The sequence below is a fragment of the Phalacrocorax carbo genome, chromosome 8 (genome assembly GCF_963921805.1).
Source record: "Phalacrocorax carbo chromosome 8, bPhaCar2.1, whole genome shotgun sequence".
Classification (NCBI taxonomy): Eukaryota; Metazoa; Chordata; class Aves; order Suliformes; family Phalacrocoracidae; genus Phalacrocorax; species Phalacrocorax carbo.
The window spans coordinates 6957142-7094304 of NC_087520.1; the positions used below are offsets into that span (position 1 = coordinate 6957142).

The following is a 137163-nucleotide window of genomic DNA, read 5'->3' on the forward strand; positions in this document are numbered from 1 at the left end:
CCCTGGCAGTCCCCCCCAGAGCCAAGACAGTCTGTCGTGCAGAAGAGGAGCCGGCAAGCGTGAGAGCAGCTCATATGGAGGGCAGGCAGCAGTGGGGATGTGATGCGCACATGGCTCTTCCTGACACTTTTCCCAAGAGATAAAGACGTGTCTGATGGGTCCGTGCACAGAGACATGTGGGCTGCTGGGAATAGCTCAGCAGAGCTATTTCCCAGCAGTGTTCCCCCGGCCAAGGACGGCATCATAGCTCCCAACACAGCAGGAGAGGGAGAACCCTCTGATACAATCCTGCTGGGCCCCTTGCACTGGGGACAGGCTACCAGAGGTGAGCAGAAGGTGGAAAAGCTAGCACAGACCACACTTGAGGTCAGAGCAACCTGACCCTGAGGTGGGACATATTGCCCCCTCTTCTCCCTGCAAAAGAATAACCCCGATGCCCACTCCCAGGCTGGGAGCAGGGACAACCTGGGCAAACAAAGCCGTCTCCCAGGAGAGTTCTGCAAAGGCCAGGGTTCATTGTTTTGGGATGCTGGGAGACACCTAGAGACCCCACAGCATTCTGGCAAACACATGGTGACCCGTGCTGTATGTCCCCAGGGAGCATCCAGTGACATGCACTTTGTTTAGGAACAGCACATCAGGGTTACGGCAGCTCCTGGGAAAGGCCAGACCAGAGGAAGCACCAAAGCCGGAGGGACTCACTTGTGCAAGTGTGTGGGCGGACGAGAGCTGCTCAGCTACCTCTGCCTCATCCCCCCTTCATTGCTCACCTCTATTTTTGGTGCCTGCACCCCTGTTCATGGCGCTTGCAGGACTCAGTGATTCCCCCGGGGCTGGGACAGCTGCAGTGTAGGCTGCCAGAGCCACTCTTGGCTGAGATTTCAATAAACATCGTTAAGTGCTAGTGGGGGCTTAGGGTCATGTAGTGCAGCATCTCTGGTGGGGACAGCAGCCACTGAGATTGGGACACTCCAGAGTGTTCGGACAGCTCCGGCACCACCTGGATCAAAGCAGCTCTCCGACCTCCTGCCCCGTCCCAGATGGAGCAGGGACCACAAGGAAAAGCCCATATCCCACGCCTGATGTGCAGAAGACACCAGAGCCAGATGACCCAATGTGATGGTGGGAACAGCCGTGCAGGAGTCAGCAACAAGTTCCATGTGCCAGCAGGTGAAAGGCAGGTAGGAAAGAAGAAGCAGATGTCAGCCATTCCTGCTTCTCCAAAGGTTTAACAAGGACCAGATTCACCCCTGGCTTCAGCTCCAAGCCTCTATCAACTCCAAGTCAGCCCAGGAATTTCAGCATCTCTCTGATGTGGTGTCGAGCCGCAGACCACAAGAGAGGAGCGGCGGGTGCCGGGGAGCACAGCACCACATCTGGGCAACCCATCCAGCACGTCAGCTGCCAGCGCTTGCTCCTGGCTAGATCCCGCTCTTGGGCCCTGGGGAAAGCTGCACCCAGCCCTTTCCAGAGCTCTCTCCCAGCCTCTGGAGGAACCGCTACCCTGTGCATGGTCCTGCTTTGCCAGGGTGGTGGTGGGTGACAGGGTGCCCAGGGAGACAGAAAGTGCTGGACTCCTTCCAGAGTGACCATACAGCTGAGCACAATGTGCTGGGGAGCATCCCAGGCTGGGGAGCGTCCTGCAGCACCATGAACGCTGGTCACAGGCACTGCGGGGTGACTGTGGTGCCAGGAGGTAGCACTGAGCCATGCACCATATGGTGCTTTGTCCCTACAGCTGCTCGCCCGACCCCTACATCCCCCAGGTTTGGGCACTTGGAGGAGGCGCTAGCCAGTGGCAGAGGATGCTAGCCCACTGCCTCTCCCTGCCTTGGGGCCTTTCCGCCCCCGTCCCACACATTCTTCCTAACCCCCACGATGAGTCTTGGTATTAAATGTGCTCTGTGGAGCCCTGGGAGGCAGCGACAGGCTCCTGGGTGAATACTAATAGCGATGCCGTCCAGTCGCCCCAGACTTTCCCACACATCTGCAGTCACTTAATGTGGGAATTGTTAACCCTCTGCTTACGCAGTGCCTGAAATGCGGCAAAGGAGCCAAGCACAGCCAGGATGCTCCCCGCCAGGCCCCGGCTACCTTCGGGACCCCGCATCTCACATTGCAGGCTGGGTGGGCAAGTTGTGCTCAGCAGCCATCAGCTACACAGCGAGCACCCAGCCCTGTGCTCCCAAAGAGGGACAGGAGCCCTGGGGAGGGGACAGGGGGGCTTGCCAGCAGTGCTGGCAGCACATTGATTTGGCCTGTCCTGGTCCGGTACCCATCTCTCTGGGGTCTAGCTCTGCAGAGCCCTCCTCAGCACAGGGACAAAAGTGCCAGCAGAGGCAACATTCAGGGATCTGGGAAAAGCCAAAGGGCACACATCAGTCTGCAGTGGGGCTGATGGAGCTGGCGCAGGGGCTGTCCTCTGCAAGAGGGTTGTACTGATGTCTCCATTGCCAGAGAGGAGGTGATGATCTTGGGGCATTCTATGGGGCAGCTGTGCTTGTCCCATCCCTCCCTTGTTTTCTGGGATGCTGCTCCAAAGGTGTGTGGCAGGAATGGTTCATAGGAGACATGCTGTACTCTCCCTTTTCTAATGCTGCAGGAGGGTGACAGGAGAAGCTGTGGCATGGAGAAAGGTACTGGCTGGGCTGTGGGGTGTGCGTGGCCACCCAGCTCTGGGATGTGCTGGTCTGAGGCCACAGGTTTGCCTTTGGGATCAACAGGGGCTGTGGGGAGTGGGGAGGCCATGGGCCCATGGGGCTGCTGGGGAGGTGGTGGGGCAGGAGGCTCTGGGGGGAAAGCAGAGTGAGGGGAAGACCTCCCTGAACCTCTGCAGGCATTTCTCTGTCCTGCTGAAACCATGGTGGGGGTTCAGAGCAAGCTGGGGGACAAGGTAGTGCTTGGTTTCCCAGGGTGAGTGCCTCCTCCATGGGAGGAGGAGGAGGTGGTGGGGTGGTCTCCCCTGCAAATCTGCTCCTCCTGTGATAGCTGCTTGCAGTCTGGCCCTGGGGACCTGCCGGTCCTCCCTTCCCCAGCCCTCCTGCTTCCAGGAGATGGCATCACTCGATCACGGATAGCAGCACCGAGCCCCAGGGAATGTTGGGGGAACCCTGGCTGCTCTCCCTCTCCACTGCATCCACCTGGTTTCCACCAGGAATCTCGGGTCTGGAAGACTAGCACAAGCTCCCCAGGCTGAGTTTGGTGCTGGGGGTCTCTGGGGTGGATGGAGAGGGTACTGCCACCTCCTCTTGTCCAGCTGGGGATCCCCGGGGGCTCTGGCAGCCCCTGACCTGCTCACCCATGGGACCCCAGTACACGTGGCATCCTGGGGCACAGAGGGTCCCCAGCAGCACCCTTCAGCCCCAGTCTAGTAGATAGGATGCTCCTTGGAGACCCCATGGAAGGGAGCCTATGGTGGGGAGCCCATGGAGGGCTCCTCACCTGGCTCTTCCCCGGCATAAGCTTTGCCAACCATAATCTTCGCCAGCAATAAACAGTCCAAAGAAAAGGAAAAGAGAAATTATCGTTGGTGGATCTTTATGGCCCAATTGTCTTTCCCTGTCCCTTTTGCCCCATGCTGAGGGAGCTCGCAGCACGGCTGTTAGCACGCACCTGGTGATGCTGCACACTGCCGAGCCCTCCACCTGCCATGGGGAGGATGCAGGTGTGGGGTGTTTCACCCAGACCCCTGGGCCCGAGTCCCAGGCAGCTGCTTGAGCCCTTGGACTTGACTCCTTAGGCTGGGAGAAAGGAAAGGGGGCCTGTCCCGTCCATCCCTGCCCATGGGAAACAGCCAGCAGCAGGAATGACCCCAGCATCCTCTGTCTCTGAAATGCAGCCGGCCCTGGGGTGGGACCCAGCAGTCACCTGTGTCCCTTCGTACCTCCCACCATCCACTCAGGGGGGATTTTCTTCCTTTTTTCCCACTCCCTGAGACAGTGTCTCTTTGCTGGCAGGAGGAGGAGGAAGGCGGCCTTGGCTCTCTTGTTTAAACAAAGCCATGGTTGTGCTGAGACCTTGAGAAAAAAAACAGAATAGATGGGGTTATACAGTCCATCAGTCAATCTGCTCTGCAGCATGAGCTGAGATCTTCACCGGGTGGGACAGTCGTGACAGTCACCTTTGTCACAAGGGAGGGAAGGGGGAAGAAGCTGGGTGAGGGGCCAGAGATGCTCGGGGAGCACAGGGAGGACACTGCAAATTGCTTACCTCTCACTGTACCTCGCCAGGTCTCAGGAGGCAGAGCCTGGGTGATGCCAGCTCTGGGGGTGATTTCCCATCACTGGGGTTTTACTCTGCTCCCTTGTTGTGAACCAGATCCCTAACCTCTTACTGCCCCACCTTCATCTCATCCTGGCTCCCACCTCCTTGGAGGGAGTAGATGTGGCACAGAGACATCCATGTAATATTTTCACCCAGTTTCAGCCTGAGTCAGGGCTGGATCAATGGGACAAGGCACCCAGGCTGATGCAGAGCCATTGCAGATCCACAGCTCTGGGGTTGAGGGTGCTGCCCTGCCATGGCTTCAGTGCGCTGTGCTTGATTGCACGGTGGGAACGGCAGCAGCCTGGCCTGGCTGCAGCTGGGAGGGCTGCAAGGTGGGTACAGTGAGCTCTCACAAAGTCCACCATGAGCAAACAGATGACAGCAGTGCTGTAGGGGCTCATGGACGTGTCGATCCCTTCATGAACACAGGAGAGCTCAGGATGCCGTGGAGGGGAAGGGCTGGTGTGGGAGCGAACCAGGTCCCAGGGAGCACCGATGGCCGGGTGCTGTCCCCAACCCACCAGCTAATGCTGGGGACATCTGCCACTGGCTGCAGGGGGGGAAAGCAAGAAATGGTAGTGCATCAAATGCACTGAGCTCCTTGAGTCAGAAAGGCTTTGCTGGTTTTGTTACCGTTTTCCTTTTAACCCAACAAATCTGGGAAGCAATTTCACACTGGAAAAATTTCCCAGGTTCATATCAGGCAAAAGCTCTGAAAGCCTCTTGTTTTATCCCCTCCTCTCAACCTCTCAATTTCATCAATTTCATTCTAAATCTCTTCCTCCCCCCCCTGCAATTTCTTACTGTCAAATTCCAGGCTGTTTCTGTCCTCACCCTGCTCATGTCTCCATCAGGGGAAGGGGATGGTGCAGAGAAAAGGTCAGAGGTGGCCTTGGGGAGGTGACAAAACACCCTCCTGGAGCCTCTGTGGGGCTGTGCTTTGGTCTGAGGAGAAAAAGCCAGCCTGAAAGCAATGATTGTGACTACGCGGTGATGGCCAGCGCAGCCGGAGTGTCACACTGGTGGGGAGGAGGATGTTGGTGGGGAGGAGGATGTTGGTGGGGAGGAGGTTCCTGGTTGCAGATGATGGGTGTTTCTGGCCTGGATGGCACAGAGCTGGTCCTCGGTCCCTCGGTCCCCTCCAGAGCAGAGGTGTGTCTGGCCTGACAGGTGACAAGCAGGTGATTTCCCACATCCCACCTTGCAGGCAGACACAGCTTTGTGGGGGTCTTGTTTCTGCTTGGGTTTCCCTATCAGAAAATGTATGGCGATCTTCTTGCTTCTTTAAGAAAGAAAACAGATGAGAAACTCCTCTTGCCACAGCGTCGGGAGCCCCTTGGAGCCATGTCAGAGCCCAGGGACTCCCTGTTGGGTCCATGGTAGGGGCATTCCCCCTGCACACAGCTGGGTCTGTCTGTCTGTCCTGCTCTCCAGGGCTGGGCTGAGCTTCGCTCAGAGGTTGGAGAGGTGGATTTGCCCCCAGACAGAGTAAATGCAGGGGGACCCAGAGCCTTCCCTTCCCACCAGCCCTCCATTTCTGAATCAGTTGGATGCTGCCACTGGGCATGGGAAAGCACCACCCAGGAGCATGGGTTCCGTGTCCCCCAGCATGGGGACAGGGCTGGTGGCAGGCACAGCCCAGTTTGTCCCCTGCCCACAGCTGGGCTTTAACACAAGGGTTCAGGGACCCAAGGCACCCTGCTCCTGGGGTTCAGATGGCTTCAGGGAAGGGGTGGACTCCCTTGGGGCATCCTCATGGGCAACACCCACGATGCCCTAGTGTCTCCAAAACCAGCTGCTACAAAGGGACTGTGGTTGGTGGTGTGGGAACAGCTGTGGGGTGTTGACAACAGGGGGGAGAGCGGTCCTTGGTGCTCGCTGGGGTCACCCACTGCCTCAGCCCCCTGCAGCCAGGGTGGGAGGTCTGAATTCGTCCCCCTCGTCCGCTGGGGTTCCTGCACTTTGAAATGCAAACCTGCCTTTCAATGCAAATGCTGCGAGAGGTTGGGCCCAATAAAAGCCTGTGGACAGGGAGGTGCCTGGCCCCGGGACACAGCTCCCCAAGGCGCCCAGGTGAGCGACGAAGGAGGGGCGGTCGCCTCCCTGCCAAACCAAACCCGGCCCGCAACCAGCAGAACAGCGGCACAGCATGTGTGCGGAGCTGGCCGGGGAAGATGTATGTAGGTTATCTTTTGGATAAAGACACCAACATGTATCCCAGCCCTGTCCGGCATCCCAGCCTCAACCTCAACCCCCAGAATTATGTGCCGGGGCCACCCCAGTACTCGGACTTCGCCAGCTACCACCATGTACCGGGGATTAATAGCGACCCGCACCATGGGCAGCCGGCAGCCGCCTGGGGCTCTCCCTACACCCCTGCCAAGGAGGACTGGCATTCCTACGGGACCACCGCTGCACCTTCCACTGCCAGCCCAGGGCAGTTTGGATTCAGCCCCCCAGATTTTAACACCATCCAACCCCCAGGGTCTGGACTCCTGCCTCCGCCCATCAGCAGCTCAGTCCCCCAGCTCTCCCCTAATGCCCAGAGACGCACCCCGTACGAGTGGATGAGGCGCAGCATTCCCAGCACCAGCAACAACGGTAAGGAACCCCCCAGCCCTGCACTCTTGCGCCTTCCTCGGTGCAGAGGATCCCTGGGCTTGAAGTCCTATGGGGCTGGATCCTGCTCCACAGCTCTCCCTGCATGGGGACTGCCAGGAGGAACAGCAGGCTTGGCCTGCCCTCTGCATGGCGCCTGGTCCCCAAAGAGCAGGGGGACCCCACTGCCGAGGTGGCAGGGGCCAAGGATGGGCAGGGAGAGTTCCGTCCTTCCACATCGCTGGAAGCCAGGGTTATATGGTTGGAAAGTTCTTTTCCCTGGCCAGTCTCTTCCCCTGGGATCCCAGGGCCCTGCCAGCCCCGAGGAGGTGTTGGACAGGGTGTCTGGTGTGTGCAAGGGTGAGCGTGCAGGGCTGCGGCTGAGAGCTGGCGTGCAGCTGCGTGTGGGAGCCCATGGACAGGGGGGTGTGCAGGTGTGTGCAAGATGCCTTATGCTGCATGCTTGTGTATTTGTGTACAGGTAAGGTACCATATGTATATATGAGGAGGGAAGGTGCTGCATGCGCTATGTGTATGTATGTAAGGTGTATTCAGTGCACGTGAGGTGCTATAGGCTCTGTGTGCGTGTGCAACGAGCCATAAGCAGTATGTGCATATGGGGTTGGCTGCGTAGACAGTGTCGGTGAGCCTGTACAGGGGATGCTACATGCTCGATGTGTGCATGCAGGGTGCTGTGCGTTGAGGACAGCGCCGTGTGTGCTGCGTGTGCAAGGTGCGGTGTGTTTGCGTGTGCGATGCGTACGTGCACACATGGGGTGTGTGCAGGGTGCAGTGTGTGTGTGCATGTGGGGTGCGTTTGGGGACGATGCCACGTGGAGGGTGCATGTGGGTGCTCCAGGTGCGTGTGGGGGTGTGTATGTGGGGGGGTGTGTGTGTGCACAGCCTGTGGGTGCTGTACACTGCATGAGCGGGTGCCCCACTCCTGTGCTTACCAAGCGGCCGTGCTGTCCCCAGGGTCCTGTCCCCCTGTCCCCAGGGTCCTGTCCCTGCTGAACTCCTGACCTGGGGGTGGAGAGGGGGGAAGTGTCTGGGCAACTCCAGCCCCTGCCCGCTCTGGGTGGGGGGGCCCTGCTGGCCACTTCAAAGGCGGTGGGCAGATCCCCCCTTGAGGCCAGCCCAAATTGACAAGGGCTTTGCTTTGTCATGGAGATGGTGGCCGGCTCCTTTGGCAGCGAGGTGAGGTGCCGGACCCTTTGTGCTGCCCTGCCTGCACCCTTTCATCTTCCCCTCCAGGCTGCGATTGCTGCTGCCAGCCCAGCCTGGACCTGTCCTGCCTGCAGCGGGACCCTCTGCCCGCGGGGCTCACTGGGACCCTCCACCCCTGCCCCTCTCCCATGCTGGCCATGAGCTCTGCAGAGCACTGCTGGGGGCCAAACTCACTACAGGAGTGATCTGTGCGTCTCTCGGGCCAGTTTGCTTTTTGTTGTCCCATATCTCTGGCACCGGGGCCAGGGCTCCCTGTTCGCAAGGTGTCTCCAATTTTAGGCTTGTTTCTGGCTCCCCTCTGTCCCTGCATGGGGCTGGCCAAGCCCCATGTAGACACCGAGATGCAAAGGGATCATGCAGAGATGCCTGGGGTCTTCCAGCACGGAAAATGGCTCCTCACATTGGCCAGATCCATGTGGCGGGGATGGGGTTGTCCCAGCAGGACCAGTGGCTGCGGTGGAGCAGGGAGAACATCGCAAAAAAAGGAAAAAAAACAGCCCCAGTCTGGAAAGAGGAGGGGAGAGGCAGGCTGGTATTTCCAGGCCCTGTTTAGGGAAAAAAGCCTCCCCCATACCCAGTGATGGAGGCCCACAGGTGTGCTGGGGCTGAGGGCTTCCCTCTGTCCTGGGGTGGAAGGCGGGTGTCATTCTGCAGCTCCCCTGCAGCTGGGACCCAGCCACCTCTACGGATTTTGTAGGTCCAAGCGTCTCGGTTTCTTCTGAGGAAAGAGGTGGGAGAGAAAACTGATGAGGAGAGAAAGACATCAGCATGCCTCTCCTCTGGATCAAGGGCATGGTTTACACCCAGCAGCAGGGCTGAGATAAAACAGGGGCTTGAAAGTGCCTCTGATTGAGTTAGATGACAATTGAGTTGATTGAATTCTGGAAAAATATCATTAGTTGCTTAGTTTGTATCTCTTAGATTAAATACACACAAAGGGAGAAATAAATCAGCCTTGTTCCCTTTGCACGCAGCAGAGGAGCTGCCCCAGCCCAGCCCCCAGCAATGTGGGGATGGGTGCTGGGTTGAAAGCCCCTTTCTTGTGGTGCTTCCTGAGGTCAGATGACCAGCAAGGTCCCTTTTTAAGGCACTTGCAGATTAAGGATCTGTCCTTGTGCCTCTGCTGGGTCCAAGCCCAGCGCTGCTGGTGCCAAGTGGCTGAAGGATTTGGCCGCAGCGGGACCATGTGCTGGGAGATGGTGGGATGCAGCCTGTGTTTTCCAGGGCTGCCTTTTAAATTTAAAAAAAACCCCACAACCTTTCTTGATTCAGCTTGAAAGAGAGCAGGGCAGAGATGGGTTTCACATAGATAAGGGTGACATTCTTAGATGAATTGTTTTACCGAAATCAATAAACTGGACTTGGATTGATTAACTACCCATCTCACCGCAGTGGGAATAGGAAATGAATATGCGGTCTTTTTTGCTATAAATATCAACAGTTTCATTACGAATGCTATAAATCATAATACTTCAGAGGGTTGTAAATTAAGGTTCCCTCTCTGTCTTGCCTTGTATAAACAGCTCTTGGCTGCAGTCTGAAAGCTTTTGGGAAAGAGCTGTGGGGTGACAAGAGAAAATGTTATGCAGGGAATATGTGTGTGTTGGGGGCTTCTGCAAATGCGAGCCAGAGAAAAATCAATGAGAAATCTCTGAGTGACTCATTGCAGAGTCAGGCTTCACAGGGGGATGATTTTATATACCTGTTGCTAAATACGTGCGTGCTTCACCCGGCTGAGTCAAGATAAACCTGCAGCAGAAGGGATTGCGACGCCAGAGGGCTGATTGCTGGAAATTGGGAGTTAAAGAGAACCAAGCTGGAAGATGTCCCTAGGCCTCATTTCTCTCTCCGATGTCACCTCTTTTTCTGCTCATAAATTCTTCATGAGCAGTGTGTCAGAGCCTCACGCTTCCTTCTTATTCGCAATTATTTGCAAACTTCCTTGTGAATTGCACCCCGGCTCTATAAAAAGCTCAGGAAGACGGCTGGAAACGGCGCTGGCTGAACTTTGAAATTCACCCTCTGCTCGTTAGTTATGCAAATCCTCAGATACTGCCTCTGGTCTGGCTTTTAGGTCACTAATCAAGCCAGGGCCGCAGTGCTAAATATTGCAAGTGAAAGTGCAATTGGGGCATCCCTTGGGGAGGTGAATGTGCGCAGGGCTTCACGTGGTATTGGTGCCCGTGGTGCCTGGGCAGGTTTTGGGGTCATGGAGAGCAAATAGTGATGCTCCAAGCATGTGTAGGTGGTGGTTTGCTGGGTATGCAGTTTTCCATCTCAGTTTTCACAATTTCCAGCTCAGCTTTCCAGCTCTATTTGTTGCCCTAGTGAGGTCCATAAAAGCTGGAGGAAAGAGTAAAAACCCCAGTAATGAGACAGAAATGTTTCACCTGGACAGGCGGGGTTCATGCTATGCATGGTATGTTTTGGGGTGATGGTGGTGGCTGGAGGATGATGCATTTCCCTGGTCAGTTCCTGCATGGGGGACCCCTCTTTTATGACACAGTCACTCCCCATGAGACCCTTTGCTCCCCTGGGTCACAGTGTGTGCATGCATCGGGCCCCTCAGTCTTGTCCCCTTGAATTATTAACCCACAACCTGCTTCTGGCCCCAGCTGGGATTTGTTGACTGCTTAGCCTGCTGGCCAAGGTACAGGCCTTTCAAACTTTCCTAGAATTTACTTTCCTTGAACAAAAAGGGCTTCCCTGGAGCACTGGTAGTACCTACGTGATGGGCTTGGCTGGCTAATACCCTGGGATTAGCAGAGGGATACTTTAAACCTCTGGCCAATGGCAGATGTTTCCTACAGGGGACCCTTCAAGGACACCCACTCCAGCATTGTTAGGTTTGCAATCTCCCAGATAAGGGGCCGGATCCTTCCCCCGTGCTGCCCCACAGTAAGGATGGGCTGAGCCCTATGGGGCTGTGAAGGGGGAGAGGAGTCCTGGTGCCAAGCCGGCACCTTGCTGTCCACCTCCTCCTGCCACAGCTGGGCCAAATCCAGCCAGGCAGCTGATCCAGATGAGCTGGATCCAGGCTCTGTGCTGCAGGGCCAGCATGAAGGCAATACTCTGAAACGGGCTGTTTCCAGCCCACATGCGCTCGCCAGCCTGCATATGCCATCCTGGCACTCCTCATCCTCCCGCGCTGGTGTGGTCTTTGACCCCGCATGGGAGCCTGGCTGGCAGCGCTTGGCTTGGCGCTCATAAAACCATGGGAGCAACTGAAGGAATCTGCCAGTTGCCAAAATAAAGGGTTGAATCACAGCAGGGCTGGGAAAAGCTTGCCCTAACACCCTGCCGCAGGCTGCTGCCCCTGGGGTTGAAGCGTCTCCTGTCATGTTGCTCCATGTCCGAGAACGTGGGGTTGTGATGGCTTGCTGCAACCACCGACAGCCTGCTCCTCGTGCTGTTGGGGATTGCAACCCCTGCGAGGAAGATGAGCCTTGCAGGAGGGATGCCTTTGCCCACAGGTGTGGGTGTGGGTGCAGATCTGGCCCTGTCCTGTTGTGCCAGCAGCACGGAGCCCAGCCAGGGCCAGCTCCTGTGCACTGGTCTGCACTCTCCAGGTCCAGCTCTTTGCCCAGGTGTTTCTGCCCCTTCCCAGCAGCCAGGCTGCCCTGTGTGGTTGTGCCATGCACCAAGCCCAGGTCTCTGCCTCCCGGCTCTGCCAGCCCCATAACCTCCAGGCAAGGAACTCCCAGCCGCACACAGTCACTTATAGCAAAGCTGTGGGGCTTTTTTTGGATGCATAGATCTTGATCCTTTGTGAGCAGGAGACTAGAAAACCATCAGGACAAGTGGTGTGGTTTTAGAATCATAGAATCTTAGAATTGTTTAGGTTGGAAAAGACCTTTAAGACCATCAAGTCCGACAGTTAACCCAGCACTGCCAAGTCCACCAATAAACCCTGTCCCTAAGCACCATATCTACAAGATTTTTAAATACCTGCAGGCATGGTGACTTAACCACTTCCCTGAGCAGCCTGTTCCAGTGCTTGACAACACTTTCAGTGAAGAAGTATTTCCTAATAACCAATCTAAACCTCCCCTGCTGCAACTCGAGGCCATTTCTCTTGTCCTGTCACTTGTTACTTGGGAGAAGAGACCAACCCCCACCTTGCTACAACCTCCTGTCAGGTAGTTGTAGAGAGCAATAAGGTGTCCCCTGAGGTTTAGGGACAGTGAAATGAGCTGGGCTGTCTGTCCCATGCGTCAGCATTACCACTGCATAGTGTGGCTGCTGTTGCCTCTGCTCAGCAGAGGGAGCATAGACCCCTCCGCACAGAAGCAGCTGGAGCACATCTGGCTGTCAGACAGGGGTGACTACAGCCAAACTGGAGGCTCCTGAGCATTAGGAACTGACCCCAGCTCTCTCCCAGGCCTGAGGTTTCTGCCATGGGACATCGCACTGCTGGCTGCCCCCCTCTTTGCAGTGTGTGTGTGGGATGGAGCTGCAGAAGGACTGGGGGTTAAGAGCCCCCCGCACTGACCCTGGGACTCCACTCTGGTTTGAAAGTACTTCTGTGCCTCAGTTTCTCTGTCCATAGCATTACCTAAGCTATGCCAGGGGTGGGGGGAAGTTTTCCTTGATGCTTTCCCTGGGGAGGAAAGGCAAATCCTGATAGAGCACTGCTTCTTCTGGGCCAAGAGGATTTTATCCTCTTTGCAAGCAGATGCCGTTCATTCAGAATAAAGCAGCTGGCGAGAAAGCACCCACCCGGGGCGGGGACAACCTTGGACCCCATCTTGCTGGACTCTAACTCCAGTGAAGACAAGTTCTTTCCCTGGTGCGCACTGGTGATGGGACATTCATACCTGATGTTGTTCAGCAGTAAAATATTATAGTGCCATCAGATGGTGTGGAAACTCACCCAGTCCAGACAGGCAGGCAGATGAGTCTGCACAGATGGAGCCACTGCATGGCCAGAGCGTGGCCAGGAAGGTGAGGCCACACAGGGCTGCTCCGGGAGCATGTTGTCCAGACTCTTCGCGCCAGTCATGCGAGGAGCTGCCACACCGCAGGGTGTGCAGAGCCACCGAGCAGCTGCGGGGCCCGCCACCCTGGCAGCAATGCCAGAGTCCCCCACACCATGTCCGCGTCCCCGGCCCTCAGGGACCTCTGCAGCGGGGCGTGACAGCCGGCACCGCGGTGGGCTCTCATCTCAGCAGCTCCGGCAAGTGGGTTGGGGTTGCCCTACCCTGGATGCCCTGATCAGAGCCCTGATGGCTGCATAGCAGCTTCCCATGGAGCCAGGTTTTGCAGCTGCAGCAATTTTGAGCTGCTTTGACCTGTGAAATAGAGACCTTTAGAAAAGTGCACAGGTTTATGCTCCTTGCTGCTGGCAGCTGTGCTGCTCATGCTGTGGCTGGGAAGGCTGTGTTCTGCTCATAGGGATGCTCCATTTGGAGCGGGCCTGGTCCCCTCTTAGCTGTCCTGGGTGCCCTGGGCTGGCTGAGTTGCTCTGTGGGACTGCAGGAAAGACAAGCTCCAAAAAACATACCCCAGCTCTTGCTCCTTCACTATTTGCTGCCTCCTCCCAGGGTGCTGCTGCCAACTCCATAGTCTCCTCCCTGGTTTGAATCAGCCTTTTCCCAGTGCTTTCTAAAGCTGCTCTACACCAGCTTCAAAATACTCCATCACCCTATAACGTATCCGTTAGGGTGTTTGGGGGACTGTTTCTTATTGAAAGCCATCCTTTGGGCAGACCAAGGCTGGAGTGGGTGAATTACCATCACCCTGGCAGCCTCTGCCATAGCCATGGGGGTGCAGAGCCTGGGATGGTGGGTACAGGGATCTGGTTTGATTTTCCCTTCCCCTGTCCCTGCTTCTCCAGCAGCTGCAGTTCAGGGCAGGAGCTCCAGCATCCCCATCCCCAGAGCAGGGCTGCAGGGGAGCGGATCTGGGCTGGGGGTCAGGACCTCGTACCCCCGCATGTGTGCGAGTGCGTGTGCGTGTACACTCAGGAGTGTGTCCTTTGGGGTTTGCACAGCACATTAAAGCTATTCCCTTATCTAATCATGGCTCAGGTGAGTGCTATTAGGGTTATACATTAACAGTGGTAACGAAACCCTCTCCCCACGCAGCCATTGGCACTGCCTTGATCCCAAAGCTGAAACCCTTCCCACCGGCCCTGCGAATGGCTCCATTTGACTGCCTGGGTAGTTCCTTTGCCTGGTCTTTTGGGGACAAGAAGAAGGGACTTTAAATGCATAATGGGGCTGGAAGGGGCTAGCAGCTGTGCCAGGAGGCATCACCAGCATCCCCTTTGCACCCCATATACCTACCCCGTGCTCTCTCCCGGTGCAGCAGCAGCAGTTCTGGGCTATCCTGGTGCTGTGGGACAGCTCAGTCCACCTTCGATGGGCTTCCCTGGAAATTCGGGAGCAGCCCCATCTCTGCTTGGCCATGCTCCCCGCTGTAGCGCTGGGGTTTCCCCATAGGTACGAGGGCTCTCCATAAGGAGCCAGGCTGCCTTGACCTGAATTTCCTCTTTCCTTTCACAGAGCCATAAAAAGTCTCCAGGAGAGAGTTAAGTGTAACCCAGCATTCATATTCGCGGTAGTTGAATTATTCATTGTCAATAGTATTTCTTGCGAGTCCTTTTCTTTTCCTTGTGAATCACCCACAACACATTCCCAAATTCAGCAAACATCACCGAAACCATCAATTAGTTGAGATGAATAACTTTCCATCTCTGGCTTGGTTGTGAGCCCTCTGCTTTGAGTCTTTGCTACCTGATATTGGGTGGCGAGAGACTGGTGCCCAGCGCACACAGTGACCACTCGCCGGCATGGCCGAGTATCTGCCAGGCCTGAGGCAAAGCACAGGCTGCATCAGGGCTGAACGGTGAAAAGGAAATAGCAAAGAACAAGCCATGACGGATTTATTTACAGCTGCAGCAGGAAATAATAATTCCTCCTGAAATTCATGGCATACATGGTATTCACAAACCGCCCTCTTTCTTTATTCTTTAATGCTTTTTTTACTTGATTTGTCAGTTCCATTGCTCCAGCTGTTTTTTTCTCCAAGCAGCAGTATTCAAATAGCAATATTGCAAATAAGATAATTTTTAATTCATTATATCTTCAGAAAGGTTTTTGCTTTTGAATGCAAAAAAAAAAAAGAGATAAATTTATATGAGAAAGAAAAAAACTTGTAGGAGTCCCTGAGCCTGGAGCAGACAGAGGGAGCCTGGCTTCTCACGGAGCTGCTAAACCCTGCATAAATCTCTGCCGGCGCCTCTGGTTTATTCTGTAACTCCCTGGGAATCCCTGTGTTTGCAGATTCAGCACAGGTCCCTCCTGGGATGGGGTGCAGAAGTCCTTATGCTGAGAAACCCTTCTCAGGCGGGGTGGCAGGAGGAGGCAGTAACCCCATGGGCAGGGCAGGAGTCCTGTGGGAGATCAAGAGGTCCCACATGGGCCGGATACCCCCAGCAGCGCTCCAGCACCGCACTATGCCATGGTCAGTTTTGTTTCGAGCCGCCAAGGCCGATGTGTGCCAAAGAGGAGCCAAAAGCCCAGGAATGCTGCTGTAGATCCCTCTTGCACTAAACTGCTGCGTTTCAGCCACGTGTCTGCAGACATCTCCATACACATCTTGCTCAATCAAATTACCTTTTTTACCCTGTTTTTACCTGCAAAGTCACCCTGTGTGGCCAGAGACAGGTTTGCTCTCGGCGGTGGTGAGGAGGGATTAGATGTTCACTTCCAAACAGCCCTGGGATGAGCTGGGCCTCCCGCTCTCCAAAGTGGTGGCTGAATTAATCACATCCCTCAAGTATGAGTTAGTGTCTAAAGCCCAGCTCTGGTGCTGGGAGATTTGGTTTCTACTCATGGCCATGTTGCAGCCTTGCCATGCTCCTACCCTCCCCCTTTTGGTGCTGCCTGGGGTCAGCGCTGGGACCCTTGGCTGTCCTGGCCAGCCCCTGGCATCATCCCACTCACGTTGTGCTGAGTCCTTGCCAGCACCTACTTCCAGGAGCAATGGCAGGAGGACAGCAAGAGTGACATATTGATGGAAATTGAGAGCTAACTTGAATTGCAGGGCCACTGCTTTTGTGCTTGGGAGCACTTGGGTCAAGACCCAGCAGGGTGAGACACCTCCCGTGCCCACCCCCGCTCCCACATGCACCCAGGGGTGCACACACACACCATGCACTTCCACATGTGGTTTGCTCGGTGGCCTATGGCAGGAGATGGACCTGCTGGTTTTTGCTGATTTAGTAGAAAACCAACTGCTTTTTGGCATCCCATGGGATGCTGGAGGGAAAACGACCCCAGGGGAGCCCCTCTCCCACTCACAGCGTACTGTGGCCGTGGGTTGTCCTGTCTCCAATGGTCTTTTACATTTATCTTTCAACATCAGAGGTGGCTTAGGAAAGCCCCCATCTCCTTGCAATGGGGAAGCATGGGAAAGTCACCCTTAAAAATAAAATTGAGTTGGTTGTGAAACAGATTTGCAGCCTGGGAATTGGGGTTCTGCTGTGTGGAGATTCTCTGATGACTGATTACAGTTGAGTCCTCTCCGGAGTCTCTGAAACACAGTTTTGCTCTGTGCCACCCAAAGTCCTGCTTCCACTAGGATGGTCAGAATTTAATAATATTGCTGAGGTGTCTAGATATCGATCAGATTTGATCGAAACTGATGGATGTGCCAAGCACTTGTTAGGCAGAATGGATGAATAGGATGGCAGGCACACAAAGATCCCTTTCTTGGGGGAAGAAGGCTGTAAGCGAGATTATACAGATTGCTGGGTCACTAGAAATCCCTCCCTACACATCTTCAGCAGTGATGGGCAGTATGCTGTCCACACTGGTACATCCAGGGCAGCCCCAGGGCAATCCATGGAGCGGTTCTGGGCTTGCTCCTGCCCCTTCCCATGGCAGCACCGCTCTCAGCAGCAGAAAGTCAGGAGATGATGGGCAAACATGTCTGCCAGGCAAACAAATGGCCGGGTTCCCAGTGAGAAGGACAGTGGCTGATCAGCTGAAAGCACAGCTCGGTCCCTCCCAACGCTCTGGAACAGGATTTTGTTATTCAGGGTGGAGAAGCAAATATTCACAGCTGTGTTTATTCCCTGCCCGTGCGCTCTTTTGCAGAGGAAAGCACCAGCAACTTGTCAGCAAACTGCCGGGCATGGGTGCCCTTCCTTGAAGTGCCACCCACACCCCCACCAGTGCCACCCTCTGCCCCCAGCCCAGGCAGAGTTCAAGCAGTTGGCTCTTGCTCTGCAGCCTGCCCTGCGTGTGTGCGATTTAATGAAGGAGCTAATGGAGAAGGCACTGGGATATTTTTTACTGTATTTTTCTGCTAGAAAGTGGCAGGTGCTGCCTCATGCACAGAGAAGATGTGGGGCTGGATGGCCCCAAACTCTGACTGTACCTGGAGGGCCCCAAGGCGAGATTTAGGCTGGCTTTGGTCAAACACAGCTGGCCCATGGGTCCAGTCCCTGGGAGTGCTTGTGCATCATGTGGGCTTTCCTCAGTGCATCTTTAAAGACTGCACTGAAAGAATAAGCTGCTGCTCTCTTCTGAGCTCCATATCAGGAGGAAGAAAATAACCCTCTGGGTGGCAGAGAAATGCTGTCATCCCTGGGTTTTCCCTTTTTCCCCTGTCCTGATCCGTGTTCCTTCGAGGGATGGCACTTTGGGTTTGGGCTTCCTGGCAGAGAGCTGGGCTTCCCTCCCTGCCTCCCAGGCCTGCAGCTTGTCCTCAGCCCATTGCAGGGCTGGCAGCTCTGCTCCTCTTGGGGACGGTGTGTCACAGCACATAGGATTTATAGTCCATCTTCTTGAGATGCCTCTGAATCCCTTCTGTCTTTCCACCAAGGAATATACCCAATGCTTTCCAACATGGAGAAACACCCTGGTGCTACCCAGGATGGACATTAAATCCAGTAGGACCCTCACAACTCTCTTTTCCACTGATATCCAAGGCATTGCCATGTTTCTCCTGAGCTCTCCACAGGTGGCTGTGTAGCTTCTCCATGTCCTTGGTGATGGTCCTGCCCATTCCATGTCCTCAGTGATGCTCGTACCCATCCCTTCCATCACTGTCAGCTCACCCCCGCTCTGCTCTCTCTGCCAGGCAAGACCAGGACAAAAGACAAGTACCGGGTGGTTTATACAGACCACCAGCGCCTGGAGCTGGAGAAGGAGTTTCACTACAGCCGCTACATCACCATCCGCCGCAAGGCTGAGCTGGCCGCTGACCTTGGGCTCACTGAACGGCAGGTCAGTGCTGCAGTGTCCCAGGAAAACCTGTGTCCTGGGTGGAGATGGGGCTGGGGAGGGGAGGGCTGCAACCCAAGCAGGCAGCAGTGGTCCCACCTTACTCCGCATCTCTGTCTTCTCTTCCAAAGCCCAGGATGCTCTCCCTGCCCCAGGGGGACCCCAAGTGTTGCACCTGTCCCCATTTCTGCATTGCCATCTTTGTTTTTCTGCAGGTGAAAATCTGGTTTCAAAATCGGAGGGCAAAGGAGAGGAAGGTGAACAAGAAGAAGATGCAGCAGCAAAGCCAGCCCACCAGCACCACCACACCAACCCCACCGGCCGTCGGCACGCCGGGACCCATCGGAGGCCTCTGCAGCAGCAGTGCCCCAAACCTCGTCTCCTCATCTCCGCTGATGATCAAGGAGGAATTCATGCCTTAACCTCCTTCACCAGCTATAGACACCAAGAGATAAGCACTATGCAGCAGAGCCCAGCCGGTCATGTGCTCTGAAGAGTGACAGCCCCTTCCCAAAGACACCATGATCCTCAGCTGAACCAACAGGGTGGCCAGCAAGGCTGGGCGAGGTGGCACCAGGACCTTCCCAAGGGGCTGGTGGGCTCTCTCCTATGTAAAAACCATAGGTTAGGTAGTATTGCTCTCCTGTAGGAAATGTGCACTGGTCTGGTCTCTGGTATTTGTAGCCCAAAGCAAGGTCCTAATGTCAGCAGAAGGAAGGGGGTGGTGGATGGCTTTCCCTTGGTGCTTCAGGTGGAGCTGGTAGGACGCTTCCTTCAGTCCTCCTTGCAATCCATCTGCCTGGTGCTTTTCGGGCAGTTTGAACAAGACTGAACTAGAAAAAGACCTGGCTGGACTCAGGGCAAAACAAATTTCTGCTGAGCTGGTCTCCTGGGTCTGCCGCACTGGGAAGAGGGGTGCCGAAGGCAGAGCGAGTTGGGCTGCAGGAGCCAGGCAGGACCCTCGGCCATGGGACCCAAGGGGTGACTCCTTCAAACCATGGTGATGGTGGTGAGCCAGAGCACACCCTTGGCAAGAGTCCCTGCACATCCCCACCCATGTCCCCCAGCCACCCTGACAGTGCCCACTCCTGTGCCCCCAGCTCTGCCCCTGCAGTCACAAAGACCCATGCAGAGAGTGTCCAGCAGCCCTGGTGCCCCGGTTGTGCCATGGCAAGGCAACACTGCAGACATCCTCGACCCAGAGCACAGGAGGAGGAGAGGAGAGGAGAGGAGAGGAGAGGAGAGGAGAGGAGAGGAGAGGAGAGGAGAGGAGAGGAGAGGAGAGGAGAGGAGAGGAGAGGAGAGGAGAGGAGAGGAGAGGAGAGGAGAGGAGAGGAGCGTGGGCATGGGCGTTTTGGAGACAGACCACCCTGCTGAGCCCTGAGACCTCCTTACAGTGCGGAAGGGGAGGGAACAGGAGAACAAGAAGGTTTATCATTGGGACAGGGTGGAAGAACCAGCCCCAGGCCATCCAGAAGAGCCAATACCTGGGAGAGCTTTGTGGTGCTGCTCCAAGGGAGCACAGCTGCTGCTGGCACTGGGATCTGATGTCACCAGGGTGGACAGGGACCATCTCAGGCAGAGGAAGGGCTGGCATATGCCCTGGTGTTAGGTCATAGACAGGTGGTTTCCAGAAAGAGCAGTGGGTTTCCCCAATTTTATTCAAAGCCCAAAGGACTCCAGGTTTCGCTTTCCATCTCCCCTCTCCTCAGTGCACTGCACCACTTCTTGCCCACTGTGTGCCCTATGCCAGTAACTGATATCCCCTTTTTCGTGCTGGTGAACTGCAGCTGAAATGTCCCTTCACCCTGCTGAGTCCTGACCACTGTATTGGCCCAGGTTTCTGATGTCCCAAAGGCCGGCGGGACATGGCTGGGACACAGAGGGTCTGGAGCTCTTGCTTGTGGCTGTGCTGGGTGCTCCTGGGCCATGGCTTCCCAAGACTGACAGGGATGAGGGTGCATGGGCCTCATATGGCAGCTCACATGACGTTTCCCAGTGGCACTTCTCTGAGCTCCAGAAAGGTGGAGCAGCAGATATGTCCCCTGCTGCCTGCAGTGAATCCAGTCTCATCACACCCGACACCGCTGGTGCATTGCACCCCTCGGCCACCTTGTCCACTGCCAGCCTCACACCTCTCACAGCCCCTCATGGCCCAGAAAACAAGGGGCACAGGCATGCTGCTGCTTTTACAAGCAGGTCCCTGCCATCCCACTGCGTCTGCCACTCCGCTCCAGCTCTTGTAGGATTTGGGTCTCCCTCCCACGGGGGCTGCTAACACCTCCCTCGGCCACCGCTGCCAGCTGCGCTCAGTGGCAAGGATGAATGTTTGCATTGGCTTGGGACTTTGGCTCAGACTTTGTGTATATAAGGCAGAACTGGTTTTCCTTTTTATTTTTTAGGCATCAGTGAAAATAAAAGCGAGCAGGAATCCCGCACACCATGGGTTTGTTGCTGTCTCCTCCCAGCCTGTGGTGCTGTGGGAGGCGAGGAATGCCGGCTCCGCAGTCTGAAGCCCATGAGCGGGGCCAGGGTAGGGAGGGAGGGGTCCTGCCCAGCCCCACCAAAAATGGTGCAGGTGGGTGTCTTGATGGAGCAGCCTTGGCCCTGTAGCATGTGGTGTGTCCATCCTGCAGGGGCATTGCTGGGGGTGGCATGGCCTTTACCACTGAGAGGGCTGGCTGTGCCAGGCAACCTGACGGCTGCAAACTGACAGCCCCAGGGGCAGCCGGGGAAAGGGTGAGGCCAGGCTCAGGCTGGTGGAGGCCAAAGAACAAGGCCAGCTGCCCACGGACGTGGCCACCTCCCATTGGTGCCTCCTGGCCTCTAATCTTGTTTTATGGCTGTTGATGGGCTGAATATCCTCCTTGTCCAAGAAGAGCAAACAGAGAATGAGGATGTGAGATAGTGCGTGGGACAGCTGGCATCAATGCCCAGCACTCCTCTTTCTACCCCAGCCACGTACCCCTGGTCCTGCTGGCCACCAAGCAAGGGACTGCCTTCGAATCCCTGCCCAAAACAGTTCCTCCAGCCCCAAAATGTGCCAAGTGTGGCCTGGAAAGAGGCAGGGATATGTTGGCTGAGGTGCCCAGGCAGGGCAGGTGGCTGTGGAGGACATTTGATGCAGAATAAAGTCCTAATGGGTGGAGCAGATGGAGGAGCAGGGGCAGGATGAGGTGGCATTGCAGAGAGGGGGACAGAGTGAAGGTTTTTTTTCCTGGTATTGCAACAGTGGCTGCACCTACTATTGCACACTGGTGACCGCTCACTGGCACGGTGCTTGGGCTGCCTGCAGCACAGGACCACCACCTCCCTGCACCCCTGCAAGGGGATGTAGGGTATCAGGAGCTGAAACAGGCCAGGGCAGGCAAAAGAAATGGAGCTGGTGCCATATGGGAAAAGGGATGGGACTGGATGGGCCACCTGCCCGAACAGCTGGGCCAGACAGGATCAACTGGGGTCCACTTCTGCATGGTTCCCATGCCAGGGGCTGGCTCCTCCACACCCATCCTCCTCCCTTGCCAGGCTTCGCCTGCCTTTAACGTCCAATTTTGTCATTGCCACATGGGGACTGGCTGGTGGGATCTTGCCCTGACAGGGGATGGGTGGTAGCAGCCAGGCCCCTGACGTCACCATCGCCTGCAAGGTCTCCTCAAGGGGGAAGCTTGAAGGGGAACAGAGTCCTGGGTGAGGGGATGAAACGTGCATTTCCCAAATTCACTTGCTGTGTTGAGGTGCCCATGGAGGGCAAAGGGCTGGGCTGGAGGGAAGATGCTCCGCTGTTCACTCAGAGAGGCTGCGGGTGCCGTTGACAGGATGAAATTCCAACTGATACTCTAATCTGGCGCCTGCCTGTTTGCACAGTAGGGTAAAAGTCCAGCGAGCTGTGGGCTGTGCCCTTGGGTCCCTGCCACCCATGTGTGCACAGGGAGCCAGCGCTGTCGGGAAGAGGCAATAAATGCACCCACACACCCAGCCACCCCTTCCCCCAACACACACACACACCCCTTGGCCGGGTGACGAAATGCATCTGCTGCGTCCCCACTCCCGTGTCCTCCCCTGCCTCCCTCCAGCCGTTGTTTGGGCAGGGATGGGTGAGCCCTGCAGAGTCACCACAATGCCAGGAAAGGGACTGGTGGACCCCATGTCCCCACCAGCTTTAGGAACTTTGGTCCAAACCCCCTGGACACATGTTACCTTGACGGTTGCATCCCCAGCAGGTAAGTGGCACCCAGTTTTAGCACCAGCAGTCGCTGTGTCCGAAGCCGCATGGCCCCACATCGAGCTTGGTCCTTATGGGTACAGCCCGGCTCTATGGCCAGGGGAACCTGGCAACTGTCCCCAACAAGCCCCCTCAGTTTCTTCCCATTCCTTCCTCTGTGCTTCCCACTGGCTCCCGCTGCCCGGCTGCACCCCTCCTCAGAGAAATCTTGACATCATCATCAAAATAAGGCCATGCGCACCAGGTGGCCGAAAATGCTGCCGGCCTGCCAGCAGCCTCCGGCATGGCATGCTTCCCAGCAGTGACTAACCAGAGTGCCGCTGCCGTTGTTGCCTTCCTCGTGTCTCGCGGAGCGGATCTGGGTACGGTCCCATCTTGCTATCAGCCACCTTTTTGCCTCTTCCCGGGTAGCTGCCACCAGGATGTGGGTAGGCTGCCAGAGCAGGGTGGGAAAAGGCAATCCCCCAGCCTGTGCGCTGCCATCTCTTTTGCCACTGATGGCAGGCAGCGTGGGCAGTGCCCAGGCCTGTCGGGCACTGCATCGGGATGGAGAGGCACGTGCTTGTTTTCCTGTGGCCCTACCACCCTGTTGCACCCATGCTTCAGCCCATGGAAAGGGAAAGGTTTACTTGATGTCCCAGGGGTGGCGTGGGAGAAGGCAAAGCTTGCTAGGAAATGCTTGCAAGCCCTGTGTATGCTCCCTAGTGCTGGGACCTTGGGGATCAGGGCATAGGGACAGCTGTGCAACACCACCATCCTCTGCCTGAGCTCTCCTGGGCTTTCTGGGGTCCCTGAACTGCACTGCTCTTCACGGGAACACCACTCTGCCTCCTACTGCCTCTGGCAGGTGTTATTCCATGAAGTAGGTCTCTTTCTGGCTCCAGGGTGATGCCAGACTTGAGCCAGCCCTGCAACGAGATGCTGGAGCACCCCAGATAGCCAGGGCGGGCTCTCTGCTCCCAAATGGTCCCAGGCGATGGAGAGCTGAAGGTGCTACCAGAGCAGCACCAGCCAAACCAGAAAAGTGAGCTCCAGACTCAGAACATCTCACCAGCAGCAGTATTAACAGGGACATTTCAAGGTAGTGGTAGCCCTGGATGTCTCTGCTGGTAAATAATGCCCTGGAGGCAAGAAGACAGGGGCTTCAAATCCACCCAGGGAAGGCTGGGTGGTTTGTGCAGGGCTTGGTCCATGCTGGCAACGCAAGGCTGGAGCAGCTGTAGCAAGGTGGCACCAGCCTGTCCCCTCCTATGCTGTGGCAGTGGCCATGGCACACTTCCCTTTAAGTGAATCCCAAGGGAAAAAGCCAAAGGGGTGATTCAGATCACACAGGCATGAAAGGCAAAAAAAGCATCCCTGTCCCTAGCAGGAAGGGTTTGGCTAGGACAGTGCCCTGGCTGCCAGCCTGTCCAGCTCTGGGCTCAGCATTCCCCACCAGCATCCCAGCAGAGGGAAAAGCAATGGATAAGTCCAAGGCAGATAAAACCTGGATTGGTGAATTCCCAAAGACTTTTTTTTGAGGAAGCTGTGAGTGTGTGAACAAAGATGTTTGTTGGATTATATAGTTTGCTCCTTCCTCCTTTCCCGCTGGGAAATCCATGTAAATGTTAGCTCTGAAAGACCCACTGTACAAACACTGAGCCACTTCATCATGTGGGATTCTGCAGAAATGTGTCTGCTCAGACTCCCTTTCCTTTCAGGGAAAATTGTCAGAAGTGCTTGGAGGGCTGTAGGAGCATGACTGCCATTAGATGTCAGGGAGATTTGCTCTTACATCAGGCAGGCTGGGTCCTCTTGGTCCCAGCCCTGTCATTGTCCTCCACATCCTCAGTGCTGCCTGCTCAGCCTTAAACCTGAGCAAAGCAGCTGAGGACAGGTCTGGTCCAGGTTGGAGTGCCATATGTCATTTGCAAGGAAAAGGAATGCACCTGCAATGGACTGGGCACTGCCCAGGGAGAAAGTGAAGGACAAGAGGTTATTATCAAGGGAAAGAGGCATTACTATGGATCCTGAGGCACACAGCAGCTTTCCTGGTACTGCACTGGCCCTGGGGCATGAGTGGTTGTCCCTTCTTGCAGCCCTGCAGGGGACATTTCCCACCATGAAAGCTGGAGAAGAAGCCAAAGATCAGTACTCTGCCACACCATTGGGGATCTGATGGAGCATGACAGGGAAAAGCCCACATCTCCCTGGGATTTGGGGCTGTAGGATCCCACCGCTGACTCAACAGGGATGTCCGAACCCTGGAGATGTGACCTGTGCATTGGGCATTGGGTCCATGATATACTGGACTCAGCTGTTCACCCTGGGGTCTGCCTGAGGATCGCTCTTGTCCCCAGCATGGCAAGATGCTCTGGTCCTACCCAAAGGGACCAAAGGCTGTTGAGCATCCCCCTCCCCTGGGCTGGGGACTGGGCTTGGGCAGCACAGAGGGAAGTAACTTCTGACCTGCTCAGGCTCCAGACATGTCCTGCCATTGGAAAATCATTTCAGAGCTGGACAGAAAGATGCTGGGAGCTTCTGGCATCTGCACTTGCACTGCTTCCACTGCTTCCTGGGGCATATTGGATCACCAGTGTGCCCAGTGGCAGGGTGTCTGCAAAGTCAGGTCCATCCCTATGGAGACCTGATGCATCTGTGGCATGAGTAAGGCAGCAGCAGTTCCTCCTCGCTGCCCCAGCGGGGGGCTGAGGTCCCAGACCCCCCTCCCCGGCAGGGGTGCGTTTGACAGACAGCCCTTCTCCAGCCTGCGAGAGCCGTCCCCTCCTCCCTCCCTGCTCAGCGCGCAGCCATCCTCAACTCCACGCAAACCTTTCCACCAGCCCCTCTCCCCCATTCCCCGTTCCTCCCTCCGCCCCGCCAGCCCAGCCGGCAGGAAAGTGGCACCCCTCCTTGCCTGTTATCGCTTCGCCCGCTCCCCCTTCTCCCTCCCTATTGCCGGAGGAAAAAGTGTCAGAGCAGGGAGCACGTAGCAACAGGATTCTGGGATGAAGAAGATTCGGCAGCAGCATCTCCGGGAGGTGAGAGCCGGGAAGTGGGGGTGCCCCCCAGGGCTGGGAGCTGGGGAATGGGGGCAAGGTGTGCCCATCGCTCTGCGAGCCCCTGCCCGGGGAGCCTCCGTGTGCAGCCGGTGGACTTTTCCTTGGCAGCGATCATGAACAGGGATAGTGTGATAGTGTGCGTGCACAGGGCTGAAGCGGGATCGTGGGGAGAGGAATGGGGGGCATAATGTAATGACTGCTCCTGACTCGCTGCAGTTAGCAGACCACAGAGGCCCTGAGCTGTGGGCAGATCTGCGGGCAGATCTGCCTGCTGCCCGCTCCAGCTGGCTGGATGCTCTCTCCCATCCCTCCCCTGCAAGCAGGTGCTGCCGGTGATGATTCATGTTGTGTCTGGCCGGCAGCTGTGGGTGGGCACCCGGGGGCAGAGCTGGCTTCCCGCAGCATGGCACCCCAGGGACGCTGCTCCCATCAGCCCTGGGGACTGCCCGGTCTTGGGGGGGCAGTGAGGGGTTCCCCCCACGCCAGGATGAACACAGGGAGCTGGGCAGTGGCTTTCCCACCTGCAGCTAGGATACCCTCCTCCTCGATAGGATTTAAAGAGGTCTGGGTAGTGCGGGACCCTGAACTCCCCTAGTGCCCTTTGGCAGCTGGCAGAGCTAGAAACCCTTTATATGGCCTGCCGTAAACCCTCTTTAAGCCCAGCTTTCAGGCTTTTCTATCCCAGGCTGCCCTCCACTGCCACTTCACTTTTACCAGGGTGTCTGTGTCCCTTGTCTCTCCCCATGTTGGGAACCTTCTTGTACCCATCCCGCTGGCAACCACAGCTCCCTCGTGGGGACACGCTGCTGCTGCTGGTGGTTCAGTCCTTCCCAGAGCATCCCAGGCAGTGACCCAGGGCTGTGAGCCCCTTCGGATCTGCCCGCTGCCAAACCATGCCCACTAACCAGAGGGCAGGGCAACTCCAACCTGTGCCAGCTTTCAGAGGAATGAAAACCCAGGAGAGTTTCATCTCTGCCAGGAAATTCCTAGGATATTGGGACATGATGTAAAAAAGCCAGCAGTGTCCTGGTGAAAGCCAGAAGCTCACCGATGGTCCTGGCAGCCTCAGGGCTGCCTACCTTTCTCCGCTGTTGTTTGGAGGCATCATCTGGCTCTTCCCTCTCCTCCTCTTTCCTACAGATTGCTTTTTCAGATTACTTTGTGACTGCAAGATCCATTAAAAGTTGTCTTTGTCCCTTCCAAAGGCCTTTTGAGATACTTGAAAGAATTCCTCTGCTGCTGGTGATTCTGTTTAACATTTATTCAGGAATTCATTTAGTCCCACGGTGATCAGCTGGAATGAAAAGCAGATGTCTCCAAGTTATTTTCCCCATTGCCAGTGCTGCTCAGGACCCCGCTGTCCTTCATTACCCAAAAATATTCTTGCTGAGCTCCGGATGGTGAACCTGGTGCTCACAGCCACCTGGCACCTTGGGAACACCATGTCTGATGCTGGCATCGGGCTTGCCCAGAGCTGGTGGTGGCTGACGGAGGAGTTTGCATAGCCCCAGCTGCAGTGCCTGCCCCGGGACCCCGACAGCCTCCTCTCCCTCTCATTATGATCCACTTACCATCAGTGAGCCTGGAGTTTTAAGCCTTTTCGTGAGACATGTTTAAGACATATGGAAATTCCTCTCAAATAGAGATCTTTCTCAGGCTCTAAGGATTTCAGGTTGACTTTTGCATAATAGTATTTCCAGGAGAGCTGAGTGGATGTTTTATATTTGTTTGCTTATTTATTTGGGGCGGGGGGGGGGGGGGGGCGTTATTTGGGAGAAATGGGCTAAAGCCCACAGAGGACAGCGGTGGGGCCCAGGATTTGGGCTGCCCTTCCCCGTACCTGGCCAGTCTGCCGAACAGCATCCTCCTGCACGAGCCACTGCCCTCCTCTGCCTGCCACAGACTGCTTCAAACCTTCCCGCTCCTTCCCCAGAGTTTTCAGATGAAAGGCCATAATTATTTGCAGCTGTACATGCTCCCTGTGCTCTGGACATCACTGTAATGAGTTTGCTTTAGACTTAGCAACCTCCAGCCCCCCAAACCCCCTGTGCTGGTTCCAGCATCGCTTGCTCCCTCTCCTGGCATGTGCTGGGGGAACCCGGGGTTAGCGCAGCCCTTCAAGGGGCTCTTCCACACCATAGAGAAGTTTTATTTACTTCACTTTCTAAGTGATATTATATTTGAATTAATTTTTAGGTTGTGGTGTTTTGTTTTTTTTTCTCGAAGAGATTAACAGGCAATTAAAACTAATCCTAAGTGACTCACACCTTACAGACGTGCTGTGCTCGCACACGGCTCGGATCCGCAGGGAAGAAATCTGGCGTTAGGTGGCATTTCTCCCAGTCAAAGGCTGTGGTCCATGCACAAAACACTGACAAAATAACCCCACAATGCCCGTTTGAATAGAGACAAATTATGATGAAAAAGTAACTTTAATCTGGCTGTTCTTTCATGGATACAGGTGAGTTTTGCACTAGTTTAGGTAAATCGGTTTACAGAAAATAATTAGCATTGGGCGATTTCCTTATGGAAGCCAGCTCTTATCTTGGCAGAGCCTAAGGTTCTTTTTCTTCTCAGTGACCTTTGCTTTGCTGACTTCTTTGGGAGCATCTTCTGGTGAATAATTCAAAGTGATGCCACATTCAAAGAGGACGTGGTTGCCAAGGGAGCTGTTAGTCCCCGTCTGTTTATAACCGCGAGATGGTTTGAAAGATGGCAGTTGATGGTGGAAAGCACTAGAGCAGTATCATACCACTAAAGCACTTTGGCTGCCGCTGAAAAAGAAAAATCCTGTTACGACAAAGGCTGGAAGGCAGCATTAGTCCTAAAAAAAACAGGCTGGAATTGAGCCGGTGTGTGAGATTTCCAGCAGCCTGAAGTAGAGACTTGTGCATCTCTCTGCTATTTAGGACAAAGATGGGCTGGAATCCTAAAATACTGCATTTTGCAATTCATTTTAAGTTAGGCAAATAGGCCAGGATTTCTGTGATTTCTATGGAAAGACTATGTTTTGGGGTATTTTGGGGCATCGCAGTCATGAAGCAAACTCTGTGTGTGTTTTCCAGCTGTAACCCCGGCCTGTGTCTCCCCAACCTGCCCAATGGGGACCGCAATGTCACCATCCTTGGGGTCATCACCAAGACACGGGTGACAAACTGCATCCCATGGCCTTTGAAAAGTGTGACCGAGATGGGGACTGGCCCACATACAGTTTTGAAAAGATCCAGTTGGTTACTTCCTTTTCTTTTTGTTGCTTCTGTGTTCATTTTCATGCTACATCTGATGGATGGGCACCTGCATTTCATCAGATCATGCAGGTCCTCTTGCAGCTGTTTAGGATTCAGGCAGAGGTGCAGGAATTAGGCAAGAGAATTTAATGATCCCCCAGCGTCCCTGCTTGCTGTTTTTCTGTGATGCAAACCTGGAAAGCAAGAGCTCCCCAGGCAGTGTGATGGACTGGGAAGCCTTTTCTGGGGGGAAGACCAAACTGTTATGGCCCCAAAGCTCCTGTCCCTACCTGGCCAGGGACCTTTGTGAATACAGGTTTCAGCAGCTGAAAATTCTGGGAGGGAGGTTGCAGAGCAGTCTGCCCATCACCTGCAAGCACAGGTAGCTGCTGGTCATGCCTGCTGTACACACTGGGTTAATTAGCAGGCATGGCCACGGTTTGGCGAAGCTGCTAAGCCAGAGAGCTGTGCTAAACCGCTGCAGGAGGGCTGCCAGGTAGCAACGTTTTTATAGCAATAGTATTATATATGGGTCACATTTTGACTTCTCAGCCTGTGTTTCTGAAGCTTTTCTTCTGGCCCTTGCCTTGTGATGGTGGCATCCAGCAGGGACGGGCTTTTAATGGTGGGGTTTAGTGTAATGCCTTTGTTCAGGCTGTGCATTTCAGGTTGGCTTTGGGAAGCGTTTGCCTTGGTTTGTCCTGTACTTTGAGGGTTTTGCATGCTGGGTGGGGACACGTTCGCCTCTGTGTTTGGTGCCTTCGGCTGGAGGACCAGGGTGCACCCTGTGAAGGGTGGGAGCGTGGGCCATCGCCATCAGCAACACGGCTTCTGGTCTCCATGGGAACCAGCAGCAGAAGCATCCTGCAGTCCGGCCAGAGAAGACGAGGAGGAGGATGAGGCAGAAAGGAGGAGAGGAGGTGGCTGCCACCTTCCCAGGGGCTGCAGCAGGTCAGCGCTGGGCTCTTCTTGCCAGCTGGCTCTGGCCTTCCTGCGGGATGGAGGTCTGCTGTGGGCTCTGAGCACATATGCTCACTGGTGGCCAGAGGACCCACACCTCGTTCTGGCTGATCCCTCCAAGTCCACGTCCCTCTCCTTCAACCACATCCCATGGGCTTGTTCCTTACAACCCATGAACTCAGGAACACAGAGATGGCTGCTTTTTCCTTTTGAGAGTCCAGGAGGAAGGGAAGGCTCCTAAACAGGCTCCTTCTGCCCTGGTCCTGGTGCCCTGTCAGCAGGGACCCCAGCATCCTTCTGTCTCTGTGCCTCAATACCAGCCAAAACTGATATGCCCCCAGCCAGGGGCACATCAGCTGTACAGGGACAGGATCCTTATCCCACCCCTTTTTGCTGCCCAGTCTTGCCAAGGGGATATCTGTGATGGGATCTCACCTGGCAGCTGCTAGACAAGGCTTTCAGCTTTGGTGACTGCCAGTGGGATGGGAGCTGGTGGGGATGCCCTCCCTGCTCTCCCAGGGTCAGGAGGTTAGAGAAGTTCTGATAGACCGAATAGCTCATTGCAGACCTGATGTGCACACACACACAGATGCCAAGGAGCCTTCTTGGTGCATCACCCCAATCTAAATGTATTGCAGGACTCGCACCTCCCTCTTGCAGAGCTGGGACACCTCCAGAGAGGAAGAGAATGGGTTAATCCCCTGCCTGCTGAAGAGCTGCTTGTGCCTCACTGACCCAGCGCAGACTAGGAAAGCTGGAAGGAGCTTGCTCAGCAGGGACCACCAGGAGCACGCCACTAAATCCCCACAGTGTAGGCTTTTGGCAGTTGGAAAAACATAAAAAACTCACAGTGTTTAATGGCAGCTGAGTGCCTGGCATGTCAGGGTCTGGGAGCATCGCACTCCCTGGCACTCTGGTAATGTTTCTTCCCCTGCAGGCCTCATGCCTAAGCTCTGCAGGAGATCAGGAAAGTTTATGGGCCCTTGAAAGGATTTCTTGGGGAACTGGGGTTGCATGATGGGCCCTGGCATCCCAGGGTGATCAAGGGCCATCTTGCCTTTTCCAGGGGAGCTCTGGCCATGTTGGATCATATTTTACAGAATCACAGGTTGGAAGGGACCTCAGAGATCATCTAGTCCAACTTTTCTAGAAAGAGCACAGTCTAGACAAGATGGCCCAGCACCCTGTCCAGCCAGTCTTGTCCATTGTGTTGGAGCCAACCACTTCCCTGGGGAGATTATTCCAACGGCGACTGTTCTCACTGTGAAAAATTTCCCTCTCGTGTCCAATCAGAATCTCCCCAAGAGCAACTTGTGTCCATCCCCCCTTGTCCTCTCCATGTGACGCCTTGTGAAAAGGGAGTCTCCATCTTCTTTGTAGCTACCCCTTAAGTACTGGTACACGGTGATGAGATCCCCAATAAGCCTCCTTTTCTCAAGGCTGAACAAACCCAGCTCTCCCAGCCTATCCACGTATGGCAGCTTCCCAGTCCTTTGATTATCTTGGTGGCCCTTCTCTGGACCCCTTCCAGCCTGTCCATATCTTTCCTTGCAGAGCAGGATGTTGGCTGGGGTGGTGCACAAAGAACTGCTGGGAGAGGGTATCATCAAGGGACAAGTGTCAATGCTGTGATTTGGGGTCACCAATTCACACTCGAGCTCTCAGCATTCCTTCCCTCTCTACTGTCTTTCATTCCTTGTTTTCATTCCTTCCCCACCCCTGGTTGCTCTCTCCCATCCCTGTCCTCTTGCTCAGCCGGTGACGCCAGAGCTCCTGGTGAGCCCCAGCAGCCAGGACGGGGACCTGGGCTCTGAGGGCCTAGAAGACAGAGGGAACTGGACAGGGCGGCTGGATTTCCTCCTCTCCTGCATCGGATACTGTGTGGGCCTCGGAAACGTCTGGAGGTTCCCCTACAGGGCTTACACCAATGGAGGAGGTACTTGGGCATCCTTTGGAGTGGTCATGACTCCCACTCACTGAGTTGGGCTGGTGGGCTGTGTCTTTGAAGAGATGCCCCTTCCCCTTCTTGGGGCTGGGAAGTAGCATCTCTTGTTGTGGGGTGAAGCCTCCTCCTGCCCCTCATGCTTGCTGTAGGGTATTAGCCACCTGAACCCATGTGTGGAAGGGACTCACTGGTCCACCTCTGCACTCATGGCCTTGGAGACATCCCCAGATCCATGCTGAACTGAATACCACCTGAGCGTCCCCCTTGGTTTCCAATAGCTTCTTGGTCTGGTGTCCTCCAGCACTCAGTGGGGTCAGCAAATGCTTCCCAGGTACTGAAGGAGGAAAGCGAGCCTTTAGCAGTGCAAGATCCCAGTGTGATGGTGCAAAGTGACCAGCTTGTTCAACTACTCCCAGAGTAACTGCTTGTTGCATGCAATAACAATTGGAGAATTTCATGGTGTTTGCAAAAGATTCAAGGAGAAAAGACAGTCTGTGCAGAGGGAGAAAGCATGGCACTGGGTGAATCCCAGCACCTTCCTCCTGCACTAATGGTGAGCTGCTACCCCTTGCTGTCATCCAGATTTTGGTGTAGATCCCTCAGGGCCACAGATGTTGGATGAACTTTAGTGCTTATCATAGATGGGCTTTAGGTGTTTGCTCTGTGTTACTTTTAGGGTGTTTTTCTTGCTTCTTGCAGGAGCTTTCCTGGTTCCTTATTTCATCATGCTGGCCATCTGTGGGATCCCCATCTTCTTCATGGAGCTGTCACTTGGCCAGTTCTCCAGCCTGGGGCCACTCGCCGTCTGGAAGATAAGCCCTCTCTTTAAAGGTGCGTGAGTGAAGCCCAGAGCCTTTGTGGGATCTCTGGAAGAGCTGCTTGACGAGGACATGGACCAGCAGCATTGTCCCATGATCCTCAAAGCTCTTGTTAGAATCAAAGGTTAAATCCTGGGGGAATCCTGGCGGAGCAGGCTGGACTTCTGGGTTAGCTGTTTTATTAGCTGTGAAAAATATATAAGATCTATCAGTCTTCATGATGTCACGATCACCTCTAGAAATTGTATGAAAATTATTAAGCCAGCTAGTTTACAAAATATAGCATCAAAGCTAAACAATAACTGTTAAAGACAAAGGTAGTTCAAAAAAAGTTCAAATCAATTACTTTCACTCTCTCAACATTAAGTTGGAGTAAAATCATCTGTATGATGCAATGGATCATCAACTCAGAGAAGGCATGTCCACAGGGTATAATGGCAATAGGAGGCTCCCCCCACCAGGTGAACCTCTGACTGGTTAAACATTTGGCTGCTGAGATCCAGTGTGTTGACCCTGGTTTTGGATGTGCTCCACTCCAGAGAGAAGGCTCACTCCTCCTTTACCCTCTCCTTCCTCCAGGCATTGGCATGGGCACGATCCTCATCGTCTCCCTGGTGGCCATTTACTACAATATGATCATTGCTTACGTTCTCTTCTACCTCTTTGCATCCCTCACAAGCGACTTGCCCTGGCAGCACTGCGGCAACTGGTGGAACACCGACCTGTGCCTGGACCACCACATCATCAAGGCAGGGAACACCACCTTCCCCATCAACATCACCAACACCGTCAGCCCCAGCGAGGAGTACTGGAGGTAAAGAGGTCAGCCTGACCTGGCTGTGAGGACATGGTTGGCATCCAACTGGGGAGAGCATGGGGATCCGATGAGGGGTGAAGGTCTGTGCTGCATATCTCATGGCATAGTGGGCGTTGTGGGTGTAGTGATGGACTCCTGGGGTCAGCTGTGGGTGATATCCCAGTTTAGCCTCTGGGTCATGTCTCTGGGATGTGGGAAGTGTCCATGATCTAGTCCTGCCTTGCTGGCCTGGAGATATGTTAGACTGAAGTACACCCCATGCCTGGACCAGCTGGGAATTTGCCCTCAAGCCACCAGGCATCCCCTCTGGGCCCTTTAATGTTTGGTGCAGAAATCGCATCAACGTCTCCCCTTCCCCGGCAAATAGCTGCCAGTGCCTTGCTGAGATTTTTGACAAGGTTATTTTTTGCAGCAGAGGCTTTGCTAGGTTCAGAGAGGGACTCTGGAAGATGGTGGGGGGTGCTTGTGGCTGCTCACCTGCAGTTCTTTTGCCCTAGCCGATATGTCCTGCACATCCAAGGGAGCTCTGGGATTGGGGATCCTGGGAGGATCCGCTGGAACTTGTGTCTGTGCCTGCTCCTTTCTTGGACTATTGTCTATCTGTGCATCCTAAAGGGAGTCAAATCCTCTGGCAAGGTAAGGGCCTGACAGTCTCTTTTGCGGGGATCTACAGCAATGCTCACCCGTGCCTGCGATTCTCTGGACATCTGCGAAAGTGAGACCCATAAACAGCACCAGCTGGACACAGGCCACTTCAGGGATGGCTTGCAAACCCAGACACCAGCAGGGCTGACACCACTTGCCCTGCTGCACCCCAAGACCCCAGCACTGCAGGGTGATGCCAGGCAATGCAGTGTCCCACCCTGGGGGCAGGGCTGGGGGGGAGCACTTTGTACTGTGCTCTCACTCCCAGCTCTCCAGCTGGCTCTGCTCTCCCGCAGGTCGTGTACTTCACTGCCACCTTCCCATACCTCATCCTGGTGATGCTGCTCATTCGTGGCGTCACCCTGGAGGGAGCCTGGAAGGGGATCCGGTTTTACCTCACACCCCAGTTTGATCACTTGCTGTCTTCCAAGGTGAGCATGACCTTGTACAACGTGTTCAAGACACAAAAATGAATATTCTTGTGTCATCTCTAGCACACAACAAAGGTGGTTCCCTTACTTGGGTGCCATTTCTGGCCACCCCCCGATCCAAAATTGGGCAGCTCTTGGCAGCTCCCAGACCAACAGTATTTGCCTTTCAGCAACCTGTCCTTGCTCCACACCTTGTCTATACTGCTCTTCCCACCTGGCCCAGCTGCATGCCTGTGTTCCTGGCTGTCCATGCAGGGGATGGTATGCTCACCCTCTCCCCTGGGTACCAGGCCCATGGGCAGGATTAGCCCAGCCCCTGTGGCAGGCTGGGTGTTGGCGATGAGTGCCCATGGTGGATTTGGCTGTTCTGTTTTTCTTGGTTTTCGGAGCAGGGAGTTTCCTTGGGTCAGCAGTGTTGGTAGCAGAGACCATTCAGTTTTACAAGGGCCTTTAATGCCATGCAGGGCTGGCTCTAAAACGCCCTCATCAGCCATTTCACTAACCAGCCGACCTACTACGAGTGGAGAGTGTGTTAGCAAGGAAAGGCGAAGACCCTGCAGACTTTGCTTGCTTGGAGGGCTGGGGAAGATGTGCTGGGGGATCTTCCTCAGGGGGAGGCTTCCAAACCCCTGTTCTCCTCAGATCTGTTTCCTTCCCCAGGTGTGGATCGAGGCAGCCTTGCAGATTTTCTACTCCCTTGGGGTAGGCTTTGGGGGCCTCCTCACCTTTGCCTCATACAACACCTTCCATCAGAATATCTACAGGTGGGAGCCAGCTGCTGTCTCGTAAAAATTGTGGGTTGAGGGGAGCCATGAAAATCTCATCTGGTGGGTTCAAAGTCAGCAGAAGCACGTGGTGCAGCACACGGTGACCCAGCACTGTTCCTTGCCCAAGCACCTTACAGATACCTGGCAGCTTGCACAGGCTTGTGAGGGACAGCAGGATCTGTGGAAGATTCTCCTAAGCATCAAGACACGGTGCCTGGCTCAGAAGTTTTGGGCTGCAGGTGCTGAAGGCTGAGGATATTTGAGGCTAATTATGCATGTTCATCCTGTCCCCAGTATCCATTGTAGGTCACCAGCAGAGAGTCTGGCTGGTGGACATTTGGGCTGATCCCCTCTACTGGGGAAAAAGAAGCTTGGGAAGAACCCCACAAGATGACCCGTGTCGTTAGATATACACTCCCCTTTACCCTAGAAAGCACATGGCAAGAGAGGCCCTGGAGGAGAATCACACTGGGTCACCTTCCTGTGGCACCTGGGGCTCACAATGCCACTGTGCGCTGGTGTCGGGTGGGAAGGAGTGGACATGTTCAGAGCATCTTATTTCTCCTCTGCAGGGACACGTTCATAGTGACCCTGGGCAACGCCATCACCAGCATCCTGGCAGGGTTTGCCATCTTCTCTGTTTTGGGATACATGTCCCAGGAGCTTGGGGTCCCTGTCAACCAGGTGGCAAAAGCAGGTGAGGCCAAATGAAGACCGTTTCTACTTCATCCTCTGCTTGGGTGCACTGAGGAGCATCCCTTCCAGGATGGAAGGCATCTGAGGGTGTCAGCGTGAGGGCTGGAGCTGTATGCTCAGCTGGCCAGGGGGAGGGAAGAGGGGAGACCAATTCCTGCTGTGCAAACCTTGAGCAGCACCAAGTGATGTCTAATAAAGGCCTGAGAAAGGAGTAGGCTGGTTCTCCTGCACCTCTCCACCCACTGCTGCAGGAACCCTTCTGCCCATCTTGCAAGAGTGCCAGCAGGTCCCTGCCATGGTGCTGCTCTTCTGGGCTCTCCTCTCCTCCATCCCCCCGTGCCCAGCGCTGTCACACCCTTTTCACCCTGCTGTCCTTTGCCTCCCCCAGGTCCTGGCCTGGCTTTTGTGGTGTACCCCCAGGCCATGACAATGCTCCCCCTTTCTCCATTCTGGTCTTTCCTGTTCTTCTTCATGCTGTTAACCTTGGGCCTGGACAGCCAGGTAAGGATGGAGCCCAGCAAGCCAGCCGCGGTGCCCAGGCAGCCCGGGGGGCTCAGGGGACCCTCTTCTCCTTTGTGTGCAGTTTGCCTTTATGGAGACCATTGTTACGGCAGTGACAGATGAATTTCCCTACTACCTGCGGCCAAAAAAAGCTTTTTTCTCAGCTGTCATCTGCATTGCTCTCTTCCTGATGGGGCTCATCCTCACAACAGAGGTAAGGGTGTGGGGCTGGATATGTCATGGGGACCAGCTGGGGCCTCATTTTAGGAAGACCTTAGGGCAGGGGCTCAGTTTGCAGACACATGTATCCACATCAGTTAAGAAGGGGGGAGACAGTCGATGAGTCCGGGCTTCCTGAGGATGTGAGGTCCAAGGGGAATGACACAGTGTTACTCCTGTCGTTGCATCAACCCAGGAGGAGAGTGTGATGTCCCCTGAGGGTGTCTGACTGCTGTCTTCCCCAGTGCCCCCAAAGGGGCTAAGGGGATGTGTCCCCAAAAGTGGGAGGACATGGGTGAGTGTTTATTGGGATGTTGGTCCTGGGGATGCTGGCCACTGTGCTTTGCCTACACAGGGTGGGATGTACTGGCTGGTCCTACTGGATGACTACAGCGCTGGCTTTGGTCTCATGGTGGTGGTGATCACTACCTGCCTCGTGGTGACACGTGTCTATGGTAAGGGGGTCTGTCCCCACGGGGGCACAGGGAGGAGTGGGCTGTCTGTATGAAGAGAGGGATTTAGAGGGAGCAGTAGGGGAGCCAGCAGCTTCCCAATGGAGCATGAAACACCTCTTGGCCATCACTGGTTTAACCTCTCCAGAGATACTTGGGGTGCTGATCCTGGTCCCTCTGACAGCACCAGCTGGGCCCCCCTTCCTGCGTCTCCCAGCTGGGATGGCAGACACTGCTTTGCTGTAAAGAATGCAAACTTTTGGTCAGTGCAGGGCAACCTTATACAGGCACCTGGCTCTGGGGGAGGGATCAGGGCTTCTGAGTCCATCTCCGTCTCCCTCCTCCAGGCATGAAGAGGTTCTGCCGAGATATTCACATGATGCTGGGCTTCAAACCAGGGCCATACTTCAGAGCCTGCTGGATGGTCTTGTCCCCAGCAACAATGATGGTAATTGCTCAGCTTGAGGTGCTGGATGGTGCTGGAGAGCTGCAGTGGTGCCAGCATCCCTCGATGCCCTCCCCTTGTGAGACATCACTCTGCTGGTGTCTCCTACCCCAGGGACCATTCAGGTTCTGCTGTGAGGTCTCCAGGCCTTTCGTGAGCATGAGATCTTCAGAGAGCTCTGGGCTGACCTCACTTTCTTACCATCCTGCAGGCTCTGCTGGTGTACAACATCATCAAGTACCAGCCCTCTGAGTATGGCAGCTACCGCTTCCCTGCCTGGGCTGAGGTCTTGGGCATCCTCATGGGAGTCCTCTCCTGCCTGATGATTCCCCTGGGCATGGTGGTGGCTGTGCTCCAAGAAGAAGGGACGCTGTGGGAGGTAGGGGGTGTTGGGGCCTGGCATTGCTGGGGAGCAACCCAGAAATGTGCAGGGGTGACCACAAGCTGCTGCTGAGCCTGTATCCTCCCACAATTTCTGCATCTTCTCTCCTGGAGATGTGTGCCCTCATCCCTCCTTGCTGCCCATAGGGTGAGAGAGCAGTGCATCCCAGGGCATTTCCAGCAGTGTCTGCTCCTGCAATGCCAGGCAGGCGCTGAGTCATGCTGCTTCCCAAGGGGCAGCCCTGTGCACATCCCCCCTCCAAAACAAGCCTGCTATGCCTTGCCCTGTGGGGAAGTACATTGCATGGGGCAGACATGGGCACGAGGAACTTTGCACCCATTTTGCAGAGCATGATAGAGCAAGGAAGGCAGCTGCTGGACCATGCAGGCAGCACAGGTGGGATCCTTCCACTGAAAGATTGTGCCTAGGAGCAGGTTATGGAGCTGCTGGTTGCTCACAGTATTCCCAGCCCCGGCTGGGCTTTGCTGCTCTCCCCAGGCTGTTAAAAGCAGAGGCAGCAGGGCTTGCTGCCCTCCCCAGGCAGCAACTCACCGGCTGGAGCACTTATTGCCTGCAACCTGGCTTGGCACAGCCATGGGCACAGTGGCATGGCCAGGAACCACTTTGGCTGAGGCTAACCCCTCACCTGGGTGACTCTAACACCAAACCACAGGGTCACAGCCCTACAACAGCCCCTACCTCCTGCAAGCGCTCACCACCAGCACCCACAGACTGTAATACCTCCCCAGCCCACAGCAGGGAACTTATACAGAACTACCTTCTCAGAAAGTTTCAGGACAAGCTTTTGACCCCATCCCATCCTCATCGGGGGCTCTTCCAGTCCCTCGGGGCTGGCAGAGCACACTGCCCCTGAGGAGGGGTAGGCGAGCTGCTGGGTGGGGGTGCTAGATGGGGAGGGGACGGGATACTGGTGCAGAGTGCCCATGCTCCCTCCACCTGTCTCTTTGCAGCGAGTCCAGCAAGCCAGCCGGCCCGCCATGGACTGGGGCCCATCGTTGGAGGAGAACCGGACTGGCATGTATGTGACAAGCCTGGCCGGCAGCCAGTCCCCCAAGCCGCTGATGGTCCACATGCGGAAATACGGGGGCATCACCAGCTATGAGAACACGGCCATTGAGGTGGACCGGGAGATGGAGGAGGAGGAGGAGGAGGAGTCCATGATGTGAGGGGACCCAGCACCCTGTGGGCTGGAGGGGGCTCCCCCCTCCAATTTGCACAGGTTGCACTGCGGCACTTCAGGACGGTTCGTGGGGGTCTTTTGGGGAGCAGTAGAGAGCTGCTGACCCTGCCGACCTCCTCACCACTGCCCTGGTCCTGCCAGGAAGGAGCTGCTGCCCGCCCCAGTGCCCCTGAAGTGTTTCTGTTCAGTATAGCAAGCTGTGTGATGAGTCTGTGCATTCATGTGGTGGTGTCTGGTTCGAGCATCCGGGCTGCCCCACTCTCACCCTCGGCCCCAGACCTGCCCTCCCCGTGCAGGGATGCTTGGGCTGCAGGGATGCTCGGGCTGCAGGGATGCTCAGGCTGCAGGAGCTGGGGAGGAGGAAGAGGTTCTCTGTGTTGGACTGTTCTCTGCTCATGTGTATTTAACTCCAATAACCTACAAACACGTGCAAGAAAGGATTGTAATATCCTCCGTGTCCTGAGGACAGTGTGTGCTCTGTTCACATGAAGATACTCCAGCAAAACCAGCACAAATCAATGTCCTGCTAAAGAAATCTGACCTAATAAATGAGCAGTTAAAAACAATTTGAAGGGGGGGAGGGGGGGAAGCTTTATAAATAAACCAGCTTGGGCCTTTCCAAGCCTGTAGATCCCACAGGGACCTCAGTGGGTCAGGGCAGCTCTTCCCCATGGTGCCTGGCAGGGCTGGGGTGAGCTGAAGGGAAGAGGCTGGGTGACCTGTTGCCCATGTGTGCAAGAGGTCGGGGACAGGTGTCAGCTGGACCCAGTGCCAAAGGAGGACCCATGCCCATCCCCGAGGGGGATCTGATGGCTGCCCCTAGCCCGGGTGCTGCTTTTCCCAGGGAAAGGTGAAGGGCTGGGTTTCAGTCCCTGTGTGTGATTTTGGAGTAGCTCAGCCTGGGGCCCATATCCCAGAGACTCCATCTCCTGCCGACACCACTGGCCTGGGGGTGCTGATGAGCTCCTGGATAGGGCTGTTTGGACGTGATGCTGCCAGTCCCCATCACTCCGGTGTCGTGTGCACCTTGTCCCATGTACTGTTGGCTCAACATTAAAAAGCAGTGTGTGACACAGCCTCCACGTGGGTTATTTGGGGGGTCGTCAGCATGCACGAAGGGCACACCTAGGGGGGCTTCCAGGGATGGGGATCACAGCCCTCCTGGACTTTGTCCTGCTAAATTCTCTCCTGGTCAGGTAAAAGCCAAAAACCTAGGATAAACAGAAAAAGTAGGGTTTATGTCTGTATTATGCATGTGGCTCCAGTGCACTGCGCTATTAACCCCATGGGCCATGCAGCCCTGAGTCCAGCACCATGGGCCGAGCTTCCAGGGTGAATCCTGGCACAAGGCTGCTGTTTTCCTTGGCGATATTCCTCTATGGTGGAGGACATTTAATTATTGCCTTTGCTCCTCCAAGAGTGTAGGTCCAGCTCTGACACCTTCTCCTCCTGCCCGCCCTGCTCCCCATGCCTGGGGATGCTGAGCTCCCTCCCCGGCTGGCTCTGCCTTCCCAGCTGGCTCTGCCCTTCCTTTTCCCTGCAGGACCACTGACGGCTTTCCATGTCCTCCTCACCACACCCCATCGTGGCTGCAGCTCGTGGCGACGATGGTGGTCCCCCAGCCCCAGCTTCTCCAGGCGTGTGGGGCTCTGGCAGCATGACCACGCTGCAAAGCACCTTTGGCTGCTAGCCCCTGGGTTAATCATTAGAGGCCAGCCATAAAAGTGTCGCTGATGGAAAGTTCAGGCTGTGGCTGCTGGGGAGCAGGGAGGGCCTGCCATAAACATTTATGGCCCCAATGAATCCCTCGCTCTAACCTTGACACTATTTACCGAGCAGGAGGCCTCGGGAGGTCATGGTGTTGCCCAGCCATCGCTGTGGGTGCTGGCCGGGGTCCCCGGGCTGGGCTGGCCCCGAAAGGGACACACACAGGGGTCTGCATGGTGTGATGGAGTGGGTGACAACTCGGACAGTTCAGATTGTGGCTGCCAACTGCAATGTGACAGAGTAACTAGGAGAGCCTGATGCCTTCCCACAGCACAGAGATGGAGGTGCCTTAGACTGATGAAGCTGGTCTGGTCTCTGCATGGCTCTGACCTTTTCCTACCCACATGGGGTCCTGCCACATTCCCCAAATCCTTCCTGTAATGCCGGGATCCTCTGGGCTCTCCCTTGGCAGCTGCTGTCAATCAGTGTTGTGTTGCAGAGCGATGGGAAGGACAGAGCAGCGACTACACCGGGGATGTGGTGGGGAGCAAAGCTGAGAGCAGTGAGGGGAAACCAAGAGCGAAAGGTGCCGGGGCAGTGGGGCAGCCGGAGGATGCGTCCCCTGGGCCACGTGTGGCTGCGCACGGGGAGGCGTGGGACTCATTCGTGGCAGCACACCCTGCTCCCGGGACTGGCGGTGCATCCGTACCCTGCACCACAATGTGGTTTGGGGTCCGATGCCATCCTCCCCACGACCCCGGAGACGGGCACCCCCTCCTCCTCTGCTGCTTTGGCCTCCCAGCGTGTCCCACTGCTCTCCCAGGGCTTTCTCCCAGGGTTTTTGCAAGAACCTTCGACACGGCCGGAGCTGCCATGGGGTGGGCAGGGGGTGGCCGGGGGTCAGGGGCAGTCGGAGGGTGCCGGGGGTCTCTGCCCCTCGCCGTGCCTGCCCCGGGCTGGGGAAGGGTGGGGGGGGGGCGCAGCGGCGGCAGGAGCGGTCTGGTGCTGACACCTGCTGGGGCCGCGGCACATGGCAGGGCCGAGGGGGGACCCCCGGGTCCCCTGCGAGGGACTGTCGCAGCCCGTCCACAGCACACACCACCCCCCGAGGGTACCAGCCTGCCTGCATGGGCAAAGCCCAGCAGCTGCCCTTGGGAGCCCCCCCGACCCATCCTGGGCTGGAGTTTCTGTTCCCTGCACCCTGCAGAACCAGCTCCCTCCCAAAACTCTTCTTGCTGCCCAGTGGGCAAGGGAGTCAGTTCGGCCCCCACCTCCCAGCCAGCTCCTGGCAGCTCATGGGGTCTTCCAGGCACCTGCAGCCCCCCGAGCCCTGCCCCTGGGAAAAGGGCTGGGTTGGGGTAAGCCAGGTCTGGGGTGACATCAAGCTCTCCTAAAGCCCCGGGGATGCTGGTGGCCAGGGGCAGGCAGCACCCAGGATACCAGCATCCTCCAGGCAGGAGGAAAACCCTGCTGCCTGCAGCTACTGCCCAAGGCTTGATCCCGGCCTTGATGCTTTCGAGGACAGGAGCACGGTGACAGAGAGACAAGGCCTTGGCCAAGGCAGCGGCAGATGGTCTGAGTCACTGCAGTGACGGAGAATCATCCGTTTCCATGCTCAGAAGTTGGTAGCTATTTATTGCACTTGAACACCAAGAATAAAACTGACACTCGCCCTCCCTCCCGCACCCACCCCGCGCCCAGTCCCCCCACCGCCCTCCCCAAATAGAGCATCCGATTTGAGCAGTGATCATTCTGTTCACAGCCACAGGTTCCAAAAAAAACAAAGGATAAGGAAACAAAACCAATCCTCCCCTCCCATCAAGCTCCCGCTGAATCCATCACGGTCACACTGCTCAACAGTTCGAGTGCACTTACAAAAAGATAAGAGAAAGGCTTCAGCTGCAACCGTACAGATTGACAGACATGAGGGGACAGGCAGCTACCTCTCCCTGGGGCCTGATTTTTTTGTCATGTGACAAAGCTTGGTATATTCTTAATTATAATATATTTTTTGCAATCATCTTAAATAAATATTTCCATAGAGATTTCCTGTATGTATATATATTTTTATATATATAATATATGAGAGAGATATTTTTTTCTTAAACCACTGTTAACATATTTTCCCTGCTTGTCCAAAAAATGTTACAAAAGCCCTAAAATTGTGCAACAGTTAGAAAAAAGGGACAACAATCCAAAGAAGGAAGGAGCCGCTCGATATAGCCCCCTCTACCATCCCATCTCCCACTCCATGTGGACCTGCGGGTGGGAAGGCCTTTCAGCTGAGGGGCAGGGAGCTGCTGGGTGGCCTTTTGGGGATGGATGGCAGAGGCCCCACCAGCCCCTCCTCTGATGTTCTCACAGCCTGTTCACATCCAGGTTTCCCTGTCTGGTATGGGTGAGCTGGGACCTGCACCTTTGGAAATGGGTAATGGCAAGGTGTCTACTTTGCTATCAGTCAGGAGGATGGTGGTTGCATCAAGAGAGTGGTGTACACCATGAGACATGTCCTGTGGTGGAGAAGAAGGACTAGGTCAGATCCTGGGATGATCAGAGGAGATGATTATGGGATCTTCTGCTGACAGATACCTCTTGGTCCATGGGGATATGTGGCACTGCTGTTTGCTAGTCCTCCCCAGAGATCCTGACATGGACTGCAGAGCAGACCATGAGCTCAAAGTCAGGGCAGATGGCTGCTGCTGCCTGCTCCAACCTCTGGGGCTCCATGGGGACATCAGCTCATGGAGGTCAGAGGAGGGTTCGGTATCTGGCAGATGAGGCATTTACTCGGTGGGGAAAGACAGCTCTCCTGGCTGTGCCTGGCTGGGGTAAGGAGGGGAGCGCCTGCTCCTCCAGCAAAGAGCAGAGCCCCAGGAGTGGCCTCTTCTTCTTCCAGAGTGGCTGCACCAGCAAGACCTGAGAAATGATGATGTTGCAGCTGGACCTGGACCCTGGCAGCCAGGAAGGGAAAACAGGTGATTCCCAAGCCCACCTGCAGAGCTGGGAGCTTGGGACCACCGCAGCAAGTGCTTCCATTCAGATATCCCCCGTGGTCTGCAAGAGGTGGAAGAGATGATCAGTTTTGGAGGACTTCTGAGTTTGGTTTGACCCGGATGGCCAGGCAACCAGGAGGCTTGGGCTGTGTCTATACTAGGAAAGGAACTGTGCCACAAGCCTGATGGGGACAGGAGGACCATGGTGGTGAACTCCATCCCAACAAGGTAGCCTTGTCCATATTGCTTGTTGGGAGCATGCCCTGGACCATATCATTCCCAGAACCATGGTAGGATTGTTGGGGCGATGCCAGTTCGTATGTGTGAGGGATGGTGCCATCAGCTTAAAAGTACAGATGTAAGGGCAGTGTCCCTGGCTCTGTAAGTCAAAGAAGGATGGTGGCAGTCGGTGGTTTGTTTTTTGTGTTTTGTTTTTTTTTAGTTTTCCTGCAGATTTAGGAGAAATCAGGAAATGTGAAGGAAGACAGAGACAGAAGCTGTTCACCATGGCTGCTAAAAGAAAGGATGGTGGTTTATCAGTGCTTGCTCAGAGATGCTCTGGGGATATATCAGGAACCTGCTCTGAAGAAGCAGGGTGAGGTGGGGAAGAAAAACCAGGCAGAACAGACCCCTAAAGTGCAGGTGCTTAATGCTGCCAACGTGGGCAGGTTGGGAAGTTGGGTCTTCCTTGGTCAGACTTCAGCTTGACTGGAAGACTAGAAAGGAGTTGAAACCCCAGACTCTGCTTCCCTTGGAAAGGATCGGGAGCATTTTGGGTGTTGCAAGGACATCCAGCTGCCTCCAGAGGAACCTGTCCCTGGAGAGATGACAGTAGGGAAGCCTCAAAGAGGAGAAACCACCTCCAAGAAGACAGCTCAAAGCCTCTCTGGAAACTAAGACGTTCCTTCCTAGCAGGGACTGCCTAAAGTGGACTCTCAGTGAAAAGAGATTGCATCTACCCCAGCATCTCATCTGTCATCCCTGGGAAACCCCACCACACACCCTGTCCTAGACCCTTCTCCAAAAGAAGCTGCTGGAGCAGCTTCACCCTCATAGCCCACCTGAGGTCCACAGCTATCGGCAGCTCCAAAACCAGGCTGAAATCACATCTGCACTACAGCCCCCATGCAGAGCTGTGCTGTGACCTCCTCCATCCTCATCCGTCTCATACCGATCCCCAAAAATACTCCTAACACCCAGAGAACCTGGGCATCAGGTTCACCAGGGCTGGCTTCAGAGCCAGTTCTGGAGAGGGAGAGAGAGAACTGTGAAAGAGCTGAGTCCTTCCTTTAAAAATGAAAATAACTTCAGCACTACGCGACTACAGGAAGAAAAACAGATCTGTAAAAACAACCAAACTCTATCTTAAAAACTAATCTTCTCCCTCCATGGATTTCCCTACTTTGAGGCCACCTCTTGCAAGTGAACACAGCTCCACGGTCAAACAGCACAGGTCGACCAAGGGCACAGGGACACACATTTGCACCCATGGAGAACCTGTCTGATTTGCCCTCAGAAAGGCATCATCTCCTACACACATTGCCAGCAAGCAACTATCGCACTGCCGGCACAGCGGGACACACCGAAACACCTCTCAGGGCCTGTTCATGCCCCAACAGTTTGGATTTCTACCCCTCCATCCAGTAGGAAAATATTTTTGCAGTCTGCAAGGATGTGGCTGCGTTTCACACAGCAGCCATCCCTGCCTCGACAGAGAGCAAAGCATTCAAAACCACAGAAAAGGCAAAATACACGCTCAGAATTTACATGGAGAAAACATTTCCTTTTTTTTTCTTTTTTTTTTTTTTTATGTCCAAAACAAGCGGGTTTTTGTTCATTTCTTTGTTTTTCAACACACGCACCGTCTAGAAAGTTAAACGCCATGCAGATGAAGAGAGTGCAGCTAGAAAGTCCCCCAGGGCAGCAGCGCTGCAGGAGTCTCACGTCAATGAGCAAAGAGGTTCCAGTCAGAAAAAGAACCACGGAAGGAAGAATTGCCAGAAAAATACCCATCCTTGGACCTCTACCTGACTGCAAAGAGGCGAGACCAAAATTCCCCTTCCCGGCCATGTCTTCTGTCCTGAAAGCCACATCCTGGTGGCTCCCCAAGAGCCACCGCCTGGGTTTGTCCTGCAGAAAGACCCATGGCATGTGGGAAGGTGCCCTGGGGAGCGGGGTGCCCCTGGAGATGGGTGCCCCGGGGAGGTGAGTGCCTTCGCCTGCCCAGTGCTGCGGGACAGGATGGGACAAGCCGTCGTGGCGCAAGATGGGGGCTGGCAGCCGCGGGACCCCTGGTAGAAGCATCATGGTGTCACAACCCCTCTCCAAACGTAAACGCAACGAAAAACAGCAATCCCCCAAAATCCCCCCACCCTCCCTGCCCTAAACAGTTGCATGTTTCTAGTTATTACATAAAGATCCATTTCAGCAAATACTCAAAATCAAGTTACGAAATACACAGTAGGTTGTTTTCTTTTCCCTATAAAAAGGCATGCGCTCAAAGTAGAAGACAGCTAAAGGCTTGTTTGTTTTCTTCGAAGCGTGATCAGATTCTGCAGAGTTTTGTTACTTTATAAAGCTTGCATTCCTCGTCGTCGCTGGAAAGAGTCGTGTGGGCGATGGAGGTTTGTGCCCGGAATCGGTGGCCAGCTCGGCTGCCCCCATCCCAGCCTGGGAGCCGGGCGTGGGGGAACGCCGGGTGCTGCATGCAAGGGGCAGGGGTGGGTGCCCGGCAGGGCTGGGTGCTGGAGTAAAGGACCCAGGCTGGGTGGTGGGTGGGGAGGAGGGTGCAGGAGCAATGCTACCGCCATGGCATGGCTGGGAGAGCCCCGGCTCCTGGCTGTGCCAACACAGTGCTGGGAAGCAGTCATCTTTCTCCTCCTCTCTTCTCCCAGCTTCACCGGTCCCTGCTCCGAAGGGAGAAGGGAGGAAGGAGGGAGAGGATCCCTCTCAGCATGCCAGCCACCCAGAGCCAGGGCACAAACCCACTTGCTTTCCTGGGAAGGAGCCAGCCTACACTCCTCGGAAGGGAATATAAACAGATAGCCTTTACTCACCCATCCAAACACTGCCCTCCTTGCCTGGGGGCACATGGAATATGGACTTTGCAACGGGTTTAAACCACGGTTCCCTGGCCAAGGCTGCCAGGAAGCGGGAGCTCAGGTCAAGAGCAGGCAGGAGCCACGGCGGCAGATGAGGACCTCAATAGCAGCAAAGCAAAATCCACCAGCGTGCAGAGAGGGTGCAGCACAGACGGCTTAAAACTGCCCCCCTGCCCTCCTCTTCCTCAGGGGTCTCTCAGCAGAGGAGGGATGGAGGCGGATGACCAGTCCGAGCTCAATTTAGGAGATGTGCTGGGTGGTGGGGGGTCCCAGCAACTCCATACAGCCGAGGAGGGAGGCGTTTACCCCGGCACGCATCATCTCACTGGCCAGATGCTCGGGTTTAGGTTCATGGTTTCTCTTTTCTTGGTTCATGCAGAGGAAGGGGCCCAGTGCCACGGCCCTGGCAGGGTGGGGGATTAGATGGGATGCTTGCGTGGCACCAGCAGGGCCATTGCATGTGTGCGGTGAGAAGCGAGGGGTTAATCCAGCAGGAACCAAGCAGCAGAGCCAACAGCCAAAGTCCCGTAGATGAAGATGTCAGAGGAGGTCTCCCCTTGGTAGTCAGTCAGTGACAAACCCCACACGGGCAGGACCGCGCTTCAGCTGCAAAACACAAACCAGGCAGAGCAGGAATTTGCTTCGACCATCCCTTCGGCAGAGCATCCCTCTCCCCACGGTCACCTTACTGCCATCAGCCATCTCCTCCCCACCACAGATACTCAGGGCAGGATCTCACCCACTTTGCAGCCTCAACGCCACAAGGAGCCGACACCATCCCCTCCATGCCCCCCTCGTCCCATCCCCGGAGCCTCACAGGGCTTACTGCGGTAGGACAGAGGGTGCGCCGGATCTGTGGAAGTGGACGATTTGCCATTTGCCATCCCGGCGGTGCCAGATACGGGTCTCCTCGGACTGGGCGGTGCGGGGGATCCCTCCCGCGTCCACATACTGTGTGATGCGGATGTAGGCGATGCAGGCAGACTCATCTCCCATCAGGTGGATGTGGGGATTCAGGATCGTCGTGTGCACGGGCTTGCTGTTCCGGGACCACACTGGAGAGGGGACAAGTACAGGCAGCTTTAAGCAGGGGAATGAGTTTGGGTGGCTCTTGCCCAGTATGGCAGCAATGTGGGAAGGGGAGATGCTTGGGTTAAGCTCTCTGCTTGGAGGAGGTGAGTAAATGCTGCATGGGTGGGTTCAGGATGGGTCCATATAGAAAGCAGATAACCAAACAACTCCTCCCCATACCACCTGTCCCCAGTTGACCTAATAGGCTTGCTTCACCTCTGGCTGGGATCTTCCAGATCAGCCAGAGATGCTCCCAAAGCCACCCTTACCCTCCTCTCTCCAGCAAGCTGATGGAGGTCAAGACACAGCTGGGCCCATGGGAGGTGGGAAGGGTCTCTTGGGAGGCAAGGGGGGCTGCTTACGGTTTTCAAAGTAGAATCGGTGGAAATCCAGGCCTTCCACAAGGTTGCCCAGAGCCTCGGGCTCGAAGGCAGTCATCCCTGGGTCACACATCTTCCTGGGGAGGCAGGAAGAGGAGAGAAAAGGGAGAGGTTATCTCACTGCTTCTGGCATAAAAGCCTGCAAAACCCAAACGGCTTATGCTTGGGATGACTACCCCTCAGCCTGAGACCAAAGAGCCTCTGCACTAGTATGAAATTCAAGCAGAATTCTGGCCTCATCTCTACACTCTGCACAAAGCCCACCCCACCTCACCCACAGCCCACCAACTATAGCCAGATCCCAGTGAGGCAGGGTGACTTTTCCATCGGTCACCATCTCCAGTTAAACCTCCCAAAACACTGACATCTTCTTTGTAAGAAAGAAAAACAGCATATTCTCTGCTCTGTATCAAAATATTCCTGCTGCAATTCCCTGAGGCAGGGATGGAGACCTGCACTCACTCAGAAAGTGACAATAGGTCTTGGACACAGATGCAGCATACTCTGTGGAGCATCAGCTCAAAGAGTAGAAAGCAGTTACTTCCAAGCAGCCCGCAGCAATCTGGATATAATAGATACCATGGATGCAATGTTCCTTCTTTCGCTCTACATCACATTTACAGTTGTTATTCATCTTTCTGCAAACCAGAAAATGGGCTCATCCATGCTAACAAGACCAGAGAGATGTGGTCAGCTTAGTGTGAGAGAAGCACCAGGTTTGGAAAATGATGTCCCCTGCTTCTCTTGTATGGTCTCCATCTACCATGTCAACCTGGTCACCCTGCCCCAGGCAGCAGTAAAACCTCTGGGGCTGTGTTGTCACAGTGAGAGCACCCACTCCGGGAGGCTGAGCCCCCACCCTGGCCCAAACCCATGCTGGGCACACTCACGTGTAGGACTCAAAATCGCCGTTGCTTATTGCTTCGATCAGCTGCTCTGTGACTTTAATGATTTCTTGTTTCCGTACTGTTGGTTTAAAGAGAAAAGAAAATAAAAGGAGAACGCAAACAAAAAATGCTGGTATTGCAATACTGGTGAGGTATCTTTTTCTCATTAGAAACAGATGGCGGGATGTTGAGGGCCATTGGAAACTGTCCAGGGGAAAAGCAGGAGAGGGACTCGGGAGAGAGGTGTGGGGGAGGGCTCTTCATCCCAGAGAGGAAAGACCTCCAAAGCCAGTGTAAAACTGAAACCCCCTGTGTTTTCCTAAAGAGCAAAAGGGTTAACCACTGAGTGGTGATTTGCCCTTGGCCTAAAAAGGTGGCACAGGCTGTTCTTGGCTGCAAAACCTTGCCAAGCCAGGACTTTCTACCCCGTGAATTCAGAGCAGGAGCCAGCCAGGGCAGGCTGGACCAAGGATGCTCTCACCTCCCTCTGAGATGGGAGGGGAGGGTCTCAGCTTATCAGGGAGTACAGGTGGATGATGTGGCCATCCACCCTGGAAGACACAAGGAGCATGGCACCATGTGGCTGCTGCTAGGGACCCCAGGTGCTGCTGGCTCAGCTGGAAAGGCATCTGGCTGCTAGAGTGTGTTTGCTCCCCGGGATGCAGGAGGAGCCGTCAGAGGTAACCCTGGGCTTATTAATGAGGCTCTACTCCAAATGCAAATGGGCGTCATGCTTGACTTAATTTCTTTTTGTACCATGGCTAATGAAAGGAGAGGGAGCATGTTCCCGAGAGTCATTCAGAAAGGAGAGGGACTCCCATCACTTCCCGAGCACCACCTGCCTCCATGCCCACTCTCAGGGAGCCATCCCCCAGGAGAACAAATGCCCAATTAACTCTCATGTCAGGCCAAAGTCCATCTTGCTTTGCGCTGAGATCAATTTGTTGAAAGAGTTTACAAATTAGCACTGATAAATTACTCCCAGGGTTATTCTTAGAAAGCTGGCTCTGGCAGGTGGGAGGCAGGGATTTCCCCTGGAGGCTTTTCCCAACGGGCCATTTATTTTGGAAGAGCGGGCAGCCGGGCTGCTATCCCTGCAGATTTCTCCTGTTTCCATGCCTGCTTTCAGGGAACATCCCCTGCTCCTCACCAGCAGTGCCGCAGCTGGGGCACTGGATTAGCAGTGAAACCACCTAAGGAGTTAAAGCAACTTCTGAAGGGCCCCAAGTCAGCTCGATGGTGGTGGGTTTTGCTGTAGCCAATATCTCACTAGGGGTGGCCAGAAAAATGACCCCAGAGCCTCCCTCTGAAACAGCTTGCCCACCCTCCCAGGTGCCCCCAACGGTACCTTTGGTGTCTTCATCCTCAATGGTGGTGTTGGTGCTCTCCGACGATTCCTGAGCAAAGAACAGAAAGGAGACCGGGCGGTGAGAGGGGTCTTCTCTCCACACCAGATGGAGCTCGTGTGTTCGACAGCCCCCCGAGTCCGACCCCATAGCGCTTGACTGTGCCAACGGGCAGAAACCAAGGAAAACGCCAGCAGGTCCAACCCGTCCTCAAACAGCTCTAGGGCAGTGTTGGCAGAGCCCTCCCTGACCTCCACTCCTTGTAGCCAAGGGCACAAGAGCTGGGCTGTGGAGGGTCTCATAGGAACGGCGCTGCCTTTCCTACCGACGCCTGCGGGGACAGAGACGGGGGCAGGTCCAGGGGGATTTGGTGGGTTCCTAGGAGCGTTGCAGGAGGGGCAGGGAGAGGGGCTGTGCAGGGGTGGAAGACACCATGTTGACTGTACAATAAAGAGAGAGATGTACAAATTAAACAGCGAGGAGGAGCTGGGATGAGAAAGAGGGGACTGTGCAGGAGTGAGAGAGACCACACTGACCGCAGAGTAGGGAGAGAAATGTACAATAAAACAGAGTGCTTCCAAGACCCACATGGACCACCGAAGGCTGAGACACAGCTCTTTCAAGAAACAGCTGAGCACTACACAGATTTGGGGGGGAGGGGGGTACTGACCCCCTGTCTCTCTCCAGGAGCCCCATCAAGGCGACTCTGCTAGCGGAGCTAGAGCAATGGCTCTGCTAGCTCTTCCCAGCAGAGCCTTGCTTATGTATTACCCATAATACCCCGATGTAGGTTGGCAAGGTGTCCCATGACCATACAGTCCCCGCAGAGGCATGGAAGGTGTTTCTCCAAGGCTCCTTGGACCGATGCAGCCTGCAGACCTGAGTCAGGAGAACTGGGAGAAACGGCATGAGAACCCATCAGCAAGAACCAGGGCTGGCTTCCCACCAGCTGGTGGCCAGCAAGTGCCTGCACCAACCCTGTTAATGGGGTTTGTGGGTGATACGGCTTTGAGGATGTTCCCTCCAACCCCAGTGTCCCTTCTTCCCTACCCCGAGGTAACTTCCAAAAACGGGGGAAGCTGGAACATGTAGAGAGGCCCAGCAATATCAGCATTGAGGAAGACGAAGGACACTCACCATTAACTGAACGCTGGAACTGGACTTTCTTTTCTGGAAAAACAAGGAGAAGAGATGGAACAGGAAGAGACACAGAGTGAGAAAGGCAGAGAGCGGCATGTGAGAGGCAGCAGCTCCTGAGCCACCCTTTGTGGTCCTCATGGAGGGGCAAATGAAAGGCACTGGGGGACAACCTGGTGCTCCTGTAGGGACGTGCTGCTGGCTGCGGTGCTGGTGGTGCCATGCCAGCTCCCTCCCCGTGTTCCTGCTGGCACTTTTCTCCCCTGACCTGCCACAATCTCTAGTGTTGCTCATCCCAAGGACCTGGCTAGTCAAAAAGGGAGTCCCCTAGGAGTTGGCCACCACTCTGGTGGCTTTGTGACCAGGCCACCAAGCTCACAGGAACAGGAGTGGGATGCTGAAAAGCTAAGGCAGCTCCACCACCTGTACAACCCTGTGCCTGGTGTGAATGCTGTACTGATGTCTGCAGACTCTGGAGCTGTTCTGCGTGCATCTTCCCTTGCTGCTGACCAGTGTGGAGATGCTCAGTTAGCTTTGGACCTAGTGCTAAGAAAGATTAAAGCCAGCATGGCTATTGCTACTTGACCCTGCAAGGCAGACTCACCTTGTGGGAAGCTGTCCTGAGCACAGCTCCAATGCTTTAAATCAGGACAAGTCTCCTCCAAAGAGATGACCTTATGCATGCACATACTTATCTCTGTCCTTGACCACTACTACTAGTGCTTTAAGCTTTAAGGCTTTTGGGTTGGATGACCCCATACCCACGTTTCTGCTTGCAATCCCAAACTACTTCCGGACTTTCCTTCCTTGCTGTGCTCTGCTCCCCGTCTCCACTTTTAATGTAGCCAGGAGACAGAGGGACATGAACTCTGGCCTCATGCCCTTTCTCCACCTCCAGCTCCCAGGGGATGGATCACAGCGGGCAACAGCAGTGCGCAGGAATCAGAAGCTGCAGTGCCAGATAACAAAGTGTTTTACCAGCGTATTTAACAAGGCACCGGCTCTGCCCACCCTGCAAAGGGAAAAGCAGCACATTCAGTGCAAATCTCTTGGAAAAGTCCATGGAGCAACCAATTAGGGTTCCTGGGTGGGCTGCAGTGTAAAAATTGCTGATATCCATTCCCCCTCATTGCTCCTTTCACATCCTTACTAGCTCCCACCAGCATCATCACTGAGTTTCCCCCTCTGCCAGTGCAGTTCTCCCCTCCCTTGCTAGGTCCTATGTTAGCCCTCACCCCTCATTCACCCAAACAACAGATGTCCTAAAGGGCAGAGCAAGCTGTGGTATTTCAGGAGGAACCTCATGGGAAACAGAGCTGCTGGAGTTAGGCTGTCTGCAGGAAGGGCTGACAGCTTCTGCGACCCAAGGACATGAGACGGGGCAGTAAACTGCAGAAATTTCAGACGCAACAGAATGCAACACAAAGCAGTGACCGCATCGAGTCTGGACATACAGTAACAGGATGCAACATGGGGCAGTGAGCTCATTAATTTAGGACGGGACAGGATGTGACATGGGGCAGTGATTTCATTAGTTTACAATGTGACGAGATGTGACACTACACAGGGCAGTGAAGGTATCATAGCTTCTGGGACCAGAAGACCTCCCACAGACCCCAAAGCAGGGCTCAAGGGGTATTTTTGGTCCCATGAACACTTTTACTAGGGGAGGAACCTCCTTGGGAGGGTGAGTTTTGAGCCCTCTGAGCCTGGGCTAGCACCATCCCGGTGCTGGAGGGGCTGTGCGGGCAGGCTGGAGGGCAGCACCCATTACCTGCTGCCCATTTGCATAGCTTTGGGCAGGAATGGCAGAGGTGGCTGCCTGGGACATGGGGATGGTCAGTCCAGCAGGTTTCTCCAAATGGGACACAAGTCTTCTGACAATGAACCACACCACATGGCCTGACCTACAGTCCTGCTCTGAGCAGGCAGGACCATTCCATTCCCACCTTCCCACCCACCCAAGGCAGGTTTCCAGGTTCCTGCCTCACTTTTCCAGCAAGATGGAAAGAAATGAACACCACCCAGCGATGCCCTGACATCTGCCAGCTGCCCACAGTGGGCCATTAAAGCTTCACCCAGAGCACCCAGTCTCCCTGTGCCCCTGTGAGTGGGTTACACTGCGACTCCCCCCAGGCTGAGCATGGGAATGAGAGGTGGGAATGGTAATGCTGAAGGTGGCCAACACGAGCAACCTGTTGGGAATGAGCTTGCCTCTACTTTGTCTTCTCCTCCTCTACCTTCCTGGCCATCTAGCCAGGCTGTCTCACCTTCACTGTTGGAAAGGGAACAATAAAAAAGCAGGCTCAATTCTCCAGAGCTTGTACACTCTCTTGAGATGAGTGTTGGCTGGTAGACTGCACTACCAGCAAGGCAGAAACCTCACTTGTTGGTCCCCGCTCATCAGCGAGGGGTTGAGGACTGGAGATACAAACCAGCCTCTCTGATCCCACTCTGAAACCAGACCTTCCTTTCTGAGTTTCAGTGATGGGCCAGAAGGCTGTTTACCCAAATTAGCTGTTTTGCTATGACAGAAGTACGCCTTTTCCCCGGATAACATCTGCCCTCAAAGTTACTTTGAAGTCCAAGAGGGAGCATCCTTCGCAAATTGGGCTGTCAAATGGACTCTTACCACTACACCATCCCAGTGATGCTAGAGATTAAATTCAAGACTGTCCCGTTCTGCTGGAAAATTAGATTCAGGACCATGCCTGACAAAGCCTCTCCATTCACCAATCTCTCCTTTTACAGCTTAAAAATGCATCCCCTGATTGCTCTCACTTGTGCTTCAGCAACTCATACCAAGTCAGCTCTACCTGTGGTGTCACTTCTCAGGTGGCTCCCAGAAGCAGCCGGGACCTCAGAGCAGCAGATGACAGGCCAGCAGTGACTGGCAGACGGGCTGCTGTGACTCCCATAGGACCTGTCCCCTCTGCGTCAGCACTGTTGTCCAAACCTAGCAATCCTGTTCTAGAAGCCACATGGTATCCTGACACCATGGCCCAAAGCAATGTCCTCTCATAGCAATGTAGGCCATCAGCTTCATGTTGCAGAATGACACTGCATGGCCAGAATGGTCTGCTGTGGAGCTGAGCACGGTCTCAAGCCTTGCAGGCTTGTTCTGTCCCAGCCACTGGGTCTGGATGGAGTGGGAGAAAGGCAAGCCATCCCTAGACCTCTGGCTCCACCAACCATTTGGACTGAGGAGGGAAGAAGCCAGCTGAGGGCTCTGCTCTTCCAAAACCCTGCACCCCTCACAGCCCAACAGCTGGGTCCCAATGAAAGGGCTGGAGGAAGGAGAGCAGCTGTGCTGCAATTGGTCTCCCAAAGCTCTTCCTGACAACTTGCACCCTTGCCCTGCGATGGAGGAATGTGATCACATCAGCTCTCCCCTGCTGAGTGACTGCTCGTATTCATGAAGGGAATAGGTAAGGAGAGAAAGACCCTCATATGGACCATTCCTTCCTGCAGGAAGAGTTTGACAGAGCTCTCTAACCACCACATCTCTGTATCATCATCAGAAGCTGCTCAGCAGCAGGATTTTGCTGCTTCCAGGAGACACCTTGTCCTGGATGAGAGCTGTGGCCCAAGCTTGGAGGGGCAGGGGAACCTGAGGGCTCTGCAACCCAAGAAACAAAGTCCACCAAGTACCAGCTTGTTTTTAGAGCATCACCAAGCCATTTGCTCTGTCTGCACTGGGCACAGAGGACGAGCAGTGCTGCTGAGAAGGTTAAAGGCACCCATGTGCCACCCAGCAGCACACCAGCCCTTGGGAACGGGATGGGACAGGAGCTGGGGGGGGCAAGCCCAGTCCCACCAGCCCCACGGGATGCATGATGGGGCGAGCAGGAGATGCAGCTGCCCATCTTGCTGGATAGTTGTTGCCAGGCTGAAGCCATGGCTCTGGGCAGCAAAGCTGCCTCCCCTTGTCCCCAGTCCCCTCTCCCGGTCCAGCCTCTGCCTCCCACTCTTGGGGGAAGCAAGGGGCGAGTGCAAATTCCCCCTGCACATCCCTCCAGCACCAGCCCGCTCCCCTTGCTCGTCACGATGCAAAGCCTCCTGTGCACTGCCTGTCCTCCTGGCAGGAGCTGAGCCGGTGGCATGGGGACACACCGGGACAGCCGGGCCAACAGCTGCCCTTTAAAGCGCAGGGTGTCGCGGGGACTGCCAGCACAGCACAGAGATCCCCCCCACTGCCGCCCCAGCAGCAGAGGGGCAGGTGGGAGAGGGTGGTGGGGAGGGGGCTTACCTTCACGCCATCATTCTTCTTGTTGCCACCGCTTTTGCCTCCTGGAGAGAGGAGGAAGGAAGTTAGGAGAGCCAGGCAGGGCACCAAGACCAGGAGGCCGAGGATCAGCAGCATGGTGCCGGGTAGCAGAACAGCAGGACCCCGCGGGACCAGCCAGTGGGTTTTGTCCTCTCTCCAGCAACCCCCGGTGCAACCCCTGGGAGCTCAGGGGCGACCTTGCCGGCACCGTCCCGTCCTGCCCTGGTGGCTCCCAGCCAGGGGCATGACCCGTCTCCTAACGTCACGCCAAGTCCTCGGGGTGGCTTGGAGGCGGCCAGCGGGGCTGTCCGGTGGCAGGCAGGCTCTGGCTGGGGGGTGCTGGTGGCCGAGCGCGGCGCAGCGCAGTGGAATGGGCTGCCCGCCTGCCGCCCTCTAATTTTAGCCCCATGCTGCCGGGATCATGTGCTGCCGGCCCATCGGCCCGACAGCTGCAGCCCACATTTTGACAATGATGAAAAGCAGATGCCTTCCCCGGTGCCCACCTACCACTGCCGGCGCTGCCCCAGCCCCCCAGGTTGCACAAGGCACCCCACTCACCCTGCACCCCCAAAGCAGGGTGGGATCGATGGGGCCCAGCACCACATGGGACCCTACCACCCGCTGGCCCCACCATGGTCCCAGGCAGGGGGGACCCACAAGCCCCTTGGCTGCGCGTGGGATGGGTAGCGGTGGGAGAGATGCTTTTGAATTTCCTGCCCTTTGATTCTTCATGTCTGCCACGTCTCCCAGCGCGGGCCCTGACACCGGATCCCCCCAGCTGTTGGACTCCTCCAGCCCTGCAGCATGCTGCCCACAAGTGCTAAAAGTGTCAGCACGATTCCCCCATGACAAATGCAGATACCAGCCCCAGTCGTGGCCCTCTTCCCCCAGCACCTGGCTGGGCCAGCAGCCCCCATCTCCCCACCTGCTACACCCAACTCCTGGGGCACCTCAGTTGAAGCACCCTGAAACACCCATCTAACAATAAACAGCTGCCACCAGCCCTCTCAGCCAGTGTGCTGGGCTTGGCTGCCTTGTCCCACCTCTGCAGGACCATCCCCAGTGCTGAGGAGGGCTGGAGGTGGCAGAGAGCAGATGAGCTCTGCAGTTACCTGGCTCCTTTTTGGTTCCGTGCCTGGGAATTGCTGGGACCCACTGATCTCTGTCTCAAATCCCAGCTGCATGGCTTGTTCCAAGGCAGCAGTGGTGTCCCCAGGGAGGACAGCTCTCAGCAAGGGGGCTTGTGGCTGCACCAAGCCCTCTCCCAGTGCACAGGCTGGGCTGCTGTGCTCTGTCCCTGCTCCTGTGTCTCCATGCAGCCCTTGGGAGGTAGGGAGGCAGGAGGAGAGTGGGAAGCCCTGCAGGATCAGCACCCTCCTGACCAGGGAGGGACCCTGTTGCCATCTGGCTGCAGTGTCACCTGGGGACCTTTTCAACTCTTTCTTGGTGCAGAGGATGCTCTCCCTGAGCCACAAACAACTCCAGGAAGACACAAAAACAGCTGCCTTGAGCCTTGGCTGCCCCCAGCACCCGCATCCCCAACCCAGCACAAGCCAGATGGGTGAGTGGATACAAATCCCAAAAACCTAAACCTCTGGGGACTTCTGTGCCTCAGCCAGAGACTTCTTCTCTTGCATCCTAAGCCAGCAGCCAGCCCAGAGGTACCAGGTGACCTGGTCTGGACCACCACCCAATGCCACACATCCCCAGGGGCACCAGGCTGCAACCTCAGCCCCCCTGTGACACCCGAGGCACAGCCAGATCGCCAGGGACCCTTTGGGCTTGCCCTGGGCACCCTGTAAGGCAAGGAGATGAGCCCCAGAGATGCACCTACCAGAGAAGTTCCTGGTGGCCAGCATGGTGGTGAGGATGGCTCCCTGAAAGACAGAGAAGGCAGAAGGAAAGGGCATGCTGGGCCCTGGCCCCTCTCACCCTACCGCTCACCCCAGCCCTGGAGGAGGAAAGCCCTGAGCGTCACCTGTCCCCGGCCACCTCGCTGGAAGGAAACTGGCCCACAGGCTGATAGTCTCCTCCTGTCATCAAAAGCAGCCCTTGGTACCCGAAGCTGTATCCCCAGCACCAGGGCTATGGGTTGCATTCTCCATAACTACTTTCCCTCCAAGATTAAAGGGATATTAAATATCCGTGGGGTGCATTTTGACCTCGTTCTACCCTACCCTAGATGTATCACGACTCCGCTGACTGGGACTGGCAGCTGGCGGTGAGGGGAGCCACCAGGAGCGGAACCAGATTTAATTGCAATTAAATCTGTGCCAGCTAGGAGCAGCAGGGCACGAATTTTTCATGGGAGCCAAGCAAAGATCACCACCACAAAATAATATTCATAAAAATATTTCCTCTTTTCCAGCTGACTCTACTAACTAGTTGCTCCGTATATAATGAGATTACTTTGGACTAATTGCTTACAGTAATGGATTACTATTTTGAAGTGTATGCCTGAACTAATCAGATTACTTGTCTAACTGAAAAGTAATAATAGTTTATAGCCAGTTTCTTTTCTTGATAATCTTGTTAGTAGCCTGCAGCTGTACTGCTCGGTGCCACATCGCGTTCTGGCCTGGAGTGCTGATGGCTCAGAGTGGGCACAGATCAGCGCCCTCCCGTTCTGTGTCTCCGGCTCTGGAGGAGGCACTGCAATTTCCAGAGCCCATTCCCAGCACCGTGCTGCCGGCTGGGGCTCAGCAGCACCCGGGAGATGGGTGCTTCAGGGAGGTGCTCCAGCTCGATGGTGTAGCCTGGGGAGATGGTGGTTTCAGAGGGGGTACAGGCTGCTGCACATGGCAGCATCCAAGAAGGGAAAGCCTGTGGGGCTACTGGTGTGGGTAAGCCAGAGATTTTTCACCTGCCTATGGGTGACTTTGTTCCTTGGCTGCAATGTATCTTGGTCATGAGGCAAAGGGTCTCGCTGTGCCTTTCAGATCCATGTCCTGCCCCAAAGAGGAGGTTTCTTCACACTGACTCCAGTGTGGAAGTCCTCACCCCAGTGTCCAGGGCAGCTGTGTGACTCACTGCTTTCTTTCACCATGGCTTTCCTCTAAGCATTTGTGAACCCCAGCCAGATGCAGCCACCACTCCACTTGGCCTCTTTTCCCTTCTTCACAATGGGGATCCCCAAAAGTCCATCATTCCCATACCGGTGACCCAAAGACATTACCCTGTCCTTTCCCACTCAGGCAACACACTCACCGTGACCTTATCATGCATTTTGCAGCCAGCCTGGAGACTATGAGAGTTACCTTCAGCTTCCTCCGGGCATTGAACTTCTTCAGACAATCCACCGTCTCCTGCCTGTGCATGCATGATGCCACGGTGGCACGGTGCTGGAAGGAGAGAGACACAGCTCAGAGCAGGCACTGAGGGGGAAGGGGGTTCCCTGGCCTCGCTCTCACATGCACGCACACGTGTGTGGTCTCCCGCAGCTGAGGCACGGGCCAGAGCTGCCTGCAGCAGCAGCAGATAAAACTTTAATAGGCAGCGGGAGATCGCAGCTCTGGAGTCAGCAGGGTCTGCTCTGGCAATGAGGGGGTTTGCAGGGAGATTTGGCTGCCCCGAGTTAACCCCTTGACGGACCAGCCACATTTAGCAGTGTGCTCAAGGTCTGCACGTGGTATGGGGTCCCATGATTAAGCCCGTGGACTCCTCCTACCTTTAGGAGCTGACTCAGAGTGAGAACTAGCAGCGGGGTGCAGCGAGGGGCCGGGGGGAGTGCTGCTGGGGTGTGTGGATGGATAAGCACAAGACTGCTCCCACCCACCCCAAGGAGAGACCTCCCCAGTGCAGTGTGACACCAAGAAACCAGCCTGGCCCCACCAGGGCTGGGAACGTGCGTGTCCTTCCCATCACGAGCTCCCTTGGGACATGCTGTTTGCATCCACACTCTAGGCTTTTCTCTGTTGTAAAGCATTGGGGAAAAAGTTGCTCTGAGAGTACTGGGAGGAACCATGCCAGGAAACCATCTTCCCAGGGTGGAGAAAAGAGGTGGACAACCTGTTGATAACACATGCTCCCCAGCGTATGTTCCCCCATTGCAAACCCCCACTTCTCTAGACCTTCAACCCTAACGGGTGAGTGCCACCAAACTCACCGATATCCAGGGGTGCTTCAGAGCCTCTGCTGCCGTGATGCGCTTGGACGGGTTTATAGTCAACATCTTGTTGATGAGATCTTTTGCTTCGGGAGTCACCGTGTCCCACTCAGGGGAGGGGAACTGCGAAAGCAAAGGGACCAGAGTGAGAAACGGCAGGGAACAACAGAATGAGCACAAGTCCCTTTGCGCTTGCGTTGGTTCTCCTACAACCCTTGGGTTTTGCCCATGTGATAGGTTGGAGAGACAGTAGCAACTGGAAAGAGCTGCCAGCTGGAAAACTGAAGAGCAGGGGTGGAGAGAGAAAGGTGGAAGGCCCAGGACAAGACCTGCCTGTCCTGCAAAGTGGACCTGAAACATGCCAGTATGTGCTCCTGGACACAGCAGCTTGGCCAACCCTCTGTGACCAGAGCAGAGGGAAGAAACTTGCTCCCATCTCTCTGAATTTGCCCTGGTTGCTCTTCTGGAGCAGCAGACTGCAATGTGGGGACAGCAGGAGAGAGGAGAGACAGTGAAAGAGGGAAGCAAGACAAACCCACTCACATCATAAGCCCCAGCCTTGATCTGCTGGTAAAGTCGGTGTTGATCTTCATCCCAAAAGGGTGGGTACCCAACCAGCAGGATGTAGAGGATGACGCCTGCCCGGGAGAGGAGACATGGGATCAGTGGGAGAGAGATCATTGCTGGAGGTATGAGCAGACCCAGCCCAGGGACTGGCCCAATTCAAGCAGAGAAATTGGGGAAATTGGGGAAATTGAAGGATTTGCTCCCTGATTAGAAAGCAAAAGGCTCACTGGTGGGTCCAGCTCCATGCTGACGTGCTCAGCAGCTGGGGAGATATGTGGCTGAGCCAGACACATGGCTCTGTCAGCCACCATGAACAGCCACAAGTCTGGTGCTGCATCAGGGCTGAGTAATGCCTCCTCCCCATCGCAGGTGGAAGAAGGCTCCCCTGCAGCTGCAGCTATGTGGAGGCATTGCCTGACTCCACCAGCACCTCAGGGCAAAAGAGATGGGATCTCCCCTGCCTGGGGGCTTTGGGTGCATAGCAAGGGGCCTGATTCTTCAGAGGAGGGTGCCACTGGACTGGAAAGGAGGGCACTGCTTTGGGGATAGCCTAGGGTAATGTGCCACGTCTTGGGTAAATCCTCCACCCTGACCTCCCTGAGACATGTCTAGCAACTGTGACTTGGAACATGCTAGATCAACAGCCTGCTTCATCTCACACAGCCCAGGCCACCCCATTCCCAGCATTTTAGCCCCAGTATGACTTACCACAAGCCCACAGGTCAACAGCTTTGCCATAGGGGTCCTTCCGGAGCACCTCAGGGGAGAGGTATCCTGGAGTGCCGGCAAAACCTGGGACAGACAGCCCATCATGCACCACTCACGGGCAGCCCCCATCCCTGCACATCTCGCCCACCCAGCCACCACAAGAGCTGAGAGCCTGGAACATGCCAGGCTGGCAGAGACGGGCACCCTGCCTCCAGAAACCCCTGTGTCTCCTGAGAGCAGAACAAACAGCAACAGCCAGCGGCAGCAGCCAATCCTCAGGAAGGTGCAGAACACCGGGGTGCTCTGGTATGCACCTCCAGCACTTGGAAGGGGCTTTCCTTCCCTGGGTCTGCCCCTGCCACCAGCTTGTCCAGCTCACCAGGACATCTTGGTGACTCATCCAGTCCCTGTGGAGCTGTTTGCCTGTGCCCTGGATCAATACCGGGCTGTTTCCAGGGTCACAGCTGGAGCCTTCGAACCATCCGCCATACCTCCCAGGCTGGTGCTGCTGGGGCACTCCCATAGCCTGGGGTTCAGGTCTTGGGGATGCATGTCCCTCCTGGAGCCACCCCTGACCAAATACACCAATGGGAACTGGAGGATGCCTCACCTTGGGCCAGTCCTACTCACCAAACCATGCTTGCTGGTCCCCTTCCACCTCGATGGCAAGGCCAAAGTCAGCCAGCTTGACGGCAGCACCCTTCAGCTTGGATGCCAGCAGCAGGTTCTCCGGCTGCAGGAAGAGACAGGGATTAGAGAGGAGCAAACCCCCCCTGGGGGCTCTGCTGTCGAGCGGGAGCTTCCCAGCACAGCACGGAGAAAGGTCAGGGCTCTGGACATGCTACCTGACCAGTTTGTCTTGCTGTGTGCCACCATGTCCGTGGATCTTTAGAGAACCATGGACTACAAGGACCTCTCTACCCCCTCTCCCTCATGCTGTTTCACCCCGGAGCTGGTTTTTGCTCTGTGGCTTTCCAGAAAGCCCTACATGGTGTTCCTCCCTGCTGTCTTTCAGCTGCCCTGGAGGACCCCAGGCATTGCTCCACAGGGTTTTGCATTGCAGATGGGGTTCCCACATCCTCCCACAGGCCCCTTCCCTGCAGCTCCTACCTTCAGATCCCGGTGGACCACCCCCATCTGATGGCAGTGCAGGACGGCCTCCAGGATCTGCTGGATGCAGTGGCTGTGGGAAAGAGTACAAAGCTCACAGAAGTGTCCAGAGAGGCAGAGTTTACTTAGACACTTCTACTTGCCTGCATTTCATTCCTCCTGCCCCTCTCCCCATTGTGCTTCCCACCGACAGCCCTGCAGCACAGCTCAGCATCCCCCTCCAGCAAAAGCCACACTTCTGTAGAGAGCAGCTGTAACCCAGTAAAACCCCACCAGAGCTGCTGGACACCCGGCTGCGGCAAGCAGGAGCACAGGGGCTATGGTGGAGCCCATGGCATCCCCAGAGAAGCAACACTGTGGGGTAACTGGAGACCAGGGATGGAGATACAATGTCAGCCCAGATTTGGTCTCCAAACCCAGGCAAAGCAGCTGTGCTCCTTTGCTTCGGCCTCATTTCCCTGGCCTCCTCTAACACAGGTGGCTCTCACTGCTTCTGTTCACTTTATATCTAGTTCATTAAACCCCAGCTCTGCTGCATGTGTGAGAAAGGAAGGGAAAAAGACTGAGGCAATGATCACTTCTGCTCCAAAACAGTTGTGTGCAAGGCAGAAGGTCTTTCTTTACATATGTTTTATTTTATTTGTATGACACTAATAAGTGGATGGGTGGTAAGTGGATTCAGTGCTGGCAGCCCATTAAATGAGATTGCTTTCTGCCTAGAAATAAAGGATATTTCCATGCAGAGGTAGCGTAGAGCTTACCAACCCCTTGGACACTTGTACAGGCTATGCTTATCCTGGGGGCAAAGCCAAGAGGCACAATGATTTCTGGGAACTGGAGAGGGCCAAATCATGTCCCCTCAAAAAAATGAGGTTAGTGCTGTCCCCTGGCCTCGCTCCAAGGACCAAAGGGGTGGCCGAAATGGTACCCAGCCCCCTGCCTCTACAGAAGGGTACCTGGAAAGTGCCAGCGGAATGGTGGGACGGAGCAGAGCTCCAGCACATCCTCCCACCCAGCCTGTCTTGACTGCTCCTCCTTAATGCTTTCAAGTGGTAAATGCCAGAGAAATGCTTGCAAACGACTGTAATGCAGCTGTGAGGGGAAAGGGTGAGAACTGCGGGGTGCCTGTGCCATCACCCTCCTGGCTGGGGGCATCAGCCTGATGCTGGGCTTCCTCCCTGCCAGCCTGGGGAGCCCTGCCATCCCCCACCTGGGGAGCCCCAGTGCTTTGCTCCTTTACAGGGAAGTCAGATGTGGTCTATGCCATCAGCTCAGGGAAGGAGGATGCTCTGAGCGATGCCTGGCAGCTGCCTGGTTCGAGGTGGGAACCAGCCCTGCAGTAACACATGCACTTTTTGGCACAGGAGCTGAGTGCGTTAAAAGGAGCTTTTTTTGTTTTTTCTTCTTTTTCACTACACATCTGGTTTATGAGTACGTGCTGCAGAGCAGCTGTAAAACACCTCCCAGCATGGAAGGAGCCTACACTGCAGAAAGCCAGACACGTAGGACCCGGGGAGGGAGCAGCTCATGGGATAGGGGTACAACTGCTGCCGAGGCCCAGCATGTGTCCGTGCTCACCTGGCATCCGCTTCACTGTAGTATTCCCTGGCCACAATGTCCTCAAACAGCTCCCCGCCAGTGACCCTGAGAGAAAACAGGGGGAGTCACGCTCGGCCATCTCAATGCAACACACAAGGGAGCTGGATTGATTTACAGCATGCTGAGCCCTGGCAAACCCCCCCAAAATGCTGCTGCACTGTGCCCTGTGAGAGGGCAGGGACCTGCCCCCTGCCCAGCTTGGGGGACCCAAGCCTGGCTCAAACCCAGCCTGTGGAAAGGACTTGGGTGAGGTGGAAGATGGGGGAAAGCTTCGGGCAGGGGGTTGGTGGTGGTGCAGGGCACATCGCCCTGGGGTGGAAGCATGCAGCTGCCGGTGGATTAAGAGATGCATTTAGTCATTACTCACAGGTCAAATATCAGGTAGTGGTGGCCCTCTTCAGAGATGCTGTCATGGAGCCTCACTGCGGCAGAGACAGAAGGGTTATGGGGTATGCCTGGCTCCCACCCCACTCCCTGGCAACACCTTTTCTCCCCTTTGGGCACAAGCAGGAGCTGGGAAAGGGCAGAGTGGGGCTATGCCTCCACCCTCCTCTTCTTGTTATTGCCACTGCCTGGCTGGGGGGGTCCCCACTCAGTGGGGGACCCCAGCCATAGCCCCAGCCTTGGGCAGCGGTGCAAGGCTCAAAGGTCACATCCAAATCAGGGACTGCCTGGGGCTGGTGCCTGGCCAAGGTCCCGGGCAGCTGCTGGGCTATCTTGGGCACCAGGCAGGCTGCAGGCATGGGTGCCCCCAGCCCAGCCCTCTGCCCCATCAGGAGACGTGCCTGGGCATAGGGAGAGCTCAGCCAGGGTGCTGGGCTGCCAGCCCTGGCACCGACAGGGCTTTTTTATTTTCTGCTCATGACCTTCCTTTTCTCCTTGGGAGGTGTCAGGTCAGGGATATCCAGGAATCACCGCGGGATGAGTTTCCTTCAGAGGAAGTGCTCTTCCCAGCTCCTCCAGCGAGGCTGGCATCTTGCCCCGCTCATCATGCCGAGGGGCACCCTCTCCCCCCAGGCATGTCTTGCCAAGTGCAGCCCTGAGCAAACCTGCCACCCTGCAGCTGGGTTCTGGTTATTCAGGCTTAGATCCTGGCTCAGAGCTTAGCAGGCAGATGTGCAGCAAGGGGACAGGCACAGAAACAGGCAGGACATAAAAACAGAGACTGGTCCAGCGTCCTCTGCCCCCCACCTCACATTTTGTTCCTATTTCCGTGAGGATGTAAATATTTAATCCTTCCTCTCTGCCCACCTGGTTTCAAACGACTTTGAATATCTTTGAGATCTTTGGAAACCAGGGAGAAAAAGGAAACATTCAGGTGAACAAATTTATGGGAATTTTTACTCTCGCCCATTTTACCACAGCTAAATCAACTGAGGCCTGTATGGAACCATCCTACAGACTCGAGTCTGAGCTGGGGGAGATAACAAGCCCTGCCACTGAGTGCAGACACTGCACTGCATCGCTCTTATCTCCCAGACCAGCAAACACCACTTTGCTGGTCCTACTTATCCTTCCAAGCTCAGTGGGCAGATCCAGCAGTTGCCAAGAGCAAGCTGCCAGCGGGATAGCCTCATCCCGGCCAGAGCAAGGAGCAGCGGAGGTCTGCTGAGCCAGACAGCATCTTTCCTCTTGGGGTCCCCTCTGGTCTTGTCTGTTGACAAAATTTTCTCATCTTATTCCCTGGTTATCCTTCCACACTGCTGGCCTCCACAGACATCCCCTGCGCTCCGACATTTGTGTCTGCTCCGTTTTTTCTCTGACACTTAATACTAGCTTTCCTGCCTTCCTCTGCTGGAAGAGACAGCCATTTCTTCTCACCCAAGAGGCTTTTGGAGTTACTGTGCCTGGGATCCTGCAGAAGCCAAAGTGTTCAAAGAGGGTTTAGGTGAGTTCAGCACAGATCGGGCAGCTAACTATACACAGATCATCCGGATACGTCCCCTGCTTGGGGAAGTCCCAATGCCTGTGGCTGCCAGGAGCCGAGAAGTTATAAGAAGGAGCAGCCACTCTAAATATAGCCTGATCCTGCAAGTATCTGTTACTGACCATAGTCAGAAAGAGCCGCGCCGGCCAAACCACTCCAAGCTCAGTGCCGAGAGCCAAGGCAGGAGTGGGACACAGCTTCAGCTCTGAGAGTCAGAAGATGATGGGTACCTGGAGTTAAAACTCCGGGTCTGGGTGTAGCTGAAGTGTCCTCAAGAAAGCAAGAATTCCCTGCAAGGATGTGCAACTCTGGGAAACGGCAGCTCTCCCTAATGCATTGCCTGGTACCGTGGATGTGCCAGAGAGTTCTGGGGACCTGGACCTGCCCTCAACCGCCTGTGCACGGCTTTCTGTGCAAGGCCCTCCTGCAGGCACAGCGCAAAGCACAGCTGGGTTCCTCCAGGCTCACAGCTGCAATAGCCCCCGTCTGCAGAGCACGGCATTCCCACGGGAGACAGCAGACCCCTGTCTTGCTGCACAGAACAAGTAAGGGGCCAGTAAAGACCCTCAGCAGCTGATTTGCTTCTCCCGAGGAGGGATGGAGAGGGGTTTTCTGCCTTGACTTCCCCACGCCCCTGGCAGCGGTGACTCTTCCTCTCGCTAGGGCTGGTCTGCAGCAGCGCAGCTCGTTCCAGCTCCCGGGTGGGTAATTAGTTGGCTTGTGCTGCATGCAAGGGAAGCTGCAAGCCCAAGTTTCCAGGCAGCAGGAGCAGTGGGGGGGGGGTGAGGGTGTGGGGTTGGAGAAGAGCCTTCTGGGTATAAATAGAAGTGAGATTAGGCTTGTTAGGATCTCATGCCGTTAACCCCTTCCAGCCCTGTGCAGCAGGGTTGCTCAAAGTCTGCCATCTCTGCAGATTACAGCCAAACAGCTCGCGAGGCATGGTGCAGGGCAGAGGGAGAAGGCACAGGGGGGCTGAACCACAGGGCAAGGTGACCCTGCCAGCCCCATGGGCAGGTGATGGAGAGGGAAGGGAGGAAGACAGTCGTAGGGAAAAGCTGGGGCCGGGCTGGGAGCCCGGGAAGCTCCAGCTGCATGGTCCAGCTACCACCCTGCAAGTCTTCATGAGGTGGGTTCCTCCGTATTTAGTATGTCTTGCTATTCACATACTTCACAGTGCGTTTCCTTCAGGTCTCAGCAATCCCCGTGTGTATTTTGGTGCGGAGGAAAGGCCCAGGCTGCTGCTCTGACAGGGGGGAGGCTGGACTCCCCACTGGGACCCCAGCAGGGCCGCTCCTGTGAGGGGCATCGGTCCTGCCAGAGCAGAGGCAGGGGGAAGGATGGCAGCTGGATCCTGCGGAGTCCGGTGCCCTGGCAATGCAGGGGAGACCCGCCACACAGCCGAGTGCCTGAGAGAGATGGAAGCTGACAGACTTTTACTGAACTGAAAAATTTATGAGGTAGGAGCCGTGTTGCTGGTCCTGGTGGCCCTGGGTCTGGGTCCTTGGACCTGCTGCAGCGATTCCTGGGGAGGGACGGCTCCCTGGGGCTAGGGAGGAGCTCAACCAAAAGGAAAACCTCCCAGCTCATGGCTGCAGGACAAGAGGGCTGCAGAGCTCCTGTCCTACCCCCAAATGCATTCCCAAAAGCTGCAGGATCCCACCAGGGTCAGCACATCAGTGCCACGGAGAGGAGAGGGGTTTCATCCCCGGAGCCATGGCTCCAGACACTGTACTCCCGCTGCCGGACCATCCCCAAAGACTGACAGCCTGTATCAGCATCACTCTCAAAGCTGGGGTTTGGAATTTTTTTTTTACTGCAGTTTTTTCCCCTCCCCTCTCTCTCTCTCTCTCTCCTTCTGGCCTATTTTTGTCTTTTGCAGGGGCTCAGGAGTTTTCCTGAAACAGCTTTTCCGAAGGAGGCTACTCTCAGATGGACGGTCGGTGGGAAAGTCTTCGCTTCCCCCCCTCCATCGCTCCTCCTACACGCCCCGCGCTGCTGCTGCTGCTCAGAGCTGCAGCCGCTTTTTGGAGCATGCAGAGGAATACAGCACCCGAGGGGGGGAGAGGATTAAAAATAGCCCCTTGCAGCCTACCGGGGCCCCGCTTGTCCCTGAGGGAGCTATGGCCAAGTGGGTTAGGTAGGACCTACTTCAATCCCCCCTGCAGTCAGTGGAGGCCTTCCTTCCCATGACCCCATTTGAAGATGCTGACTCTCCATGAGGAAGAGGAGGGATGGCTCTGTGGATCAACAGGGTGGATTCCCACTGAGCCCCTTCTCCATCTCCAGGGTGGTGGCTGGTGTGGGAGGGAAGGACAAACAGCCCATGTTGCTGTGGGCATGGCTGAATTATTGGTGGGGACCCCCTAGACCCAGTGGGGGCACAGGCGGGCAGTGAAACTGGGCACGGAGCACAGGCAGGTTTGCCGGGCTCTTCAGCCGGCACACGGGGCGGGGAGCAGGGTGCGCTTACCGATGTTGGGGTGCTTCAGGAGGCGGCAGATCCGGGCTTCTCGTTCCAGCTTCTGGTGATCTGAAAGAGGCAACAGCCCTAAATTAGGGTCTGGGGAAAGGGAAAAAACCACTCTCAGCCCCTGCTCTGCTCTCACGGAGGAGCTGCCAGCACAGGAAACCTTGGGGGGACGGAGCAGCTGGCAAGGCAGAAACCTGTCCTTATTTTTTATTTTTTGCTAAAGAATAACAGTTTTGGGGACACATTCAGCATCAGGTCCTGATGGACGGTATCCCAACATGGATGCTGCTCCCACCCAACCCCCTGGGCACCGATGCCATGGGCAGTCCTGGGCTTTGGATGGTCCCTCGCTCTCCTCTCTCCCTTCTCTTTGCTGAACCTGTCTCCATCACCTCCAGAATACCCCAGAGCTGCTGGGTGCCAGCAGCACCTGCTTGGTCTTCTCTTATTCAGCCAAGCACAGGCAGTCAGCAAGGACATTTCTGGCTCCGAATGGTACAATTTTAAAGATGGAGCTGACCAGTGAGAGACATCACGCTGAAACAGGGCTACCCACTCCGCTCCCCCTCTCCAATCCCAACCGTTTCACATCGGGTCTTTGCTCTCCTACATCACAAAACCATGGCCCTGAAAATTTGCATTGCTCTGGTGCCTGGCTCCAAACAGGCAGCACGGGTCCCTCTCCCTGGATTTTGCCAGGCTCGGGGAAGTGAGACAGCATAGCTCTGGGCAAAGTGAGTTGAGCTGAGCCAAAAAAGCCTCCGCCCTGGGGCAGCCGAGAATGAATTCTCAAATAATTTTGTTTCTTTTTCCCTGCCTCTGCGTTTTTCTGCCTCTTTATACCTGATCCAGCCACCCTGTGTGGAGGTGCCTTGTCTGGAAGCTTTTCGTGCTAGCAGGAACCCAGAAGCCGGGAGAAGCGAGGATATAATTAGGGCTGTGCGTCTCTCAGCACTATTGCTGTTACCTTGCAGGTTCACACCCTACAGTCTCGCTCTGCATCGAACCAAGCCTGGGTATCTCCGACCGCTGAGACCTGAAGGATACATAGCCCCTTCCCTACAGGGGCTTCCCCAGGGTTCAAAATCCCCCATCCAGTGACTCCAGGGCTCCGAACGGGCAAGTCACCCCTGGGCTTGGGGTGATTTTTGCAGCCTGTGCCGGGATCTGTGAGCTGAAGGCTGGGACAGCCTCAGTGGGCTCATTCAGCTCCCCACAGTGTTCCCCCTGAGTGGGGATGAATGGGGTAACAGGGAGAGGTCGGGGTTTAGGCTGTTGCTTTTCGCAACCAAAGTTCGTTGTGGGGTGCAGGACAGGGACAAGATAGAGGGACAATGCGACCAGTGTGGCAAACACTTCTCTGGGAAATGGGGGAGCTGCTTTCTGCCCCCTTTTCTGCTCCTGCCTGACAGTAATCTTATGTGAGTCACTGATCATCACTGTCTGCCTCAGTTTACCCATCTGCAGGCTGGAGGCTGGGGCCAAATGGTCCATGGGGAAGCCCGGTATTGCTGGTGTCCAGAAAAGCTCCTTTGCTTGCTTAGAAGAGGCCAGAGATCACAGGAAAGGGAGGTAAATGTGACCCCAAGCATGGAGCAGGTCCCGACACTGCTCTGTGTGCCTGCACGCCGCTGCCAGCCGAGCCTTTGGATGCACAGGGGTGAGCATGGCCGCTGGCAGGGGGCCAGAGGCTGCCCCATCCTTTCCCCACCACCAGCTGCCCAACTCAGCTGCGGCTCTCCAGCTGAGCCGTGGCAGCAGCAGCACCGTGTAACCACCCCAGTCGCTGTCCCCCATTTTGTATCCTTGCGATCTGTCGCCACCAAAATGCCTGTGAAAGCAAAGGAGCTTGGTGGGGAGCACTGGGAGGCTGGTGGGGTTCGAAAAACCACAAACAGCATGGGGAGGAGGTGGGAGGCCAGTGAAAAATCAGGCAAAATGGACCAGGGAGTTTAAAGGGAGGCAGAGATGGGGTCCCTTTGAAGGGGATGGGAACATCAGTGAGGACCCAGAAGCACCCAGGAGGGGCTGGGAAAGGTGCTTATCCCTATGGGGTGAGAGTGGGGGACCCCTGCCCAGGGTCACCCAGGCAGTCCCCAGCAGCGATGCTCTGGCAGGGCGAAGCCTGATGCACCCAGCCGGCCTTCAAAGGGCAAAGCCATATGGGTGCGGAGGAGGCTGCCGTGCCTGCGAGGCTGCAGTGCCCCGGTAATCCCAGCTCTGTCCCTTGGCACACCCTGGTGAATGAGCACCCACAAGCAAAGGTCCCAGGGGAGCGTGGCCATCGCTCCTCATGGTGCCATGGGTTCAGCTGCAAAATGCAAGGGGAAGAGCTGCCTGAAATAAGCCACCTGCCACAGAGGGAGCGAAGGCATCCTGTGCTCTGGGGGCTTTGCTCTTTCCAAGCCTGCGTGGGTCCTGCTCAGACAGAGCTTTTCTGCCATCAGTACACAGCAAGGACGGGCTGGGTGTGGAGGCAAAGCCCAGGACTGGGTCTCTGGGTCTGCAGTTTCCTCTGAGCATCACACGGATACAACCCTGAATGGGGCTGCAGGCTGGCAGGGGAACCCCCGGCTGTGCAAGTCTCTGGCATGTGGCTTGCAGGGACCCTGCCAGAGCAGCGGAGCAGAAGGACAGAGGGACAGAGGGATGGCACTCAGGCAGAGGGACCCTGCCAAGCTTGGGGTGCGGCTGACATGGGTCAGAGCATCCTCCCACCCACACGGTGTGGCATGGCACATCCATCATATGGTGAAGTGCTGCTGGGGGCAGCAAGCCATGGCAGCAGTCCCTCTCCTGCCCCACAAATCCAGCTGCTGCCTGGACCCAAAACCCATTTCTCCTCCAAAAACTCCAGTTTGTCTCCTGCTGGCTTCCCATGTTGGCAGCCGGCAGAACATCTGAAGAGACCATGGGGATGTTTCACAGCTCCTCTCACCTTGACCCTGACTCCTCCCCTCCCTGCACACCTGCCCTCCTGCCCTTTGTGTGTGACACAGCCAGTGGCACATCCCCATGGGACAGTGGCTCCTCGTGCCCCTTTGGGGATTCCTCCCAGCCCGAGGAAGCACCATCCTCCATGCTAGCACTGCAGAAATAGGGGTTTCAAGACTATTAGCAAAAGCAGCTGGTGATTTCAGCTGGCAGAGCAGGGAAAATAACCCCGACAAGGCCTCTCCAGGGGACAGATGGATACAGAGCTGCTGCAGGGATGGTGCAAACCCCAGAAGAGGATGGAGAGGGGCAAACTGCTGGAGCAGGCGAGCGGAGGCAGGAGGGAGCAGAGGGAAGGCGGCTCAATCTGCTCCTCCAGGAAGCCCTTCAAACCAGGAGGCGTTTGCTGCCCGCCCCGTTGCCAGCTGGGGTGCGCAGGCAGGAGCTGAGAGCTGAGGCCAGCACCGCACACCCTGCCTGGAGCATGGCCGGCTGCCCTGGGCTGGGAGCCTTCGGCCTCGGAGGAGGGGAATGGTCCGCTTCCCCAAAGAGGGGGGCAGCTGGGAGAGCTCAGTGTCAGTGCTGTGCCACTTCGGCAGCGCTGTGGGAGCAAGATTGCAAAGCACTGGTTTAATTTGAGGTCAGAAAGGAGTTTGTCACTGTTTTCTGTGTTTCATTTTTGCCTTCAGAGGTGAACAGTGGCCTCAGGGAGAGAAACCAAGGGAGGTAGTTAATTAAACCCTCCTGTCAGGGCGCTCCCCAGTGCACCCTGCCAGGAGGAGCTGGGGCCGGGGATATGGCAGCTGCTGTCCCATCCTCTCCATCCTCCTCAACACAGCTCCTCTGCCAGATGCCAGTGGGCAGAGGAGTCCCTGCCTTGGGGCAAGGGCTGGCTGGAGCTTTTCTGTGCAGGCTTAGCTCAGCCTTGCCCCCAGGAGCAGCCAGGACAGACCCACCAGCACCTCTTCCAGCAGCAAAGCAGCCAGCGTGCTCCACTAGAATGATTAATCCAGGGGGGTCAGTGGGGGCCCTCTCGGGGGGGTGATGCTTCCAGAATAACTGTGCTACCCAACGCCCGAGGCTGGCAGGAGCTTGACTTGCTGCAAGGCTGTAACCATGATTTTGCCATGACTTGGTGTGCAGGGTGGTGGTGGTATCTCAGGAGAGAAATGGGGTCCTACAGCTCCCCGGGCAGGTTGGGGTCCAGGAGCTCCCCAGAGCCCTGGCACAGCCAAGCTGCAGTGGCATCCCTGCAATCGGACAGGGTGTGGTGAGCAGCCACCAAGACATCTCCTCAGGATGTTTGTCCCATCCATCAAGGAGCTCAGTGTGTTCTGCAGTGGAGATGAGGCGGGACAAGGGGGTCCCCCACCGCTCATCAAACACCCACCCTGCCTTGCCACACACCAAAGGCATCAACCCAGCACTGTGCAGAGGGGACAAATTCCCCCCTCTGCAAACCCTGCTTGCTTCTTGCCTCCCCGAAAATGCTCCCAGCACCTACCTCGAGCAGACAGCTTCTTGGTGTTGATGATCTTGGCTGCATACTCTTGTCCTGCCAACACCTTCACGCATCTCCGAACGATGGAGAAAGCGCCCCTGGGAAGACAGGAAGCCAGAGGGAGAGGTGAAGGGCTTGGCACAGGCAAGGGCACGGCTCAGCCCTCATGTGCCTGTAGGATGGGGATGGGTGTTGGCTGGAGAAGGGGCTTGGGGAAAATATGGGGGCTCTCAGTGAGCTTCCCTGCACCCCTATCCTCAGGGGATGATGGTGCAGGCACAGGGAGACCTGGGGATGAATGCAGGATTGCCCCCCTGTGCTCCCCTGGGACAACCCTGGCATCGTGTGCCTTTCCTCCTCTCCCTCCCAGGCTCTGCCCTACCTAACCCCCGTGGGAAAAGGGCAGTGATTTACCAGGGTATTGGCTCCCGAGGGACACCAGGACGGCTGCAGCTGCCATGCAGCACTCGGCTGCTTCACTTTTGTCTGTGTATGTCTTTGCACACTCTAGACCTTGCAGTCACAGCAGCAGCTTGCAGAAGTGGGTACAAGCACTAGCCGTGGGTGCAGGTGAGTGGTGCAAGGTCCCTCCCAGCTGCAAACCTGTGGCACCAGCAGGGACAGCCCAGGGGACCCTGTGAGCAAGGACCACCGATGCCAAGCAGGATGGGGGCTGATGATGCTGCGGCTTGCACACGCGTGAGCCAACATACAAGGGTCTCCTGAGGCCCGGCAGGCAAATGAGCACGGGTGCTTGGCATGCTCCAAAGAAGCCCCTCTGCCCCTGTACCCCAAGCCCTGCCAGCTCAATGCACTGAAAGCGAGCCGGCGTGATGCTGGGAGCTGTGCCATTGCACACATGCACACACACGCTCTGGCCCTACTGAGCACAACCTTTGTATCAGGTTCCCTTTCCTGCCCAACCCTTCCAATCGCTAAAATAACAACTATCAAAAGCATTCCCACCTCCTGCCCCACCTTCTCCCTGCTCCCTGTCGCCCTGTTCCCGCTCCCTGCCGAGGAATAAAAGGCCGCAGGCTGGCGAGCGGCGGCGGATAATTGATTTTACTGGTGGGGGCGGGTGGAGACAGGCAATTTGGGTTTGCATGTGATCTTCAGGAGAACAGGCGAGCAGCAGGGTGCGCAGGGATGGGGCTGGAGCCCCGGCAGATCCAGCAGCCCACGCGCCCAGCGCCGCCGCGCAGAGCATCACTCGCAGCACGTGCCAGGCAGGAGCCGGGGGAACAGCATCCCGGCGCTTCCCGGCCTCCCCGTCCTGCCATTTAATCCTGGCTGCTGGAAGAGCTGAGCTGTTATTATCCCTGTAGTCTAGGGGGGATTAATTGGAAAGGGGGATTAAAATGCTTCGTATCCAGCTTACTATGGGTGGAGGAGACTGGAGCCATTGCCAGCCCCACAGTGCTGCTCTCCCGATCCCACCAGGAGCCTTGCACTGCCCAGGCTTTGGGGGCTCCTGTGAGTCCCTGTGACCCATCTTTCCTATTTTTTTCCTAAAGACACATGTGCTGCTTTTGCAGTGCCAGGTAAGTCTGCAGCAGTAAGTGCAGCAAGAAGGGAAGCCCCCACACCTGCCACCCCAGCCTGGGGTGTCTACCCCAGCCACAGGGTTTTGCTGCAGGGCCTGACATGGGGTTGGAGGGACATAGGTGTCCCGGACACCCTGGAGGCTGGGGACCCCCAGCCACTCCTGGTCCCGGTGCCCATAGCCACTCATTCATCCATTTATTGGAGCTAAACCAAACGGCGGGGAAGGGAGAGCCTTGGGAAGTGGGGTGCAGTGGCCAGGCATGGGATGTGCCACACTGGCAGAGCACAGGGTTTCACACCCCTGGCTGCATTGATGGCTTTTGGCTCCTCCAGGCCTTTTTAACAGAAACCAAATGTCTGTTTGTGCTCTGTGAAGCACAAGCGAGACCCTGTGAGCCTGGAGGGTGGGGGGAACATGAGGCACTGGGTGTGGGTGCAGAACACCCTGGGGCAGGGCATGCTTGCCATAGCCTGTCACAGTCACGTCCTTCAGGGAGTCTGTGCTGGCCAGGACCCTCCATGTTGGGTGTTTGACGCCACTGGGTGTTTCACAGCAGCTGGGCTCTGCTCCCCATGCCAGGCTGCTCCCGCACCTCCCAGCCCCATGTGGGACCTTCCTAGCCTGGAGGAAAAAATACCCCCTTGGCTCCATCAAAATACAACATCTCCTTCCCTGCAAACACAGGCATCCCCCCCTGCACCAGGGGCTTGCCGGGCTGTGTGGCCAGTGCAGGGGGTGCCAAGCAGGGAGCTCAGCCCCATCTTGGTGCATGAAACCCCTTTGGAAGGAGAAATGTCCTGTGCCCTGGCCATGGGCAGCAGCACAGGTCCCTTCCCTCCCAGGGCTCTGGCTCTTTGGACGGGGCCAACACCGATCCTGATGGCAGCTGGGGGCCCCCATCTCTGCCTGGCTCAGAGATGGAGCATTCATCCCAGATGAGACAGCATGTCCCAGTCTTAGCACTGGACGGGCACATCACCCGCAGGGCCACGGGTAGGCACCGTGTCCATGTCCCTCCCGACAACTGCCATTTCAGGGTGACACTGGACCTGCAGCCCAGCAGCCATCCCTGTCCCTCCAGCTCCGAGCCCTGGCACTGCTGGGTCCCAGCCCTGGTGCCCTGGGCCAGGCATGACCCCTATGCCCTGTCCCCATGGCTCTGCCACCGGGGTGCTCCACTTCTCCCTTTTTCACACCTTCCCTGCCAGAGCCCGGCTGCGCTGCTGCCACCCTCCCTCTCTTCAACACCTCCTCCTCCTCCAAGGCATTTTATCTCCTTTCTAGAGAGAAGCGTGTGGGCTGGGGATTTTTTGTTCCTCCATATATTTTTTTTCCTTTTTAATAAAACCCCTCTCTTGCAGCTCCAGGAGTGGAGGGGATCGTACCACTCAGCACGGTAATTGTCTCCAGCCTCTCCCTGAACCTGCTGCGGGGGCGGATTTGGAGGCGCCAGCGGAGCTGCACTTCATGTTTGTCCTACTCCAGGGGGCCGTGGGCAGGATCCTGTCCCCATCCCTGCCCACACTGCCCCTCGTCTTTACCCCATCCTCTCCTGCAAGCGTGGGGTGGGGGGGGGATTGGAGCAGCCCCTCACTTGCTTGGCTTTGCTGGGGCTGCCATGGGAGCAGGTTTTCCCCAGCACCATGTCCCCTTCCCAGGACAGATGCCATCCTCTTGTCGGAGTGGTGTAGGGGTGCACCAAGGGCTCATGCCCCACAGCACAGCCTCTGCAGACCCCCCTTTCCATCTCTGCTCTGCCACAAAGCCCTGTTTTGGTGCTACAATTAGGTGTGTGGCATCTTAAACCCCCAGCTTGCCTGGGTGTTAGGATGAGTAACAGCCAAGGAGATGGCAAAGTAGCACGGTGGGTGCAGCAGCCTGGCACCCAGCACCTTCCCTCCTGCCAGCCAGGCTCAGGGACATCCCACATCCCTGCCAGCAGACCATCCCAGTCCCCTGGGGACAGCAAACTCAAGACAGAGCCTTTCTGCTCCGAGCCCCTGTAGGATGCTGCTACCCTTCAGGGTCTGGGTCAGGTTGGGCTGTGCTGCCCACCCTGCCTCGCCCCTGCCAGGATGCCCCCACCCCAACTGACACTGGGAGCATCTTGCCAGGGGAAAATGCTGCTTCCCACCATGAGCGGCTGCCGCAGCAGAGCAGAGGTGCAGTGCTTCATCCTGATTTCCCTCTCTGAGCCCATGAAGTGGAAATTTCCCCATGGGAAATGACAGATTTTTGAATGTGCCAGGATGTGCTGGAAACCATCCTGGTGGAAAATCCCCGAGCAGCAACACAGCGCTGTGACCAGCCCAGTGAAGCCCCTGACTCAGGAACATGCCTCAGTGCTGCGGTGGTATCTGCCCTCCAAGAGCAGAGGGGAAAGCCGTGGGATGCTCCGAGCTGGGAACGCTGCCCTGAGCCACCAGCAGAGCTACGCTGCCCCTGAATCACCCCAGGAGGTTGGGTGGGCTGTGCTGGCCAGGGCACAATGCTGGCAGGGGGCTGGCAAGACCCTACTCAGCTTTGCTCCTTTATTTGTGAACATGTTAGAATGCATCCATCAAGGTGATTTTGCACCATGGTGCAGGGTGGTGTGGGCAGCCCCCAAGTCTGGGTGCTCAGCCTGCTGTGTCGGCACCCAGCTAGCATTGCACCCCACACACCTCTGGAAGCCCTCATGGTCCTCCCCCATGGTGCCTGGCCTGCAAGCTCCCTTCCACATCCCCACAGCTGCGTCTGCCCAGCCAGGGCCCAGCAGCATCCCTGCAGGCACCCAGCAGCCGCTGCCTCTCCTGCCCACCCCCTGCCCACCCCCTGCCACTACCGCAGAGCCTCAAAGCCCAGAAAAGCAGAGAAACCTCTGGAAAAAGCAGTTACCAAACCCCACCTTGCCACCAGCGCCCCAGTGGGTGCCTGTTCCCCCTGCCCGCAGCACCAGCTGGGACTGTCCCCACTGCAGGGACCTGCTCCCCAACCTGCTGCTCCCCACCAACCCCTGGAAGCCACCCCAATGCTGAGGGGATGGATGTGCATTTCCTGGGACCGAGGGTCTGCTCGCCTCCAGGGAGCTGCACTTTGTTTGTAGCAGCAACCTGGTCCCCCCATTAGGATGGGGAATATTAGCAGCATGCAGCCTGGCACAGTGTCCTTCCCTGTTTCAGCCTCTCGATTTCTCCATCTTTGCCCTCTCCTTCCTCCCTCGCCCCCGTTTCGCACGCCCACGCGTGCGGGCACACGGTTAGGTGCAGGCTGCCCTGCGCCTGGGCAATTCAGGGCTGCAGGGCTGGAGCAAGTGTCCATGCCTACGGGCGGACACAGCTGCCCATCTGAAGCACAGGCACCAGCCACCCAGCACAGGCACCCCAAGCCCACGACCACGCCGCCGAGCCGCTCCAAGGGGACTGTGGCTGCACGCCCCAGATTTACGCACCAGCTCCGAAAAAAGGCACAGAAACCAAAACACAGGCACACGCCTGCTCACTTTTGCACCTGTTTTAGCGCCACATGCTCGGTGAGACACAGAGCATCCCTCTGCCCTGCAAGGAGGACCTGAAATCTCCTGCTCCACCCTGGGGTGTTCAGTGCCCCCCAGGATCGCCTTGCCGTGCATGGGAATTTCTGTTTGCACACACATGCACACACACATGCACCCTGATCCGAGCACATCCGATGATGCTGGGACCTGCCGAGCTGAGCCCTCCCCGGCAGGAGAGCCGGGTCAGGCAGGACTGTGGCTCACCCGGCGGGCACTTGCACTGGGACAGGGGCAGGGGTGGGAGACACCCCGGGTCTGTCCAAGAGCCGCTGGGATTCTCTGGGGGCTGCCAGGCAGGCTGGGTCTCCTGCAAGACTAGCCAAACCCTGGTGAATCCACATAGAGAAATTCCCTAAAGAAATGTGAGGGACGCCCATTGCTTTGGCTTTCTTCCTCAGCTGTCCCGTCCCTCCTCCCAGCTGGAGAAGTTCCCGGGGGAGCCAGCAGCATCTTCTTTCAGGAGCAGCTTTTCAATAAGAGGGGAAGCCGCCCCCTCCCCAGGCAGCTCCAGCCCCCTGGGGTGACCCGAGCCCCCAGCCAAGCGCCCGTCAGCAGCCACCCAAACTCAGGAAGGGACGGAGCGGGCAGGGCTGGGGCTGGCATCCCCCATCCTAACCTGAGTCCCCCACTACCGCTCCCCGGTACGTTTGCTCTGTGCCTGTCTCCTTTCCCCCCTCTCTTGCAGTTTTCAGCACCGCTGAGGTTCTTCCCCAGCTGGGGCACAGCCCCAATCCAAGCATCCCAGCCCTGTCTCCAACTTACTTGCCCAGTTCCTCAAAGAGCTGGTACTCCTCGGTGAAGCGATTGCAGGTGATGGTGGCCATCCCGAGGGGCTGGAAATGCTCCCTCCCCGGTGCGGAGTTTGGGGCAAGCAGCTCTCCTCTCACTCCCTCCCTCTCCGTGTGCTCCCGGGGCTCTCTCCTCGCCGAGGTAAATAAGGGAATATGTTTGATTGACAAGCCCGGAGATAATGATGAGGGCAATTTGTCTTCTCAGCTTCACAAGCCTTCGTCAGCATCTCCGTCCCCATGGCGACCACCGCTGCCAGAAACGCCCTGTTTCTGTTGCCTGGGCAACTGCTTCCCAAACCCACCGCCCACCCGTGGGGACCAGGGCTCTGCTGGGGACCCGGTCCCAGGGGCTGCCCGGGGGTCACCTGGCTGCTGCGGGGAGGGGGGGAAGTCTAAAATGCAAATATTAAAAGCAAATTAAAGGACGTGGCAGTGGTAGAATAATTGGGGCAAAAAGAGTTTCCATGGAAACCGTGGTTTCCATGTTGCAGGAGGATGCTGTCACCCTGGCAACTGCTCCCCCCCCTCCAAAATACAGGCCCTGCTGGTGCCCACAGCGGCATCCCCCCGGGGCCTGGGGGCCGGGGGGATGGGGGACACACTGGGGCTGGTCAGGGTGGGTGGAGCAGATGGAGCAGAAGTGTGTCAGGAGAAGCTGAAGAAACCATGGCAGGTCCCCAGGTCCCCAAACTGGCCCACCATCAGCCGGGCTCCCCGGGGGTAGCTGGCCCTGATCGCTCTGCAGGGCAGCAGGTCCTGCAGGCCTCGGTGCTGCCAGGGGAGAAGGTCCCATGGGCCCCTCCTGCCGTGGGGTGAGTGGCTTGGCCTAAAGCACAGCTAGAGAGGGAGCAAAAAAGGCTGTGTCCTGGGCTGCCGTTTCCCTGCGGTGCCCAAGCCAGGGAGAAAAGGAAGGGATTTCAGAGTGGGCATAGGAGGAAAGTCTGCCCCCCCTCCTCAGGCTTTTCGCTGCTAAGCCACCCCTCTGCTGTGTTTAATGTAAAAAAAAGCACAAGAAGGGCAATAAAAGTGGAGTAACAAGGTCCAAGATGGCAGGGGATCTGTTTCCCTCAGGGCTCACCTCTCTGCCAGCACCCCTGGCAGCACTGACTGGGGACCCAGCACCCCTCCTCTACCTTCACCACCCCTTGCACCTTCCCACCTTCTGACCCCCCCCCATAAGAGCTTTATTCTAAGCTTTTGTCCAACTTCTGGATGATTCTGCAGAAGGAGCCCCTGCCACCCTGAGAGAAGGGGCTCCCACTGCCGGCTGGGAGGCCATTGCCTTTGGCAGCTGAGATGGATTGAGTTCCCTTTCAGGCTGCCATGGAAGGGTTAAAAGGAGAAGAAAAGGCTCTAACCAGACAAAAATAGGGAGAAATCTTTAAGAGGAGAAAGAGAAGGAGGAGCAGAGAGAGGGAGAGAAGAAAGGAGGTGGAAGTGGAGGAGGACAGCAAGTGGCGGAGTGAGGAAGAAGAGGGGGAGGAGGAGAAAGGTCTAATGGCTTTTCCATTAATTGCACCACTACCCACCTTCATCCCTACCTTGCATCCCCACATCCAGCCTCCTGCTCCAGCATGGCCCAGCCAGAGGGGACCCTGTGGCCTTGGTGGCAGGGCAGGAACCCAGTTCCACCCATGGGAATGGGGTCAGGGCCATGGATCCCAAGGGCTGGTGGCCTCCGGACCCACCCTGGACATGCCACCATGTGTGCAGAGCACCCAGGCACCTTCACTTGTGGTGAGGATGATACATGTGCACAATCTGCGCCCTGGGGATATGATGGTCCCCAAAAACGCCTCCAGTGCACATCTCCTCCCCATGCCACCCCCACGCAAAAGGGGGCTTCATTTGCCATGCCCAGAGCCATGCTGGGAGGCAGGGGGCTGCTGCGGGGGCCGGTGCAGCTCGGGGGAGCGCTCGCCTCTTCCAGCTTTTTGCTGCAAGCCCTCAGCAGCCAAAAAGCGAGAGGAAGAGCCCTGCAGCTAGGAGCCCCCCACACCAGAGAGAGATGGACACCCGTGGGTGGCTGTGCACCCCTGCCTCGCTCCCACCTGTGCTAACAGACATGTCCCCATGGGTGCCACAGTGTGACCTGCCCCCCTTTCCCGTGCCCACCCCCCCACCGGCACGCGTGTTCAGCCCCACACGCGTGACTCTGTGTGCTTCCGTAGCCAGGAGGAGGGATCTGTCCCTTCCTCCCCCTAGGGACCCTGCTCCATCCCTGACCCCAAATCCCTTGTCTGGGCAGAGGGCGATGGCAAAGCCCCCCACGGGGACCCTGCCTCCCTCCCAGGTTTCTCCAGCTTGACAGAGACGTAGCTCCCCAGGAAGGGTTTCTCCCTCCCTGCCCTCCTCTCTATTCAGGTTTTTTCCCTTTTCCTCAGCATTTTTCCCTCTCTGAAGGTGAGGGGGTGTCAGGCTTCTGGGTGCTGAACACACTCTGCTCTGCCGATGATGTTTTCCCAAGTAGGAACCGCTGTGTGGCTCCACTCCCTGGTGCCTGGGGACAACCAAGGGGAGCAGGAGCTCTGGATGGGGCCTTCCCCCTCCACGCTGGGGGTTCTCCCACTATCACCCATGGAGGGGAGCTGTCCCAGCCCTCTCCCAGGGGCCTCAGGATCTTCTTCAGATGTCTCTCCTCGGCTGATGTCTCTTCCCAGCCACCCCAAGATTTGCTCCTGCAGGGCTTTGGAGAGCCAAGCTCCTCTCCTGCTGCCGTGCTGTGTTCTGGCCGCCTGATGGAGAACTTCATCCCCAGCGGTTCCCCTCCATCACCAGGCTGCGTCTCCAGAAATGCTTCCTGCTCTCCCCATGCCTGCTCCAGCTCTACCTGCAGATATTTACCTTCTGCATCCCAGCATGGGACTGCCCCAGGATGGGCACCTGAGGTCTGATGCCAAACCCCAAAACCACTGGACTGGTAGCTGCACCACGGGGCTCAGGGAGGACCAGTGTGTCCCTGGGGGGCTGCAGCAGGTCCCCCCTCCTCCCAGAGGACGGGGATTGCATGGGCCTCAGTTTGCTCAGCAGCATGCAAAACCAGCGGGGCTGCGAATTACATATTGCAAAGATCCCAAAATTACTGGGACATTTTCACACGCAAGCTGGGGTCTGGGGGATGCTCAGTTGCTGTCCTCTGGGAAGCTGAATTTGGGGTTATTTTTAGATAAGGGTTATAAATTCCATGGTAGGGAGAGCTGTTTTACATTTAAGGTTGTGTTTGCAAATGTGCCCTGTCCCTGCGGGCACCAGCACTCACTCCTGCAGCCACACGAAACTGCTTTTGGCTGCAACTGGGTGTCCCCAGGGCCATCCTCTCCTCAACACCCTGCCCATGAACCCTCCTGCAGACTTGGCTGTGGATTGTGGGGACCCCCAGCAGGTACCATATGGCTCCCTGAGGCCATCACATGCTGGCTCTGCCAGGGGGAAAAGCCACTGCAAAACCTCTGCAAAACCACGTCCTCAGACCCCTGGAAGGAGAAAGAATGTGACTGCCTGGCATGAAATACAGCCCCTGGTCCAGAGCACCCCCTCCCCAGAATGAGGTTCCTGGGGTGCCCGGCCACCCTCCCACCATGGCAGTTTGCTGAGATATCCATCCACTTTCCTGCCACTGGGTTTCTTCCTTTCCATCAGGTGGCAGATGCTTGTGGGGCTGGAAAGGCTCCTGGGTACCCCCAGTCTTGCCTGACCCGTCTCCATCCCCATCCCCATCTCCATCCTTATCCTTATCCTATCCCGCTCATCTCCACCCCATCCCAACCCCACCTCATCCTTATCCCCATCCCCATCCTCATCCTATCCCCCTCCCCATCTCCATCCGATCCCAACTCCACCATCCCATCCCACCCCCATTCCCTCTAGCTGGCAGGGTCGGGGCAGCCAGTCCATCCCAAGGGAGGGGACGCAGACACTACCCCTCCATCCCACCCTGCTCTTGTCTCCCCCCCAGCCCAGAGCCCCGATGGCCCCAGATGCAACCCCCCTGCCCCATCCACTCTGCAGGGCCCCATCCCGCACCCAGGTCCTGCCCTAGGGTTTGGAGCAGCCTTGGGCTTGCATGGCTCTCTGAAGGGCATTGGGGAAGGAGGGGAGTGCTCAGCATGTCTGTGCAAACACAATTCCTGGGTGTAGCATCAGGGCCAGGCAGGGAGCTCCACAGCCAGCTCAGCAGCTTCTCACTGGCTGCATTAACCCCTTGGCAGCCAGAGTGCACAGGCACTCCCAAGGGGCTTGAACTGTATGAAAACATGGGATTTGGCACATTGCTGAATTTTTCCCCACAGAGACCATTAACGAGCTGTGGTGGGATGGGAATCCCATGCAGCAGCCACCACCTGCCCCTCCCCACCCCAACGTTCAGATACAGCGGGACTGGAAACGTGGTGAAGTACAACCACTGTCCTTGGCTGGAGGCTCTGGGCTCTCCAAGCACCCAGAGGTGCTCCTACCTACTCGTCCTCTTTCTTTTGGGAGGACTAAGCCTTTCCTTCAACTGTTTCTTTTTGTAAAGATTCAGAATGCAACTTTTTTTAATTAAAAAAAAAAGAACACAGTCCCAATGCTATGGCTAGGCTGACTGCACGAACCTGGCATCGGCCCAGCAGATCAGAAACTGGAAATGAAGCAAGACCAGACAAACCTTTTCATGGGGATATTAGTAAAACTGAAGGGAGAAAAATCAAACATGTTTTCATGGAAATTTCCATTTCTGAAGAAAAAAAAAATTTAAAGGAAGGACTAAACTGGACGCATTTACATAAATATGGAAATGAAAGCCATTTCCCAAGCCTTGTTGCCACCCCATGGCCAGCCCCACTCTCCTGCTCCCTCCGGCACCAGTTCCCTCTTTGCGGTGACTCGTGCCTGACCCCCCCGCAGCTGTCACCCCCTGCCCTCCTCTGGCTCCGGCTCAGCCTGCAGCAGCCTCCTCTTCTCCAGCAAAGCATTGCTTTATATTCAGCACCTGCTGACGGGCACACCTGCAGCACACATCCCGGGGGACCAGGCTGGCTGGCTGAGGTAGTTCGAGGATGTGCAGCATCCTCCCGGGGCTTGCCTTGGACGGGGTGATGCTGTGGGGCCCAGTCCCCACAGAGCAACGTGCTATGGGAGCTGGGGACAGAAATGGGGCCGGTGGAGGAGCCGAGTCCCCCTGTGAAACCTGTCCTTGATGCCATTGCAGAGGACGTGCCCATAGGGATGTGGGGGGCTGGCGGGATGGCACGGTGATGGGCGTGCACGGAGCAGCTGGGAGCAGTGCACATACTCCACGCTCAGGCTTTGCAAACTCCTTCCCATCTCTACAAGAGGCCTCCTCTATTCTGCCTTGCTGTCAGCTGGGGTTTTTTTTCTTTGTTTCTATAGAAAATCCCAATTCCCCCAAATATAATCCAGCTAAGAGTAAGGAGAAAAAAAAAAAAAGAAATACAAACGTGTTATTGCATTCTCTTCCCATCCCCGTCCCTCTTTCACACACAGGGCTTGAAAGCACACTGAAAGGTATTCAGCGTGCACACTGCCAATTGTCACATCTTTCAATGACAGATTTTAAATGAATGTTATTTTGCAAGGGAGAGAGAAGGGGAAAAAAAAAAAAAAGCAAAAAAAAAAGCCCACACTGCTCATCCAAGAGCTGACAAGTCCTAACGGGCCTCATTTTCCAGAGACAAAAATAACTATTTTCAAAATTCACAGCAGGGCCTTCGCCTACACACGCTGCACCAAGAGAAACCTGTGGGGAGAAATGTAAAACACATTGTGTAAATGGAAATGCACCATGTATCCAAAACGCTTTTAAAGCTATTTACCCTCTTTCATCTTCGCCAGCTCTCCTCCGAGCACAGGCGCTCGCACCCCGCCGAAGGCGCGGGGGCACGGCGCTCTGCTGGCTGCCCCAGCTCCCGAGCTGCCTGGCCCCCAGCAATCGCATGGGCTGGCTCCCCATGGCAGGCGGATGATGGGGAGGTGTTTCCCCCCCTACGCGTGCGCTGCTGGGAGAGCAGTGCCCATCTGCGGCGAGGGGACGCGGTGCGGCGCTGGCAGCCGGGAGTCGTCCCCGTCCCCCCCTCCACAGCTCCAAAGTCCTGCAGCTACAGCACATCAGCCTCTGCAGAGACCTTCCTGAGACCTTCCTTCTGCCCCAGGTTCAGCAGCAGAGATGTGGGGACGGGGACAGCCCCAGCACTGGGAAGGGGCAGCCGGGCTGGTTGGCTGGTCAGGTGCACAGGGAGGAACATATAGGTGCTGACAGCCATGCACCTGGGGGGCCTGGACAGGCAGAACTGTGGATGAAAGGGTCTGCTGGGTGGCCGACCCATGTGCAGTCCACCAGAGCCTGGGGCAAACCTGCCTCCCAAATGTGGGGCCATGGAAAACCATCTGTCCTCTGAGTGCATCCAATCACATTTCCGTGGGCCTTAGCTCCTCACTGGGGCTGCTCCCAGCCCTCCAAGTCAGCAAAAAGAAGCCATGGCTCCATGTGAGGTCCCGGTAGCAGCGAGGCTGAGACCAGCCTTGGCAGTCTCAGGGCTGACATCCATGGTCAGGAATCCATCCTTCCACAAAGAAGTATGATAGGGAAATGCCATGGTCTTGGGTTTGGGGCAGGCCCTCAAGTTCTCAGAGCAAGAGCAAACAAGGCAGCTGCCTGGCAGGATGCAGAGTCAGGAGCATGTATATATGGGGTAGTGATGAGGGACAACCTGCAGGCAGAGCTACCGAGGCTGGTGAGCCCCTCTGCAGTGCCACCCCAGTGTCCTGGGCTTCCTCCTGCCATTGCACCGGCCAACGCTTAAGCTTGCAATTACCTGCAGAGCCCTTGAGAAAAGGGTCTCTCGCTTTGGAAGGGGTATGCATGGGCCAGCCCAGCTCAGCAGACTCATACACCACCACCGAGCAGCACAGCTGAGCCCGCATCGACCTTCCTTGCCTACCGGGGCCACCTCCCTGTGTCCAACAGTCCAGCCAGAGAGGAGAGATGTTTTGGGGTGAACCCTGGAGCAAGGGAAAGCAAGAGGGTGCTGGCTACCTCCCTGTCCATCCCTCTCCCTCGCTCCCACCCCGCAGCACTGCCGTCCGGAGCTCCACCCAGGCCAGGTTGGGTCGATGCTGCGGCAGTCTCCTGTCAGATGCGGTTGGACATGAGCCTGGTGTTCAGCTTACGGAAGAAGGAGCGCAGCTTGCAGATCTTGCACTTCTTCTTCTTGTTCCTACTCTTCAGGGGCTCCCCGCCACCTTCCCACTCCTCCACATCGTCCTCGCTGGCCCAAGGTCCCCAGGCGCCGCCATTGAAGTCCGGGTGAGCCCGGGGATTCTCCGCAGGATACCGCACTGGGATAGCCGTCCGGTTGTAATGCACCAACCTCATCAGGAGGGTCCTGACCACATCTGGGCGCTGGTCTGAGAGGTCGTAGCGCTCATAGGGGTCGGCAGTGATGTTGAAGAGCCACACGGACTTCCTCAGGCCATCGGTGAGACGCTCCAGGTTCCACCAGCTCCCCGGGAAGTTGGTCAGGGTCTGAGGGGGGATCCAGTCGCTGTACCCTGGGTCACCAGTGAGGAGCTTCCACTCCCCGACTCGGATGGAGGCTTGCACAGCTGTGTTCCAGATGCCAAAACCGTCCTCCAAGGAGCCGTACTTGGCATGGTTGTACAGGGGGTCGATGTTGTGCAGGATTTCGGTTCGTGGTGACTCCTTGCCCTCGCTGATGGCAGGCCAGACGTTGTAGCCATCCAGGCCTGGGACGTTGCTCAGGTTGCCCCTGGCCAGGCTGACCAGAGTAGGGTACCAGTCTGTGATGTGAACCAGTGCCCAGCTGGTCCGGCGCTTGCGCTTGATCAGGGGACTGTGGACAAAACCAATGCCACGAACTCCCCCTTCCCAGTATGTCCCTTTGCGGCCCCGTAGTGGCCAGTTGCTTCCCCCGGAGAAGGTCTGCCCGCCGTTGTCAGTGGAGAACACGATCACGCTGTTTTCATAATAACCGTACTTCTTGAGGGCCCAGGTGATGTTCTTCACCGCCTCGTCCATGCATGTCACCATGGCAGCGTACTTGCGGCGAGCGACGTTGCCCATGGAGCGGTAGCGGTAGATGTACTCCTTGGGTGACTGCAGAGGTGTGTGGACCGCTTGGAAGGCCACATAGATGAAGATGGGTTCCTTGGGGCTGTGGGATGCCAGGATCTTGCTGACACGCTGGGTGTAGAGGAAGGTGGAGTACTTCCCACTCTGGTCCCAAGCCACGTCCTCCCCTTCGTGCAGGTCGTAGCCACAGACGCCTGGACCATCACAGTTGTCGTAGGTATAGTAGTCTACATTACCCGTCAGGGAGCCTAGGAAGGTGTCAAAGCCCCGGCGGGTGGGCAGGCATTCCTTCTTGTAGAAGCCAAGGTGCCACTTGCCCACCATGTGTGTAGAGTAGCCGGCTTCCTGCAGCTTCTGGGGCAGGGTGACCTGGTCGAGGGGCAGGCAGTTGGGCTGCCGAGGGCGGATGATGGAGTGCTGCAGCCCTGTGTGGATTTGGTACCTGCCAGGGAAGAGCCAGGAGGAATCAGTGGTGATGGGGAGTGGTGCTGGGTGGGGATGTGATGACACTTTATGTGCTGGAGACCCCAAATGCATGCAGATCTTCATGTCACCCAGCCCAACCCTATGGAGCAAGCTCCCCACCAGAGACCGGGAGCTCCTCATACACCCAAAAGTACCAAAAGCGGATGCAAAAAAGAGAGAATGGGCTCAGCAGACATCTCAAAAGCACACTGGGCGGCCCTCCCAGGATGCCACAAGCAGTTGGCCCTGCTGCTGCCAGCCCAGGGGAGTTGGCTGGGCTCTGCCAGGGCTGGGTAGCACATGCAAAAACTGCATAGAGATCCCTGTGGGTTTGCAGTGCCCCACCTGGGTGCCCACGCATCCCTGCCCTCCCCTTCTTTGCACACCCTGGAGATGCCTGGGATCCCTCTAGAGCCATCAGGAGAGAAAAGAGGCCTTTGGCTCCATCACTGCCAGGCAGTAGGTGACCACATTCATAGGCACCTCCCTGGGGCCCACTCCTCAGCAGCAAATGATCTAATGAAATCTGCCTCCTATGGTGAGTGCTGACTTCCCAGCCCTGCTCCGGGGAAAGCCCCACCTGCCCCCGGACGCAGAAGGGCCCAGGATCCAGGGAGACCTGGCTGTGTGGCTGTGGGAGAGGGTGATGGACCAGCATTTAGCCTGCCCTGGCCAGTGCAACATGGAACACGCAAGCTGGAAAAGCACGGACTCGTAGATGCAGGGGAGAACAATCCTTCGACCCCACAGCCCAGCAGCATCCCAACAGCTGGTGTGAGAGCAGCGCAGGACTGCCTTGGGACACAGCTCCTTGCCCAGCACCAAAGGACCTCATGACCAGAGACCACTCTCTCCCAAACGGGGTGATGTTACCCTATTACCCAATGGTATCCACATTTTTGGCCTTGCCATGTGCCGCTATTTATCCCATGGGAAAATCAACTGCTTACCCAGGAAGCCTTCTAGACAAAGCCAGCAAGATACCTTTCTCTGGAGGATCTCCATCATCTGCCAACACACTGGGGCATCTGTCTAGTGGCGAGGTGGGGTTAAGCCACACAGAGTTAAGGAAGGGACAGAAGTGGGGACACGAGTGGGGTGTGAGCAGGCGCTGGCTTACCTGCCGGTTATCAGCTGGCTCCGGGAGGGGGTGCAGATGGGCTGGATGTAGTAGTTCTCCAGCTTAACACCCTCCGCTGCCAGCCTGTCCAGCGTTGGTGTCTGGATATCTGAGCCATGATACCCGACGTCGTGGTAGCCCTGGTCATCAGTCAGAATGAAGATGATGTGGGGTGGCCTGGTGAAGGCAGGAGGCAACGATTTTTGCATGGGGTCCATGGCCACGTCAGCCACCAAACTGGGCTTCATCCAGTCCCAGGATAAATAGCCAAAGCTGAGCAGGCTGACGAGCGAGAAGCCCGTGAGGGCATAGACGGCCATCCCGGAGCACGCTGTGCTGCCTGCGAAGGGAGCTACTGTCCCGGCATCGTCTCAGAGCCACGGAAGCAGGAGGACTTCCCCTCCTCCAGGACAGCCCCCCAACCTAGAGGATGGTCCCCAAAACCCCTGCAGCCAGTTTTGCGGGAGCAGTTCCCATGAATGCACACTCGAGTGCACACAAAGGGCTTAATCCGCCAGGGCTGAGTTGCCTTCAGTCAAAAGAAAATAACCCTCGCGCCGCTCCAATCAAACACATCTGCACGGCAGGACGGGCTCCTCGCAGTGATTAACGGCAGCCCCAGAGCTGCTCACCAAGCGTCCCGAGTGCTAGAAACACTCCCTGGCTTCTTGGTGATTTCTCACCAGTGTTATTTCTTTATAAAGAACTCCACAAAAACCTTGCCGAGAAAGCAGCTGGCTTCTCCTCCGCTCCAGCCCTGCGCCTGCCCGGGTGTCCGGACGGCTTGCTCAGGATACGACAATCCTTTTCTTTAAACTCCTGCGGAAGAGGGTGCTAAAGTTCAAGCCCAGGGGTGCCGAGCTCTCCTCCTCACCCTCCGAGGAAGAGCCGCCCTCTCCTTTTCCCACCCTCCACTCCAAGGCAGAGAGTCCCAACATCTGCCTGGGACGTGGGCTAAGCCGCCAGGTTTATGGGGAGCCGCAGGCTCGGCCCCTCCCAGCTCAGCAGCTCCAGGAAAAAGCTGGGAAGCCCCGGAGCGTGCAGGGTCCTAAGCGTGACGTTCCCCAAGCTGCTGACGCTTCCCTCCCCGCTTGCCCCAAAACGTGTGATGCGTGGGCCAGGGCTCTGGTGGGATGCTCAGCTGAGGCCCCCCACAGCATCCAACCAGGGAGAGCAGTGGGGAGGGCTGGGTCCCCAGGAGGGATTGCTGGAGCCAGCTGCCCACAATGCCAGAATCACCATCCAAATAAATCCCAGGTAAGGGGATGCTGCAAAAACTTGTTGGGACACCCCCAGTGTTGACTAAAACCACACAGGGGCATGCAGAGCACTGCAGAGTAGGGTAGGTGCTGCTGCACCCATTTTCCAGGTGGGGAAACTGAGGCAGAGAGGCACTGTAAATACTGGCCATGGCCACAGTCAGCTGGGGGCAAGGTTTGGTGTGAACTAGAGACCTCTGCCAATGCAGGGGTACTGGTCTGAGCTTGGCGTACTGGGACAAGAGGCCATGTTGGTACCCTGATGCGTCTCTCCAAAAGGCAGAGAGGAATGATGCTCTTGTGCAATTGCTTTCACAGGGCTAGCATTCATCAGGCATCAGGAAGCCATCACACCTGGCACGCATCTCGTCCCCTCATCTTTCCCTAGGGCAGGACTTGGCCCAGGAGAGGGGATTTTGCTAGCACAAACCCACCCCCGTTCACCCACCCCTGGCAGAGCCAGGAGCTGAGCCCCGTGGCTGTTGCACCATACCGATGGTGACCCGAGGGGTACCAGCACACCGGGTACCCTGACACAGCCCCCAGCTCACACACCCTGCCTGTCTTTAGGACCAGAGGGCTGCAGTGGTGGGGGCTCACTGAGGGGTTTGGGAGGGCTCTGCCTGCACTTAGCCAAGGGCCAGCTCAGAGGAGCAGCTGAGCCAGATGGCTCCTGGCCCCCTGCTCTGGGCTCCCCCCTGGTCCCCAGCCCCAGGCTTCCCTCTGCCAGGTCCCCTCCATGTCCCCTCCCCTGGGTCCCCTCTCTGGGCTCCCCCCACACTCTCTGCCCCAGGCACTGCCCTTCCCGTGACATCTCCAGCCCCACCCCACACCCCACATCTCCCTGCTGCCCCACACCAGCCTGCCCCATGGGACTCAGGCACTGCGGAGGAGTGAGCAGGAGGGAGGACAAGGCTCCTCACTTCCAGGGACAGAAGTGACTCCCAGGAAAGGCAAAGGAAGGGTGGACTTCTGCCTCCTGGCTTTAGACACAGGCACAGGGGACACAGGGACAAGGACAGGGAGTGAGCCCATTTCAGCCGGGGCTCAGGGGGTTTGCAGGAGTGCAGGGAGGGGTGCGAGGGGACAGGACTGGGAGGCAGGGATGGATAGCTGTTTTCTGCACCTTCTCCCGCTGTCAGAAACCACTGCTTGTTCTAAGGAGCACAGCAGTACTGGGTCAAGCCCTTCAGCGAGGTTTGATTAATCCCTGAGGGTTTGTAATTCATTTCTTCCGCCTGCTCCTCTTCTCCCTTCCTATCGCTCCTTCCCACCAAGTTTGCCTGTCTCCTGCATGTCTCCCTCTTCTCCCCTGCCATCTTTAGTTTTGAACAATTCCCTCCTCTTTGAAAAGTATGGACCTGACTGAAGGAGAATAGAGGTGGGGGTGGTTCAGGACCCCCAACTCCTGGGTCCTGTGTGCTCCTCCACTGTTCCAAATGGACCCCTGCATCCCAGGGAGACCTCACTGTGCCCCCCCTTGAGCTACCTGGTGCTGCAGGACTCCCCAAGCATCCCAACCTGCAGCCCTGTAGACATGGCTCCATGCACACCTTGGACCAGAGACAGAGTTATCACCAGGGATGACAATCACAGCTCTTTCCAAATGATAAATAATAGTCGGTTTGGGTGAATATTACAGATTAGAGAGGGAATTGGAGATGTCGGGGCTGAAATGTGGCAGAGAAAGTGTGTTTAAGGCAGCACAGGCTGCTGATAAACTGTCTTGTTTGGGGCCAGAGGACTGAGCGGGGAGGGAGGTGAGGAGGTGAGCAGGAGGTGGAATCCGCCGGCAGTAGGAGCAGGGCTGGAGCCCACCTCCAAGGAACAACAGCAGTGCCGAGCCCTTCCCGGCGCGAGCAGGATTTGCTGCTGCAGCAGCTTCTGCAGCCACATGGTGGGTCACATCCTGCTCACGCCTTAAGATGAGGAAACACAGGCCAGGAAAGTTGCCCTGAATTTAGGCTGCTGTCGATGGCCGGAGCTCAGAGGGTTGAAAGGAGGGAAGGAGCAGGCAGCAAGGATGTGGGCACACGCTGGCACAGGGAGGCGACCTTCTGTGTCCAGCCAGGGCAGCCGGCTTGGGGAAACCAGTGGTGGGTCCAAGCTGGCCCCAGGTCCGGGGAGGAAACAGCGGGGTTAACTCAGCTCAGGGAGCTTTTCCAAGAGCTGAAGGGTGAATAAATAGTGAATTTGTTGGCAGCGACCCTGTTCTGATGGTTCAGGGACAGCCAGCTGGGCCCCAGCAGCACACGGACACCTCCTGGGGAAGGGGGGTGCACAGCCTGGGTTCTCCTCCAAGAAATTATAAAAAGGTGAAAAGCAGTGAGGGATATGGGGAAACCTCTCTAGACCCCAGGAGAAACAGTCCCACTGGAGTCCTCTGAAGGGGTGGCAAGAGGTGGGAGCGGCTGGGAGGGAGGACGAAGAAGAGGAGGGAGAGGAAGAAATGACAACTCTGGAGTTTCAGGGTCAGGATGATTTCAGCCAGCTGAGAGGCTGTTCTGGGGGTGATTAATGCATCACAAGGTCTTGGGATGGAAAAAGTAGTCAGGGCCTGCAGCCACCCCCCCAACCACTCTTAATTCAAGGCAGTCACCCGTTCAGCCTTGCTCAAAGATGTCTCAAGAGCCAGGAGCTTCCTTGGAGAGCTCCGATGCATTGCACAATGGGGAAGTTTCCCCTGGCAGCCAGCCTGGCCGTGGATGCTGAGCCAGCCGGCGGACCCTGCCTGCTTCGGTCCTGCATCTGCCCAGGCAAGGACAGCCCTCCTCCTCCCTGTCACATCAGCTGCTGCAACAAAAGATACCGAATCTCCCTCCGAGCCTGACCTGTGACCAAATCCAGGGTGATGGGGAGCCCCATCGGGTGAGTCACGTGCTGGCTGTGGGGCTGGCAGTGGCTCCACAGGCAGAGCATCACCCACCGGCACCCCAACCCAGCATTTCCATGCGCCTGTGGACCCTTTCCAGCTGGGACCAAGCCCCCATGCTGAGCAATCACACAGCAGCCAGAGTAAAGCCATCAGCCAAAGCCCCGTATGCTCCTTTTTGGTGCTTTTTAGCCCAGTGGCATGACCTGCAAGGGAGCAAACCCTGACCGGTGTCTGGGCCAGGTCCCGCCATGTCCCTGCAGCTGGCACAGCTCCTCACATTTGCACAGCTGGTTCTTTAACCAAATATTTGAATACTACCTTTTTTTTTGTAATTATTATTAATTTTATGTGGCCTGGGGCAAGAATGAAAATAATCACAGCCCTTCCTGCTTTTTTCTCCCCACCGCCCCCCGGCTCCGGCCGCACTTGCGTTTTGGCTCCGAAAGCCCTTGCTGCAAACAGGGTTATGCAAACAGGCTCCACATATTTCTCAGCGGCTGCGATCTGCCATGAGGGCCACACAGCAAAGTTTAAAACTCAGCCTCAAATCTTCTTTTTTTCCCCTCTTTTCTTTATTTTTTAACCCTTCCCGAGGCCAGAGCCCCTTCAGCCCTCAATACTGCCTTTCTCTCCCCATCAATGGGGCATTATGGCAGCGGAATTATTGAAAGCAGAACTCCCAGGCTTTACAATGGGAGCTCTGTGCAAGGCAAATATTGCACAATCTGTTTGCACGCCGCCGGCTCGGTTCCCTTCCCCCTCGGCAGCGCTGCTCACGCCTTGGCCTCCTGAAATGGGACCTTAAAAATAAGAAATATGAAAGGTTTTTAATAAGTCCCTTCTCTCCTTCTTCAGAGCAAGACATTTGACCTAACAGGGCATCAGGGAGCTTGGCCCGGCCTTGAAAAAACAGAGCACGTCGCTCTCGCCTCTTAGATGTTTAAGGGTTTCCGCTCTCCCTGGCCAACGTGTGATGCATTTACTTTTTTATTGGTGTGATGAAAGAGCCTAGGCAAGTCTGGAAAAGGAGGGAGCAGTCCCAGGAATGGAGAGAGCTTGTTATTTTGTCTAGAAGGGGGGGAAAAAAGGCAGAGAGGAGGGGGCAGCCAGGCAATCCATGGGGAAGGAAGGAGGCTGGAGGCATCGCCGGTCCCAAGACCAGCAGAGGATGGGACTGGAGGAGAATGACTCTCCATTGACTTTGGGAGCCTCCAGAAGGTCCTGGCCATCATGCCCTTGGCCTGGGGAGAGATCACAGTCCTATCCCAGTCTTCTCCCTGCCATGAGAGCTCTTTGCTCCGCTGGTGTCTCATCCTCCAGGGATATCCCCAGGGACTGTCATCCCTCCCTGGTGCACAGTGGGCAGGCAGCAATTCTGCCACACAGTGCTGGGACCTGCCTCCTCCCCACCAGCCCCCAGAATCACATTTTCCCCCTCCAGGACCTCATTTTCCCCACCCAGCCCAGCACAGGCCTCCAGCCGCACAGACCCTGTGGGTAGAAGCCGATTTTCTAGCGGCAACCACTGTGGCGAGACCTCAACCAGATTACAGGGATGGGGCTTAGTCTGGGGGAACTTGGAGGTTTTTGAACACGCCATAATTCGCTCTCTGGAAGCTGAAGCCAGGGGAGGAGAAAACAGCAAATCTGCATCGATTCCTGCTTATGCAACCCTCATCATCGTTAAAGGAATGAGGAGCGTTGCAGCAGCAGCCATGACGTAGGATGCCAAAGCCACAGGGGGCAGCACATTACGGGGGCAGAGAGGAGCATCAGCCGGCCCTCTGACAAGGGCTTGGCAGCACTGGTGGATGTTGATCTTGGAGCCAAATGGCCTTTCTTTTTCTCAATACCCTGCCTGTGTTTTGTGCCATTTGCGCAGTTGAAAATAGTTATCATCATCATCAAAATGCACTTAGAAGCCGTAGCACAATATTAGAGCCTTTTCTAATGTAAACCATAGCCTCTAACAACACATGTTGGGCTTGGCTGGGGTTTGCTCCTGATCAAAACACTGCTGCTCCCCTCCCTCCTCTCTCAGTCACCCAGCACTAGCAAAATATGAAATAAGAGCCCTAAATAAGAGCAGTTCGTCTCTTAGGCTAAGGATTTTTTCTTCCTGTTTTGGTCACTGATGATACATCCCAATGATTCTGCAAATTCTCACATGAAATGACTTCCACTCCTTCCTGCTCACGTTTGTTTTCTTCCTTCCCCTTCATTCAGGAGACTTCAGTCCATCGGCTCCCTTCCTTGATATAATATTCCTCCCCTCGCCTTTCCCCACCTCCCGGGAAACTGCAGCTCACCGCCTTCTCCTCTCCTCTCTCTAACGACTGGCGTGCTTGCTTTGAAAAGCTGGAGAGGAGCCCGTGGGTTTGGCACCGCTCCTTTCTTCCCATGCCTTATGGCAAGCTTTCCACATCGGCTGGGTGCTCTCCCTCCTCATCCTGGCCCCCCTTTCCAAGCCCAAAATCCAGCTCCCCTGGAAGCGAGGCACTTCCCACTGCTGCTTCCCAGCAGAGCTCCAGGGCTCGTGGTCTCACTGGAGAGTTCCCGGTTGATGTGAATCAGGGATGTGTTGGGACATGGATCCCCGCAGGATTCGGGGAAGACATCAAGGGAAGCAACCCGCATCTGGCTTCACACACGGGACAGGCTGGAGCCGAGGAACCTGCCTGTGTGCAGCAGCATTTGAGGGAAAGCTAGAAAGCATGGGGGCAGGTGGGTTTGTGCCCGGTCCCATCAGCCTCTCATGGTTCAGGCTCCTGGGGTGAACACTGCCCCATCCCTCCTCATCCAGAAGGACTGACTCTTTTTTTATATATATATATATATTTAGCAAGAGTCAGCAGTTCCCCTGGCCTCCAAGGGCTCTCTTTGAAGCAGAGAAGGTCCAAAGGTGGCAGAAGGAAGGATTTAAGCATTTGGCATAACTGGTTTCTGGCAGCACAGCCGTGTGACCCTAACATTGGCTTCCCCAGCCTATTGATTCTGGACTCCCTCACCTTCATTCCTGACACGATTTATCATGGGATACAGAGAAAGTCCTTAATCCTCAAAGTATGCAAGATGCTGGCAGCACCTCCAGCCTCACCCAGGCTGGGAAAGAAAGAGCAATTCTTCCCAGCACCCGTCTGGCAAACATCCCTCCATCCCATAGCCACACCGGCCTGTACCCCGGCGCCTTCGGTAGACACCCTGGGCAGGAGAGGGCTGTTCCCCCCTCGCCATGAGACAGGCACCGTCACTACCCCCTGGGAAAGCTGCTCTCCTCCTGGGAGCAGCTCCAGCAGGCAGGTACCCAGGGACCTGGCACGCTTCTGGGTCCAGGGGAGCAGCCCCAACCCCTCCACCTCGCCCAAACACCCTGCCAGGGTCCCAGCTCCCCTCCCAAGTCACAGCACAGCAGGGGACTGGCCACCAGCTCCCCAGGGCTGGACAGCCTCCTGCCTGCCCTTAGCTTCCATCTCCCCTTTCAGGTGCAACCTCTTCAAAGGCAGCCGGTGGGTTTTGGCTGGCAGGAGATGCGAGGGCTGGTGGGCAGGATGCCTGCCCAGAGCTCTGCCCACTGCCTGGAGCCGAGGCATGGAGAAGGAGGAGGATGAAGCCCTCCACTCCCTGGCTTGGCTCTGGTGCCTGCCCCAGACAAGGAGCCCTTTCTCACCAGGGGAGCGCAGAGCAGGGCAGGATGGCTTGAGCGCCCTGCTTGTTTATAACCCCGGTTCAGCATAAGGAAAACACACCTGCCTGCGCCAGCCGTGCTCACACCTGTAACCCATTAGGGTGAACTGTTTACCCAGGATGTGTTTCCTTAGCACCCCGGGGGGCTGGTGTGGAGGGGCTGCTTCTCCCCCAGCACCAAGGGTTGTTTTCCATCCTGGCAGGAGAAGAAGGTGGAGAGCTCAGGAGGGGTATTTCAAAGGGTTTTGCATGAAGGCTGGCCACAACAAAACCACTAGAGCAGGAAGAGGGCAGGGGGCACGGCCAGCCAGACCCCGGGCGCCTGCGGCTCTCCCCTGCCCACCCCATCTCCGCAGGCAGCGGCGAGCCCTGGGAGCGGGGTGCTGGCAGCACCCACTCCTGATGTCTCAAAAGGTCTCTGTTCTGTTGAGCGCTGGCTGGGGAGTAGTTCACAACAGGCAAAGAGCCCAATCAAGCATTGCATTACTTAATACAAAAGGTATCAATAATCCAGCAGGGGAGATGAGAGCTCTTTCTTGCCGAGGATGCCAAAAGCACAAATTGCCTTCTTGTAAGAGAAAGGCTTAATTTCCATAGAACATGACAGATTAAAGCACGAGTGGGTGGGTCCACTCTATTATTCATCACTGCTTCACTGCTAACAGGAGAGGGTGTGCTGCCTCCTTTGAAGTTTCTTCGAAGACCCAGGGTGCCCATAGACATTTTATCAGGGTGGAAAGCAAGATAGGAAGGGACGGAGCTTTGAACGCTCAGCAGCGGTCACGTTCCCCCTGCCCCGGGTTCATAATGCACCAACTTTGTTGTTCCTATTGCTTCCCAAGATGAGTCAAACCAGAAGGTCCTTGTTTATACCCAGAGACCTGTCTGACTTCTGGACCTAAACTGGCAGAGAAGAGGTCCAGGACAACCATGCTGCTGCATTAGTCGTGCCCAAAGCCTACCAGAGCTTCCTTTCCTAGCTGTGCAGTGAGCTCTGTCAGCAGAGAAATCTAGGATTAAACTTTGGAGCTTGGATTCCTCCCTCTTGAATGGGAAACAGAGCAAAGTAAGAATAAGAAAAAACAGTTTCTCCCAGCTGAATTTACTGGGGAGCACACTGGAGTATATCACTCGAATGGAAAACGGTCAGATTGGTACAAGGAAATAACTGCATTTCAAAGCAGAGGGGTCTGGAGCAGCCTCCTCCCAGAGCCATGGGTCAGGCTGAGTTGTATTTACTCCAGCACAGGCAGCTGCCCACCACTCACCAGTAAAACCACCAAATCAAGCAAAGAAACACTCTTTTGGGCCTTTGAAACCTAAACAGAAAGCACCAAACCCAGGGCAGCCTTGCAAAGAAATATGGGCACCAAGCAGCAAAAATGCGGGGAAGGGGTTGGAAGGGGCTGGAAGTGAAGCCCTGGGCTGATGCTGGGAGCTGGAGCTGAGCCATGGCTTGTGCACCAGGACTCCTGTCACACAGAAGGACCGTAGTTAAATGTGCTCTGCAGACACCGGATCTGGAGTGCCATCCCCGTATTTCAAGCCCACCCATTACCATCGAGGGTTTTCTGCTCTCAGTCACAGGCATAACTTACAGGGTGGTTGTTGGAAAGCTTAAAGTACCTATATCAATACTGCAGAGGGTGATTCATGATTATCTGCAGTAATCCAGAAGCTATACAAAATTGCTAATAATAGGTCTTGAAAACCAACATTTTAGTCAAGATAAAAAATGACTGGAACAAAATCCAATCATGCTTTGCTAAAACTATAAATGGAAAGGTATAACCCATATTCAGCTCTCCTAAACACCAAGCTAAATGAAAGCTGGGGATGTAGATCAGCCCCAGGATCCAAGTCAAAGCAGGGTTGGGATCCAGCCCCAGCACAAGTTGATTCTCAAACAGGCTGAAAGCAGCTCCCAGTGCACCGGGTACCACAGGACTGGCTTAAATCCGGGATGACAGCGGGGATTTGGGAAGGGGGAAGCATGAACACAGATTATGTAGCTGCCCTGACGGCACGTGACAGGCTGTGGGCTGGCAACCGCAGAGCTGCCAGAGCCGAGCCTCCAGCTGTGGGGATGCGGATGTGGGGCCCGGCAGGGTTCACAGTCCTGCCAAATACCATTTATTTAACGCTGCCGTGCGATCCGATGCACAGTTGCTAGGTGACCAGAGCCCAGGGCTGCAAGGATAACATGGGAACGGCTGCACAGGTCAGCCCTGGTCCAGCTCCTCAGCATCATGTCCTCTGGGATGCAGCAGGACGTGGCTCCATGTCCAGAGAGCGGCACAAGGAACGGGACAAATACAGAGCTTACCCAGGGGGATGGCAGGCATGGCTGGAGAGCCTGGGCGGGTCTGCACAGTCCCGTCCCGCAGCCCAGGATCTCTGTGGGCAGGGATGGCGCAGAGCCTTCCCCAGCCCCAGGTCCCTAAACTTCTTCTCCCTTGCAGTTCCCACACTCCTCCTGCCTCCAAATGCCTGCTTACCCTGTTGGGAAATCTCTTCTCACCCTGCCTGACTTGCACTGTTTCATCTGCCTACGGATCGGATAAGCTGATAAAATGTGCTGAACGCACCAAACAGAGCCTGTTCCCTCCATCCGCTCCCCACCGCCGGCTCATCCAAACCAGTGCCGCTGCATCCAAGCCCTCGAAAATCTCTTTTGCCATTAACACTGCAACAGAGCGCGGTGTTCGCATGGCCAAAGTCAACATGAAATTTGCAGGGATTTTTGTGGTATTGAGGGCAACTTAATGACTGAAGCCTGAGGCAGATTTACTGTCACAATTTTCACCAAGGACTGTAAAATTCAGCATGTTGCAAGCCAGTCGTTAACATTGGCTTTAGGTTTTCACAGTTCTGGCTTGGGAAGCAGCAGCAAACATTTCTGTGTGTTGCTGTGGGACTGTAGGTAAGTGTGGGATCAGCTGTTCCCCACCAAACCCCACAGTCCCCTTGTTTTCCACATACCCAGCCCCTCTTCCATCTTCACCGCCCTCCCTGAGGGAGATGATGTTTTCTCCCTCCTCCCTCGGGGAGGTCTTCACAGAGAGTCCCAGCTGGAGGAGGAAAGGTGCAGTTTAACCCCACAGTGGCTCCTGGGTGTCTAAAAGAGTCTTTCGTACTTTTTTTTCCTACCAAATCATGAGGCATTTCATACTGACCACTTAAATGAAACCAGACTGTTTAGTCCAAGCAATTACTCACAAGCAGCATCTAGTTACTTCTAGTATTTAAAGAGAAAATAGAAGAATCTCCTTGGATTATAAACTCAGTGAAGAAACTGAAGCTGCAAGAAGAGAGCCCTCACACCATGCTGCACAGCCGCACCCCAGCACCCCATGTCCCTGGCCCACGGGCACCCCCCGATGCACCCAGGGGTGATCGCCCCTTTCTCCCCTCATCCTTCCATCAATAACAGCATAAGAAACAGATGGGAGCAACGGGATTTGCAAATATAAATCCCAATATACCATATCCATACACGGACTGGTGCACGCACATGTTCCTGCAACAGAATGATGAGGGGAAATGAAGCGACGCTCCGTGGGAAAACAGCTTCTGGCTCTTCAGCCAGGCAGCCCATCCTTCCCAGGGAGGCACGGCCAGCTCCCCACCCGACAGCTGCTCTCATCAGCAGATAAGATCAGAGGCTGGCAGAGCCACCCTCCTGTCTGGTGCGCTGCAGGCTCTTCCCATCCCAACGACAGATGAAGTTACAAGGGAGCTGGCTGGAGCTCACGGCCGGAGATGCCGTCAAGCCCACACCCGCTGGCTTGGCGTCCTGGGACAGGGGGAGCATGAGACTCCAGCTTGGAAACCTTCCAGAGCACTTTAATCTTCTGTCTTGGACAGTGCCTTGGGCGGCTGGCTGTTCAGAAACATGGGTTGTCCCTCTAGAAGCAAAATTGCAAAGATCATCCCTGCCCACACAGTGCCGCGGGGAGATGCTGCAGCCTGGGAGGCAGGTGGGAGAGGGAAGAGATAGCAGGGACCACTGCTTTTCCCCAGGGGAGGCTACAGGGGTTCAGATCTGCAACAGATTCCCCATGGGGCAAACAGACAACCAGCAGCCCAAGCGTGTGGACACGGAGGAGGTGGCAGCCTGTGTGGTATGACATGCCCAGGGTGACCATCTGCCAGCACCCTGGGGATGTCCCAGGCAGCCAGAGCATGGCCGGAATAGGAGAATCTTCCCTGCTCACTATCACTCCCAGGAGGCATGGATGCTTCTGGAGCATCCTTGGCAGTGGCACCGACCTGCCTCCATCTTAACCTTGTCTGAGTTTGGGGGGCTTCTCCACTAACCTGTGTCTGCAGGCCCCAGCACGTTTGGAGCACCAGGGAGTGTGGGACAGGCTGGCCATGCAGCTCCCCAGTAAGCACAAAGGACATTTATGCAGCAGCTCTCCATTTTTCCAGAATCACTCAAAAACATGGGTTTCACATTAGACCACCAACAGGGAGTAAGGGCAAAATTTCTTTACCGCCTGCTACAGTGATTTTGGGGAGTTCCCCCCTCTTTTGGCAACAGGAACAGTTTGCTGATGCCAGCACTGATGCTAACTAAAGCTAAGCAGAAAAAAACAAAGTCCCCAGCTCCTCAGTACCAGGATTCCATTTCCAGCCAGTGCTCTCTGCCATCTAGGACTTCAGCAAGGGTTTTCTAAGAGCCTCTGGTTGCCCAGTCTGGCTTAAGCTCCAAGAGGGACCACTGTCCTCTGCTAGCTGGGGACATCTCTGGGTTTGTCCAGGTCCATGGCAGCACAGGATGGGACTTTGTCACCCTCTTGTGGCTTACAAGGGCTGGCAGGCTTGCTGTGGCTTTGAGGTGGCTACATCCAAGACCCGGGCTCCAGGGAAGGCAGGGGAGTGCCTTCAGCCAGCTCCTTGCCCCAGCATCCCTGCTTTGGCCTTTTGCTCCCAGGGACTTGGGGAGGCTGCTTGCCCCCGCAGGATCAGCTCTCCCGGCTCGTCTGCCCTAGGAGTCATGCATCTCGAGAGCAATTTCTTGCCCATCTGGTTCAATACCAGCCAAGGAAGAGCTTCCCTTGATTGGGACGCCCCCACTCACCCCACACTCCCGGCAAGCCACTGAAAGCATCTGCGAATCATTCATATTGGGTTGCTTTAAGGCACTGCCTCCTTCCCAGTTTAGGTGGCTGGAAATCTCCTACCCAATTCCCAACCCACCCAAATTTCAGCTAGGAAATGGAGCCACACCAGCTTCTAAGACAGAGGGAGATTCATTCAGCTTTATCTGAAAGCCATTTCAAGTATGTCCAGATTCCTAATGAAACTTGGATAAAACCCCAGAGATTAATAACAGTGCAGGGCTTTTTTGGATAATGTTTTTTTTTCTGCTTCCAAAAGAAACACATATATGTGCTTTGGTGGAATCTCTGCATACATATTTTTGGCAGAAAATCCAAAATAAATCCCTTTACTGCAATAACCCTTGAGCAAGATAAGGCAAGAATCTGTTTGCAATTCCCATGTATTGTTGTCATACACGGATAAAAGGGCATCTCTGGCCGTGCTGTCCCGTTGGCAAGGCAGGGAGGACAGGGACTAACATTGCTCCAGGAGCCCATCTCTGCTGCCCATGCTGTCAGGCAGAGGCAGGTCCAAGCCTGGTCCTCTCCTGTCACCCATGTTACTTCTACATGTGTGTACATGTTGTTCCTGTGTGAAATTTGAGCTTTTCTGGTATACCAAAGTCACATCAATCTGGAGAATGTGGCTGGAGCTACCAAGGGGCTGCGTCCCACCCAGCCAGAGGCAGAGAGCTCCACAGCGCACCTGGGAAGGCCAGGAGGTAACAGGTTTGGGTACCAGGAGCACAAGCTTTCCATCCTGCCCACTCCCTTGTCTGGCAGGGAGCAGGCAGAGCAGTCAGGCAATGGCTTAAGGGTGGCTCACCGAGTGCCTGCTCAGAGAAGGACCTCCTTGTGCTGGGAGGAGTGGGGCATCACCCACTGCACTGCTTGAGTCGGTTCCCACACCACACACGTGTTGTATCACCTCACAGCAAAATGCCCCATCACCAGAGAGAAAGCCGCCTCAAAACAGACCCAAAAGGAGGGATGCCACTGAAGGCACCAGTAGGCATCTGCCTGCACTGGGTGAACCACCTCCCCTGCTGTGGCTGCCTGTCCCGGGCAGGACGTTCAGTCTGCAGCCAGACAGGCTGGCTCAGCACTCACGCTTTTGGAGGATAAGGATGCTGTAAACAGGACCGTCACCCCGACCTTGGCTGCTTACACCACAAGCATCAGGAAGGGTGGGCACCACAGCAGCATGAGGCAAGGCTCACACTGGATATGCTCACGCAAGTCTTCCCTGCCTTCAGACTGAGCCCTGCCAAATGAGGGTAGACCCTTGTGGGGTCTCATGTCCCTTGTGGGGTCTGCCCTCAACCCACAGCTGCTTGGTCAAGGGGTGCAGGTCACAGGGAAGCCGTGCTCTTCACAACCCTCCCCCTTCTGAGGCAAAACACCTAACAAACAGGCCCTCCGTGACTGCCCAGAGCACTAATGCGTCTGGCATCTGTCTGCTCCCCTCACTTAACTACTGTGGCTTTTTCCATTTTCATAAGCAGGGAAAGTAATCACCATAACAAACGTAAAGCTCTCACCATGGCACTCAGGGTATGCTAAACGAAATAAACACACACCAAGAACCCATTAATGGAGCTCTCCTCACGCCCAGCAGCCATGGTCAGGCATGAGGGGGACCAGGAAGGGACGCTAATGTACAAAGCAGAAACCCTTGGAAAGAGAGGGCTGAATTCTTACCTATTTTTTCCTCTCTTTTTTTCACTGTTTTCAGATCACTGCATCTCCACCGCCGGCACACAGCTGTGCCCATGCCAGGACAGTGCCAGCAGGAGAGGGCAGTAGGACATGCTGCCGCACAGTGATGCTCCTTGTGGTGCACCCCCTCTTGGGTGACCCATTCTGCCCAGCCATCCTGCCCCAGCAAGCTTTCCCAGCCTCCCAGACACAATGGACCAGGGGATTTTGGAAAAAACCAGCTGGTGGTTACAGTCGGGGACTGTGGGGTAGAGACCCCTGGGCTGGGAAGCTCCTGGTTTGGTGGGAGTGTGACCAGGAGCTGACTGTCCCGAGGCAAAGTTATAGGATACAGCCATGCTAGTGGGGCAGCTCACTGCTGAAAAGGGGCTGTTCCTCCTCTCTCAGGCTCGTACTGGGCCACTTCACCAGGAGCAAGAGTTTTGCTCTGGTAAGAATTGAGTTGAGTAAGCTCAGGATGCTGGAAAGGCACAAGCCAGGGTGCAGGTCCGCAGCATGACCCCAGTGCAAGCACTCCCTGCCTCTTACGACTCCCTCCTTCCCTCCTTTTCCTGCCGCACGGCTTTTGACTTAAGTTAAAGCAGCAAAGGATGCCCGACAGGAGAAAAATAATACCCTGGACCTCAGGCTTTGTGAATGCACACAGCCCCTTTCCCCTCTCCTCCCAGGTAGAGCTGCTGAGATCTGGATAAACACAGAGGAGCTGTTGTGGCTGTTGGTGTTGGCCGCGCTGCGCCGCGAGGCTGCCAGGCCTTTTAACGGGGATACGCTTACAAACGAGAGCAAGAGCCCAGGGAGAAGCAGGGTTGGGATGGGGGTTGATTAATAATAACAACCCTTCTGCTCGCTGCATCGACGTGTATTAGATCTACTACCAAAAAAATAAATGAAATGGCTTTAATGCTACTAGATTTTCAGTGCCAGCGCTGAATAACTGCCACGCCAGTAGACACACAGGCAGTTAGACATAGCCAGAGATACATTTCCAATCTAAGTTGTTAAAATTAAGCATATTGCAACAAAATTTTAATGTCACGTCTTCTGCTCGTTGGAGTTCTCAAATCTGTTCTTTCAGCTACTGAAATTAAAAGACTGTTTTATATGCTGCAGGCTTAGAGGTGACTTTTTTCCCATAATTAATTAGTTTGAAACTAACAGGGTTGGGTTGCTACGAGTTTCAGTGATGGAGCTGTTGGGATATGTGTATATTTTATTTTTTTTTACTTCTGAGCTGCTCCTTCTCATCTGGCAGCAGGCTGCCAGCAACTGAGTCAATGTTATTCGATGCTTGCCTGATAGCTTACATGAAATGATCCCATCACCACAGGCAAAGCCCCAGCAGCAAGCGGCCACATCACAGAACACCCCCTCAGCCCTAGCTCCATGGATCCAACCCCACCGTGGGGCCGAGGAAGACGCAGGCGTGGGGACACTGCCCTGCTCTCCAGAGGGGCCAAGAGCTAAGCTGGAGGTGGCAGGGAGGGCTGTGCTGCGCCAGGTTGGTTTCTCTCGATTTTGTTCTTGCACCTTGTTCGGAAATCCTGTAAACGTAACATGGGAATTGAGTGTAATTTATAACCCCCACATCCCCAAAGGCAGCATGGACCAGATGTTTCAAAGCTAGCTGCTGGTTTCGCCACTGGTAAAGCACTGTGGGCTTGGGTTTGCCTCCACCAATGTGGCTGGTTAATTAATTAATGCGACTTGAACACCCAGGTCCCAGAGGGCACCTGCTGCCAAGCTGGCATGGATGCCTAACTGACCCTAAGAGTATTTGCAAAATTGTAGGCGGAAAGCTGCCCAAGCAATGCTGAGCCACAGCGGGGCCCTGTACACAAAACAATGCCATGATTCATCTGAGATTGCCATAACCCATCGCATCAGGATGGGTTTCATCAGGATGCTGTGGCATTTAAAATGGCATTTCCTCCCATCTGCTGTGCATTAGCAGACAAAGAAAAAAGAGGAGGGGGGAGAGAACAGCAAAACAAAAGGGGGAGAAAAAAAATGGGATTCCTGAGTCAGACTGTTCCCAAAGCAAGGGCTCCTTGTCCTTGCAAAGCCCGAGCCCACCCCGCCAGGCAGAGGGCAGTGAGACTGGCTGTGGACAGTTTTGCTCAGGGCCTGGCTGCAGCCCAGGACTCACTCCCCACACATGTTGTGAGAGATGCTGATATCATGGTGACTCAAAGCCCTGTAGAGCAGCACCTGGCAACCCTCCCTCCGCACACCCAGAGCGAAGGACTGCCAAACCAGGGGCACAAGCAAACCAAGCTAACCGCTGTTGTGGCTTTATTTGCCCTTGGCCATTCTTCTCCATCTCTACTTTGATTTTCCATTGCTCCCTCCCTTCTCTGCCTCATCTTCCCTTGGAAATGAGAAGCCCTTCCTGCATCCCTGCCTCTCCCTTCACTACCCCTCTCTCCTCTCTCTGCCTGTGTTCCCACCTCCTCTTCTCACTGTCCCTTAACACTTCATCATCATCATCCTTTCATGTCCATCTCTCTCTTGCACTCCCCCTGCCCTGACCCATCCACACCTCCTCCATGCTCTCTCCTCCTCTGAGCCCATGTGGCACCCCCAGGGTGTTTTCCAGGAGGGAGAGAGCTCGGCCTTCTTGGCAGGGCACACAGAGCAGAGAAATTCAGCTCAGTTTTTGAACCGAGCCATGAAGATTATCCTCCTAAGCATGACTTGCACTTTCAGCCAACAGTCTGACTCATGAGACACATCAGTTACCTGCTGGGGGTAACAAGGGTCCTGTCCCTGGCCACCCATCCCACCCCTTGGCTGGGGGGTCCTGCTCTGGAGCAGAGGCAGAAGGAGCAACGTACCTGCAGCTCACACTCTGCCTGGTATCGGCAGCCATGAAATGGGTCAGGTGAGGAGCTGCAGCAGCTGAAAAACAGGCAGAATGCTTTTTCTGTTGTCTCTGCTCCACTGCTGTGGCGTAAAGACCAGCAGCCAGAAGCAGAAACTTCCTCAGGCAAACAGCTTGGGATCTGCCAGTATCAGGGCCCCACGGGTGTTACGTACTACCCTGGCATCCCTATGGGTCACAAAGTCCCTTCATTCTGCAATCCCCGACAGGCATAAGCAACCCGATAAGCACCAGACAAAAAGGTTGACCATGATGGGAGATGGATCCGCCGCTGCTACAACACACTATATGCCAAAAACATATGGGTGGACAAATACATTAAATAGAAGCTTGCAGAGCTGGTCTCCCTGCAAGCCCAAGGGTCCAGCACACGAGCCTAGAGGCTGTCAGCTCCCACCGGGCACAAGGGAGGAAGGAGAGAGCTCTCCAGCCTGCAAGCACGCTCCCTGAACCCGGGTTTGGCTGGGACACAAGCACTCATTCAGAATGGAATAGGTGTGGACAAGTTTGACCCCAAGCAATAACCAAAGAGCATGTGAAAGTGGCAGTGAGCAAAGCGCTCGGCTTGTACGGCTGAGGGCAGGGACGGGGCTGTGCGGTTATTAGCAGACTGAGCTGAGCTGGCTACTCAATTACAGCTGTTTTATCCCCTGTCTGGATTTGAAACAGCTTCCTCCAATCTCTTCATGACTCAGTGTCTTGGCATGGAGATCGCATACCCGAGAGGTTAGCTTCTGAAATCCACCAGGGACATTTCACCTTCCTAAAATAAAGACTGGGCAAAATATTTTCAACCTCCCTCCAAAAAATGCACACACACAAAAAAATCACTCCTTAATAAGTGTATGTTGTTGGGTCTCAGCTGGCTTTGGGCTGGGGTAGATTTTTCCTATTTATAATCATGAAGCTGTTTGCTGACTGAATAGCTCTATTTATTATTTGGCATGTTTACTAACCACCTCGAATACCTTCTCTACCTGTAATTGTGGTGCAGCATACCTACTTCTTTTTTTTCAGATTTCTTCATTCAAGTGGGTTGTGTTACTCCCAGGCCCTGTGCAGCGGTTTGCTAAGGGGATTCATGGTTTGAGGGTATGAAGCTTTGGACTCAAGTGACCCTGAACTGCAGCAGACCTGGAAAGAGATACTTGGGGGGAAAATATTGAGTCAATTTTTCAAGCCGTTTGTCCATGGGCACTCAGGGCTTTAACATACTCTATTTGCCTTTCTTGAGAGCAGTCTCTTGTGAATGTGCTTCCTCCCACCTATGCTCATCTATCCTCTTCCTTTCCAAGCTGTACTGAAATTGGTCAAAGCCAAACCCTTTATGCTTTCTAGAGTATGCGAGTCCTGAGTCTTGGGAGAGGAGTGAAGGCCTTAAAACGCAGCACAGCAGGGGCTTGTTGGACTCTTGGTACCCCAACACTAGGGGAAACTAATGCACCCGGTTTCCCCAGGCATCCTGCAAAGCCCAGAGAGGATGGAGAGCTCTGGAAAAGCTGGCCATACATCTCCAACCCAGACCCAGCCCACTGCCACAGAATCACCAAATGGCAGGGGTTGGAAGGGACCTCTGGAGGTCATCTTGTCCAAGCCCCGCTGCTTGAGCAGGCACACCCAGAGCAGGGGGCACAGGAATGCGTCCAGGTGGGTTTTGAATGTCGCCAGGGAAGGGACTCCACAGCCTCTCTGGGCAGCCTGTGCCACTGCTCTGGCACCCGCACAGGGAAGGGGTTTTTTCTCATATTTAAGTGGAACTTCCTGTGCTCCAGCTTGTGCCCACTGACCCTTGTCCTGTCATTGGGCACCACTGAAAAGAGTCCAGTCCCATCCTCTTGACACCTTTTAAATATTTATAAGTATTGATGAGATCCCCCCTCAGACTTTCTTCTCCAGGCTGAACAAACCCAAGTCTCTCAGGTTTTCCTCCTAAGGGAAATGCTCCAGTCCCCTGATCATCTTGGTAGCTCTCTGCTGGATTAGTTTAAGCCACCACACCCTGCAGGGCTTTGCTGCCCTGCCCTACCTGTAAAGTGAGCTGATGGGTCTCCCTGTATTGTCCCAGCCATGAGAGCTGTCAGGACCTACTCACCCTCCTTTGACTTGCTAATCTGGCCACCCTCATGCTCCCAGCCCATCTTCTCCTGCCAGAGCTAAACCTCCCATCCACCCTCCATTCAGACCAACCTAAACAGTGCTATTGCAATTCCCTGCACCATACAGGGCTCCTTTAATGGTGCCACATGTTTAGAGCACCTCATTCCCCAGGAGAGACCCCCTGCTTCTCTCTGCCGGAGGCCTGGTCAGCACCTCTGGTAATCACCAGGCTACTGTAGCAGGCAAGGATAGGTGTGGAGGAGGGTTGGTTCGGTGATAGGATTTGTTTTAATAAACAAAGCAATCAGAATGGTTCCTGGGGGTATAAAACCATTCCAGACCATGTCAAAGTAGGTCCAAACCTGTTCATCAATATACCCGTGGCAGGCAGCACCCTTTGTGGACCACAGTGGGGTGGGGCTGAAATCTCCACCCCACCTCGTTTTCAGAGGCAAGTGAAGCCAGCTTCCCCAGGTTCTGCCCCAGGCAGCCTCTGTCTGCTCAACCCTGGCCCACAGCGTCCCCAGGAGACACCCTTAGCGTCCCTCTGCCCCAGGGTGCTTTTGCCTAGCTCTTCCCCGCTGGTTAGGAGAATTGTGCCTCCAAACCAGGGCACTGCTGATCAGACCTCACACCTCAGGTCGTCCCGGAGCAGCGGCAGTCACGCTGGGACGTGTCCCGGACTAGCCACCCTGTTGCGGCGCATGCCACGGCCACATTTACGCCGAGCATCAATGACCATTTGTGCAGGGGGAGGTCTGCCCCAGAAAGGACTAGCCGGGTCTGCGTTTCATTTATAGGAGCTGTAAAACTGCCACCTGGCCAGTGGCTTTATGGCTTTGGATGATGCTGGTGTCAAAGACGTTTGGTGCAAGAGCCAGCTGGAGCCGAGCCAGTTTTATATTTAATCTTGCCTACAAGTGCAAATAAAGGGTCTGTATTTTGAGTGAGCGACAGGCGCACCACGGACGTTATTAAACCTTCTAAAAATAAACCTCTGCCAAAGTGAAGGGAGCCAGATTTTTTCCTGGAAAGTATCGGCGCGGGGTGGGGGCGCGGTAACAGGTCATGGCTGCACGACCCTGTTCCAACAGCTGCTCTGCATCAGAAGCTCCTTCTTCCCTCTCGCTGTTTGCTTGTTTTAGCCCAAAAAACCTGCCCGAGCAGCTCCTCAGAGCCACTTAACATCCACCCAATGCTCCATCAACCCTGAGGAATCATCTCCAGAGTGCCACAGCAGCGAGGCCTCCATCTTCACAGCTGGAAGATCGAGCGGATGTTGCTGGAAAAAAATCACTACCGCGCCGGTGAGCGGCCCGTCCTCCCTCCCAGCCGCCATCTCCCGCCGCGGAGGGGCGGGAGGGCTCCCAGGCCCCGCCATGATGGCGGCCACCCCTCCCCCCAGCCCGGGCACTACATTTCCCAGCGTGCCCCGCGGCGGAAACGGATGTGACGCTTCGCGGCACGCGGAGCCCCGCAGGTTGCGCCGAGCAGGGCCGCGCCATGGCGGCGGACGGCCATGGCGGTGGGCGGGAGCTGCTCGCCCTCATCCACCAGCACCTGCTCCGCGGCGGCTACGCCCGGGCGGCCCGCGAACTGCAGGCGCAGAGCGGGCAGGTAACGGGGCTACCAGGCAGGGGTGGGGGGCGGCCCTGGAGCGCGGGCCGCGGCGTGGCCGGAGGGCCCGGTCCCCCCGGCTCCCTCATGGCCCCCCTGGCTCCTTCATGGCCCCCCGGGCCCGGTCCCCTTCGCTCCCCAACCGCCCACCGGGTCGGCCCCTAGGTTACCGGGCCCGCCGTGGCTTCACGCCGGACCCACGTGCTGGCCCGGCCCCGAGTGGGTGTCCCTTCCCTGCCCCGGTGCCTGCGGGCTGGCCCGGCCCCGAGCCGGCCGAGGAGAGGGCTGAGGCCGGCACCCCACCGGATAAAACCGTCCGGTACCGGGAGGGCAGCTGCCGGCCGAACAGGTCAAGTCCCGCCGGTGCCGCTGACGGGAGGACTCGTCCCTGGGTGCAGCGGGCCGGGAGAACGGCAGGCAGTTGGGGGGCTTTACTGGGAGGCTGTGTGCGAGGGGGTCACGCGTTCCCGTTTTCCTGGAGATTCCTGGTCTGAGGTCTCTTGTTCTGCGTGGTGGTCGTGTCCTGGAACGGGGCCGGTGTCTGACTGGTGTTCCCTCTGCTTTCACAGAAGTTGCTCCCTTCCCTTGCGGCCTCTCTCGAGGACATCTTTACCCACTGGGAAAAGTAAGTCGAAGGAAGCAATGGCTATCAGATTCCAGACTCTGTTAACATCCAGGCCACATGGCACGTGTGGTCTTTATTTGCTGGAATTTCCCCTTGTCAGAGTATTTCCGATGATAACTGTGTTCAGCAGACTTTCTTCCTAGCCTCTGGTTTTAAACCAATTTGTTTCAGATGTTAAAGATTACTTCGGTTTAAAATTTCCTGAGCTTGGAGATAAGTTGTTACTCTAGTTTTGGGCAACTGATGCTGTTCTTGCCAGTTGGGGTTCATACTGAAGTATTGTGGGGCTCAGAGTCATGCTTTACTGGCAAAAGTCTTTTCCGCAGTTATGTTTCATTTTCTTTTTTAAAGCCACGTGCTTTGCAGGGATATTGACCCAAGAATAGAGAATTTGAGGAGGTGCTGAAATGCCAGGGCTCTTACAGGGACTTAAACCTTGGCTTAGATCACATGTCTTCTGACTCAGAGGAAGTCTCTTGGTTTCAGCATGTCCCTTCAAGCCCAACGCCTTCTTGCATAGTTATTCCACTGTGTACCCAGCATGAAGGTCTGCAGCATGGAGGCTTCCCATCTGTGGGGTGCTGTGATGTTTGCACCCGCCCTATGCACCGCTCGCTTTGGTTTGGTGCTTAAGTGCAGTGCTGCAGAGAGAGGCCTGGTGGCAGCCGCAGAGCTGGGTTGTTGGGCAGTCAGCAGTCAGTGGAGCTGGGCTTCTGTGCCCGTGTTGAGTAGCCCTGGAGTCAGGGTGCTCTTCAGCATGGCCATGCAGGTAGCCTTGGGAAGGGGGTGTTTGTTTCAAAGGTGTCTTCTGCCAGTATAGCTCGTGCCTTGGCACTGCCCCAGTTCTTGCTCTTGTGTCTCCATGTTTTTCTTCCTTGAGCAGGAGAAAGACTGGATCTAGGTGAGGATGTAGCAGTGTAGAAACAGACTTGCAGTTCCTCTAAGAAATTTATTGCTGTCTTGAGTATTGATGATGACCTTTCTGCTAGTTATCCTGGGTGCTACAGCAAACCCTTCCAGGCACTACTGCTTTTAAAGCTTGGGGGCAACAGGGCACTTACACCACATTTAATCCCTTCTTCTATGCTGCTGCCTTTCTGTTGTGGTCCCACCCCACAAGTATGCTTTTTATTCCTGGTCCCCCTGAGTTATGCCTGGATTGGAGTCACAATAAGGGACGTATTGACTGGTAGTTTTGTTTATCCAGAAGGTGCTCTGCGCCCCTAGAGTGCTCCCATGTGGGTGAGCTGTGATTCTCTCATCTCTTCGCTTTGTAGGCTTTTGGCCTGAGAATGCCTTTCCTCCAACTGCACTGTGGCTCGTGCCCATCTCACTGAGGCCATCCTTCGTGCTCTCCTTCAAAAATTCTTACAAAGTGAACGTAATAGTTGAGATTTGCAGTTACCAAAGAGTGGCCTCCCTCCAGGGCTACATTTAGTCTCGGAGTGGGGAGAAGGGTGCCTGGTCGTGGGGGAAAGCTGGACCGGCTCAGCCCCAGGAGCAGCTGGAGCCCTGCAGCCCTCAAATGCTCTAAGCTTCTGTAGGGCCTGTGCCTGCAGGCACTGCTGTTTTCCCACCACGTGGTATCCCTGATCCCCTGATAGCTCAGGACAAATTCTCACAGTTGTCTCTGTTGTGCTGTCAGCTGCCACTGAATCAGAAAGGTGTTGCAGTATCATGGCTGTCTGTGTGGCTTGCCCTGTTGTTTTATTAAAAGTATTACTAGAGTAGTTAACAGGACTTTGTAATAGCAAATGTGCCTTCGGCTGAGTCTGCTTGCAAAAAACATATGTTACAGCTACGCTACTAAAATGTTCTGGTAGTAAGCATAATCTTTACTGGCGAAATCGTTACATTAATCTCATTTTTACATCATGATGAACATATAAGCTAAACTGGCAGAAAAGTGAGGGGTTTTGCCTCTGATAATTGTGTTTCTCAGGGCTTAGAAGTATTGCCTGTGTGAATCACGCAGACGTGTGCCTAGCCATTGTTATCCTTGTAATAAAGCGAGTGTATTACCTATTTTTTCATTTGAAAATTAAAGATAGCTTTAGCCACATCATCTGTTCTGGTACAGGTAGGATTCAGAGCCTGGAGACATCTTTCTTCAGCTTGATGTTTTAACCCAGTTGAACAGCTTAAGTGTTTAGTGCTTGTTTGTGGCCTCTTCCTCCCCTTCTTTCAACACATCTTCTCTAGGTCCAGCCACATGCTTTCATAAAACTCTGCAGCCTGAGTTTTCTGTCCTGGTGTCCTGTGAACCCAAGTTCAGATGGCTTTTGCAACCTTTAGATTCACTTCTCCTGGCTTTGGGGAATACCAAGACCTGTTTGTGGATCACTGCCCTGACCCTGGGACTGCATTTATTGACTGTCTGGCTATAGCTGCCTCCTGGAGATGGAATTCGTTCTGTAGGGCACCTTTGCTCTGTGGAGAGCACCAGCCTGACCATATACGTTTTCACTTCTCTGCTAAAGTGAGAAAGAGTCTGCCTAGGACACACAACAACAGGGATATGTTATCTCAGGAGTTGCTTGAGGAGGACTAGAGATGTCCCTTGCAAGTTAGAGAAGTATTTCTCCTACCCCCTTAGGAGCTATAGAGGAAATGACAGTGTGTGTCCTTAGGCTGGAGCCTGACCTGAGAGTGAATGAATAATTGTATTCCAATTTGTTCAAGATTACACGCACACCCCCCATTTTGATACAAATTCTGTCCCCTCAGAACTCCCTCGAATTCCAGAAGAAGAAAGGTGAGTGATGAAGAGACAGCCATCCCAGAAAAGATCAGAGTTCCTGATCCTGTGAGCAGCTCTGAGAGCTCAGAGAAAGAAGAGGATGAGAAAGAGAAGGTGAAAGCTGCAAATGGTAGGAGCCTTTCATCTCCCTGGAGCTGACAGAGTAGGACTGGAGACTTGTATAGGAGCAGCCCGATTTGCTTGGCTAGAGAAAATCCATGTGAAGTGATGGCTATTCCCTTGTGCCCTTAGAAAAATAGGACAACTAATTTAGCATCCCCTTCTCGTTTTCTGAGGAGCACAGATGTCTGCTGAAGCTAGGAAAAAAACCTGTTATGATTTCTTTTGGAAGGGATGGGTGTTGTTGCTGGGATTGAAGCCTTGGGAACCTAACGCTGCCCACTGTGGAGCACCTTCTAGTTGGTCCTAGGTGTGTGTTGGGCCAGCAAAGGCAAGCCTGTTTCTGGGATGAAGGAAGGATTTGTTAGTTGGTCTGGAAAGCCAGTGCCCTCTCTCTGAGGTGGGGCTAGATCCCTGGTGCAACTGATGTGGGAGGCGTTGGCTTGCATAGTCTAACAAAAACCCATGTGTTGGATATGTTTTGGCTCAGTCTCATCTGCTGTAGACCAGCCCTTGGAAACATGCAGATCTTGGCAGGTTCCTTGTCTTGGTGGTGGGGAGAAGGATGAGGTGGAGGAGCAAAGCAGCTTACCTGTCTCAAGGACAGTGGCAGTGGTGTTGGGGCAGGTGTGGGGATGGGACCTGGCCCTGCCTGCTGGGGCCTTCCTGCAGACCAAAGGCCATCTTGGTGTGAGACACACTCACACGATTCCTCTGTGTCTCTCCTCTGCAGCAGCCAGCCTTTCCCTGGCCACAAACTCAGCAGTAGATGTAGAAAGCAGTGAAGATGATGACTCTTCATCAGAAGAGGAGACACCGGCTGGAAAAGGTGCAGTTACGGTAAGGCAGTTCTTCTCTTGCCTTTGAAGGCAGATAGTACTCTGAGGCCAGGACTGTCCCAGACTTGTTGGCATGTGTAGAATTGTGGGCTGGGGTGGGATTCATATTTAAGTTTAATATTAAAAATTTACATATTCATATTTGTCAAGAACAAGTCTTATGAGGAGTGGCTGGGGGAGCTGGGGTTATTTAGTCTGGAGGAGGCTGAGGTGAGACCATATCACTCTACAGCTGCCTGAAAGGTTGTAGTGAGGTGGGTGTTGGTCTCTTCTCCCAAGTAACAAGCGATAAGGTGAGAGGAAATGGCCTCAAGCTGCATCAGGGGAGGTTTAGGTTGGATGTTAGGAAAAACGTCTTCACTAAAAGAGTGGTCAGGCATTGGAACAGGCTGCCCAGAGAGGTGGTGGGGTCACCATCCCTGGGGGTGTTCAAAAAACGTGTAGACTTTGGGACATGGTTTAGGAGGCCTGGGGGTGTTGGATTGGACTTGATGATCCTAGAGGACTTTTCCAATGATTCTGTGGTTCTAAATGAGCCTCCTGTGCTGGCACAAGCCTTGTCTTGGATATCTGTCCCCGAGGTGTTTCCCTAAAGAGCTCTGTGGTTTGCCTGGCTGCCAGATTGCTGTTTAAGGTACGCTGTATCCAATTTAGCCCCTCAGCTGTCTGTAGGCCTCTAATTTCTTTTGTTTCCTATAGGTGACGCGAGCTGTGGTGAGTGGCAATGCTGCCAACTCCCTGCATTCTCCTAACAAACCCACCACCCCAGCAGGCAAAGCAGCGGTACTCTCTGCTGCAAATAGAACTGTGGTCTCAAATAAGCAGCAGCCCAATGCACTAGCTTCATCTGCTGCTCCATCCAAGGCTGGCCAGAAACTGCCCAGTCCTGGGAAGCCTGGACATGCTGCAACAGCCATGGCCAAAGTAGGTCAAAGCAAAGCACCAGTAATGACCAAAGCACCAGAAAGCTCCAGCAGCAGCTCCTCATCAGAGAGTGAGGGGGAGGAAAAAGAGACGCCGACTGTGAAGGCCCCAGTCCCCAAAGTGGGTAAGGAGCCTGCAGGGTGCAGAGTGTGCTCTAGCTTTGCTGTGAATCAGGTCTGAGCTGCGCCTTCAACGTGTTCCTTTCAGCTTCCTTGCTGGAAAGCTCAGAGTGGTGCTTGTTCCTTGGGGAGGCTGCGAGAATACTGCAAAGCAGCCAGCTCCGGAGCTCTGTGGGATGAATCCAGCATGCTTGCTCCCATTTCAAGCAGCAGATTCTGTACTAAGATGTCTGTCTGGCAGCACCCAGCACTACGGGGTTGGAAATAACAGCATAGCTTATCTGGAGGAGATGAGTACTAATACTGCAGATGCTGCAGTGCCTTTCCAAAAAGCTGAAAGAATCTTCTCTTTCATCCCCAATTGCACAGTGATTGTTCTTGGGTTTTTAAGTCTTAAGGGAAATCTTTTACTGCTTTGAAGTGTGTTTGTGTTGGGGGTGGTGAGGAATAGATCATAGAAGCTCTGAAAATGGTCCTTCTCTTGGCTCTTTATCAGAGGAGGTCCAGTCAGGCTGGGTGCCCCTGCAAGGAGCTGTGTGTGGCTAGGCAGCTCCCTGCAGGGTCAGAGGGTGGCCAGGAAGGATTTCCCACCTCTGCCTGCACTCAGGGGAGTGGTGTTTGTGGGCCAGTGTTTGTCTGGGGAAGCTATTCCCAGCAGACCACTGATGCTTTCAGCAGGGCTAGGCCCTCTTCCCTGCAAATCCCCTTAGCCTTCTCTGTGGCTTGTTTTGTTTTCCTGACTTCAAAAGCCACATTAGCATCAAGCTCTGGGAGTTCAGAGCAGGCAGCAGCTGTGATATCTCTTTGCTGTGTTTCAGAGCCGAAGCAGGCAGCTGGGGCCACTGAGAGCAGCAGTGAGGAATCAAGTGATGAGACATCCTCTGAGGAGGAGCTTGCAGCTCCAGTGGTTCAGGTAACCTCTCCAACCCAGGGTCCTTGTCTCTAGGAATCCCTTCCCTTCACTTGGAGGAGAGAGGAATTGCTGCAGTGCCATAGTCTGACAACACCACTTCCCTGGGTACATGGGAGCCCCAAACCCAAGGCCAGAGAAACATGCGGTATGGCTGAGAGCCCTGCTAACCCTGCCGACATCAACCATCCACCTCAGTTCCTTCTAGTGCTTGAAGCTGAGGGAGATCCTTTGATCTGTAGGAGGTGATTGGTGTGCAACTCCATGGATGTAGTCAGGCAGTCCATGGAGAAAGTGGCTTGCTGCAGATACTCATGGGCTGTGGAGTGTGAACAAGCCTCTCCTGGTCAAAGTTAGCACAGTCGCCTTCCTTGAAACAGATTCCACACAGTCACAGCTCTCAACTGGTTTCTTCTGAAATGTTACCTCATTCTTCTGTTCCCTTTTGTTCCCCCTGTTCCCAGGCAAAACCAGCTATGAAAACAGTGCAGGTTAATGCAGCACCTGTGAAAAGTGCACCTGCTGCTCCAGTGTCCCTCAAGAAGAATGCAGTGCGGCAAACAGCACTGGCACCAAACCAGGCCAAACCTGCACCCACAACGGTTCCTGGGGCTGCAAAGCCTGATGACACATCAGAGAGTAGCGACTCATCAGACAGCGAAGATGAGGAACTTCCATCAGTAACCCAAGTGCGTCTATCTGAGACTCTGTCTCTCCTTGCATGCCTCTCCAGGGCTAGGAGTTGCAGTGAAAAGTAATTTTGTAAATGCATGTAGTGTATAGCAAAATCACACTGGGGGTGGGAGGAAGGAGGCATGGGGCGTTTGAAGGCACTTCATTGTCTTTGCTCTGAGATTTAATCAAGCCATTGTACCTTTCTTTTTAAAAACAAAAAATCCATCAGTACTTTTAAATGAAAAAGCCCCAGCAATTCTTTGCCCACCTGAAGAGGCAAATTGTTGTGGTTGAACTTGCCTCTCAGCTATAAATTGCAATAGTGTCTAATTTGTCAAACTGTAGTGCAGCTTTGCTTCCCTGCTGTGGAGAGTGCAAAGCACTGCAATGTACCTCACTGGAGGGGACTGGTAGTATCAGCAGGCTGATGAAGAATGTCTGGTCTTGCTTTCTTATCTGGGGAGACTATCCCCACACAGCTAGATGAAAGGATGCCTTGTGTCCTGCCAGTTGCTAATCTTCCGTCAGCATTTGCCTTTCCTAGGGAGCTCTGAAATATCTTCCCTTGATTACAGTATGAGCAAATGAATTTTCCTGCTGTGGGATTTGCCTTATTTCATGCTGTTCTTGTTTTGTCCAGACAAAGCCACTTCCGAAATCCTCCCAGGCCATCCCATCCCCAGTGAAACCTACACCAGCAGCGTCACCCTCTGGCAAAGCAGCTCCAACAAAACCACTTTCAGTGTCCCAAGGGAAGCCAGCACTGAAACCAGCAGTGCCAAAGCAGGCTAAAACCACACTGGGAAGGACTGCTGCCCCCACAAAGCCTGCAGAAAGTACGAAGCCAGTGGAGAGCTCTGACTCCTCAGGCAGTGAAGAAGCAGATCTCCCTGTGCCTATCAGCCAGAAGGTAGGTGACTGCATTCAGCTCAGTGTCAGGGGATGGGATATGCAACACAATTGTTTAGCCCTTAAATGCTGCTACTGGTCTCCTTGAAGCACCAGTAGCATGTAGTATATTGTATCTCAATCCCTCAGGGAGGAAGGTCTTTGCTTCTCCTTGGAAACAAGTATAGCCTAACTTGCCTCACCCAGCCACACTGGGGGAGGGTGAGGTGTGTAACCTATTTAATACCAACTGTTACACTCCACTCGTGCCTAGGTCCTTGGGAGTGGGCCTTATGCATGCAGTCACAGGTAGCTTGGTCTTAGCTTTCCTGTGAGGGTTTGTTTAGACCTCTCTTGAGACAAGGTCTGTGGACTCAGACTTAAGTGGCTGAACTCAAAGGGAAGCAAAACTCTTCCTGAGAGAAGAGATTGCCTTCCTAGCCACATTGTGTGAAGGCCTTCAGCATTGACTCTGAGCCACAGGGCCCTTCAGAAAGTGCCCTGAAAGCCATGTTTTGGAGATGGCAGCTATTATCTGGAAGGGAGGAAGGGAAGCCGGGGGCAGAGCCTCACGTGTCATTGCAAGGAGGCTCTTTGTCAACACGTCCTTTCACTATTGACAGGCAGGAGCCGGAGAGGCTCTGCTTTTTTGTCTTTATAGCCTTGGTCTGCTAAGGTGGGTGGAGGGGGACGCTTCTCTAACAGTTGGCTCTGTGCGGCTCTCTTCCTGCATGATTATCTGTGAAGATTCAGCTTTGGGTTACAGGAGCAGCTATTCTGAAAGCTGTGCCATGGGGTCCCACTGTAAAACTATCAAGACTTGTCTGTTCCAGCAGGGTTGTAGGTGAAGGACATGCTGGCGTGGGTTTGTTTCCCCTCGGTGTTGATTTGAAGCTGGCAGCAGCAGATAGCCATCTTGCTGATGGCTATTTAACCACTTTGGCATCTTCCTTCCACTTGCAAACTGGTGATTACCCCTCAACAGCCACAGTCAGCGAGGAAGAGCTTGTCATCAAGCTCTCTATTTTTGCCAAACAGGCAGTTTCTTGCCGTGTTAGTAGCCTACAGGCAGAGACCACGAGTGAAGCCTGAAGATAAACTATTGGGCTTAGCTGTGTCCACAGTCCTGTCCTCCCAGTCAAACTCTTCTTAGCTCATCCTCACCATCTGCTACTTGGGCATATGCTAACCACTGACTTACTGGATCCTGCAACTTCCTCTGGCTTCTATGCAAGATCCAAACAGATACAGAGCGTTGGAAGCTGCTTCGTCTTTCCCTGTGGGGGTGGATTAGCACAATTAAAATGAACATCATGCCTAAATTGAACTGCTTAATTGGTATGTTTACCCCTGAAGACTCAGGAATATTTAGTCAAAGAAGTTGACATGGTGTTTGCATATTTTGGGGGGGAAGGGTGGTGATGGGGGAGAGTCTGGAATGCCCTTAAAGATGCTGTGAGCTGCTTTTCTTTTGGAACTACTAATTCTGCCCTGCTTCTTCTTTCCTGGACGTTTTGGGCTAAAAAAGGTGCTCGAGCCCTCTATGGAGAGGCTTCGGCTTCTGCTTACCAGGACTGGGCATGTTATGCACAGGCATGCATGTGTTGGGAACCTGTGTCTTCCTTGAGCATCCCAGGAAAACCCATGTGGGCTGCACAGGTAGAAGTTATGTCTGCAAGTTTTTTCTCCTGGACTGCAGGCCCTGTGGGGAGAGGTCAAACTTCCCAAGAGATGGAGGGTCTCTTTCTCTCCCTGAATCCTGTCCCCTCGTGACACAGCTGAGATTCTGGTCCCAGTCCTGATACACTGGTGGTGCTTCCACGGTGCACAGGCTGCAATGGAGTGTGATTGTTACAACGTGCTTGGCACACGTGGCTCAGTGTTGTTTCCCCCTCTTGTCATGCAGCACTGCAGGATGCAAATGGACCCAGCGGAGTGGCAGATGGGTTGTGCAGGAGCTGAGTCATCACACTCGTACTGAGCCGCAGGCAGCTCCTGGTTTGGGGGCTGGAGAGGGAGCAGCAAAAATTATTTCCTCTTGAATTATTTTCCTCCTCTCTGAGTTACTTCAGTACCTGTGATGCTTAGGTTGTCAGAAGCTCTCTGCCTGTGTTAACCTGCTCCCTGGGAGTAACTCCGCCATGCTGCTGGCCTGATCCCACCTGGGGTCACGCGACAGGATGTGGTGGCTGTCAGCCTTTGGGCAGTGACCGAGGTGAGGTGGATGGAGGACCTTGGCCTCCTCCCAGGAAGATCTGGGGAGTCCTGAGGCTGTGTAAAGCTTATGGTGGTTTCCCTGTGTATGCAGTTGTGTTCTTTCTGTGTCAGGATGCCTCGGGATGGCAGCTCTTTCCTAATCTCTTGCTAAGTCAGGAAATGAAGCAGCCCTTGTGCCATGTGTCCGAGTAAGAGGAAAAGCCAGTTCCCTTGCTATGAAGGTCAAAATGAGTGAGTGGGGTCTGATCTCAGTAGACTTCTCTTGCACAGCAGTGCTTGGGACTAGAGGGATGGGAGTTAGCACGTTCAAGTAGAGCATGTGAATTCTTGTGTCTGCTTCAAGTAGTTCTCTCTCTTCAGCGCTGCAAATCTGGCCTCTCTCCTGGAGGTAGTGAATCACTGGTATCAAAACAAAACAGACAAGTGAGGTTTGCAATCCCCCCATCTCCAAGCGCTTGTGGAGGTTTCTGTTTCTCTAAGTAGAGTCAAAATGTGCTTGGCTTGTTCACAGAGCTGTTCTGTAATGGGATAAACATGCAGATGCTGTTGTCTGTTTAGTGTTTGGCTTGGAGATGATAAACACTACCCCAGTGGCAGCCCTTGGTGGGACCGTGCCAGGAAGCACGGTAAGATCTATCCTCCTGGGAGGCTGCTAAGCTGGTGCTCTCGGCCGCTGGCCAGGAGCAGCCCCTTGCTGGGCCAGCGCTGCTGAAGTCTTCCTGGTCCTCTGCTGCAGTCTGAGAGGGTATTGCTGCGTTAGCAGCACAGCAGGGTTGGGAGAGGCGGGTGGCAGGGGCTGTGCAGCCGGGCAAGAGTCTCTCTCGCCTTCTTGCTGGAGGCTTGGAGACGGAGCGCTGAAGCGGGCTGCCGTCACGTGCGGGTTGGATGGGGTCTGCCCACCCTGGCAAGCGTGATGTACTCTTTGGCAGAGCAGCCCAGAGATGAGCGATGAGTGGAGTAAACTGAGTGGGCGCAGAGCACTGTGAGCCTGGAGAATATCTGCAGGTGGTGAAGTTACCAGATCTCTTGGCAAGCGCTTCCTCTGCCACTGTTAGCCTTCAGCAGCATGCAGGAGGGTTGTCTGCAGCCCTTGGCCCAAGCCAGGAGCGGAGCTGGGAAGAGATGGTCTCACCTGGCAGTTGCATATGTGGTGTTACTGTATATGTGGTTAACTGTAGCTTCCTAGCGGTGACACACTGGTTGCCTGGGACAGTGGCTTGTGGCATGTCTTGGGACATCAGAGTGTTGACAGGTGCTATGGAAAGGACAGCCCAAGTGAGTTGCAGGGTATTTTTGTTGTCTGGAGTTTTCTAAATTCTTAGACCTGTTGACAGATCAGCTTCCGAGGTGCTCAATCATATCTTGGGTCCCAGTCTGTCTCTACCTGCCTCCTGTGTTCCCAAATGCTTGTGTACGCCCTGTGCCTCCACTGAGCTTTTCAGCAGCTCTAGGATATAGCTACTCTAATACTGTGTCTGAATCTTGCAAGTGTTTTGGCACAAGGCTTCCCATCTCCTGCTAATTCCCCAAGCTGGGGGGAGGTCATGCTTAAATGAGAGGCTACCTTGGAATGGGGGTCTCGGGGTTGCGGTGCTTTTCCTGCCCTCAGGCTCCTGTCCAGCCAGTGTCTCAGCCTCAATAAGGAATTGCTGCTCTGAGCTTATGAGCGCTGTTAGCCCCACATGCTTGTGCAGTAAAACACACTCGGGCTTCCTGTCAAAAGCATGTTGTTAAATGCAGGGGTATGTCTCATCAGCAGCTCAGTCCAGACAGTAACTGAAGCCCTGTCCAATCTTGACATGCCAAGGATGGAGTGAGTGTTAGTAACAGCTGTGTTAGTGTAAAACAAAACCCAACTTGGGCTGAAACTGCACTGAAACTCCTAAACAACACCTGTACTAATAACACGTTTCTGGGCCTGTGTTTCTTTTTTATTAAGAGGTTAACAGAACAGCCTGGGCCTGTTCCCAACCGCAGCCAGACTGCTAAAGCTGGGTTGGCTGAAAAAGTAGTGGGAAGCACCTTGAAAAGCCAGGCCTCAGAAAGTGAGAGCAGTGACTCGTCTGACAGTGAAGAGGAGTCCCCTGCTGCACAGACACAGCCTCCACAAGCTGGTAAGTCTCCTGGTAGGAGTCAGGGTCCCTAACCTGCATCTTCATGGGTTTCCTTCTCACCCCTGCACATGGAATGGCCCAGCCTGTTGTGATAGCTCCTGCTCTGAAGAGCCATGGAGAGCAACTCTTTTGCTAGTGACAATCTCTTATGGTTTTCCTGTAGTGAAAACTGATGCTGCGCCCCAGCCAACAAATGTGAAGAAGGCACCACCCCAGGCAGCAGCCCCTCCACCTGTCAACAGCAGCGATGATTCTAGCGAGGAGTCAGGTTCAGAGGAAGAAATAGTCCCCCCTTCACAGGTAAGGAGCTACTGACCTGCTGGGTGTGGATGCTGTTAGCCCTGCACACTCAGGAGGTCTTGGGACTTGTGGGGCAGGTGATGAGTAGTGCAGAGAGGAGCCCTCCCGTTGGCTGGATCAGGTTTTCTTGGTCACATGGCTGGGTCTCGCTGACCATGGCTTTGGGTGTGCATCTCGGCTGCAGCAAGCTTGCAGTGTGAGAGCAGTGGAGAGTGTGAATGTTTCAGCAGAAACATGAGCAGACCTCCTCTGGGACTTTGTCCTCTTTGCCCTACCCTAGGGAGTTAGACTGGAAAAGCAGCCAAATCCTTGCAGGCAGAGTCTTTCCATGAGCCGGGTAGCTCCAAGACAACCCACCCCTGTTTCCTCCCAAAACCCTGGGTGTGGGGTGTGGCTGGAGCTCTCTGGACTCCCCCTTCACAAGCCTTGGTAGGATGGAAGTATCTGCCCTAAAGGGTAGCACAGCGGCCCTGCTGCCTTTCAGCAGGAGGAGCCTGACCCCTGCCATGGGGAAGAGAGGTGACCCCCCATACCTGTGCAGAATGCTGCTGAGTGTTGTGGAGCTGATCCCAGCTCTCTCACCTGAGTCTCTTTGTGTCTCCGTGCCAGTCCCGCAGGGCTACGGCTGAGCTCCCTGAGGCCTGAGCTGCCTCGGTGTGAAGCTGGCTTGGGGGTGTCTGCCTCTGCTGCAGTTTGAGCCCAAGAAAGAAACCACATGAAGAAGCAGCCTCGGCTGCCGTTCCTACATGGTGGTGCTCTGAGTCCAGGGCTTAGTGGCCAAGTGTGCTTCTTGTCCCCTCACATATTCATCCCCTCTGGGAGAGGGGGATTATGTGTACTCAAGGAAACCCTTCCCCATATTGGCCTGATGCTGTGGCCAGTGGAAAGGCTGTCTCCCCCAGCTGGTGGGCAGGCAGCCAGCCTGAGCAGTCCGTGATTAAAGCATGTTTATAGTACAAAGATTGTATAAAATAACGTAGTTGCTGTAATTTGAGCTCAGTGCAAGACGGTCGAGAGCTCACGTTGGATTGGTGGCTCTCTGCATGGTGGACCGTTGCCTTCCTTTCTGAAGGCCAGATGTTGTGTGAGGGAAATGTCAGCCTACAAAGGCCCAGCTTGTCAGAGATCTGGAGAGGGCGGGCTGCTCACGTAGCCTCATTTTGTAACACAAACCAGGAGGCTGAGCACTGCTTCCTTGCTCCTGTTCCCTCCTGCTGGCATTTGTGTCTTGGACCTGATGTCAGTGTCTGATTACCATGCCCCTGGCTCTTCTATTTTTAACCCCTCTTACGTTTAGTGTGATGGAAGGTTTCAAATATGAGGCAACAAAGTTGCTTCTTGTTAATTTGTTCTCTAATCTGTGGCTTGCTTGTGGACCTGAAGGCAGATTTGCCCTGTGGTTGGTGTCTTTGCTTTACCTCTGTTGCCAGTTAACACTCTGTGTGGGTTTTAGAGTATAGGAGGCATCCTGGAGTCCGAGTGCCCACTTTGCAAAGCAGGGTTTGCAACTGCAGTCTTGCTGGTGCTGTAGTGGATAGGGATATCTCAGCCTGCAAGCACATCACACTTTGCCTGCTTGCCCTCAGGATGGCTGCCTTGGGGCACTGAGCTAATGCTTTAGGCACTCTTGGGGTGCTGGCCCTCACTTCTCTGCTCCTGGCTGTGCCAGAGGCCCTGTTCAGAGACTCTTAGACAGAGCTGGCCTCTAAAGGGAGAGGGGAAAAAAAAGAAGCTTTGGTGCTGTGTTAGAAACTGATGGAAGGTCTTAGGAGTTAGTGGTGGGTTGGTATATGCTTCTGTCTCTTTCTCCCTCCAAGTTGTGCTCTGTCCTGATTTTGTTTTTCATCTATTTTAAGAGTCTGTCCCAGCAGAACGTCAAACCAACCAAGGTTTTGAGCGCAGTGGCTGCCAAGGCTAATGCCACACTGCCTTTGGGGAAGGGGATGAAAGCACCTACTGTCCCTCCAGTGAGCAGAGTGTCTGAGAGCTCAAGTAGCGATTCCTTAGAGCATGATGTGCTGGCAGGAGCGGTAATGACAGAGGAGACTGAAGTGGGGAGCTTCCCTGGGGGGAGAGGGCAGATGGGTGTGCTGGTGTCTGAGGCTGGTGCCATGTCCCCAGCTGAGGGAGTGTGTTCGTGGAGGGGGGGTGAAAGGGGCTGCTCTATTTTAACCATTGTTATTGCCCCATAAGGTGAGGCAGATGAGCAGACAGTAGCCTGGGTCCCTTTGCTGTTCCTGCCTTCTAGCTGGCTGGCCAGTTTCTTCTTCTGACTGTACAGGGCACTGCTATCACAGAAGGAGCTGTCTGGCCACAGCTGCCTGCTCCATCTGTGGGCCGGGGGGAGGTGGGGGTCTTTGGACCCTGCATGAGAGGTTCTTCAGCTAACCTTGACACAAACTGGAGCAGTACAGCTGAAGAAGGGATGAGGTGGTCCAAGCCCATCTGCTCTGGGCTGCTTCTTATAGTTCATGGGCATGAGCAGTTATTCCTCTTTCTAGATGCTTTTCATCTTCTCCCTAGGCCCCCACTCCTTGCCTAAAGCAAATGGTTCCTGTGAGAAAAGCTCCCCCAGCCAATGCTGGCACTGTGCAAGCTGCTTCGCTCCTGGGAAGTCCCATCGCCAAGTCGGGGAAGCCAGGCCTGCAGCCAGCGCAGGATGCCCAGCCGAGCCAGGCCACACTACCCACCCAGGCAGAGGAGACCTCGGACAGTAGCAGTTCCTCAGACAGCGATGAGGAGGAGACACCCAAGCAGCCCCCCAAACCCGGTCAGTTCTCCCAAGAAGATGCTGGCAGTGCTGCTGACCAGGCCAGGGTGGGAGAACAGCATTTTGTTATGCCATGGGAGGTGTGTCACCTTCACACAGTGGTTGGAGAGGGGTTCCTCCTCTTCAGCTTGGCAGAGCACTCCCCTTTCTTCGGAGGCAGAAGGCCTTTTGGTGGCAGTGACTGTGCTGGGTGAGCTCAGCCCCAGGCAGCGGTGGTGGGCTTAATGGGATGAACTCTGCTTCTCCAGCAGGCTCACTGCAGAAACCAGGAGGGACCCAGCCAGCCCACAGCTCCTCCTCAGAGTCCAGTGAGGAGGAGGAGGAGGCGGCAGTGTCACAGGTATGGTACCTGAGCAGGCTGGCATCCTCTCGTGTCTTGCAACTGGCTCCTAAGTAGGACAGAGAGAGGGCTGAATTCTCAGCCATAGCAAAGCGGGATGCTGAGTGCAGTACTGTGAACAGGGCCTTCTGGTGAGGGCAGAGAGAGGCTTTTGAACTTGGAATGCTTCCACAGGCAGCCAGGCCTTGGGCTCAGGCTCACGGTGCCTTCCCCAGGGGAAGGGATGGGAGGTGGTGCCTTGCAAGGGTTAAACCAGGAGAACTGGTGCATAGTGCCAATAGCAGCAGGATTTTTTTTCCCCACTTTTATTTGTAACTTAACCTGTGTCCGAGCCATTAAATTCCTTTAGTCGGTAAAGTGCGTGCATGCAGCACATCTGCAGTGCATTAGCTGTGCGTGGGTGCATGCTAATGGCCAGGAACCTCCCCCAAGCCTGCTTTACTGGGCAAGAACAGAGGAGACCCTCTCACCATCAGCTCTTGCTGCTGTAAGCTCAGCCGGTGTCTGTCAGTGCTGGCCCCCTCTCCTGGCAGCTCTGGCCTTTCTGCAGAGCTGGCTGAGCAGTGCAGGATCACTCTGCAGGTGGTCAAAGGTGGGCCCTTCACTTGGAGTACGGGGACAATAGGAGCACAGACAGATCTATGTGTCTGGTGTGTGGGAGGCTGCCCTGCTAAGACTCCTCAGCGTGTCTGTTCTGTTTCAGTCCCTCCTCACAGGCTATCTGGGCCTCTCCAGGACCCCAGCAGCACCCCAAGCACCAAAGACTGTTCCCCCCCAGCCTGTAGGCAAAGTGGGGCAAGGAAAAGCAGCCATGACTGCTGCAAACTCCCTCACCAAGGCCCCTGTGAAAGCAGCCCCGGCCAACAGCTCCAGCAGTGAAAGCAGTGACTCTGACACAGACGTTGACCAGGTGGCTGCAAACCACAAAGCAGGTGGGTCTCCTGTGGCAAGGTTGGGAATATGCTTGGCTCGGGAGCAAAGCCATGCTGGCATGGGAGGGTGACACTGAGATGGGGCCCGGTTCCCAATGTGTCTCTACCATAAAGCCCAGTAGCATGGAGTGTTGCTGCCGTCTGCTGGCTTCCCCTGGCCACGACACAGCCCTCTTGAACGCTTTTCCTGCGCTGGCTGGCTTGTGTGGCTCTGTGCCTTTGCCTCTTCCAAGTTCTGCTTTAACTGCAATAATTCAATTAATGGGAGTAGGTAGGGCTCTCCCTAAACCCTGTGGCCACTGCGTCAGTGTGCTGCGGTAGTGATGGCTCCTAGGGAATGTTTAAACACTAGCTGAAGAACATCTGCTATACAGTGCTGGTATTCAAGCTTCCCCTTGATCTTTCTGGCCTCTAGCATGTCTGGAGGTCAGAGGATGGGAAGCAAGTGGGAAGACCTATGGAGAAATGAAATGTCCTGCCATTTCCCTGTTGCCCTGGTTCATTGGTAAATCATAAAACTCAGAGCTGGAAGCTGCTTCTGCTTTGGTGTGACCTTGGCACCTTCAGATGAGCTCTGGTCTGGCCTGCTCTAGAGGTTCAAATGGGTCTGTTGGCCTCTTGGGCAGATCGCTAAGTTATACAAAGGGCTGCTGAGGAGGTCAGAACTATATGTAGGTTCAAGAAGGCCCAGGTGCTGGGGGATAGGCCACTGGTAATGGTTAAACGTGGTGTGGATATGCCCTCAACCTTTGGAAGTCCCTGACTTACTGGGGATGGTATCCTGGGAAAGGACTGCTCTGTCTGTGCTCACCCATCTTGTGCTACAGTTTCCTCTAGTCTAGTCCCTATGCTCCATGGTTGTGGCCAAAGCTGTTGCAACCCACTTCCCTCACCGGCTACTCATTCTGAGGCTGAGGCATCATTCTCTGGCTGTGCTGTAGTTGGGATGGCCAGCAGGCTTTGCTTTTGAGGGAGAACTGGAAGCTTCCCTTCAAACTCAAGCATATTTCCATCCTTCAGTAACTCTGTGGTCTATGTAACAAATGCTGCCTGAGTTTTCTCTCTTGTCATTGTTCCTACAGAAAACAACCCCGCTCCAGGGCAGGAAGCCACTCGAGCCTCTAACAAAGAGAATGTAGCAGGAAAAGCAGAGCCAGGTCATGCCAGCCTCAAACCTTCCCCAGTCAAGAAAGCCGTGGCAGTGAAAGAGAATGATGTTGGGACAAAAGGGGCACAGGTGACCCCACAGTCACATGCACTGTTCTCCAACCCACAGTCGGAGTCAGGCTTGGGGAGTGAAACTGCTGCCAAAGCTCCTGCAGGGCAAACACTGGAAGGGTCGGAAGGGAAAAAGAAGAAGAAGAAAAAGGAGAAAAAAGAAAAGAAGGAAAAGAAGAAATCTTCCTCCACAGCAGACAAGACTGGGAAAACATCTAAGAGCAAAGACAAAGAGAATAAGAAGCAGAAAACATCTCAGAAGCGGAAACTGCCTGCAGAGGATGCGGCTGTTGGGCAGCCCAAAGAGAAGAAGCAGAAAGGGCAAGCTAATGAAGAAGTACCCAAAAAGAAAAAGAAGAAAGCAGCTGGTGACCTGGAGAAGTTGCCAGGCAGCAAGGAAAAGAAAAAATTGGCTAAAAGTAAGCATCCCTCGCTTGGGGCTGCTTTTGCAATAGGTTCTTGCAGCTGATGCACGTTCAGCCTCTGGTGCAGGGCCTTGTAAGTAGCACCCACTTTCCTGTTAGCTTCCTGCTTGGCTACTTCCCTCTTGGCCCACCCAAAGCCAATGCCAGATTTTTTAATGCCCCACTTCAGTGTTCTTCTGCAGTATTAGCACCAGGTCATATTGCAGACAGCAGGCTGGGCTCTCCTGCCCCTCTGTCCTGCATCTGGCACAGTGGGAACTGTGTTAACACTCGCACTGATCCTTGCTGCTTGCAGAGCAAGCTGATGTCCCTGTGCATCTTCTATGGCATGTCCTGTCCCTCCAGGGCTTTCTCCTTTCCTGGCCTTTACCCTGGCTGGAAGCAGCTGTCTAGCTGAGGGCTGGCAAAGGGTTGAGGTGAGTCTGCATTGAACTTCCTGAGACCTCTTTGCCTCCCTTTTGTGGCCTGCCTGCCTGCATTGGGCTTGGGAGAGTTCTCACTAGTTGTAAGCCATGAGGCCTGTGTTCTGCCTACTGTGCTTTGTGTGGCACCCTGCTCTGTGTCTGCAGTGCAGAACAGCTCTGCTAACCCTGCTGGCTGCCCTGGCTCCTCTGCAGCAAACGCAGCCCACGCCAGCAGAGAGCTAAGGTGAAATGTGGCAGGGGACAGCAGGCAGAACATCCCTGACATGCTGTGGGCATGGCAGAGGAAGCCCAGTATTCACATGTGCAGGGCTTTGTGTTAGCCAGACCTTCCTGAACATGGCCCCTTGCTGCCAGCCTCTTAAAAGAGATCAGCCTTGAAATCCGTGCTGTCATCTGCCATGTCAGCCCCCGCTGTTCCCTGTGGGGCGACCGTGCCCCTTCCTGACCCTGCCTGATCAGTGTCTGTACTGCAACATGGTGAGCAGCTCATTCAAGAGATCTGACTCAGTGATGTTACCACTGCTTTCAAACCCCTGGAGAAAGAGGAGGATGGTACCAGCCCCCTGGCTGTTGCTCCCAGTTAAGTGTTTCCTGCCCCTCTTGTCTGCATGCCCCTCTATAATGCTCTGTTTAATCAGAGCTGGTTCTGTGCTGGATCTTGTATGCTTTGTTTGTTTTTTTTAAAAAAAAAAAAGGAGATGGAATGGATGGGCCAGATCTGCTGGGGTTTCCCTTCTGCAGAGGTGCAACCCTTCATTTTGGAGGAGACAGACTTGTTTGTCAGCCCTTGCTTGGGCTGTTGCACAGGGGTGAGCTGGAGCCTCTTGGAGCAGGTGTGCTGAGCTGAATCTTCTGTCCATCCTGTGTTAGTTCCCCTTGCTCTGACTTCTGGAATGTGCTCAGCTACCCCAGTGCTGAAGCTGTTCCTTGGAGGTGGGTGGTGGGGCAGTAGGAGGTGGAAAGAAGGGGATCCTGTGAAGTCTACCCACACGTGTGCATGGATGGTGGAATCAAACCGCTCTGGCTCAGAGGTACTGGAGAAACAGCCCTGGGTGCAGCTGCTTTGTAGCAGGGCCCTGCCCTCACCCAGTTACTATTCTGGAGAGCCTGCTTGGGTTCGGATGTGATCAAAAACTTACTGGAGGTGCTCCTACCACTCTGTGCACCATCTCAGAGGCTACCAACACCAGAGTCCCTCTCTTAGTTGACTTTTCTGTCCCTCTCCCAGAAAAAAAGGCTGGAAAGGAAAAGAAGAAGAGCAAAAAGGTGTCTTCAGAAGGGGAGCCTGTAGCAGATGGTTCTGCTGAGGTTCACAAGAAGAAGAAGGTATGTGCAAGACCCTGGGATGGGGTACCATGGGGAGAGCTGTTCTGAACCATGGTTGCAACGCTTGTCCCTGCAGCATTGACAGGCTGGAGAGGAACAGAGCCATGCCCTGGCCTTGCTGGCAGTACAGAGGAGGCTACAGTTAATTGTGGCTGGGCTTGAGACACCCTGACCTTTGGTTGGTTGGTGTGGCTTGAGGAAGGACTTGTTCCTGTACCGCTCCCCCAGGAGAGGGCCATTTCCCTGGCATGGTCTATCCCAGGGGCACTTCTGGTGGAGGAGAGCCTATCCAAGGAATAAGTGCTTATCTTCAGCTGTCTGTTCATCTAGTTTTCAGCAGAAACCAGAGCTCCTGAGGGCTTGGCAGGCTACTGCATCCCATCCCAAGGGCTAGGTAGGGGGCAGAGGGAGACTGTAGGGATGCTCCTCATTTAGGGGTATGTCGCTGTAGAGGTGGCAGCCAAAGAAGCCTTTGGCTTATGGCACTGCTAGGTCCTTCATGTTTGTGGTGCAGATGACACTGACTTATTTTTCACCTTTTTCTTTCTAGAAGAAGAAAACAGCTGATCCTGAAGGATTGTGAGAAGGTACATGGCCTGTGGGGACTATCAGTTGGTACCTCTGAATGGTGGTAACCTTGGCCAAATTCAGTACTCCTGGGCCAGTCTTGGGAAGACAGTGTGCCCTCTAAACACCCGCTGAGTCCAGCCTGGCCTTAGATTAGAGGGCCAGAGAATTGGAGCGGTGTAAGGAAAGTCATACAGCAGTGTGCTGGCTTCTCTGGATGTGTTTGACCTCAACGCTGTAGCTGCTGAGAACTGGATGTCCAGCGTGGACGTTGCTGTCCTCTGTCATCAGCAGAGATAAGCGGCCTCTGGCAGTGTCTGTCTGTCCCTGCTGACCACAGGGAGCTTGGAAAAGTAATGTGAATTAGATGGTGATGTAGCCACCTGGAAGTGGACCAGATGACTCTGCCCTTGCTCTGCTCAGCTGTAAGGCCGTTATCCTCTTCCCCATCCCTAACTCTTTTAACTCCTCTCCCCAAAGGTACCGCAACCCTGTGATTAAGGATTTATGGGTGAAGATCAAACAGAAGAGAGGAAAAGGAAGCTCATCAGGAGAATTCCAACTTTTTTTTTAAATAATTTATAACTTCTTTTAACTGTGACTTTTAGAGCAGAGTGTTGTAACTTTCTGCCTTTTCCTGCCCCGCTGGGGCCCAGAGACATGTTTATTGCCCCTCTTGACAGCTTACCTGTTGCACAAGAACTGAACTAAAGGAGGCAGTTTGACCAGAGGAGAGCCAGCTTGCATAAACTGCCCTCCTAGTTGGCACCCAGCCATCTCTTTCTCTTTTCTCACCACAGAGCTATATTTTTAAGAGAAACTTTTACCTCCTTTTTTTTTTTTCCTCTCTTCCTCCTTCTGTGATTTGTGGAGTCAGTCCTTTTGCTACTATGGGTTTACTTTTTATTCTAACACTGACAGCAGCAATTACCGTGTCCCTGGAGTTGCACTGAACAGCTGTGGCCAGCAGCTGTTCTTGGCCAAGGAGGTATAATTTTTTGTGGTTTTTTTTATGGAATACAAAATAAAAAAAACAGAACGGTGAGATTTTTGCTTCGGCTGCTTTCAAGGGAGGAAAGGAGATGAGAAGCCCTTCTGTTCGGGGACCAAACCCAGGCTGGGAAAGCAGGGCAGGTGCTGGGGCTGAGCCAGGTGCTCTGGATCTCTCTGGAAGATGTAGGAGGGCAGAGCCCAGCTTCCACCCAGGTTCACAGGCACCGCTTCAACCCCTGAGGGAAAACAAGTTGCTTTCTACCCGCTTCCTGCGGAAGAGCAGACGCTGTTGCCCCTCAGCTTTGAACTACGTGACCTAGTGTTGGTTTGTAATTTTCTGTTTTTCATAACTAAAATGCTGTGTGGGGGCGGGTACCGAGAGCAATTTTTTGCATCGCCCACCCTGTGCGGACCCAGCCTGCTGCCTCGCTGGCAGCTGCTACCCTGTGCCTTATACTGGGCTTGTGCCTGGTTTCCTCGCTTCACTCAGCCCCGGGGTTTAGCAGGTGAGGAGAAAGGGTCCGGATCCCCTTGTGCTCCTCCCTCCTGTGCTGTGCAGCCTGAGTCCAGGCTCTCTTGGCGAGGGCAGAGCTCTCCAGCTGCCACCTGTGCAACCCAGGCACAGGAAGATGGCTTCGATGCGGGGGGCTGTGCTCCTCTTCCCCCATGTTGCGGCTCACTTAAAAGTGACCTCAGCCTCCTGGGTTGTGCTGGGGTGCAGGGGGACCCCAGGGTGCCAGGGAGATTGAACAACTGATGGGCCAGGAAAGTGGCAAGGAATATGTATGATCTTGGTGGGGCCACAGATGTCTCGAGTGTCTTTGAAGAGATTTCTCTTTTTCCCTTTTTTCTTAAGATTAATTTATTTTTAAACTAGGACAGCTGCAAACTGTTTGCAAGCACTGCTGTGCTAGAGTTGCTTACAAGGCTTTCTTATTCAAAAGTTTATTTGAAATAATTAGCTTGTGAGGTCATTTATAAAGGAACTAGCAGAATAGTCAGAAAATTAGAAGCCCCTCTGACTCCAGGGTCAGCTCCTCTGCCTGCTGTTACCCACTGCTGCAGCTGGCCTCCAGCCTGAAGGCAAGCTGAAGGTGAGCACTCTCTACACAGCTGAGCACTCCACAGGAAAAAACCTCTACTAATCTAACAGTGCTTCAACCTACAGGGGTCAGTTAAGAAGCTGGTGGAGGTGGTTTTGCTGCTTTTAATGTTCGTTCAGTATAAGAAAGCATTAGTAGCTTATTCTTCAGCAGGGGTGAGCTTTGCGCCTGCTGCTGCCCGGGTGCTGTGGGATGCAGATGAGCTAAAGCGAACAGGATTTATGAGTCTGGCATTGTGGAAAACACTTTCCAGCTTGCTTTACCCACCCTTTGAGGGAAGACTTTGTCTCTAGCACTGATCCTGGTGGCAGCTGCAGCCCTGTGGTGCCCTGCAGCAGGGGAAGGGTCACAGCCGATGCCTCGGGCAGGAGCACACAGGGCTGGTTGCTGTTAATCGTCTCGGGAAAGCAATGTAAGAGCAGAAATGAAATAGAGCAAAAAAAAAAACACAGGAGCTGCAATGCTGCTGAAGAGGGGACAGGTGTCAGCTGGCATCCTCTTCTACTTGTCTGTGGAGGAAGGATAGAAGGGTGTTGGTAAGATGGCTCTAGGGCCTCTTGAAGCCCAGCCTGCTTTTGCTTCTGTCTCCACCTCAACAGCAGTGCTTTTGTGCTGCAGTGGCTCTTGGGGGTGACCTATGTCTCCCCCAGCCCCCCCACCTCCCCCAGCCCCAAGGGATTTCCCCACCGCCCCCAGCCTCATGATCACACTTGGCCTTCACCTTTCTCCATAGCCAGCTTGAGCTTGTCCGACCCGGAGAAGATCATCTCCTCCACATCTATGGGGGCAGCGGGGGTGGTGACAGCGGTGGCACCTGCGGAGGGTGGGCAGGACATGGGTGCTGCACCCCTGGGGCTGCCCCATCACCCTCAGCCCCTGAGTGATGGGTTTGGGGGCAAGGGGGGCTTGTGGAAAACCCTGACTGCATGCCTGCTATCACTGAAGCTAGCCCAGGAGGTCTGTGGTTTTTAGGGACCCCTCAGCCTTAACATGCTGGCACCATAGAGGGGTGAGGGATGCTCTTGGCAGCTTGGGCACTCTCTTCTCCCTGGCTGCTTTCCTCCCTAACCACAAGCAAAATGGGGGGCAGCATCCATGCACATTGCTCATTCCTCTCCTCCATCCCCTCCCTGGCAACCTACCGGGGCAGTCCAGCTTTTCCCGAGTGGCAGTGCCCTCAATCCTGGTGCCATTTTTGTAGGAGCACCAGCAGTAGCCCGTGGAGGCATTGCACTGCTTGGGCAGGTAGTCGCCGTTCACATCACACTGCGGGCGGAAGTGACCGGGACGGACACCCCCAGAATTGGCCTCCGCCTGGCACTTAGTTTGCACTAGGGCAATAAAAACAAAGGGGAGACACTGTGTGGCGGGAGCTTTTTAGCCAGAAGCAGACAAATTAAGTATAAAAGGAGAATGAGCCCCCACCTGGTGACCTTTCTAAAGCTTTTGGGCTAGCCTAGGACCAAGGGTTTGGTGTAGCGCTCCGGCTTTTCAAACATTTGCTCATCCCAAATGCCCTGCGGGCAGTGGGCAGTGGTTCTGTGATGTCCTAAAGGCCACCAACCAGAGGCTCCCCATGGGACAAAGAGGTCTGTGACTGGTCAGGGGACGGAGGGGTCGCTTGCCTTTGGGATGCCCTGTGCTGGTACCTCCTTGGGGGTGGTTGCTCCTGAGGGGCCAGACCCGACCCTCCCCAGCTTAGCAGCCCCCATCCCTCATACCTTTCTCCGCTGGGATCGGCTTACGCTCCTCTGGCTTGGAGTTCTTGGCCATTTCAAAGAGCAGCCACTTGTGCATCCAGGATTCAAAGGACTGCAACAAAGGGAACAGGCAGGTTAACCGGGACGGAGCGGGTGCACTGTGGGGAACCATGCTGCACACTCCAGCCTGGGCCAGGGAAGGTTATGAGCACCACCGCCTCCTCCCTTGGGGTGGAGGTAACCCAAGCCTGGCTCAGGCAGGACTTTGTTTTTCCAGGTGGGGACACACCAGTCCCTCCCCAAAGCCGGGTGCTCCTGGAAGGGTAAGAGTAAGGTGGCAGCAAGGACTGACCTTCCAGTCTGCATCAGTCATGGTCTTCTTCAGCTTCTTCAGGTTGTCCATCAGGTTATCCTTCAGCTTCGGGAAAAACTTCCCAGGGTCTCCTTGCTGCAGTGACCACCATGGTCAGACAGGGCAAAGGAAAACAAGGCAGGGTGGGGTGAAGCTCTGCTTATATCAGCCAGATGGACGTTGCAGGAGGCCAGGAGCTCCCACCAGCTCTGAGACCCCCAGCCCCAGCCAAGAGATAGATTGAAGCTGGAAGCAGAGGGTCCCATTGCCTCCCGCAGCACAGGGGGCAGCTCTGGGGCCAGTGGGAGAAGCAGGGCACCTTACCAGCAGCAGGTGCTTCACTTGGTCCTCGGTTTTGTTGCTAGCAGGGGCCATGTCCTTAAGAGAAAAGACAAAAGGGCAGCGTGAGCCTGAGGGCTGGCAGCAAGCCCCAAGGGCAGCAGGCAGCTCCAGGCAGCAGTGGGGATCTCTTACCATGTTGCCTTCAGAGGGGGCAAGTGGCAGGACCTTCATGGCCAGGGGCACGTTCACCATGGACATCTTCTTGTTGACTGGCTTGGCACCTGCCAAGGAAGGAGTGGTGTAAGGACTGCTGGGTTGGGTGGTCCGGGGGGACCCATCCCCTCTCCCTGGACACCCCACCACCACGCTGGTGCCCACAGGGCTACTGACTGGCAGGCAGCTTCCTCTGCAGTGCCTCCAGCTGCAGGGTCTGGGAGGTCTTGGTCAGCTTGCTGATCTGCCCGCTCTGCTGGTAGACGAAGTAGATGGTGACGGCTTGGCCAGCGATCAGCAGGGCCACCAGGATGGAGACCGTGGAGAGGGTGGCTTTGTGGCCCCATGCAGACCTGCAGGACATTGAGAGGGAGCTCAGCCCTGGCCACTGGCTGGAGGAGATGTCCTCATACCCTGCCATCACCCCTCACACCAAAAACTTCCCCTGAAACCCACATCATGCCCCACACCACCACAAACACCCCCCAGACAAATGCAAATTCCCCTGTCGCGGCATGCAGAAGTGAAATCTCAGCTTGAAGGTCGCTCCACTGCACTGGGGGGAACCGAAACCCACTGGGGGTGGTTCGGGGGGGGGCGGAAGGCTGGGAGGAGTACAGGGGAGCACATGGTCACATGGGGGCTGCAGGCAGGGTGCTGCCAGGGCATTTTGGGGCACGGCATTGCTCTGGGCATTGTGCTTTGTGGGAAATGACTTCAAGCTGCATCAGGGGAGGTTTAGGTTGGATATTAGGGAAAATGTCTTCACTGAAAGAGTGGTCAGGCAATGGAACAGGCTGCCCAGGGAGGTGGTGGCGTCACCACAGCTGGAGGTATTTAAAAGACATGTAGAGGTGGCACTTCAGGGCATGGTTTAAGAGGCCTGGGCGTGTTGGGTTGGGGGTTGGATCTGATGCTCCTAGAAGTCTTTTCCAACCTGAATAATTCTGTGATGAAGCCACCTGAAGCCTCACCAGTACTAGGGGGGGAGGGGGCGGGGGGCAGAGGACATATGCCATGGGATGCTGAACTCCGCTTAATTTTTTAAATTTTGTGCAAAAAGCAAAGTTGCGGGGCACCCTGAGTGCAGAGGCAGCACACAGGCAGGCTGGGCAGGTGGGTGTCGCAGCACTGCCGTTGCACTCACATGCCAAGGGAAGGCAAAGCCAAGCACCACATGGCTGCCTGCTGTGCTGCCAAGGCCTCTCTGGGCCAGATCCTGCCCACCGGGGTGAACAGGGCACTGGTGGGGCGCAGTGGCCCCCCAGGGAGCCAGCAACTGCCTCCACTGCCCGTTGAGGTGGGGGCATCCATAGGTGCTGCTCGGCTGCCACTGCTGCTGCAGGCAATGTCCAGAGCCGGACTTGCTGCCCAGATGTCTGCCCGGAGACTGGTGATGTCAGAGCTCCCAGGCTTCTGATTGGCTGGAAGTGTTTGGCAGGTGTCCCAAGGGGGTTGGGGGGCTGTTTGGGACATGATGGGTGGCCCCACAAAGCCGGCCGGGCTCTGGGTCCATGCTGTGTCCGTGCCTGCCCCATAGCCATCCTCTGCCCTTCCTGCCCTATAGCCACGTCATCAGCCCACTTGCCCCACAGCCATGCTGTGCTCCCATCCACCCCACAGCCACACCTTGAACCTCTCTGCCCCATGGCCACGCCATGTCCCCATCTGCCACAGAGATAAGCGACACCCCTCAACCCCACAGCCACCTTGTGCCCCTGCCTGCCCCACAGCCATGCTCCATCCCCCTCCACCCCGCAGCCACACCACGGCCCCCTTGGCTCCACAGTGTGACCCCCACCTTCCACCCCATAGTCATGCTGTGCTCCCTTGGCCCAACTGTATCCCCTTCCGCCCACAACCACACAATGCCCCCTCTGCCCCACGTCCCCACTTTTCCCTCCCCATGTCCCCCATCCCCGTGCCCCCCAGCAGCAGCACCTCTGGGTGTTCCCAACACTGAGCACGCCACTGCTGCGGTCGGAGATGAGGTCCCGCTGTTCCTCGGCCATGGCTTCGCTGTCGGCACCCCGATGAGCAATGAGCGCCCCGAGTGCTGCTGCTGGAAATACCCCCGGGGCCCCCACCCTGCCCCAGAGTGGGCCCAAAAAAAAGCCCCATTGGCTGCTAGCACCCGCATCACCTGTTGCCAGGCAGACCTCTGTTCAGCAGGTCTCCAGTCCAGAAATGATGCTGGATCTGGCCACGAGCACTGCAGCCACTTTGTGGGGCATTGCTTCCCACCCCACCGCCACAGGCAGGTCACAGCGGTGACACCCGGTGACACCCGCTGTGGTGGGGCAGTGGGGGGGCTCCAGTACCCCTGGGGGGGCAGGAGGTGGGATATGGGGG

At 55.3% G+C, this 137163-nt stretch overlaps 6 protein-coding genes across 13 annotated transcripts; 3 read left to right on the plus strand and 3 right to left on the minus strand.

Moving 5' to 3' along the window:
• Window positions 1-6325: 6325 nt before the first annotated feature.
• Window positions 6326-19553, plus strand: CDX1 (caudal type homeobox 1). The gene is made up of 3 exons (XM_064458112.1): window positions 6326-6867; window positions 18184-18329; window positions 18542-19553. The coding sequence occupies exons 1-3, from the start codon at window positions 6441-6443 to the stop codon at window positions 18746-18748; spliced, it is 780 nt and encodes a 259-aa protein (XP_064314182.1). The 5' UTR covers window positions 6326-6440; the 3' UTR covers window positions 18749-19553.
• Window positions 19554-25289: 5736 nt separating this feature from the next.
• Window positions 25290-39666, plus strand: SLC6A7 (solute carrier family 6 member 7). The gene is made up of 14 exons (XM_064458470.1): window positions 25290-25568; window positions 31532-31712; window positions 32421-32552; window positions 33119-33353; window positions 33854-33992; window positions 34298-34432; window positions 35093-35196; window positions 35772-35896; window positions 36284-36396; window positions 36479-36610; window positions 36971-37070; window positions 37415-37515; window positions 37724-37891; window positions 38866-39666. Exons 1-14 carry the CDS (start codon window positions 25536-25538, stop codon window positions 39079-39081), a joined length of 1914 nt encoding a protein of 637 aa, XP_064314540.1. The 5' UTR covers window positions 25290-25535; the 3' UTR covers window positions 39082-39666.
• Window positions 39667-42510: 2844 nt separating this feature from the next.
• Window positions 42511-78894, minus strand: CAMK2A (calcium/calmodulin dependent protein kinase II alpha). Of its 3 annotated transcripts, none has more exons than XM_064458472.1 (19): window positions 78752-78894; window positions 72909-73003; window positions 68471-68530; window positions 64441-64495; window positions 64053-64118; window positions 62475-62547; window positions 61995-62097; window positions 61365-61448; window positions 60633-60727; window positions 60090-60212; window positions 59242-59325; window positions 57819-57861; window positions 55967-56007; window positions 51718-51750; window positions 50583-50631; window positions 49238-49313; window positions 48330-48424; window positions 47723-47951; window positions 42511-47502 (listed from the first exon to the last, which is right to left on the minus strand). In XM_064458472.1, exons 1-19 carry the CDS (start codon window positions 78811-78813, stop codon window positions 47499-47501), a joined length of 1470 nt encoding a protein of 489 aa, XP_064314542.1. In that variant the 5' UTR covers window positions 78814-78894; the 3' UTR covers window positions 42511-47498. The 3 variants fall into 3 exon arrangements, with proteins under 3 accessions (XP_064314542.1, XP_064314541.1, XP_064314543.1); XM_064458471.1 differs by having other exon boundaries at window positions 47714-47951; XM_064458473.1 differs by lacking the exon at window positions 51718-51750 and having other exon boundaries at window positions 47714-47951.
• A 4528-nt stretch (window positions 78895-83422) lies between these two features.
• Window positions 83423-89421, minus strand: ARSI (arylsulfatase family member I). The gene is made up of 2 exons (XM_064458474.1): window positions 88455-89421; window positions 83423-87311 (listed from the first exon to the last, which is right to left on the minus strand). Exons 1-2 carry the CDS (start codon window positions 88772-88774, stop codon window positions 85910-85912), a joined length of 1722 nt encoding a protein of 573 aa, XP_064314544.1. The 5' UTR covers window positions 88775-89421; the 3' UTR covers window positions 83423-85909.
• Window positions 89422-109534: 20113 nt separating this feature from the next.
• On the plus strand, window positions 109535-131213 carry TCOF1 (treacle ribosome biogenesis factor 1). Of its 4 annotated transcripts, none has more exons than XM_064458475.1 (17): window positions 109535-109694; window positions 110264-110319; window positions 113047-113189; window positions 113913-114019; window positions 114718-115066; window positions 115880-115974; window positions 116436-116660; window positions 117287-117556; window positions 121691-121865; window positions 122029-122165; window positions 124689-124935; window positions 125184-125275; window positions 125979-126207; window positions 127290-127844; window positions 129504-129601; window positions 130152-130188; window positions 130649-131213. In XM_064458475.1, exons 1-16 carry the CDS (start codon window positions 109581-109583, stop codon window positions 130182-130184), a joined length of 2925 nt encoding a protein of 974 aa, XP_064314545.1. In that variant the 5' UTR covers window positions 109535-109580; the 3' UTR covers window positions 130185-130188; window positions 130649-131213. The 4 variants fall into 4 exon arrangements, with proteins under 4 accessions (XP_064314545.1, XP_064314547.1, XP_064314546.1 ...); XM_064458477.1 differs by having other exon boundaries at window positions 125184-125266; XM_064458476.1 differs by having other exon boundaries at window positions 125187-125275.
• Window positions 131214-132090: 877 nt separating this feature from the next.
• On the minus strand, window positions 132091-136908 carry CD74 (CD74 molecule). 3 transcript variants are annotated; one of them, XM_064458479.1, is made up of 9 exons: window positions 136753-136908; window positions 134989-135164; window positions 134791-134879; window positions 134641-134694; window positions 134317-134412; window positions 133986-134076; window positions 133407-133595; window positions 132986-133078; window positions 132091-132773 (listed from the first exon to the last, which is right to left on the minus strand). In XM_064458479.1, the coding sequence occupies exons 1-9, from the start codon at window positions 136821-136823 to the stop codon at window positions 132766-132768; spliced, it is 867 nt and encodes a 288-aa protein (XP_064314549.1). In that variant the 5' UTR covers window positions 136824-136908; the 3' UTR covers window positions 132091-132765. The 3 variants fall into 3 exon arrangements, with proteins under 3 accessions (XP_064314549.1, XP_064314551.1, XP_064314550.1); XM_064458481.1 differs by lacking the exon at window positions 133407-133595; XM_064458480.1 differs by lacking the exon at window positions 132986-133078.
• Window positions 136909-137163: the final 255 nt, after the last annotated feature.

Coding starts and splice junctions, on each gene's coding strand:
- CDX1 (XM_064458112.1), top strand. CDS start 6,441: ATGTATGTAGGTTATCTTTTGGATAAAGACACCAACATGTATCCCAGC. Junction 6,868..18,183: donor TCCCAGCACCAGCAACAACG/GTAAGGAACCCC, acceptor TCTCTCTGCCAG/GCAAGACCAGGACAAAAGAC. Junction 18,330..18,541: donor TTGGGCTCACTGAACGGCAG/GTCAGTGCTGCA, acceptor GTTTTTCTGCAG/GTGAAAATCTGGTTTCAAAA.
- SLC6A7 (XM_064458470.1), top strand. CDS start 25,536: ATGAAGAAGATTCGGCAGCAGCATCTCCGGGAG. Junction 35,897..36,283: donor CAACCAGGTGGCAAAAGCAG/GTGAGGCCAAAT, acceptor TGCCTCCCCCAG/GTCCTGGCCTGGCTTTTGTG. Junction 37,516..37,723: donor TGTCCCCAGCAACAATGATG/GTAATTGCTCAG, acceptor ACCATCCTGCAG/GCTCTGCTGGTGTACAACAT.
- CAMK2A (XM_064458472.1), bottom strand. CDS start 78,813: ATGGCCACCATCACCTGCAATCGCTTCACCGAGGAGTACCAGCTCTTT. Junction 64,119..64,440: donor CACTACCTGATATTTGACCT/GTGAGTAATGAC, acceptor GTTTTCTCTCAG/GGTCACTGGCGGGGAGCTGT. Junction 59,326..60,089: donor TGAAGCACCCCTGGATATCG/GTGAGTTTGGTG, acceptor CTCTCCTTCCAG/CACCGTGCCACCGTGGCATC.
- ARSI (XM_064458474.1), bottom strand. CDS start 88,774: ATGGCCGTCTATGCCCTCACGGGCTTCTCGCTCGTCAGCCTGCTCAGC. Junction 87,312..88,454: donor AGCCAGCTGATAACCGGCAG/GTAAGCCAGCGC, acceptor CTTCCCTGGCAG/GTACCAAATCCACACAGGGC.
- TCOF1 (XM_064458475.1), top strand. CDS start 109,581: ATGGCGGCGGACGGCCATGGCGGTGGGCGGGAGCTGCTCGCCCTCATC. Junction 115,975..116,435: donor TTGCAGCTCCAGTGGTTCAG/GTAACCTCTCCA, acceptor CCCTGTTCCCAG/GCAAAACCAGCTATGAAAAC. Junction 121,866..122,028: donor GACACAGCCTCCACAAGCTG/GTAAGTCTCCTG, acceptor GTTTTCCTGTAG/TGAAAACTGATGCTGCGCCC.
- CD74 (XM_064458479.1), bottom strand. CDS start 136,823: ATGGCCGAGGAACAGCGGGACCTCATCTCCGACCGCAGCAGTGGCGTG. Junction 134,880..134,988: donor GCAGAGGAAGCTGCCTGCCA/GTCAGTAGCCCT, acceptor CTTCCTTGGCAG/GTGCCAAGCCAGTCAACAAG. Junction 134,077..134,316: donor TGACTGATGCAGACTGGAAG/GTCAGTCCTTGC, acceptor CCTTTGTTGCAG/TCCTTTGAATCCTGGATGCA.